This window comes from Muscardinus avellanarius, assembly GCF_963383645.1.
Source record: "Muscardinus avellanarius genome assembly, chromosome: 12".
In the NCBI taxonomy this organism is placed as follows: domain Eukaryota; kingdom Metazoa; phylum Chordata; class Mammalia; order Rodentia; family Gliridae; genus Muscardinus; species Muscardinus avellanarius.
The window spans coordinates 95360575-95478324 of record NC_137798.1 but is presented as its reverse complement, the minus strand read 5'-3'; the positions used below and the strand labels follow the sequence as shown (position 1 = coordinate 95478324).

Sequence of the window (117750 nt, the reverse complement as noted above, 5' to 3'; positions counted from 1 at the left end):
CAGGATCAGTAGTTCATTCCTTGTTATTGTTTAGTAAGTGGTGTGGATTTACCATTTAGTTTACAGAGCCAAGTTATCTGCCTAAAAGGATCTTCTGAGACTAAAGGTTTTCTCACACAACTCACATTTGTAACTGCAATAACAACATCACACCACCTGCTGCCTGTGTCTGAGGTGTTGGTACTTGGAGGTGCAGCAATCAAGGTTGTCTGTTCCCGGTACAGCGGTCACTAGGCAGGGAAATCACTTCCACAGCACCAGCACCAGCTGTTTGGAGCTTAGAGTATTTCTTTAACTTTTTATAAACCATCACAAGAAATCCTGACTTGAAGCTAACTGTATCAAGATGTCCATATCTGTATTTGTTGTTGAAGTTGTACATGTAAAAGACATTTCTTCCAGATTTTGTAAATCTAGATATGCCTTTGAAACAGGAACATTTGTAAAGCAAGAAAAAATGAAAGTGAGACTAATCCAAATATGTAAATAGGCCCGGCTCCAGCCAAACTCAATTTGGGTTTTGTAAATTTTGCTGTGATTAACTGTATATTTCTAATATATTTGGAAGACTGGAAGTTGTGATTATGTGTTGATGGTTAAGACTTGTTTTCTGAAAAATTAACTAAAGTAATACTGCTTCATGATGTTACCTACATCCCAACTAACTTATTAACGTTGCCATTCTTTAGTACATATAAGGAAGTTATCATAGCAGCTCATATTGGACATTGGCAAATTGCGTCCTGTCAGTTTTGCCCATTATTATTTCTCTGTGGCACCACAAATGCTTCTCGACTTACAGTGGGATTGCACCCTAATAAATGCACCGAGATCTTGGATTGGAGGCACATTTACGGGTCACGGCTAAGCTCCACCCACCCTAGTTTGGCAGCACGGCGTCCTGCTGCGTCTCTTGTGGGCCCTTCCCACCTTGCAGCTGATCGGGAGCTGCAGCTCCCTGCTGCCGCCCAGCATCCAGAGACTGCTGAGCTGCAGATCGCCTGTCCAGGGAAAGGTGAAAACTCAAAGTCAAAGATGCTCCCAGCACACGGGAGGCGGAGACAGGGGGATCGCAGGTTTGAGGACAGTCTCAACAAATAGTGAGACTCTCATCAACCTAGCAACCCCTGTTTCAAAATAAAAATAAAATAGGGCTAAGGGTGTATCTCAGAGGCAGAATGCCCTGGGTTTAATCCCCAGTCCCCCACCCCCAAAAATACAGTTTGTACAAGTGTTTATCACTTTTGTGCCTTCATAATACTGAGAAGTTGTAAGTCAAACTATCCGAAGTTGAGGATCATCTCACTACCATAGGTTTTTATATGCACCTCAGAAATACCCTTTCAGTGACTATCTTGAGATACTTGCTGCTTGCTATTGAAGTTTCTTTTCAGTGTGGAGCAACTGAAATACTAATTTTTAAGCTTTTTTTTTTTTTAAAGGTACATGCTCCTTTATTTTGAAGAAATAGAACATGCCAGAAGTATTTTGCTTTGAAACAGAGAAACATGATAGATATTTAAGTAGTGTGTCATCATATTTGAAATGACTTTAAAATGACTTTTATGGCATTTGAGATGTTTCTTTCCCTGATTCGTTCCCCACCACCCCGTAGTTTCACCTAGGTTTGGAGCTGGAGGGTGGATTGCACATCCGGACACCACAGAACACGTGACATGGCTGCCGTTGAGTACGCGGCCTTGTCCAAAGGCTCTGGTACCTAGTGTTTCTGTCGTATCGTTGAAACTAGCTGACTGGTACACATACTGTGCTTGTTGATCTAAACCAGACGTAACTCACCCACTTTCCTGAAACTAGGTTGTTTCTGAGATGAACCATCTGCTCAAGGAATGTCCTTATATCCAGACAGTAGTGAAGCGTATAATATATAGCTCGAATGTAAGCAGAGAGCCACTGCTAGCAGCAAGCTCACGGCAAGATTTGAACCACGGTAATTGTACTGTTTATAGACTTTAGAATTCGTAGTTGACACTTTTTCACATCATTTCTAATGGTTTTCAACTGTAGTTGATCACAATATAACAGAATCTATCCAGCTCTTGAATTTGATTTTAGTATAATACTGTATCTTTTTTTTTTTTTTTAGTTTTAGTTCCTAATTTTTTAAGAGGAAGAAAACCATAAGAACCTTTTCATTTAAAACTATCATCCTCTTCATAAAGCCTTGAGTTTTTTTAAACTTTCAGCGGTTAATTGGACAAAAATGACTTCAGAGTACTTATCCAGCTGGACGTGGCAGTGCACGCCTAAAATCCCAGTACTTGGGAGGCTAAAAGAGGAGGATTGAAGGTTTGAGGCCAGCCTTGGGACTTTAATGAGATTCTCAGCAACTTAGTGAGAACCTGTTTTCAAAATAATAAGAAAATTAAAATGGCTGGGGTGTAGCTCAGAGGCAGAATGCCCCTGGGTTCAATCCCCAAAACCTAAGTAAATAAATACTTATTCAGTTAATAAGTGGGAGAGAAAGTAAAGCGAGCTCTGTCTTCAGGGACAAGGAGGGTGATGAGAACTGTTGAGAAAGTGCTGTTACACACCAAGCTCCCAAGCGCTGGGACTTGATTTTTAAAACTAATAAAGTTTTTAGAATATCAGCGAACTTCAAACATCTTCCATCAACAAAAAAATGATCTGGTATTTTGTAAATATCAAATAAGTTAGTTGGTACTTATATATATATTCCTATGGAAAATGATAATTTTAATCTTCTGACATTTGTGATTATTTGCCAGTCTTCTTAATTTATTAAGGTTTTGCTATTTAAAATTGATCAGTTGTTTCGATTTCTAGGGAAATATCTAAATCAGACATTTCCAACCCAACTTTAAAATTAGGTTATGTTGTATAGAGCTAAATAAAATGCATTTTTGTTGTTTCTCAGGATGACTACAAGGCAAAAAAAAAAAAAATCTCCAAATAAAGATGATATATGTAAGTTGGCAATATCTTCATCCACAATAAAAAAGAATTTAGCAAACAGCTGCTGACTTTTCTTTAGAAGGGAAGAAATGACTTACACATGTTGTTTATGGCCACAGTTGATGGACTACTGGAGCCGATGTCTCTCAGTACTCGCCAGATGTCTGCTGTGTCTGCTGTCGGGATTCCATTTGAGCCTTGGAAATTTGAAGTACGACCAACTTGAAGATTCTGAAGATAATGTATGAAAAGGATATGGGGGAGGGTTAGCCAGCCCTCCCCCCCTTTTTCTTCAGAGGTGGTATGGTCATTAGCCTCTGGGTCTTTCTCCAAGAAAATCATTATGTCTTCATTTGTTCTTGGGATGTGGAACTTGAGTATGTTTAACTCTTCATATGGTGGCAGTAGTGGAGAAAACTTGGTTTTTAAGTTGATAGCAGGATGATTGGAGTCATCATTATGTGACCTTTAGCAAAATTACCTCAACTATGGGCTTTGTTTTTCTCCTCTCTAAAATGAAATGATACCCATCTAGTAGCCTCGTGGAGTAATAGGGTGGAATAGCACTCATTCGCAACATCTCTTAAGTGAGCAAACACTACTTGTGGAAAATGCTTTCTAAAATCCACAGTTCCATGCAGATAATACAAGTTGGGATTATTACTGCCAAAGCGTGGGCCCAGAGTGTCGGGTAGAGGTGCTGCCGATGCCACTTCCAAAGGTAAGGAGGAACCAGAAGCATGAAGTGCTACTGAGATGGCTGGGGAGATGAGTCGGAAGAAGACAGTGTTGGGTTAGGGACCAGAAAGTAGTTGAGCGCTTTGACCAGAGCAGAGTGGGTGGCCCAGCAGGCAGCACCCTGTTGAGCCGGCGACGAGCCGCAGGGACAGTATGGGCAGCTTTGCTGGGAACCCCAGATGCCAAGGGAGAAGAGGAAAGGGGTGGAGAAAGGTGCGGGCTGAGAGACTGGACCCTGAGTAGGCGCGGGAGAGAGGAGACGGGCAGGGAGGAGCCTGGTGGGGCAGCAGCCACCGAAAAAGGGGGTTGCAAGCAGTGAGTGGATTTGGGCAAAGGGAAGTTGTGGAACTTTTCCTTGGTTGGAGGAGAACTTAGGTGCTTAAAAGCAGGGAACAGGTTCTGAGGCTTGAGAAACCCACAGTCAAGTGAGAGAGACCGACACATGTCCAGATAACTGAGAAGTGCTCTTGGGGGCATGTCAGTCCTGGGGGGGCCCTGGCTTGGACATGGAAGGCAGGTGGGCGGGGAGGAGTGGTTGCCATGCATGGCTTGAAGGAAGCAAGCTAACAAATGAGCTGTCAAAAGTCTAGTGGTTCTTGCCCTAGTGGAATACAAAAGGCCATCACCCTGAACCTTGTCCTGTCCTTGGGATGTACGTCATGTGACTCGAGATGTAGCAAGAGTTTTGCAGCATGCTGTCAAATTTTAGTATATTTTGTAAATTAGGGATCCATTAGTATCACAACAACATTTGTCTTGGTGATAAAGGAAATTTTAAAATGTTAATAAATGGATTACTTAGGCAAATGTTTGAACCTTTAGTTGGTTTTTTTGCCTTGGCTCTTAAAATGGAATCTTCCTGTGTATCAGTCCTTTGTCCCTTCTGGGGTTAAGATATTTAAAAATTTGCACTGTAATGGTATTTTCAACAGTGATATTTTTCAGCTGTAACATATTTAGACAAATAATTTTCTCAGTTCCAACATTCTTTGACCAGTGAACTATTTTTGGTCCTCAGAAGTTAAATTGCAATGATTTGAAGATACTTGACTATGAACTTCAGTTTATTAAAGTTGTTCCCTTATATATCCTAGGACACTAAAAATTCCAAGATATGTCTTTGTTGTCAAATACAAGCATGGAGATGTGGAAGGATACTACATTGTGAGTTTTCCTCTCAAGCTCTCCTGACCCACGTGTAAATGGCCACGTGTAAATGGCTGTGTCCCTAAGTGCCTGTAGTCAATGGCCGTGTTTCTAACAGCCTATATATTTTTTTAGTGTTGGGGTCCCCCACACCACAGATGGTTAAGGGAGATGTGATTTCTTTTCTTTTTTTTTTTTTTTTTTTTTTTTTGGTGGTACTGGGAGTGGAACCCAGAGGCTTTCTACTTCCGGGCTATACTCCCAGACCTATTTTATATTTTATTTGGGAACAGGGTCTCACTAAGTTGCTGAAAGCCTCACTAAGTAGTTGAGGCTGGCTTCGAACCTGTGCAATCCTCCTGTCTCAGCCTCCCAACCTGGGGATTACAAGCGTGCGCCACCACGCCCGGCTGAGGTGTGATTTCTTTTAAAGAAAATAGAAATTGGCTCCTGGTTTTCTTTTCAGCCCCTTCTCTTCAGGTATAAAGAACTAGGTATCATCTAAGAGTAAACACATTAATCTCCTTAGCAAAGGTTTTTCAGGCCTTAGCAAAGGTATTTCAGGTACTTTCCTTGGATAAAGGGGAGGTGGTGCTAAAGTTGACACATTCAAGACTTTATTTTTGAAAACTTACATGGAATGTTCAGTCTTTGAAAATGTTTTGAATCATCCTAGTTCTCTCCTTAAAGCATTTTCATGCCACGTGGTGAGCTAACTGCTAAGACAGTCTTAGATACATGCATTCAACCGATATCGTTCTTGAGATTGTGTGTGGCAACTTGGTAGCTCCTGTCTTGACAAGTATTGAAGATGGTAAATATGAGTTCTTTACAGAACCTCTGCTTAAGAAACTGACTTCCCTTTTCTGAATCTCACTTTTTAAATTCTCTTTGGAAATCAGATTTATTTACTGAAAAGAAATTTTAGCCCTGTGGTCATCTTTTAACATGCACATACATATGTAGAATATATGTAAAATGTTGGGAACATTGTAGATAGTCTGATATTAGCAGCGGCTTTGGCTGTGGCAGTATGAAGGAGTCAGCCAATCTTCCTGCAAAAAGCAAATGTAAAACTAAAATTGCCTGCTGGGCATGATGGTACACACCTGTAATCCCAGTACTTGGCAAGCTGAGACAGGAGGACCCGGGTTGGAAGCCAGCCTCAGCAACTTAGCAAGGCTTTCAGTAATTTAGGGAGACCCTACTTACGAATAAAAAATAAAATAGGGCTGGCAGTGCAGCTCGGAGATAGATAGTACTGGGTTCAACCCCTAGTGCCAGGGGGAAAAAAGGAAGAAAGAGGGAGAAGGAGAAGGGAGGAAAGAAAGAAAATAGAAACAATAATGATTTGGGGGCTCTGGAAATTGACCAAGGGCAGGCAAGAATGTAACAAGTGTTTATTTCTGGAACATATCTAGAGCTTCAGGTAAGAACTACTGGAGCCTAAGGTGGGCTTTCCTCCCTGGGCTCCCTCGGCCCCAAACCGCCAGGTTTTCCCAGCACTGAGCAGAGCATGAAAGGCAGCATGTTTGTGGCCTGATGGGGTACTTGATGGCAGGGATGCGGGTGGCACAAAACCTAGGGCTTTGTCAATTAAAAGTGGCCAGCCCAGAAGGCAGCAGACATAGGGACCAGAGGTGGGCTGGCGGAAAGTTACTATGGGGACCGGAATAGTCAGAGGAGCCCCAGCTGACGAGAAAGCTCCATGCGCAGGAGAGGTGGGCAGAGGCTCGTGGGAAGGGCAAGCCCCTGGGCCCTGACAGGCCAGCCTCCGGGGAGCTGCCACCACGCACCTCGCGGTGTAGAGCAGCGCAGCTTCCACGGACTGCTGGTCTGCAGGAGCGCCTGGGAAACGTGAAAAAGTCAACGAGGATGTGCAACTCGGCAGAAATCGCAGCAGCTGCCCTCCTGTAGGGAGGAAGAAATGTGCGATTTAGATAAAACATCCAAGCCTAATCAATAGTTGCTGCCATATGCTGGAAATTATGAGTAATACAAAGAAAATAGGGAGGCCCATAGCCGGAAGAAAGTTGTCGAAGAAAACTGGGCCTGAGGCTGCATTTGTCTCGTGAACACTCAAAAACGTGATTGTAAATACAGAGTATTCCAGAGAATACGAGTAATATACTAGACACTTGCGTGCTCACAGCTCAGCGTTACCAAGTCATGATACCATGTCTTAAAAAGGTTTTTTTTTTTTTTTGGTATTGAATATTGAACCCAGAGGCACTTTACCTCTGAACTCCTTCAGCCCTATTTTTTATTTTTAAAAAGGGTTTTGCTAAGTTGCTGAGGCTGGCCTCAAACCTGTGATCCTCCTGTCTCTGCCTCTCAAGCACTTGGACTTCAGGCATGCAACACCATGTCTAGCTACTACACAATTTTTATAAAGCCAGGCACAGTTGTACATACCTGTAATCCTAGTACTTGGAGGCTGAGACTAGAGGATTGTAGGTTCAAGGCCAGCCTCAGCAATTTAGTGAGACCCTATCTCAAAATAAAATGGACCAGTGGTATAGCTCAGTGGCAGGACACCCCTGGGTTCCATCCCTTTTATCCCACACACGTGTGTGCAGCACACACAGAATTTTGAGCTAGGCATTGTGGCACATACTTGTAATCCCAGTACTTGAGAGTTTGAAACAGATGGATTGCAGGTTCATGGCCAGCCTCATCTACAATTTAGTGAGACCCCGTTTCAAAAATAAAATAGGGCTGGGGTGTAGCTCTGAGGTAGAATGCCCCTTGGTTCAATCTCTAGTACCACCAAAAAAAAAAAAAAAGAATTAAAAAAAAACATTAAACAACTTTTAACAGAGACACAAACACAGGATTATGTAATGAATCCACGTACGGATCGCCAGCATCAACAGTCATCAGCTCAGGTTTATCAACTTGTTTCATCTTGTACTCCACCTGCTTCCTTTTTTATAAAAGCAGTTTTACAATAGAACATCTTAAAACTACACCAAATAAGGAGTCGGTCTTTTTGTTCTCTGTAGAATATAGATGATCAAATAACATGTGCTTCTCCCCTTTCTGAGCTCGCCGGGAATGTGATGGCTGGAACCTGATACCCATCTAGTTCCATCGAGAGGGTCACACAGTGGTATGGTCTGGGGCTGGTGTGTCCTCTAAACCACATGTGTTAGGAAACACAGCAACGTCTAAAGGTGGGGACCTCAGGAAATGACAGGAGCATGCAGGCTCAGTCATCAGTTAATCCTCATCAGTGGATTAATCCATTGAATGGATCAACACATTGGATGGACCACTGGGTGTTAACTGGGAGGTGGAGGCATGGGTGGAGGAAGCAGATCACGAGATGGCAGGGGGCATACCCTTGGGACAATGCCTCGTCCCTGGTGTGTGTGTGTGTGTGTGTGTGTGTGTGTGTGTGTGTGTGTGTGTGGTCTGTCTGTCTTTCTCCATTTTCTTAGGCTACTGGTTCTTCCTCTTGGGTCTTTTAAGTTCTTTTCTCTGGTCTGTATTTCTTGAAAAGTAGTCATCAAGTCAGAGCTGTGAATAGAATACATGAAAGGTACCAGCCACATGTGACTATTTCAATGCAAACTTAATTTAAATAAAATAAAAAATTCAGTTCCTTAAAACACTAACCATATTTCGAGGGCTCATAGCCACATGCGAGCAGTTGCGGCCACACTGGACGCCACGGATGCCTAGAACATTTCCATGGTGGCAAAAAATTCAACTGCACACTTCTGGTCCACAGGCTTGAATCAGCTCAGGTTTCATATGTCCAGGCAAGAATAGTTAGAAGGAAAGGCTAATGTTAGGAGAATTAAATAGAAGCTTAAAAATCAGAGCTGCAGCCAGGTATGGTGGCATACTCCTGTGATCCCGGTACTTGGGAGGCTGAAGCAGGAGGATCACAGGTTTGAGGCCATCCTCAGCAACTTAGCAAGACCCTTAGCAACTTAGTGAGACCTTGTTTCAAAATAAAAAAGTAAAATAGGGCTGAGGGTATAGCTTGGAGGTAGAATGCTACTAAGTTCAATCCCCTCTATCAAAAGGGGGGAAAAAATGAGAGATGCTGAAAAAAAAATAGTCATTTCTCATTAGAATCACCCCCTGGAACTACTGGGTCAAATCTCTGGAGGTAGGACAAATAGGGTCAGAATTTTAACAAGCATCTCAGGTGATTCTGTTGCACCCTGACATTTTGAACTGTGGTAAGCCCTTTGTTCTTAGTGCAGAAACAGCTAGAAAACTAGGGGCTACTAGGCACAGTTGAAAGGTATGAGGTAGCTGGCAGTTGGCAGAAGAATAGGCCCATAACTAGAGAAGAGCTGATCCATGTTAAAACTGAACAGGCGGGTGCCACCGCCACTGGTTATGGCTGTCTTAAAATTTGCTCACAGCCACGCGTGGTGGTGCACACCTGTAATCTCAGTGCTAGAGAGGCTGACACAGGAGGGGCACAGGTTTGTGGCCAGCCTCGGCAACTTAATGAGGTACTCTGCAATTTAATGAGGCCCGGTGTCAAAATAAAAATAAAAGAGGGCTGCAGGTATAGCGCAAAATAAAAGAATAAAGTAGGGCTGGGGGTGAAGCTCAGGTAGTCTCCCTGGGTTCAATCCCCCAGTACCACAAAAAAAAATTTTTTAATTGCTCACAAAGAATAATCCATGCAGGTCTTCCTGAATCTGCACCTTTTTCTAGTCCCCTAAAACAGAACAGTAAGTACAGTAATGTTTTAGAAGAACATTCAAGCTGTGAGATTTTTGTCTTGTATTTGGTGTTAAAAGTTCTTTCATGAAATATATGATATGATATGTAATTGCCATTAACTTTCAATTTCTATTTGGCAAAAATAAGCATAATATTAGCAAAAATATTAGCATAATATTTTTCCCTCTAATATTTTTAAGGGGTTGGTTTTACTAGGCTGAGAAATTCAAGAATAAAGGAGCCACTCATATGGTCTATTTTATATGGATTGTAAATAGCAAACGAGGTCATTTGAACATCACACCATTTCTCAGTTATATTAAATATATTAGCTTTGCCCAAAACCTCAATCCATATCAAATATAAGAAAACAAATAGAGCCGGACGTGGTGGTGCATGTCTGTAATCCCAGTTCTTGAGAGGCTGAGACAGAAAGATTGCAGGTTCGCGGCCAGCCTCAGCTACTTAGTGAGGCCCTCTGCAACTTAGTGAGACCCTGTTTCAAAGTAAAGAATAAAACATATGGCTGGGGGTATAGCTCAGAGGTGGAATGCGCCTGACTTCAATCCTCAGTACTGAAAAAAAAAAAAATAGCAAATCCAGCCAGGTGTAGTGGCACATACTTGTAACTAGTACTTAGGAGGCTGAGACAGGAGGATTGGAGGTTCATGGCCAGCCTTGGGAGCTTAATGAGGCCCCCTGCAACTTAGTGAAACCCTGCTTCAGAATAAAAATAACACGGGGCTAGGAGTATAACTCAGAGGTAGAATGCCCTGGGTCCATTCCCAATACCACAAAAAAGAAAGGGAAAAATAAGAAAACCTAAACAAGAACAAAACAGATGACAAATCCGAGAATGCAATTAGAGAGTCCTTGAGTGCGACTCTGGGTTCTGTGGCAGAAGCTTTAGTTATAGCACAGATCCCACATTTTACACGTGGGGATATCTTAAAACCACAGTCAGTAAAACAAGCCATAAGAAAAGCTCATCTCTCCAGGATTTGCTGAGTTCCTCGGAAATTCCAGGCAAATGTGTAGAAAATCCTGATACCCTGAAACAAGTCGGTCACAGTAAGTTCAGTAAAAAGGCTGGGAGTATATAGCTCAGTGATAAAATGCATGCGTGAGGCTCTGGGTCCAATCCCCAGCACCAGAAAAACCCACAAAGATAAACAAACTACACTTACTGACCACAGGTAATGGTAGGGGAAGAAATCTGGAGGAAAAGTTAGGAAACCTGGCTTCTAATCCCAGTTCTGCTGTAATTGCATGCTATTGGGTAAATTAGTCTTTCTTGACCTTAGTTTTTGTTTGTGGTTTGTTTGTTTTGGTTTGGTTTGGTTTTTTGTGGTACGGGGGTGGAACCCAGGGTCTTTTCTACCTCCGGGCTACACTCCCAGACCTAGTTTTATACTTTATTTGGAAACAGGGTCTCACTGAGTTGCTGAGAGCCTCACTAAGTAGCTGAGGCTGGCTTCGAACCTGTGCGATCCTCCTGTCTCAGCCTCCCAAGCATAGGGATTACAAGTGTGTGCCACCACGCCTGGCTCGACCTTAGTTTTTTGTTGTTGTTGTTGTTTTGTTTTGTTTGTTTGTTTGTTGGTGGTTGTACTGGGGTTCCTGGAAACCCTTCTACCTCCAGGCTACACTCCCAGACCTATTTTTATATTTTTTTATTTGGAAACAGGGTCTCTTAAGCCAGCGCAGCTGGCTTCGAAACTGCTGGATCCTCCTGTCTCCGCCTCCTAAACATGGGGATTACAAGCGTGCACCACCACGCCTGGCCTTGACCTTAGTTTTTATATTTACTTCAGGACTCAGCCTCCTCCTCTAGGTAAAATCCTTTTTAACATTCCAAAGCTGGGTCGTCTCTTTGTATGGCTCTTTAGTCTGTACTTACCTACTAGTACTATCAGTTAATCAGGGTCTTGTGGTTAAAAGATCGAGAGGGAGCGCTAACCTTTATTGAGGGCTTACCGTGCACTGACACTTGCTAGGTGCTAGATGTACACTATCTTTTTTTTAATACCACAATATATTTTTGTCCCTTTTAGTAGCTGAAAATTGAAGCTCAATGGGGTAAAAAGAACTTACTAGCCAGGCATGGTGGCACACACCTATAGTCCCAGTCCTTGGGAGGCTGAGATAGGAGGATTGCAGGTTCAAAGCCAGCCTCACCACCTTAGCAAGGCCCTCCACAACTTAGACCATTTTTCTAAATAAAATACAAAATAGGGCTGAGGGTGTTGTTCAGATGTAGAATCCTTCAGATGTAATCCTCAGTACCACAAACAAACAAGCAACAAAACAAAAACAAAAAAGATAATGTTCTTAGGGTCTCATAGATAGCAATGACAAGGATCAAGTCAGACCCAAGTTGGCCTGACTTCAAGAGCCCATACCTCATAGGTGGTTTCTGGATGTAGTAAAACCTTAACATACTTGCATGAATGAAAGAGCAAATGGATGCCTATGTACAGGAATTCATGAGCTTCCTGAGGACATTCAAACGCTCAAATGAAGAGGTATACCATGTTCCTGGACAGCAGACAGCACTGTGAATGGAATGATCATTCTCTCCAAAATACCAAAAACAAATTAGTAGAATTCCAATATCCAATAGGGTTATTTTGGAACGTGGTGAACTAACTCTAAGTTGTTTAAAAGAATAAATACCTATAGACAGTACATTGTTTAAAGTACTAAGGAATAGGAATTCACCCTATCAGATATCAATACACTATTTCACAGTAACAGCAAACAAAACTAGACCTGACACAGGAATAGGCAAATTGATAGAATAATGAGGAAGAGAGGCTGGACGTGGTAGCACACACCTACAATCCAAGTACATGGGAGACTGAGACAGGAGGATTATAGGCTCAAGACTGGCTCCAGCCATTCAGTTAGACTCTCAACAACCTAGTAAGACACTGTTTCAAAACAAAAACAGAAAAATGGCTGGGTGTGTAGCTCAGAGTTAGAGGTAGGATGCCCCTGGGTTCAATCCCCAGGACCACAATAAATAAAAATAAAAAGGGCTGAGGTTGTAGCTTGAAAGTAGAATGCCCCTGGGTTCAGTACCAGAAAAAAATAATAATGAAGAAGATAAACAAATATATCCATGGGACATACACAGTTTGCCTTTAGTTAGGTGCTAGGGAACATGCCCATAATCTCAGTACTGGGAGACTGAGACAAGAGGACCACAGGATTGAGGACAGTGCACAGTAATTTAGCAAAAACTTGTTTCAATATAAAAGACATAAAAAGGGACGGGAGTATAGCTCAGTGGTAGAATGCCCCTGGTTTCAATCTCCAATAAAAAAACAATTGCCCATAAGAGGGTAATGGGCACTATTTGATTAATAATATTATTTCAAATAATTAACTTTTAGAGAAAAATTAAGTAGCTGCTACCCATATATCTTTTATCAACATAAATTCTAGATGCACTGGGATTTAAAGGCAAAAATGAGTCAGGCGTGGTGATGCACGCTTGTAATCCCAGCATTCGGGAGGTTAAGACCGGAGGGTAATGGTTCGCAGACAGCCTGAGCTACTTAGCGAGGCCCTTCACAATTCAGTGATACCCTGTTTCAAAAATAAAAAAGACTAAAACCTAGGACTGGGGTGTAGCTCGGAGGTACAATGACCCTGGGTTCCATCCACAGTACAGAAAAATAAATAAATATAAAGGCAAAAATGAAACTATCAAAGTTTGTTGTTGTTAGTTTGTTAGCTTTTTTTTTTTTTTTTTTTTTTTTTCGTGTGTGTGTGTGTGTGGTACTGGGGTTGGAACCCAGGGGCTTTTCTACCTCTGGCTATACTCCCAGACCTATTTTATACTTTATTTGGAAACAGGGTCTCACACTAAGTTGTTGAGAGCCTCACTAAGTAGCTGAGGCTGGCTTCGAACATGTGCAATCCTCCTGTCTCAGCCTCCCAAGTGCTGGGATTACAAGCCCGGCACTATCAAAGTATTTTAAGAGCTGGGTGTGGTGGCACACACTTGTAATCCCAGCATTTGGGAGGCTGGGACAGGAGAATCATGGTTGGCAGCCAGCCTCAGCTACTTAGTGAGGCCCTTTACAACTCAGTGAGACCCTGTTTCAAAATAAAAAATAATATTGCTGGGGGTGGAGCTTGAAGATGGAACACCCCTAGGTATAATCCCTGGTACCACAAAAGAAAAAAAAAATCCTTATAACTTGTTTTTCCAGGAAATACCATTGGAGCGAAGGGATTTTATGGATCTACTTTTAAAGGTCACTATGTGTTTAACATAAACACGGGAGGCCATTTGCGTCCTTCGGCAGAGAGCAGGAACCACGAAGGATGGGATTAAGACGTCTAAACACATAAAGATGTAAAGTGTACGTCTTTCCCAAAATGTCATAAACAAGATTAAGAGGCAGAAGATAAACTGAGGGAGATACTTGTGTCATAAATGACAATGATGCTAATATCTTCACTACAGAAATGCAGATGGGCGGAGGAAGCAGAAGGGCAGGTGCTCGCTGGAGTCTCCTGCAGAGATCGTTGCTTGTCCTCCATGTCTCTTCCTGCTTTCATAGCAAGAGAACCAGTAGACCCTTGGCCTCTCGGAACACAAAGCACACTCCCAGCCTCCCTTGCTGCTGGGTGTGGCCATCACCTCTTCCACCCCACTCCAGGTGTGGCTCTGGCAGCAGGGCACCATTGGACCATGAAGAGGAGGCCAATACCACGGATACTGTCAAGGGACAGAGGTGACCACTAGCCCTAGACCACCTCAGCTACAAGCCACTGTGTGAGACCGTGTATCCTTTTACCATCAAACAGAACCATTAAGCTATTTCTACTTGAAAATATTTTTATTTTACCTCTGAACTATCAGCAGTAAGAGACTCAAGCAAAAGTCATCATCGAGGTGGACATTTCCCACAGGGGTTAAAGATTCGGGCCTACAGAGCAGGAGGGAAGCCAGGGAAGATGGGGGGATTTATTCACGAGTCATCTGCATGGCGGTGACTGTTGAAGCTATGGGACCCATGACTGTTCTCAGGACAAGAGAGTAGTGGGGAAGAGAAGAGAGGCTGAGGCTGGGTGTGGTGGCACACGCCTGTAATCCCAGTACTTGGGAGACTGAGATGGGAAGATCGCAGGTTCGAGGCCAGCCTCAGCGATTTGGTAAGGCTCTCAGCATCTTAGGGAGACACTATGATAAAATAAAATTTAAAAATAGGGCTAGGGGTGTAGCTCAGAGGTAGAATGCCTCTGGGTTCAATCTCAGCAACACAAACACATACACGAGAAGATGGATGGAACTTTGGGGGACTCTGGTTAGAGAGAAGGAGAAAGAAGCTAGGTATGGTGGTGGACACCTATAATCCCAGTGCTTGGGAAACTGAGACAGGAGGGTCACATGTATCACATGTAGGCCAGCCTCAGCAATTTAGAGAAACCCTGTTTTAAAAAAAAAAAAAAAAAAAAAAGGTGTGGGGGGATATAGCTCAGAGGTAGAATGCTCCTGGGTTTAATCCCCAGTAGTAGCAAAAAAAATTTTTTTTGTTGTTTTTGTGGTACTGGGGTTCCTGGAAGCCCTTCTACCTCCGGGCTACACTTCCAGACCTATTTTACATTTTTGAAACAGGGTCTCTTAAGTCAGCTCGGCTGGCTTCGAACCTGCACGATCCTCTTGTCTCTGCCTCCCAAGCAAGGGGATTACAAGCGTGTGCCACCACGCCCGGCGTAGCAAAAAATTTTTAAAAAGGAAGGGGGGAAGAGGGCTGGAGGGAACACAGTCAGGATTATGGAGAGGAAATCAAGGTAACTTAAGTCACGCATCAAGATGAGAAGACGGACACTCAACCTCAAATGGTCCAGAGACACAGGGATGCCGGGGATGGAGGACAGGGGCATTGCTACGGGTGGGTGATGAGGACTTAACGAGATTGTAGAGGTGGGATTAGGCGAGGAGGTGGTGGTGAGGTGAATGTACGGAGAAGTCTGACAGAAGGAGGGAGGTCAGCCTCTGGAGTCACTGAGAGCAACTGACCTACCCTCCACCCGGCAGGGGAGAACCAACGCTGAACTCAGGTGTCGGCTGCCAGTCTAGTTTTCTGATTGTTTAGGGCCAAGTTTGGATAAGATAAGGATTGAACAGATTTAAGATAAAGAAGAGCCAATGGTGGAAGTGCTTGCAGAGTTCTGGGACGTTCCCGAGGACGGAGGGAAGGAAGCAACCATGAAAACAGTGAGTCAGAGAAAGCAAAGCTCGGTAAATGTGAAGGAAGGAGAGCTCGAGAAGAAAGGGGGCCTGGTTTGGGCTGGAGTTTGGGCATGTATTTTCTGTGTGGTCTTAACCTCTCAGGTCCTGCTTCTCTGTCTGCAGGATGTGGGCTTTCCCATTTTGAGGAGTTCTTGTGGAGATCTAGGAAGAGTCCAGCACCATGATAGATACTCAGTAACACCCTCCCCTCGGCTTCACGTTCATTCCTACATAGGCATTGTGACATCATTCTTTGTGGATGCTGATAAAAATTAATTTACTATTAACCATCAAAGTATACCACCAAGTGCCTCACTTGGCGTATCCCTCCCCCACCAACTTGCCATAATCCCCTTTCTGTAGAAGCTGCCCTTTGTCTTCCAGCCCACAGTGAGGAAATTGAGCTTCCCTGGAACCTGATGTCACCCTCTTACATTTATGCCACAGTTAACATGTTGTGAAGTTGTTTTATATTTGAGATTGGATCTGGTTCTTCTGACAGAAGGTGTTGAGTCCTCTATTTTGCAACTAGGAGAAAAAAAAAAAAAAAACTAGCAGAGGAAGGGACATACTCCAGAAACCAGCAAGGGTCATTCTGCCCTTCGTGCCAAAAAAAAATCCCTTCCTTTTCTTTTTAAACACAGACATGTGAAGTCAGGACATGCTATGGATGGCATGTGTCTTGACCCTAGAAGGACATTTGGCAGGGTATCTCACAGTCTTTGTGGCGGGGGAGAGGGACTCTTTTCAGGATCAAGACCACAGAAGGTTGCTACATCCGGGGAAGCAGATTCAAGATCAGCTCTTAACTGCGCTTTCTAATGATCAAACAGTGAGATGAGCTATTTTGTGAGAGAAGTGGGTGACATCCAGAATTACTAGCTCATCAGCAGTAGCCCTAAACTGTTGAAGAAGGTGAAGGGTCCATGCTAACCTGGCCACAGTGCGTCACTCCGGCACCTGTCTTAGTGATGGTTTTATGAATATCTCTGATAGCGTCAAAAGTCCCATTGGACAGGTCTACAGTGGTCAAAACAGGGAGAGACAGTACTTTAGATAGTAGAATTTATGATGAAAAGGAGTTTGAACAATGGGCGAAATTTAATAAGAACCTGTGTAAAACTTTGTTCATGGTTTAAAAGAATTAGCAGACTAAGAACAGGCTTCAGAGGGGAGAAGTAAGAGCCATGGAGGGCAGTGAGGCATATGAGGAAGCAGACTTGAGGATGACTTGTGATGGCCTTTCTACAGTCTAAACAGACTGGATATTATATGAGGTTGTGATTTTGTGTGTGTGTTTAGAAGTGGATAATATTTACTATTTAGTAAATTCGCTATTTAATACAGATATTTTGGAGGAGATTGTGTAGGAAATGAAAATTTAGATATAACAAACATAAAGGTACCTTTCTTCTTTCTTTTCTTTTCTCCTCCCCTCCCTCCCTTCCTGACCTTCCTTGGTACTGGGTATTGAATCCAGGGGCATTCTACTTCCTAGCTACGCCCCCAGCTCTTTTTCATTTTGAAACAGAGTTTCTGAGGCCGGCCTCAAACCTGCAGTCTTCCTGGCTCAGCCTCCCAAATGCTCGGATTAGAGGTGCGCTCCACCTCACCTGGCTGCATGACTTTCATTTCACTTTCACAAGCACCGTGAGAAGTTGATATTGTCTTCAATCTGCAGGTGAGAAAACAGAAATGTGGAGAGGTTAAATGACCCCCCCAATGTCCCCCCAAGACTCGAGCCCTGGTCTCTATGGCAGCCCTCATTTCTTCCTTCCTTCTAACACTGTAATTCTAAGACGGAAATATGCTCTGGTCTAAGGTGGGTCCTTGGAGAGTCTTGATTTCAAGGTCTCTAATTTGTTCAAGTAGAAAGCAGGTGTACTGATATACCCCTCCGCTCTTCTCCTGCAGGAAGGTGATAGTGTCTGCAAAGCAAATGAACTAACGAATCAGAAACTCTCAGCCGGGCATGATGGCGCAGGCCTGTAATCCTAGTACTTGGGAGGCCGAGACAGGAGGATCGCAGGTTCTAGGCTGACCTCAGCAATTTAACAAGGCCCTCTACAATTTATTGAGACCCTGTTTCAAAATAAAATTTAACAAATAAATAAATAGGACTGGGGATCTAGCTCAGAGGTAGAATGCCCGTAGGTTCAATCCCCAATATCACACGCATGTAAAACAAAAACATTCTCTACCCCAGCCAATAGTTCTACATAAATGTATTATATTTGTCAAATAAGTTAACCTCATATTTCAAACAGGCAAGACAGGTACATGATACAAAAGTCCAACTACACCACCGGTGAGCAGCAAAGAGCACGACGTCCTCTCACGCCTGCCCCAGCTGACGCAGTCTCCTTCCTAGGGGACTGTTATGGCTGGATGCTGCGTGTCCCCCAAGTGCACATGTGGGCGTCCCAACCCCCATGCAGGGATTATCGGAGGCAGAGCTATGGAAGGTGATGGGTCATGAGGGTGGAGCCCTCACGAGTGCGGTCTGTGCCTGGATCTGTCAGCATTCTTGCAGCCATAATCTAGAGACCCGACCACATCACTTAGACGAAAGAGGGTGGATTTTCTTAGTTTCGGGTTCAGTCCATGTGAGGCCGGGGACTCAGACATCGCAGCAGGAAGCGTAGAGAGGGAGAGCACACAGGCTGCGTGCCTCGCATCAGGGAGGCCAGAAGCAAGAAATGGAGCAGAGGGAGGAGGAACCATAGACACAGTCTCCATGGCCGTGCCCCCAGGGACCACCTCCTCCATCCTCAGCCTACTGGCTGACTGGGTACCTACCACACAGTAAACCTATTACACTAGAGTTATCTGCTTCTGGGATGACATCCCTCAGAACTCAATTATATCAGCTCCAGCATTACTACATGAGCTCTGTAGGGGACATTTTCTATCACAGAGCCCTTAGAGGAAGGATGCCCTGCTCGGTTTCCCTCCTTCTGCCATGTGAGGACGTGAGAAGACCACCTGCAGCCTGGAAGAGGCCCTCACCGGAGCCCGGCCCCGCTGTGCCTTCATCTTGGACCTCCAGCTTCCAGAACTGTGGGAAAGAAATGCTTGTTGTTTCAGCCAACTAGTGGGCAGTAATTAATTATAGTGACCCAAGCTTACTAAGACAAAAGATGTGGCAGTCTCTCATGTATTTCTCCAGAAATGTCTTTTCTATACCCAGACAAGGAAGAACTTGTGTGTCTGTTTGCAAATGGTGGCATGTTTTACACATGGTTCTTTAACTTACTTTTTATTCATACTTTATTTATTCTTTACTTATATATTATACTTAATGTATAAATTAATACTAATATATGTATTTTATTTATATATATTTTTTTCTTTTTTTTTGGTGGTGGTACTGGGGTTCCTGGAAGCCCTTCTACCTCCGGGATACACTCCCACGGGCTACACTCCCAGACCTATTTTTTAACTTTTTTATGTGGAAACAGGGTCTCTGTTTCCAAACAGAGCACTGGCTCCAAACCAGCGCGATCCTCCTTTCTCCGCCTCCCAAGCGCGGGGATCACAAGCGTGCGCCACCATGCCTGGCTATATGTGTATTGTGTGTGTGTGTGTGTATGTGTGTGTGTGTGTGTGTGTGTGTGTGTGTAGTTGAAACCCAGGGTCTTTCTACTTCTGACATACAACCCCAGCCCCTTTAAAAAATTTTTATGTTGAATCAGGGTCTTGCTAAGTTGCTGAGGCTGGCCTTGAGTCTGTAATCCTCCTGTCTCAGCCTCCCAAGTATTGGGATGACAGGCATGCACCACCATGCCCAACTTAAAATGTATTTGAAAAAATGTTTTATGATTGGAAATTTCAAACACACACCAAGTAAAGAGAATAGGATAATGGACACCCAGTGTCTACAACCATCGACATCCTGCTGCTCTTGTTCAACAAAACATATTTTCAGAGTAGGAGTCCACTTAACAATGAAAAAAAAAAAACGTCCTTTGAGAAGGTTCATTTAAATGTGTAGACTTGGAAGGCTTGGTGGGTGGTATCGATGAATAACTGTGGCCACAAGGAGATTGCCTTAACTCACTATCTCCACCTTCACTGAAGTGGAGGCGATTTCTCCTGCAGAGCTGAGGTACGTTGAGAGGAGCTATGTGCTTGTTGAATCGCAGATAGGGCTTTTTATATATTTTATTGGTGCATTATAGTTATACTTCATAACGTAGCTGACGGGGATAGTGACATGCGTGCACACGGTACTTGGTGGGCTTTCCCCACAGGCAGGGCTCTGGAGAAGCCCAAGAGAAGGTGGAGGTGAGCGTCCAGGCTGTCATGGCCAATCCTCTTGTTTTTAACAGAAGAATGTTCTTTCTTTCTTTTTTCTTTCTTTCTTTCTTCCTTTCTTTCTCATACTGGGGATTGAACCTAGGGGTGTTCTACCTCCAAGTTACATGTATGCCCTTTTTTCTTTTTTCTTTTTTCTTTTGAAACAGGACTTCACTAAGTTGCTGAATGAAACTGGCCTCGAACCTGTGATTTTCCTGTCTCCGCCTCCTAAGTAGTGGGATTAAAAGCATGTGCCACAACCTCTGGCTTAGAATAGTGTCTGGTATGGTTTTATTTGACAAAAGAGTTCCAAAGTTAAAAAATAAAATAAAATAAAAAGGAAGAGAGAAAGTAAAAGAGGGAATAGTTCGAAACTACCCGTAGGGTGCTTGCAAACGGCTTAGGAGGAGACTTGGGTGCCGCCATCCATCAATCTGAATCTCCCCTTCGTCTTTTTCAAACCCCCTTTCCACTTGTCACAATCGCTTTCAAGCCCAGGGACGCTTTTTAATTAAGGCAAGAAGACGCCGGGGGCACCAGGGGCGCGGGACGGGGAGGCAGGGTGTCCTCCCTGAGGCGGGGTCTGGGGGTGACACGGGGTCCCCGCGCCTCTCCGCACCCCCTCGCACCCTCGCCCCCAGCTGGGCGTCGCGGCCAGCCCCGCCGGGGCGGGCGGGGGGAGGGAGCGGGTCTGCCCCGCATCCCCGCCCCCGAGCCCGGCCTGGCAGGCGCCCCGAGATTGTTGTGCGGCGGCGTCTAGCCAGTGGGTGAGCGCTGTAATCGGAACCAGCTGTGTCCGGACGGAGGCCCCCATTTGCATTGTTTAACATACTTAGAAAATGAAGTGTTCATTTTTAACATTCCTGCGCCAATTGGTTTAATGCTGAATTACTGAAGAGGGCTTAAGCGAAACCAGGTGCTGGAGGCCTCTGCACCCGGCTCCGGCGCCCGCGCTCTGCCCGCGCTCGCCGCCCTCGCCGCCTCGGACATGCCAGGACTCGGGAGGTAGGTGCTGCGCCCGGGCCGGCCGGGCAGGGGCGGAAAGGCGTGCGCCAGGGATGCCGAGACTGTGGACCGTGAAGAGCTGCGCCCCTGGAAGTCCATCTTGCAGCCGCCTTTGGGGGTGGGGTGTCCTCCCAGTTGCAGAGGTTAGCCTTTGAGAGAGGACCGCAAGCAGAGACCTCGCTTCTCCTCCTTGGAAAGGGCAGCAACTTTGGGTGCAGTTCTTTCTTTTCTCTCTTTCTTTCTTTTTTCTTTCTTTCTTTCTTTCTTTTTTTTTTTTTTTTTTTAACGGTGACATCTATTTCTTGAAATTCGGGAGCTCGGGAACTAGTGCGCCCGCAGTTGCTTGGCGGCTGCTGAGCCTCGCGGCTGGGTCTGCTCTGCGCCCGTGCGGGTTCCACAAAGGGCATGGGACCCAGAAGTTTCAAGCCAATGAAAGGTGGGAACTGCAGACAGGAACACATGTAAGCGAATGTTTTGCTATTCTCCGCGGAAATTGCAATTCCGGGCGAGTGATCCTTCAGCCGGGCAGAACTTTATCTAGACATATCTGCGCGGTGTTTACCTGTCCAAGGCTTGAAAACGTAACTGCTTTCTGTAAATGAGCCGTGTGTGTGTGTGTGTGTGTGTGTGTGTGTGTGTGTGTGTGTGTGTGTGTGTACACGCATGCAGAAAACTAAGCGGTGATGTCACTCGGGATGGGGGGCCAGCATTCCAATGACAGACAGTCCTGATGTCTGGTGGTCTGCACAGCTTTCCTTATATTTGGGACGGTGCCCGGAATGGGTGGACCCACCTGATTCCGCAGGTTCCAGGGACCTGTCTGGAGCATCACCTCCTCTTCCCTCTCTGGTGTTAACTGTTCTTAGCTCACTTTGGGGATTTTCTAGGGGTGTGTGTGTGTGTGTGTGTGTGTGTGTGTTTCTCCTGACAAGGTGCAGCTAGTTGTGACGCTGTGAAGCCGTGATGCTTTTATTTCAATTTGGAAGCCTCTCCGTTAGCCTGGAGCTTATTTGGCCCCGGGGCCGCTGCCGCTCTCTCAGGAGGCTGGGCTTGGGTTGGACGGTCCTGGGGCTGCCTGTAGCCTCCAGCCAAAGGGAACGGGCAGCCGACACAGGGGAGAGGCGGGGAAAGCACGCCTTCCACAGCCTCTTGAAGTTCACTGCATGCAGTCAGCCTGTTCTGTCTCCAACATAAACGAGACAGGGTTTTATAACCACCCGAAAGGAAACTTCATGCAAAGAAACAGGAAAACATTGAAATTCATAATATACAGACTGGAAAGTAAATTTGTTATTGTTCTTTCATTCCTTCCAGATATAAATCTGGCCATAGCAAATATCAAAAAAAGCCCTAGGATTTGGCTCTGTGCTTTGTTAGGTCAGCGCTGTCTCCAGAGTTCTAGACCCTGGCACGCACAGGCGCTCAGATGAAATGGAAGCTTGTGGGCACTCGGGGTGTTTATTCTTTGGATCGGGGGCTAGACGAGGGAAGTGGGCTTGCACTGCCTAGCTTGGCAGGCTCTGTTCCCTTGGCATGGCGCCTTAATTCTGGGCCGCCTGAGTGCCCGGGCTTGCTGCTTCACAGGACCAGGGATGAGAGTGAGCTTTGGGAACTGCTGGACACTCATTCTTTAAGCCGGGGGCCGGGGTGAGGGGGCAAGTGCTGCTGGCACTGTAACAGGCCGTAAGGCCGGCCGGGTCCCCAGGTCTCTGCCCATCTGAAGAAGCCTTTGTGACCACTCTCCCCAGGACCCTTTCCCAGGCTCCCCTGGCCCGGTCCCCAGCCTGGCTCTCACGGCACCCCAGAGGTGTTTCTGTCGGTGCCCTTACTAAAGTGTGGAGACGTGGGTTCCTGGGGCTCCCCGCCAACTCAGGAGGGAGGCGCTCGGCAGGGTCACAGCGCTGAAGCGTCTCTGACTCTCCCTAGTGCGAGCTCTAGTTCAGATAAATCATTATTGAATTGAATCATGACAGTACTTAAAAGCCATGCATCTGCATGAATGTATTTTTTCCATCTTAACTGTGTGTGTGTATATGGGTGCATGGGGTACTAGGGAACTGAACCCAGGGACATTCTACCTCCAAGCTATACCCTTTTTTTATTTTTAGGAAACAGGGTCTTGCTAGGCTGCTAAGAGTCTCACTAAGTTGCGGGAGCTGGCCTTGAACCTGCGGTCCTCCTGTGTCACCTCCCCAAGATGTCTTAACCATGTTTAAATGTCCAGTTCAGCAGCAATATTACGTGCCTCTTCTGTGCTGTACTCCAAATCTCCGAAACTCTTTCCATATTGCAAAACCCCAGCCCCTGGCATCCAGCATCCTACGTTCTGTTTCTATGAGTTTGACAACTCTGGGTACCTCATGTAAATGGAATTCTACAGTATCTGACCTTTTTTGTGAATGGCATATTTTGGTTAGCTTAATATCCCCAAGGTCCGCCAATGTATCATGTTTCAAAATTTCCTTTCTTTTTAAGTCTGAATAATATTCCCTTGCACATACATGTATATATACATACACTCATAAATATACACACATATATGTATACATATACATGTACACACATATGTACACACATATATACACACATATACACATTTGTTTAGCCATTCATCTATCCATGGACATTGGATTGTGTCCACCTTTTGGTGAATAAAGCCTCTGTGAACGTGGGTGTACAAGTGTTGTTCCAGTCCCTTTTGCCGTTCTTCTAGGTTCATACTGGACTGAACTTGCTGGCTCATGTGCGATCTTATGTTTAATTCGGGAGGGACCGTCACACGGTTTCCCACAGTGGCTGCACCAGTTTTACGTCCCCCAGCAGTGCACAGGCTGCCAATTTCTTCCCAGCTTCAACATCACCTGTTCTTTTTATTTATTCCTCCTAATGGATGTGAGGAGGCACACGTCTTTCTCTCTCTCTCTTTTTTTTTCTTTCTTTTTTGTAGTACTCAGGATGGAACCCAGGGGCCTATAATCCCAGAACTTGAGAGGCTGAGACAGGAGGATCACAGATTCAAGGCTAGCCTTAGCAACTTAGCAAGGCCTTCCACAACTTATCAAGACCCTGTTTCTAAATAAATTTTAAAAACAGAGGGCTGGGGGTGTAGCTCAGAGAAAGAATGATGTCTGTCAGTTCAATCCTCAGTACTACAAAAATTAATAAATTAATAAATTGATAAATAAAAACTAAGCACATATCGAAGCCGGGCGTGGTGGCACACGCTTGTAATCCCAGCATTTGGGAGGCTGAGAAAGGAGGATCGCAGTTCACAGGCAGCCTCAGCTACTTAGTGAGGCCCTTTGCAACTCAGTGAGACCCTGTTTCAAATAAAAAAAAAAAATAGGGCTGGGAGGGTAGCTCAGAGGTAGAATGCCCGTGGATTCCATCCCCAGTAACACAAAAAATAAATAAAAATAAATATAAGCGATATTGGTGACCACAGTTTTATGCGAAGCAAGCCTGGGTGTGGCGGAGGGCTGAATGGCTAGCAAGCTCAGGAGCCTTCTTGGCCTTGGGTGGCACTGCTGGCTGACCCACGGTTCCTCTCTTCCTTCCTGAGTCCTTCTTTGGGGCTGCACTGGTCCCTCACCCCCCCCTCCTCAAGGGCTTCGGCCACGCACTCTAGGCTGACGCTGGGAGCTGGGCCAGTGAGCCCATCCATTGACTGGGCGTGTTCACCTGTGTGGACGGAGGGCTCAAGGCTCTAAGTGCCTTCCCGTGGCCCGTTTCTTTAGTGGACACAGGGCGCCTCGGGTCCCACTGTCCTCTCTGTCTATGGCATGAGGGTGTGATGGCTTGTACTCTCCACAATCATTTCAGAAGAAAAATACAGGCAGATCTCCTTGCATAGGATGAAAGATGAAGGTCGGTGCATTAGGAGTCCCACGGTGATAGGATTCTGGCTTTTTTTTAAGCATAAAAATCTCATTAAAAAGTGTGATCTAGCGGGGCGTGGTATTGCACACTTGTAATCCCAGCATTTGGGAAGCTGAGACAGGAGGGTGGCGGTTCACAGCCAACCTCAGCTACTTAACGAGGCCCTTTGCAATGCAGTGAGACCCTGTTTCAAGATAAAGAATAAACAATAGGGCTGAGGGTGTAGCTTTGAGGTAGAATTTCTCAGAGTTCCATCCCTAGTACTGAAAAAAAAAAAAAAAGTGTGATCTAAGCCAGGCAAGGTGGTGCACTTGTGATCCCAGTACTTGGGAAGGCTGAGACAGGAGGATTGCTGGTTCTCAGCTACTTAGTGGGGCTCTCTACAACTTAGTGAGACCCTTTATTTCAAAAAAATAAAATAAAATAAAATAAGGCTGTGGTGTAGCTCAGAGGTAGAACGCCCGAGTTCAATCCCTAGTAAACACACACACACACACACACACACACACACACACACACACACACACACACTTTTCCTGATATGTAAAGTAGAAGAGGTGAACTCTCCGGAGTTCACCTGTCTCCACCAGGGCACTGGTGGGAATCACCGTTATAAACGCGTGGCGGCCTGAGGGTCCAGGCCTGGTGGCGCACACCTGTAATCCCAGTACTTAGGAGGCTGAGGCAGGAGGCTAGCAGGTTTGGGGCCAGCCTCAGCTACTTTGCCAGACTCTCATCCACTTATTTGATCTCCAGTACCAAAATAAATAAATGCAAATAAGTGAGCGTGTGGCCGCGTGTGCTCACGGGCCCGGTGGCCTGGAGAAACTGGTTCTTACATCCAATTTCTCTCCCTCCTCAGGATCCTCACTGTGACCTTTCTGGCTCTCTGTCTTCCCCATCCTGGGAATGCACAGGTATGTTTCTGTTTTAAGTAAAATAGTGTTTAAGTTTTCCAGAAATGTGTTAAAGAAAACTAGGGCTTGGGAATCCAGCATGCCTTCTTGAATCCTAGGTTTGTGGCCGGGGAGGGGCTTGACAGTCTACCTAGTCAGAGCTCTTCCAAATGGATTATTACTGAGGCTCAGAGAAACCGAGCCCGGCCCCGGTGATGAAGTCGGTGAGCGGCAGGGCTGGAATTGTGACTCAGTGTCCTGACTCCCAGTCCAACACTGCTTAAGTCAGGTGACGCGGCCTCGTGGGTGTCCCTCGGGGAGCCTCGATGTATCTGAAAATTTAAGTGTGCCGGAGCGTCTCCGGATGACAGAATCCCGCGGTACCTGCGTATGGTCCTGCGGGTCTGTGTCTGTCCCTGCTGGGGGAGGGAAGAGAAGGAACGGAAGGTTCCCGAGCATCCCACACGCAGTGTGTAGGTATTCAGCTCCAGACCCAAGGTGCCAGGGCACCCTTAGCTGGGCCCCCTGGGAGGAGTGCAAGGGGGCCGGGCTTAGGCTCAGGGCGCAAAGCCAGGGAGGGAGGGATGGCCCCACTGCTCCAGTTCCAGAGCAACGCAGGCAGACTCCCCCTCAAAATTCAGGCCCCTCTGCTTGGGAAAGAAATGAGAAGCCCCATCTCAGAGCAGGGCAGCGGGGCAGGCAGGGAAGGGAATAATCTTCCCCTTCATGTTAAAATTTTGAAGCAGGTCCCAGGGTGTAGCTCAGTGGTAGAGTGTTTGCCCAGCACGTGCAAGATCCTGGGTTCGATCCTCAGCATCATTAAAAAAAGAAAAAAGACGCCGGGCGTGGTGGCGCAAGCTTGTAATCCCCGCGCTTGGGAGGCAGAGACAGGAGGATCGCGCAGGTTCGAAGCCAGCCACGAGCACTGGTTTAGGAGACCCTGTTTCCAAATAAAAATGTAAAAATAGGTCTGGGAGTGTAGCCCGGAGGTAGAAGGGCTTCCAGGAACCCCAGTACCACCAAAAAAAAAAAAAAAAAAAAAAAAAAAAAGCTGGGCGTGGTGGCGCACGCTTGTAATCCCAGTCCTTGGGAGGTGGTGACAGGAGGATCACACAGGTTCGAAGCCAGCCTCAGCTACTTAGTGGGGCATTCAGCAACTTAGTGAGACCCTGTTTCAAAATAAAATATAAAGTTCGAGAGCATAGCCCGGAGGCAGAGGCCCCTGGGTTCCATCCCCAGGACCACAAAAACAAAACCAAAAAAAAAAAAAAACAAAGCAAAGTCAGATAGTTTGGGATGGAGAAAGTCTTAAGAAAAAAACAAAGAATTCTAGATCTCTAAAGGACCCTCATGTCTTCTCGTCCAGCCTCGTGGAGTGCAGCTGAAGACATCTAGGGAGATGCAGGAGTCACAGGACTGTGTTCCCCACGGTTTCGATACTTCACGTATATTAACGTGTTTAAATTTTCTAAGCTCTTAGAAGTGAGTTCTAGCATCCCTGGTTTCTAGGTGGGGAACTGAGGCAGCGAGTGGGGCTGCAGTGAGACTCTGAAGCCAGGGAGAACAGCCGAGTGGGAGCGCAGGGCTGGACGGGGTCTCCTTCCTGTTCCGTCTCCTGTGCCCCAAGCCCCTAGCGCACCCAACCCTGTCCAGGAGTGCAGGCCAAATCCAGCCTCTCCTCGAAGCAGCCCACAGCTCCGGGAGGCCCAGCTCCTGGAGTCAAAAGTCACCTCTGTGGCTTGTCCCTCTAAAGTGCCAGGCCCCAGGGGCTTCCGGAAGGGCTCTCTAACTGTGCCCAGCCCGGTTTCCTAAGTGCATAAAGTTACAGCTCACGTTGTGTGTAAGACCCCCAGCCCTCTGGGATCGTGGAGACACATATCTTGCTGGTAGCATCTTTATGTAATTGTCTTGCTGAGACGGAAATGGAGGAATGGCCCTGTCCTTGCTTGTCTTGGAGAGCTGCTACGATGCCACTGTGTAGCTTTTATTCTATGTACCAGACTAAGAATCAGGGAGAGAATTTCATGGGAGACAAAGGATATTGGACTCTAGGAAGGAGAACTTAAATGACACCTAAAGGAAAGTCATTGTCCTTGAAATGACTCACCTACCATGGTCCATACTGCTCTTCGCAGCTGGAGCATTAAAGGGCTGTAACCCTCTGCTAAAAGTGGTGGCTGTGAGGGGTGCTGCTGCAGAGCGTTTAAAAACTAATGCTAAGCTAGGTGGAGATGCACACCTGTAATCCCGGGACTTGGCAGACTGAGACAGGAGGATCACGGGTTTGAGACCAGCCTCAGCAACTGAGTGGGACCCTCAGCAGCTTAGTGAGACTCGGTTTCAGAAAAAAAACAAATAAATAAAATAGGGCTGGGGGTGTAGCTCAGAGGTAGAAGGCATCTGAGCTCAATCCCCAGTATCCCCCCTAAAAAAAGTAATGATTATAAGAAAAATTTTAAAAACAAAAAGGACTCATAGCATAGGTGTTTAGATTAATATTATTGTTGTTAGTATTATTGTTTTGCAGCAGGTGTTGATTTTACCAATGTCTTTTTTTTCTTTCCTCCATTTCCTGAATGTTCTGCGATGCAGCCATAATGCTTAGAGTAAAGAGAAATAAGTATAATGACCTGTTTCTCTCGCTCCTTCTCTGCAGCAACAGTGCACCAACGGCTTTGACCTGGATCGCCCCACAGGACAGTGCTTAGGTACGCGCCACTGCAGCTCGGGTGGGACGTTTGGTGGCAGCCCAGCCATGGGGCCATTTCTTCTAGCCGTGCTCAGTATCATCATCTTTATTCCTCGCCTGTGGGAGAAGGCGCTGATACGCAATGATGGAGGCCAGCACCCCTTTTGCTGGTCACCTTCCATGTGCTGAGCACGGTGCCAAGCACTTGGAGGAGTCAAGGAATGCTCCCGGCCTCCGGGGCTTCCCATGGTAGTGGTGTCCTTGGGTGACTGCAACGAGTTACCACGAAGGCAGTACTTCAAACGCTCAAATTTAGCCGGGCATGGTGGCACACACTTGTAATCCCAGCATTCGGGAGGCTGAGACCGGAGGATCGCGGTTCTCGGCCAGCCTCAGCTATTTCGTGAGGCACTTTGCAACTTAGTGAGACCCTGTTTCAAAACAAAGAATAAAAAATAGGGCAGGGGGTGTAGCTCAGAGCTCAAATGCCCCTGGGTTCTATCCCCAGACCCATAAATAATAATAATAATAATAATAATAATAATAATAAAAACACTCAAATTTATGCCCTCCAAGTTCTATACTCCTGAGCCCAGCTTGGGTCTCCCTGCCCAGAATCCAGTGTCCACAGGCCTGCTCCGTTCCTGGGGCTCCGGGGAGTCCCCATTCCCTTGCTCAGGTTTGCTGGCAGAATCCTTCCCCTGCAGGTGTAGGACTGAGGTCCCGTTTCCTTGCTGGTGTCAGCCGAGGTCCTCCCAGAAGGTCATTTCTAGAAGCTGCCCTTGCTCCTTGGCTGGCGGCCCCTCTTCTGTCCTCAGGACCAATGCACGAGCCAGGTGCCCCTCGAGCTGCGAGTCTCTTCTTTTTCTGTGGTGGCATCTCTCCAGACAATCCTCCTCCTCTTCTCAGCTGATGTGAGCTCAGCAAAGTCAACTGATTTGACGTAAATCAATTAGAATTAAAACGCTAAGTATGATGTTGCGGTGTAGCAGGATGAGGGCTGCCTTCCCCTCATACAGCCACGTACTCTTAACACCCTTCCTACGCCCGGACGCCTTAGCTTCTGCTCGTGCTCCAAGCCTGGCCACAGGGCCTAGCTTGTGCAGCCAGGCCTGCTGCTCACGGAGCCAGAATCCAGGCTCCCCGGGCCTCTCCCTACAAGGCTGATTATTATTTCTTCTCCTCCTCCTCCTTCTTCTTCTCCTCCTCTTCCTCCTCCTCCTTCTTCCTCCTCCTCTTCTTCTTCTTCTTCTTCTTCTTCTTCTTCTTCTTCTTCTTCTTCTTCTTCTTCTTCTTCTTCCTCCTCCTCCTCCTCCTCCTCCTCCTCCTCCTCCTCCTCCTCCTCTTCCTCCTCTTTCTTCTTCTTTTTTTGTGTGTGTGGTACTGGGGATGGAATCCAGGGGCATTCTACCTCCGAGCTACACCCCAGCCTTATTTTTTATTCTTTCTTTTTTTGTGGTACTGGGGGTGGAACCCAGGGGCTTTTCTACCACCAGGCTATACTTTCAGACATATTTTATACTTTATTTGGAACCAGGGTCTCACTAAGTAGCTGAGGCTGGCTTCAAACCTGTACGGTCCTCCTGTCTCATCCTCCCAAGGGCTGGGATTACAAGTGTGTGCCACCATGCCTGGCCTATTCTTTATTTTGAAACAGGATCTCACTGAGTTGCAAAGGGCCTCACTAAGCGGCTGAGGCTGTCAGCGAACCACAATCCTCCTGTCTCAGCCTCCCAAATGCTGGGATTATAAGTGTGCGCCACCATGCCCGGTTGCGGGCTGATTTCTTAGACACCCTGTCACTCTTTCTAGGGACAGCAAGCTGAGTGCCAGCTGGACTGGAAGTGGCTCTGTTTGTTGGCACAGTGTGAGCTGACTGTAAAATAAGGCTTTGCTGAGCATGGGGGCACACACCTGTGATCCCAGGACTTGGGAGGCTGAGACAAAAGGATTGGGGGTGTAGCTCAGGGGTAGAATGCTCCTGGGTTCAATCTTCATTACCAGAAAAAAAAAAAAAAGCAAAATAAAGCTTGGCTTTCTTGCAAGTCACTAGCTCTCAGCAGAACCTTGTCCCTTTCATCCATCCTTCCTTCTTCCTTCCTTTCTTTTCTCTCTCCCTTCCTTCCTTCCCTTTCTTTGCAGTACTGGGAATTGAACCAGGGCTTCCTACCTCTGGGCTACATCCCCAGCCCCGTTTTATTTTTTTATTTTTTAAACCAGGTTTCACTAAATTGCTGAAGGCCTCACTAAGTTGCTGAGGCTGGTTTCGAACCTACAATCCTCCTGTCTCTGCCTCCCAGATACTGGGATTATAGGCAACTGCCACCATGCCTGGCTTTGCCTTGACTTTCTTAATACGAAGATCTTCCTCCCCTGCCCAGCTGCTATCTGGAATAGCCGTGAAACAACTCCTAGGCCCATCCCCATGTTTTCAGAGTGAAGTTTGTGTGGGTGAGAGTACCTGGTGTTTTACATCCACTGATAAGCACGCTTTATTTTAATGGTCACATGTTTATTTTTACTGACACCTTCCATTTATGATAACTGAGGGTGTTTTCCATTTGTTGTAGTCGTGTAAGATTAGAAAAACACATTTACTTGGTTTTCAAGTTAAAGCAGAGTATGAAGCGATCGAGGGTACAGGTTCTTGTGGCTGTGGTTTAAATCATGATCTGACTCAATTCAGCCAACCGCTGGGATAAGCCAGAGCGCAGCTGGGACAGATGCTGAGCAGGTGTGTTCGAGGGTTCTCTCTTGCTACAAAGCACTGCTAAAATACGTGCCATGTAGCTGCTCACAGTGGTGCGCACCTGTAATCCCGGTACTTGGGAGGCTGAGACAGGAAAATCGAAGATTTGAGGGCAGCCTCAGCAACTACGAGATTCTCAGCAACTTAGCAAGACCCTGTTTCAAAAATAAAATAAGGTAGCCGGGCGTGGTGGCGCACGCTAGCAATCCCAGCACTTGAGAGGCTGATCCTACAGGTTCAAAGCCAGCCTCAGCTACTTAGTGAGGCTCTCAGCAACTTAGTGAGACCCTGTTTCCAAATAAAGTATAAAATATGTCTGGGAGTATAGCCCGGAGGTAGAAAGCCTCTGGGTTCCACCCCAGTACCTAAATAAATAAATAAATAAATAATATAAGGCTGGGGTATAGCTCAGAGGTAGAATGCCTCTGGGTTTAACACCTTAGTACTACACACCACACACACACACACACACACACACACACATATGTATATGTATGTATATATATATTCAAATGTTTTTATTGGTGTGGTGTAATTATACATGATCGTGAGATTTCTAGTGATATGCTTACATGTGCATATAATATCATTTGGTTTGTTTCCTTCCCCAAGCCTCCCCTTCTTTTTCTTTAAGATGTATCCGTGTGCTTTTATTGGTGCATTATAGTCTCACATCATAATGTACATATTTGTTAATTTTTTTAATGTGCTATGAACAGTGTGGCTGGGGCCACTAACGCTTGGCCTCTTTGTGGCCCTCGCAGATATTGACGAATGCCGGACCATCCCTGAGGCCTGCCGAGGAGACATGATGTGTGTTAACCAAAATGGCGGGTATTTATGCATTCCTCGGACAAATCCGGTGTATCGAGGGCCCTACTCGAGTCCCTATTCGACCCCCTACTCAGGTCCTTACCCGGCAGCTGCCCCACCGGTTTCGTCTTCAAACTACCCCACAGTTTCGAGGCCTCTCGTCTGCCGCTTCGGATACCAGATGGACGAAGGCAATCAGTGTGTGGGTGAGTAGCCAGGGCCCTTCTGCCCTCGCCAAGGCACCGTCTGCGTCCAGCGTGGCTGCAGAGTGAGCCGCCCATAAAACAACAGTCTAATGCCAGGTGTGGTGGTGCACGCTTGTAATCCCCACGCTTGGGAGGCTGAGACAGGAAGATTGCACAGGTTCGAAGCCAGCCTCAGCTACTTAGTGAGGCTCTCAGCAACTTAGCGAGACCCTGTTTCTAAATAAAATATAAAATAGGTTTGGGAGTATAGCCCAGAGGTAGAAAGCCCCTGGGTTCCACTCCCAGTACCACCAAAAAAAAAAAAAAAAAAAAAAAAAAAACCAAAAAAGAAACCCCACACAAAACAAACAAACAAAAAAACCAGCAGCCTACTTTCTACCAGCTTATTTTACTCCAGCAGCCTGTATCTCTAGGTCCTCTACCAGTAAGGGGGTCGAGATTGCGGCTTCCTTCAGGGTCCTCCAGAAAGCCAGTTCTTTCTTTTTTTCTTTATTGTATATCTCTGTATCTAAGCTACCTATGATATGTCTATCAGTCATTTATATAAAGATCAAGCTCATATTTTTCAAGCTAAATAACAAATGCATCTGGTCAGATATAGCAAATGAATCCCAGAGGGATCTAGAAAGAGCCAGACCTCTGTCTTCAAAATTCATAGGATCCTTGAGGGCCAGCCGCAACTGTTCTGGAAAGAAAGAGGGTTCCTGTGGTGAGAACCCATATTCATATGGCCAAAAAGAGCCCCACTGATGAGAACTCCAGGAAGATGTGGACACCACAGGTCATGACCGAGGGTGTGACCGAAGCCCTGGGGAGCCATAGGTCTCATGGCCGGTGTGGCCTTGGACGAAGGTTGCCTGGGATCCTCCTGGTCTCTTTGGCTGCGGCCACACCCAACCCTGTAACCTTCTCCCGCCTTGGGAGATGGTCTGTGGTGAAGGCTCTGAACATTTTTGGTCATGCAGCCCATTTGCCAACTCTTCTTGAGCCTGGCTTTCCATTATAGGCACATTTATAAATGACATGCAGATCTTGTTATACCCATATGGTTTGAGGACCGGAAAGCCCATGCAAGAAATAGAAAGTTTAAAGAAATGTGATAAAAATAAACGTGAATTGACGTTCCAACATCTCCTTCCTACACCCTCAAAGTGCAGGAGACCCTGAGTCTGCTCCGTGAGCGTTTTGTTGGTTTCAGGGCTGAACCCAGTGGTGAAAGAGACTGCGGAGATTATTTGGTAATGTTTTCAATATGTTCACGGGAATCGCTACACTTCCATTTGGAAACATGTAGGCAACATGCAAACCAGTGGACTTCAGAGCTACCAGGGAAAATGGGCTACCTGAACCTAAACTTCACATTCTTACTGGTTTTAAAGGACGTGTGTGTGTGTGTGTGTGTGTGTGTGTGTGTGTGTGTGTGTATGTGTGTGTGTGACAGAGGGAGGGAGAGAGAGAGAGAGAGAGAGAGAGGGAGGGAGAGAGGAGAGAGAGAAGAGAGAGAAGAGAGAGGGAGAGAGAGAGGGAGAGAGAGAGGAGAGAGAGAAAAGAGAGAGAGAGGGAGGGAGAGAGAGAGAAAAGAGAGAGAGAGGGAGGGAGAGAGAGAGAGAAGAGAGAGAGAGAAGAGAGAGAGAGGAGGAGGGATAAGAGAGGAGGGGAGGGCCAGCTCCCTGGGGTGCAGTCAGGGAACATATTCTTCCAGCCATGATGGAGAAGATAGTACTGTACGCCCTCGTCACACACAGCAGAACCTCGCAACTGGAAGAGACTTTTAAACAACCTTTGACTTCAGTCTCTTCATTTTATGGAGAGATGAGCATGGAGCCAGCGAGTTGGGTGATCACAGAAGTAGACGTGAGCCTGGCTGCTCTACCCGTCTATACCTGCCTACTCAGGAAGCACGACCTCTCCCATCTGGCGTGACAGAAATGACCCGCAAGGAAAATGCAGAGGCAGGCAGTGGGGAGGGGCGCTGCTCTTCCAGGAGGAGGGCGCAGGCGTGCCAGATTAGCCAAAGGACTGCACTCCGAGTTTTGGAGAGGGGGGCCTCTGCGGTTCTGGCTCACGTCTTGGGCCATCCCACCAACCCATTTTGCAGAACGGCTGGGAACTGTCACGGGGCTCCCTGGAGTGTCCCCTGCCTCCCCACACCTCCCAGCAGGGCTCCAAGACCCTGGACAGTGAGGACACGGCTGGGAAGCCTATTCATTCCCTGGGCCCTGTGACGTCATACCACTCGTGGTTCTAGACCTGTCACGGCGCCTTCATAATGACCCTTTTGTAAGAAGAATACAATTTGGAACCCTAGCGAGGACTGGCACCAGGCCCACCCATCGCCAACGAGTTTGGCATTATGTACTCAGAAGCCCCGGTTCTTTCTAACTTCCTCCCCCACCCCACGGTTTCCTGACTCACAGAGGGCTTTCAAACCCTACCCGCTGAGGTCCCTCTGGGCACGGTAAGAGGTGGTGGTGTCAGGGGCTGGGCAGTTCCTTCCAGGACCTGGGGCAGGAAGGAGGAGGCCTGGGAGCAGGCCTAGAGGTACAGCAGCTTGCAGAGAACAAGGACCCGAAGGGGTGGGGCGGGGGAGGAGGAGGTGAGCCCAGAGAACGGAGTGGGGCTGCTGCACGGGGCATCCCGTGGAGGAGGCATCGGGTGAGCAGTGCATCTGTCGGGAGAGCTGGGAAGCATTTCTGATGCTCTGCTCCCTCCGGGAGAGGAGGACAACACCTCCAATGGAGTCCTTCCCGTTAAAACTAGCAGTAACAACAGCACCCCCAGGAGTGACGCCAAGCTCATAGGCAGCGCTCGTGTGCCAGGACCTTTACCATTAGTGCACTCAGTCCTCAGAACAAGCCTACTGGGTAGAACTGTACTCCTATTAGAGCCCCGAGGAAGTCCAAGCCCAGAAAAGCTAAACCTATAGGTCACACAGCCAGTGAGGGGCTAAGCCAGGACTCGAGCCGTACAGACTCTGGACAAGGAAACTGAGGCTCAAGGAGTTAGAAGGTTAAGAGTGCGCAGAGAGTCAGACTGAAGCCAGAATCAACAACATGGTCCTTGCTCTTTTCTTTTTTTCCAATAAAATTTTTTCTCTACACAATTTTGAACCTTGACAAAAGCAGAGAGAATGTAACGAACATTTATCTCCTCCTCACCCAAGTTCAGTGTCATCTCCACGGGCACAATCTCATTTCTTCTCTACCTGCCAGTTAGTGCTTTAGCTTAAAGCAAATAGCATGTCATCCTTTGATATTCCAGAAAGAAGCCAGGCGTGGTGGCGCACGCTTGTAATCCCAGCATTTGGGAGGCCGAGACAGGAGGATCATGGTTCGCAGACAGCCTCAGCTACTTAGTGAGTTCCTTTGCAACTCAATGAGACCCTTTTTCAAAACAAAGAATAGAAAGCCGGGCATGGTGGCGTAGGCTTGTAATCCCTGCTCTTGGGAGGCTGAGACAGGAGGATCACGCAGGTTCGAAGCCAGCCTCAGCTACTTAGTGAGGCTCTCAGCAACTTAGTGAGACCCTGTTTCCAAATAAAATATAAAATAGGTCTGGGAGTATAGCCTGGAGGTAGAAAGCCTCTGGGTTCAATCCCCAGTACCACCAAAACAAAACAAAACAAAGAATAGAAAATAGGGCTAGGGTGTAGCTCAGAGGTAGAACGCCCTGGGTTCCATCCCCAGTACCACACACACACACACACACAAAAAAAAAAAAAAAAAAAAAAAAAAAAAAAAAAAAAAAAATTCCAGAATGATCCTTAAGAGGTAAAGATTCTCTACAAACAAGCAAACAAATACTCCAAAAGACTCCCTCAAAACAGAGTGCCATAATCAAGCCTACAAAGATCAGCGATAACCCCTTTTTTATCATGAAATACTGGGTTGTGTTCATATTTCTTCGATCATCTCATGTAGGTCATAAATGCTTTTTTTTTTTTGCTGTTGGTTTGCTCAAGTCGGATGCGGGCGAGGTGTTCCCACTGCCCGGGTCGCCACCTCCCTTGGGTAGCGTTTCTCTTTTTTGTGTCTCCTGCCGCTTCTTTATTGGGGCCAGCAAGTCATTTGGAGAACGTGCTGCCCTGGCCACTTTGCGATGGCGTTATGTGGTGCCAAAAAACCAACTCCTTCAGCCCCTTTATTTTCCTATAAGCTGGTCATAGGTCTAGGGACTTGATCCAATTCTAGTTTAGTTTGGGGGGCAACCCATTCCTGGGGAGCATCATTGGCCTTTTGCCCCCTCTGTTCCTGGGTCTCTTCTCATGAAGCGCAGGAGAGCCCACCTTGAGGAAGCAGATGGGTGCCCTTCCAAGAGCCCTAATACCCCCGCCGCCCAGCTTCCTTCTCAATTCCCTCTTTGGGAATTTTATTTTATTTATTTATTTTTATTTTTATTTATTTATTTTTTTGGTGGTACTGGGGGTGGAACCTAGGGGCCTTCTACCTCTGGGCTACACTCCCAGACCTATCTTATATTTTTATTTGGAAACAGGGCCTCTTAAGCCAGCGAGGCTGGCTTAGAACCTGTGTGATCTTCTTGTCTCCGCCTCCCAAGTGTGGGGATTACAAGCGTGCGCCACCACGCCCAGCTGGGGTTCCATTTTAGAGGTGACTCGACCCTACTCCTTCTGGAATCAAGTTTGGCTTCATGTTTGAGTCGCTAAGCCCCTAATGCAAAGATGAGTCACTTGGGATACTTTTGTAGATCAGGAGGTTAGTGAGTCAAGAATCACAGCCTGCTGAGCATGGTGGCCCATGCCCGTAATTCCAGTACTTGGGAGGCTGAGATAGTAGCATCGTAGGTTAGAGACCAGCCTTAGCAACTTAGCAAGGTCCTCAAAAACTTAGCAAGACCCTGATTTTTATTTTTATAAAAAATTAAAAAGGGATGAGGGTGTAGCCTGAAGGTAGAGTGCTGGTTTCAACCCCCACTACCAAAAAAAAAAAAAAAAAAAAACCCAAACCAAATATTTGTGTTCTTAAGAAAAATGATTTCTTGGCTTGAGGCTGCTCTGCTCCACAAGAGTGATAGAACTCATGGCTGGTTGGAATGTGTCCCCCACATCCTGGACCCTCAGGAGAGCTGGTGACCAGATTCTCCGGAGAAGGGCCAGACAGATGTGGCTCACTGGCAAAGGAGAGGGCTGCAGGAGAGGAGGGCCACCAAGACCAGACAATAGGCAAAATCAAACACACAGAGTCCTGAGCCAGTGGTTCCGGAGAAGGATGGTGTGGAGTTAACAGGGTTGGAGAGCTGCAGCTGGATGGCTGGGGCACCCCGGATCTGAACCCCCTTCCTCTCATGATACATCACCTCTGAGAGCCAAGCCACTGAGCAGGGCTGCCGCCATCTCTGCAGGCCTCTCCTCTTTGGGGCCCAGCGTGTCATCTCTGGGTAGCTGTTCCAAGTCCTGGCATGCAAACTGGCTTGGCTCCGTGGCACACTTAGGGACTCCACCAGTAACTAAGGCTTGTGAAATGTTTTGCAGCTGAGAAAGCAGCCTTTTTCTAGAGCCATGTGACACCAGAGATGGCCAGGGTTCTTCTGGCTGTTTGTGAGATTATCCGCAATATCTTCATTCTCTGGTCTAGCCTGAGATTTTTGTTGTTGTTGACCGGCATGTCCAGGCAGGCAGAGCACAACACATCCTTTTGGAAGATGGTCGGAGTTGGCCCAAGGCTTTCTTTTAAGTTATTTTTTCTGAGAGTTAGCCAATATATAATCAGTTGGTACTCACAGAGCCTTCTCTTGGTACCAGTCTCTGGCCTAGGTACAAAGGAGAACAGCTGTGGGTTTCTCTCAAGGATTTGTGGTCAAGAAAGAGAGATTAGGTATAACACAGGCAGCTGAAATCCAAGGTGGCCTGTCTAAAATGACACAGAGAAGGCAGAGATGGGAAGGCTGGGGTGGAGGGAGCTGGGATTGGAAGTCAGACCCTGATTCTCGCCTTGGGTTGTCTGCTCCCTACGTGTGAGACCCGGGGCTCTGCTTCTTTGTGGGTAAAATGGGTATAACAATGCCTACCTCGGAGATAACAGGAAACCACCTTGACCAAGTGATTTTCTGGTACAGAATATCAGCCAGAAAATGTTATTTGGAAAGATTTGTGGAGGAAGCCATCAAGACCTCTAGTAGATAAGAATAGAAAGCTTCAGAGTCTGAAAATATACTGAAGGCCTAATTCTTTTTTAAAAAAATGTTATTGGTGAATCATAATTGCACATAATAGTAGAATTTCTTGTGATGTGTTCGTGCATGCACATAACATAATTTTGTCCATTCTGATGGCCTAATTCTTTAAAATCTTTAAAATGACCTAAGACTGGACTGGATGCAACCCATCCTGCAGGCCTTTACTTGGAAGATGTTGCTCAGAATCCACTTAATTCCAGTACTTAAGAGTCTGAGACAGGAGAATTACCGGTTCAAGGCCAGCCTCAGAAACTTAGTGAGGCTCCCAGCAACTTAGCAAAAAAAAAAAAAAAAAATTGAAAGCTGAGGGTGTATCTTGGAGGCATTACAACACCCCTGGATTCAATCCCTAGGACAAAAAATAAAAATAAAAATAAGAAGAATCTGCTTTGAGATGCCAGCAAAGCTTGGGTTTCTTTAAGTTGTGAAACAGAACCATGGGAAGTCAGTCCAATGTGGCGTTTGTTCTGAGTGGCTGAGACAAAGCCAAGAATTCTAGAAACCTCAGCCCGAGTGTGGCAGGTCTGTGGTTAGCAGATACCAGGGAGGAATGGGCAGCCTCCACTTCTTTTCTTCTTTCTGTATTTCTTAGTCAGGCTTGGGCTGTAACCTGAAACCCAGTCCTCACACTTTGGGACCAAGTGGGCCAGGGGAGAAAGTGGGACCCAGGGTAGAAGAGGGCCCTGCAGTTGGCTCTGCTCAGATGGCCCCAGCAAGCTTGTTCTGGGGCAGCCACCATTAGGTCTTGACCTCTCCCTTCCGTCTTTCTCTGTCTTCAGCTGGGATGGGGAACAAGAGGTTTACCTTCTATGGATCTTAGCTTTTCCATCTATAAACCGGGTCACAACACCAGCCTCCACAGATATTTTAAAAATTAAATGGGAGAATGTCAATTGTCTAAACTGGAGGCTGACTCATAGGTCAGTTATTGTGATTACTGTTTTCATTATTTCAAACTCCCTCATCGCTAGCCGTCTCCTACTCTCCTTCTTACCCCTCTAGTACCCTCAGCCCGGCTCTCCTGTTGTTTGTTCTTTCCCAAGTGAAATAGATTTACAGAGGGTTGAGGGTTGGATGCTTGCCACAGTTCAGCAACAGGAGTTGGGGTTGGCTTGTGCTTCAATGCGATCTCAGCAGAGAAGAGACCCCAGGAAGTTGTCCAACAGGAAATGCAGATTCAGACTCAAGAGGTATGTGTGTGTGTGTGTGTGTGTGTGTGTGTGTGTGTGTGTGTGTGTGTGTTTTGCTGGGGCTATGCATTTCTCACAAGCTCCAGGTGATGTGATGCTGCTGGTAGAGACCACACTTAGAGGTGTGAGGCCTTGGCCCATCTACCTGTTCTTAGAAGAACTGCATCTAAAGAAAGATACAGACTTTATTTTTTAAAGTAATTCTCATACTTCTGGAATTTGCTAGAAGAGTGTATTCCTGTTAAAGGGAACAGATATCATATCCAGAAGAATCGGACTTTGATTTCAGATTTGCAACTTACTAGCTGTGTGACATTAAGAAAGTCACAGCTGAGAGTGGTGTCACATGCCTGCGATTCCAGTACGTGGGAGGCTGAGACAGAGGGATCACAGCTTTGAGGCCAGTCTCAACATGCAGTGAGACTCTGTTTTAAAAATTAAAATAAAATAAATAAGACGGACATGGTGGCACATGCTTGTAATCCCAGCATTTGGGAAGCTGAGACAGGAAGATCGTGGTTCAGGGACAGCCTCAGCTACTTAGTGAGGCTCTTTGCAATTCTATGAGACCCTGTTTCAAGATAAATAATTAAAAATAGGGCTGGGTGTGTAGCTCAAAGATAGAATGCCCCTAGGTTCTAGCTCTAGTACTGCATAATAATAATAATAATAATAATAATAATAATAACAACAACAACAACAACAACAGCAGCAGCAACAACAACAACAATAAAAATAGGACTGGGGGTGGAGTTTGAAGGTAGAATGCCCCTGGGTTTCATCCTCAGTACCACAAATAAATAAATAAATAAATAAATAAATAAATAAATAATAAAAATAAAAATAGGGCTGTGGATATAGTTCAGAGGTAGAATGCTCCTGGGTTTAAACCTTGAAACCACCTCCTACCCCCTGCCACACACACAAACACCACACACATACACAAAAAAAAAGAAAGGAAGGAAGGAATGAACGAAGGAACAAAAGAACGAAGGAAGGAAGGAAGGGGCACTTGGCCCTTCTGGCCTAACGGATGGTATTACATTCAGGCTCTTAACTTGGGAGTCTGTGGACATAAGTTGGGTTACATTTTTGTATTTTCCCACTAATTTCTATTTGAAATTTGGAATCACCATTTCTTATGCAGGCAGCGTGCCACAGGACTCTTAGCAAGCTGTGATAGTGTCAATAGGAGCCAGATGTTTACATATCATTCCATAACTGTGGCAGCTCTTTTGAACTATTTGAAATATCATTCACGCTTATCACAACTTCAACATTGTAGAGGTGTTAGATCTGCTGCTTAATCTCAGATTAAATACACTGATAAAGAAGTAAATATGCTTATAGACATATATATGAGCACACTAATGTTATAGCATATACTTGCTTTTTAAGCATTTGATAACTGTCTTTTAATACAGTAGGTTTTCTTTGTCATCTTATGAATTTTACCTTATGCAAATGAAAGCCTACTTCTGAGAAGGAGGTCCATGCATGGGCTTCAGCCTTCTGCAAAACAGGTTCATGGTGCACACACGAAACTCCCTGGACCAGAAGATTTCTCAGGTCCCCTACAACTCCAGAATGTTCGATGCTAAATCATCTCAGTCTTTAGAGAATGTAAGTTTTGTGTCTAGAAACAAAAGTCTGGATTTCCCGTCCCCTCTGGCTCACCTGGAATGTGAGCGTGACTCTTCATGTTCCAACCAGTCCACCCGCTCCATGACATCATCTGCCCAGCTGTGCCGATGCTCCATTCAGGCAGAAGCCCCTCCCACCAGCTGCAGCCGGCTCTGGCAATCAGCACAGATGGTTGGGGAGGTCGGAGCACTCTCAGGCCTCAAGTGCTGGGTGGGGTTCAGCCTCGGTACCCTAGTGCAGTGGGTCACTTCCCCGGTGCCCAGCATGGTAATTTTCTCAATGACCTACAAGTTTGTGTTGGCTCTCATCTTATGATCCCCAGTCTGCTCATGTTTCTTTTAATTATATTCTGCTCTGGAATTAGCCAGTTGTGTGAGAAAGTCAAGTGTTGTGGTGAGAGGAGAGATGGAATGTACACTTCTTAGCAGCAGGACTGTCCATCTCTTCTCTACATGATTCTGGGAAAGGGAGATACTTACGGTGTCTCCAGAGAGTATTTGCTGGAGGCCAGGAGGTCAGAGCTGCCTGCCAGGTTGCGAATAGCCCAAACGCCAGGGCCGAGGCTGAGCAGACCATCTAGCCATGTGCTTTTTTATTTTTATTTTTATTTTTTATTTATTTATTTTGGTGGTACTGGGGTTCCTGGAAGCCCTTCTACCTCCGGGCTACACTCCCAGACCTATTTTATATTTTTGAAACAGGGTCTCTTACGCCAGCGCGGCTGGCTTCGAACCTGCGCGATCCTCCTGTCTCCGCCTCCCAAGCGCGGGGATTACAAGTGTGTGCCACCACGCCCGGTGTGCCATGTGCTTTTTTAAATTAGTGGGAAGTGCCTGTTACGATTCCTCTTAAAGATGGGCAATGCTATATAAAATAGGACTTCCGGGAAGATGGCGACCGAGAAAAGCGGGGCTTAAGAGCCCCACTAACAACCAATCTCCATTACCACAAAATCAGCGCCTTTCATAGCCAGAAAACACCATCACCAGAGAAACAAAAAAATCACCAGGCTCCAGAGAGAAAGAGGACTGAGAACAGAGCTCAGAGCCACAGAGGAGATAACTGGCCTCACACCCGAGGACGCAGCAGCAGCACCATACTGCCAGCAGCAGCGGCGAATTCACTGGACGGCTACAGCAAGCCGAGGTGAGCCGCTGCGGAACAGCCAGGCGGGATTTCTCGCCGCAGGTAAAATCTAAAGCTCCCAGTGGCTGAGCTCAGCACACGCCGCAGTGATTCAGAGTGGAAATCAAAACCAAGAAGAAATACGCCAGCCTCATGGCCGAGGGTGTGGCAACGGCACCATATTGCCACCGGCGGCAGCAGCAGAGAATTCACTGAATCCAGTACAGCTACATCTGCGTACTCAAGAACAGTGAGTCAAATTGCGGGCCACAGAGGAGAAATCCCAGTACTGTACTCCCTGGGACTTGACCCAGTGGGGGAGGGGCGGTGGCAGAGATATTGCACCATAGGAGAACGTGCAACCTGGCACCCCCCACAGTCTAAAGCAGCCTCTATCGACTCTCTGGGTCAATACAACCCAGTAAAGGAGTAGTGGGGTCTGAGATACCATAGACTCGAGATCCACAGCACCTTAAGTGAAGTCATAGTGACCCAAGGGAAGAACCCAGAGAAGGCACAAACATCCGAAATCATGGGAAAGAGGAATAATACTGGAGCAATGAATGCCCACAACCCCACAACATCAGAACCCGATAAAACAGAAAATCAGAGCTTTCTAGAAGATCAAATCAGGAAAATAACTGTAGAAATAATAGAGGTGCTTCGAAAAGAACTCAGAGAGAGCCAAAAAGAGATAAAGGATGCAATTAATGAAGTAAAGGCCTCAATTCAAAGCACAAACAACCGATTAGACCACATGGAGAACAGAATCTCGCTCTTAGAAGATGATCATTCCAAAAATGAACGCATAGTTTCTAATCTAGGAAAAAATATCCGACAGCAGGAATCTGATATTGAAGAAATATGGGCCCATTTTTAGAGAGCTAACCTAAGAATAATTGGAATAGAGGAGGGAAAAGAAAGTGAAACCAAAGGGATCAACAATCTCTTCAAGGAAGTAATAGCAGAAAATTTTCCAAACATAGAGCAAGAGGTCGATACACAGGTCCAGGAAACTTATAGAACTCCCTTTAGACAGGATCGGAGAAGAGGATCCCCACGCCACATAATTGTCAAAATGACGCCAAGCAGAGAATCTTAAAGGCAACAAAAGCAAAGGGCCAAGTGACATTCAGAGGCAAACCAATTAGAATCACTCCAGACTTCCCAAACCAAGTCATGAGAGCCAGAAGGGCTTGGAGTAACATATTACAAACTCTGAAAGAAAACAACTTCCAGCCAAAAATTTCCTACCCAGCAAAACTTTCTATCAAATTAGATGGAGAAATAAGAAGCTTCCATGACAAACAGAAACTGAAGGAATTTTTGTCTTCAAAACCAGCACTAGAGAAAATACTCAAAGAGATTAACTACAAAGAAGAAATAGGTAACACACTCCAGAACCAGAGAAACCAGATTTTCCATCCAACAGTCAACTAAGATTGGTTATCTGTGGAGATTCATTACTTATGTTAGTCTTTTACCTATCTCTAAATGGTATTGTTTGCCTTTATTGTTGTTAATTTTTAGGATTTCTAGTTGGAATATTAATATACCTTCAGATATAGCATTTGGAAATATTTTATCCCATTCTATTAGTAACTGTTAACTCTGTTTACATTGTCTTTGGATATACAATATTTTTTTTATTTTTTAGGGAGTTTGTATACTCTTCTGTTGCCTGTGCCATTGAAATCATATCCAAGAAATCACTGCCAATTTCAGTGTTGTGAGGTTTTATGACCCAGATTTTCTCCTAAAAGTTTATAGTCTTAAGGTTTATATTTAGGTCTTTTATCTATTTTGATTTAATATTTGTATATGGGATTAGGTAAGGGTCCAACTTTATTCTTTTCCATGTAATTATTATGTTTCAACAATATTTAGTTAAAATATTATTATTTCTACCACCAAATGTTCGTGGAAACCTTGTCAAAAATAACTTGACAATATAGGGAAGAATTTAGCTCTAGGCTTTTATTTTATTTTATTTATTTATTTATTTATTTATTTTTGGTGGTACTGGGGTTCCTGGAAGCCCTTCTACCTCTGGGCTACGCTCCCAGACCTATTTTATATTTTTGAAACAAGGTCTTTTATGCCAGCGCGGCTGGCTTCGAACCTGCGCGATCCTCCTGTCTCCGCCTCCCAAGCGCGGGGATTACAAGCGTGCGCCACCACGCCCGGCTTAGGCTTTTATTTAACTCCAATGGTTTATATATCTGCCTTTAGAATAGTACTACACTGTTTCAATTATTGTAGCTTTATATGGTTTGAAATCAGAAAATATATATCTTCTAGCTTTGTTCTTTTTCAAGATCGTTTTGGGTATCTAGAGTCCATATTCCATATTAGGATAGAGTTTTTTTCTGAAAAATAAATATATAAATATAAAAAAAAAAGATGGGCAATGCTTCTCTTTTGTAATTTTCACTTTTTCAGGGACAGGATCTCCCTAAGTTGTCCAGGCTGGTCTCCAGCCTGGAGGTCCTCCTGCCTTAACCTCCAGAGTAGCTGAGACTTAGGTCACCATCCTGTCCGGCTCTAGGGAAGCACCTTTAAATGTGCCTTCTTGGAGGACGGTCCTTGCTTTCTCTTTTACTGTCAAGGCTGGTTGTAGATTTCTTTTCAAAGATCCTTTCACCGAGAGTGAATAGAATACCCCTGGTGAGCTCTAGAAGCAGATCACCGAGTCGGTCCTACACATAAGTCATTGGCTTCCTTTCCTCATCTCCGCGCCCCTCTTCTGCTGGAGTGGATGGTCATGGGGTATCTCTGACCCCTGTCGCCGTGCTAGAAACAGCGATTTCAGGAGCTATTTATTCTATCAGGAGTGGAATAAATGAAACAAAGAAGTAAAAATACCATGTGACTGCAAGGCACTTGTTTTATGAAGAATGTGCGTGCAGACAATAAGTTAGGAATCATATTACACATTGCCAGCAATAACTTCATGCAAATATCATCTGATAGGCTCAAGCTACCATATCTACTATTAGGAAAAGAAAAGTGGGTCTTTGCTTTTCAAAGGACCTGGAGCAAGGTGCTTATCATGGCAGAGAGCCATGGAAACTAGTACAGTCTGATGAGAAGGGCTTTAGATTCACATGTACTCGCGTTCGAATCCGCTGGCTCCACGGTGGTATGACTCCGGGTTCTCCTTGTGGGATTGTTTTGAGTCTTAGAGAAGCACATGCTTCTGTGTCTGATAGTCCAGTGCGCGCCCCTGAGCGGCCATGCCTTCTCTTACGCCCGCCCATGCCCCACGCCTGCCAGCTCTCTGCATCACAGGAGCAGTGACTCTCTGCTTCACATCTTGGGGCATCTGCCCAGCCACGGGGTCAGACACGTGGCAGGTGCTTGGCTTGGCTTACCTCAGTGAGGAGTTTGGGAGACAGAGAGCTGGTGAAGGAGAGGGAGAGGGCTCTCCTTTAAGTTGTGATCTCACACAGTACGGCTATGGGTTGCTCGGTGCAGACGAGTTCTGAGAAATGTCATTAGGCAATCTTGTCGTTGTGTGAACACCGTAGCACGTAGTTACACTAAGATGGCTAAGGGTCACTAGGGAATATAACCTACGGAACCCCATATATGCTGTCTGTCATCAAGCAGGCCATGTTGTTGGTTTTTCTCCCCATCTGTCTCCACCCAGCCCCCATGGAGGTCAGAGAAGCCATTTGGGGCCTTCTCTGGGCCCCTCTTTGCCTCTGGGCATGCCGTAGAACAACTCAGGGACCTTTATTCTCCTCTCTTGTGGGCTGCCAGCCTCTGGATGCATGGCCATGCCAGCCACATGATGTTCTAGTCCAGCAGGTGGTGACGAGGAAGTGCTGGTGGTCTGAGCCAGTTCCCCATTGGCCAACCTCTTAGCAGCCAGCGCCGGGCTGACAGGCAGAAAGACCGCGGCCAGGTGCCCACTTGCTCATCACAAAGGGGGGTAGGTTCGGGGAAGTGGAGGGCTTGTGGGGGAATTCCTGGAATATAGGCACTGCACCAGCACCCACAGTTTGTACACGGGAGATGGTAGGGAGAGCTCTCAAAAAGTGACTGTCAGCCAGGCGTGGTGGTGCACACTTGCAATCCCAGCATTTGGGAGGCTGAGACAGGAGGACTGCAGGTTCGCAGCCAGCCTCGACTACTTAGTGAGGCCCTTTGCAACTCAATGAGACCCTGTTTCAAAATAAAGAATAAAAAATAGGGCTGGGGGGTGTAGCTCAGAGGTAGATAGATTGTCCCTGGGTTCCAGCCCCAGTACCGAAAAAAAAAAAAAGTGACCATCAAATGAATGAAAGATTGAATGATTGGGTTGGAAGGAAGGAGAATGTGGGCGCCATGGAACCCAGGCAAGTGAGAAGGGATCCCCATTCCTTCCCGTCTTCAGTCTCTCACCTCTCACTTAAGGTGTACCCCCTACTGACCTTTCACACGGTACTGGGTGCCAGTAGGGGCCATGATGACCAAGGTGGCCGCCATGTCTGCCCCACACTCCGCACAGTGCCTCTGCATGGTGTATGTTGAATGGAACTGACCGTACAGCCTCGCTGAGGGGCCATGGGAAGAGCTGTCAGAGAAGACCCCTCAGATCAGATGGACATGCAGAGACCCTCCTCCAGTGTCCTTCCCTGAGGGACACTCTGGACGGGCATGTGCTTCCCAGCCTGAAGCAGGGGACCAGATGGCTCCCAGGGGTCAGCACCAGCCAGGGCCAGCTCCAGAGGACGCCACGCTTTGTATCGAAAGGTTCAAAATGACACTTAGCCACTCTGAGCCTCCTGTTTATCTTGGACACACAGAAGCATGTTTGGGGAAGGGTCTTGGGGTCATCTCTCTGGGGGCCTGGCAGGGAAAGAACATTCGCAGGATTCCTTCCCTCTGGAGGGCCTCAGACAGCAGACAAGAAGTCAAGGACTGACCTCGCATTTCCCTCCGGCTCTTCGGAGCCGAGCCAGAGGGGAGATGGGGACAGCCAGCACCGGGGCTGCCCCAGGCAGCATCCGCGGACTCCGAGACGCTGGCACGCTGGGGCCGTGAGGCAGTAACGCTCGAGGGCTCTGTTGGCGCCGTCCGACTCTCCTTCAGACTCCAGCATTTGTAGAAACCCAGCCAGAGTTGATTTATGAACACCACATATTTCACAGGTCTTTACACATCCCCCGGGAGTCGGCGAAGTCAGACAGAACAGACTGCATCCGGAATCAGAATGAAACTGGCATCTTCCGCAGTTCCCATGGGAAGGCGTGATGGTTGGAGGGAGTCTTTATGAAGCAACGCAAAGACGTGAAAAACCCAGCCTCTACTTCAGTCCTGCTGGGGACAAAGACCAATTGGGGGTGTCCTGCATCTTAGTCTAGCGAGCGGTGGCCATCTCCCCTGGGGTGCCGAGACTAGGATGATCGTGATGGGACAGGGCTGCTAGCATGACAGATGACCTCAGAGAGGAGGACTTAGGGGTGACCACAACAGCCCGTCCGTGTCCTCTGGTACACACTTCATGACTATGATGGGTAGACACACGTTTGTGCGTTATTCAGCTAACATCTCTTCATCCAGCAGGAATGTTCTGTCTTGTTTATTGCTGTGCTTTTAGTGCTCAGTAAGCGTTTATTGAATGAGTGGGAAAGCCCACGGGGTGGGTTGTACGCCTAGGATTCACGTGAGCAAGAAATGGGTTGATTCTCAAGTACAGTTGGCCTCCTACGTTGGTTTATTAGCATTCATAGAATTCATCCATTCGTCCATTACTTAGTGTTGGGGTCTGTGATGAGCACAGAGATTTCTTGGGCCTCATCAGGACCCCGAGGAGTTGGCTGTCTCTTGGCAAGGAGGGGAGGCCTGGTAGGAACTGTGTAGCCCAAAATGTAAGTAACCCTAGCCTAGTGAAATAACTGTAACCCCATGAAACAGGAGCAGAACAAAAGCAGATTCAGGCCTTCCTTGGCCCTGGCTGGAGCGCTCACAGCAGGACAGGTGGAACACAGCTGTGCTTCCCTTTGATTAAACAGATATCCACTGAGCACTTCCCTGTGTCAGGGGCTGCCAGGTGGTAGGAGGAAGAAGGGTCCCACCCTCAGGACCTCCCAGCTAAGCAGATGTGAAGGGCTTGGGGGAGCGGAGCACGTGTGTAACTTATCAGAACTTTTCCCGGGGGTGCACGTGCGGGATGTGGCAGACCGAGGAGCGTGTACCAGGTGCTTCTGGGAGCTCCATGACTGGATGCCCTGGCCTCTAAGCGAGCCTTTGGAGGACTGAGTAGCATTTTCATGTCAGAGCCGAGGGATATTCTGGAAGTTGAAAGGCTCTGCGGCCAGGGTCGTGGTCTAATCACAGCGCCGCAGCAAGCTTGCGGGGTGCTCTGATCCCTTCTCTTTCTGTAGCGGCTTCTTCACATCTGTATGACGGAGGCTGAAGAACAGTCTCCGAGGCCCCCTCCGGCCCTGACCACCCAGGTGTGCGGTGCTGTGACAGCCAGGTGAACGGCGACTTCTAGGGACAGGTAGCTTTTTGCGATGATTTTGCCCTTGGTCTCAGCTCTAGGGGCCAATGGTAAGGCCACCTCCTAACTACAGCGCCTGTGCTCTCTCAGGGTCCAGCCCAAAGCAGGGGCGATGCTCCGCTGACCCTCTGAAAACGGAGCACCCAGGGCTCTGATGTTGTGATGGCAGAGGACCAGGCTCTGGCACCACCTGAGTACCCCCTGGGGAGGGTTTACAGGCAGCAGAGTGAAACACAGAGTCCACATGAAGCCAAGAGTCCTCTTGGATGAACCACTGTGGCAGGAACACAAGAATTCCACCATCAATGCGATTCTGGAAAATCCTCCTCCTCGGACCTCTTAAACAGAGAGTGTTGCCAGGATTATCTCCATCCTAGTCAGCTCCAGGGAGCAGGAAGTGGCCATGGACCAGGTGGCAAGGACTTGTGGTCTGATGGATTCTCACCGTAGATGGCTGGATACTGTGGCTACATCCCTGTTGACTCCCAGAATTAGAGTCCTTCCTACATGGACGTGACCTCTTGTTTCTCCAAATGTTTGTTTGGCACTGGGAGTATTCTACCTTTAAGTTACACTCCCGACCTATTTTATTTATTTATTTTTTTTTAATTTTGAAACAGGGTATCACTAAGTTGTGGAGGACCTCACTAAATTGCTGAGACTGGCCTTGAATCTGCGCTCCTCCAGGCCCAGCCTTCCAAGTACTGGGATTATAGGCACATGCCACTACCCCCAGCTTATGATTAAGTTTTAGTCATAAAATGTTATTTTTTTCTGACAAAAGGGAGTTGAAGACCGTATCTGAGGTCATTTTAGATCACTTGAAGTTGGCACAGTGACCCAGGGGAACACCAGGGCTGGGCTGGGCTGTGCTGGGCCTTCCTCTTCCTTCTGTTAGGGACAGGGCCTGGAGTCCCCAGCTCTTGCGAAGACCACCATGCGGTTCTTGTGGACTGAATATCATGGGAGCAGCTAATTCTGCCTGAGGGAGTCAAAAGGGTCTTCATGGAGAAGGGATACATGCAGTGCAGTGGGTGGGATGGGATTTGCTGAGATTCACCTAACAGGCCATTTGTGGAACTGAGATAAAGCCCAAAGACTCTGACTTCTCAATCCTCTAAAGCAACATATTGTGGAAAGCTCAGATTGGCTAAGGGAGTGGAATGGCCTTGGGCAAATCCCCTCTCGAGGTTAGTGGGGATCATCTGTCAGGAGGTGTTGGGAATAAACATTCACCAATACAGAACTTCATACTGATGATACTGGGATCCCTGGTTCTGTTGTCCCATTTTAACTTTTATATCCCAGCAGTTTTGTCAGGATGAAGAAAGTCAGGGCATAAACCAAGTCTCTTCCAAGTAGACTCATGCCATAATCTTTACGACCTAGAATCTGGTTTAACAAAATTCTACCCAACCCACTGCATGCACGGGCAGAGCTTAATTTCCTCTGTAAGCCATAAAGCTCTGTTCTTGCCATATTCGAGCTCAGTAAATAGTTGTAAATTGAATAAATTTGGCTGCTAACAGTACATCCTTCCGAAGATGAAAAAAAAAAAAAATTGGGGCAGAAGTCTCTGGCACTTTTGCAGGCCACTGTCACAAGGCATGCATGGGTTAATAAGATGGAAGGTTCTCAAGACAACAGGAGGCCGTGTGACTTGGCCTTGGCTCACAGGAGGAGAGAACTGGCCAGGGTCACATTCCAGAGCAGCCTACTGACGGTGAAGAAGAGGATGTGGGGTTCCCAAATCGAGCCCCGTGAGCCACACGCACACTAATAGGGTCTTGTCAACAAGAACCCTGAGTGCAGACAGGGGAGCAAAGGGGGACAAGGCCGTCCATTTCTCCCTGGAAGCCTGGAAACAGCTTGCAGCGTGGGAGGTGCTCAGGGGGTGGGGGGTTCTGGGGAAAAGCCTATGGAATGTGTGTTTGCTGGCGCAGCCATAACACAGCACCACAGACCGGGCGGCTTAAAGAACAGAAAGGTATTGTCTCCCAGTTGCAAAGGCCAGGAGAGCAAGGTCACAGCGCGGCTGGGTGGTTCCTTCCCAGGGCTCCAGGGGGAAGATCGCTTCCAGGACTCCCTCCTTAGCTCGTAGCCGGCCATAGCTAGCTGTCTTTCCCTGCGTCTTCCCTATGTACATGTCTGCGCACAAATTTCCTCTTCTGAAAAAGGCGCCATTCATATTGGGTTAGGGCCCACCCTGAGTGCCTCTGGTGGGCTTCATTACCTCTGGGAAGACTCCAAACACATCACTACAGCACATGATAGCCCCCAGACAGCACTGCATTCTGAGGGACTGGGAATTAGGACTTCAACCTGTGAGGTTTTTGTTGTTGTTGTGTGTGTGTATGTGGTACTGGAGATTGAACCCAGGGACATTCTACTTTCAAGCTACACCACCAGCCCTATTTTTTTTATTCTTTATTTTAAAACAGGGTCTTACTGAATTGCAAAGGGCCTCACTTAGTAGCTGAGGCTGTCCTCTAACTGTGATCCCCCTGTCTCAGCCTCCCAAATTCTGGGATTACAAGTGTGTACCACCATACCCAGCTATATGAAATTATTTCTAGGGGGGCTTCTTAGGTCTTTATTGTCCCCAGCCAACCCCACTGGGACCCCCCCCCCCGCCCACTGAGATCCTGAGATGCTTTGCTTGAGCCAGTGCTGGGCATTTATCTCCATCTACCTTAGAAGTGCGTGCCTGCTCTCTATTTAACTCCAGCCTGGCCTCTTGGGTGTCTCCGTGTTCCCCAGTCCCTCACCTCCCATCTTGCATACAGAGCGGGGTCACTAATGTCTGTTGGTGGGCCTGCAGTCCAAGAGAGTTGAGTAATGCGTGCTGGGTAAACAGGAAGAGGAAACTGTCAGAAACAGCAGCGGCAAACAGCCTCTGCGTGGCTCCTCGGCTGCCCTCATCAAAGCCGAGCTACCAAATTTATGAAGAAAAGGAAATCTTTCCGTCCTTCTACCCTTGTTGGACCACAGCGGGTCAACAGAAGAATCTGAAAACCGGGGGCTCAGCATTCTTAGGCCCCCAGAGTTCAAAGAGAATGACCCTTTGGGCCACTTTTGAAGAAACTCCTCCATCATTTCTGAAATAATGGCCTTCTTTTGGCTTGGCTGTATGGATACTCCGCACCCCCCCACCCAGTGACCTTCCGCCCCCTCGTTTCTTGGCTGAATGTCTGGGTGCTCTGGAGAGAGCGCAGTCTCAGCAAGCTCAGGGTGCTTCCCACGAGCCCAGAGCCGCAGGCCCCAGAAAGCCTGGCTGTGCAGAAACAGCTGGGCTTTGGCAGACCGATTTTGGAAAAAATGCTCGGAACTTCAAAGCACTTTGCTCCAGAATGGGGTATGGAGGGTGGAGGGTGTGCTGTCAGATAAGGCAGGTCACCATCTTCTTAAAGGACGACTCACTGAAGAATCTGTGCAGGAGCGTCGTCCCCTGACCTTCACCTTTATAGACCCCAGCTTCCTAAAGACGCGCGGTGGCAGGGCGTCTGGATATCGGCCCCTCCAGGTCTTGGATAGTTGGCAGGGACTTCGGCTGCTTGAGTCCATGGACCAGCTACTTCTTCTGGTTCCATTGCATCCCCAGCACTTTTTAATATTCTAGGAAGGGCGACTCTGTTTTATACTTTTATGGGTGCAGCATCGTGCGGGGGTATAGAGTGACAGGAACAGACATGCGCACAGCGCTCGGTGTTTCCCTCTGGGTCCCACCGGCTCCCTCCCCTTTCCCGTCCATGTCCTTGAGATTAGTATTGATGATTTCATATTCGTATGTAGCATTATCTGAACGGTTACCTTCAAGTCTCCTCCCACCTCGCCAGCGCTCCACTGGAGACCCTCCTTCCTAATCTAAGGTGCCTTTTGAGCCGGGCGTGGTGGCGCACGCTTGTGATCCCAGTACTTGGGAGGCTGGGACAGGAGGATCTCGGTTCGCAGGCAGCCCCAGCTGCTTAATGAGGCCCTTCACAACTTAGTGAGGCCCTATTTAAAATAAAATTGGGCTGGGGGTGTAGCTTGGAGGTAAAAGGCCCCTGTGTTCAATCCCCAGTACCAAAAGAAAGTCCCTTTTATCACCCATTTGCTCTCCAGCTTCCACGGATTCCGGGAAACATAGAACCATGAGCTTGCTGAGACGAGCTAATCTCATTTAGCATGATTTTCTCTAGTCCCTCCCATTTTCCTGCAGATGACATAATTTTTGTTCTTTGTAGCTGAGTCAAATTCCACGGTGTGCATACACTCAGTTCCGTGGTGCATCATCTGTTGACAGACGCCTCGGCCGGCTCCGTGGTTTGTCTGTCTGAATTGTGCTGCACGGGCCACGGAACTTTCTGACTGTGATCTCTTTGGAAAGATGCCCAGGAGCGGCATTTCTGGGTCCTATGGTGATTCCATTCCCAGTTAGAAAGGACGACTTACATTCCTGTGCTATGCAGGATTTCTAGGAGCCAAAGCAAGTTTCTCAGTACTCGCCTTGTTTATTTATTTAGCAATACTGGAGATGGAACCCAGGGGCACTCCACCTCTGAGCTACACCCCCAGCCCTATTTGTTTATTTTTTATTTTGAAACAGGGTCTCACTGAGTTGCAGAGAGCCTCACGAAGTAGCTGAGGCTGTCCTCGATCTGGGATCCTCCTGTTTCAGCCTCCCAAATGCTGGGATTACAAGCGTGCGCCACCACGCCCGGCTTAGCACTTACCTTTAAAAGCATTCCCTGTTTGCTCTTCGAGCTTTTTTTTTTTTTTCCCTTCAAGGTGAACGCCCTCATTAGAACTCTGGTTCAATAAAGGTGGAGGCAAATTCGATTAAATTTGGTGTATTCATGATCAGGGATTTTTTGGCTGTAAGTGACAGAAACCTAGCTCCAAGCGGCTTAAGTGAAGCAGCAAAAGGGCAAAGAAATGGCACACACACATTACTTCTGTTCTCAGAACTGAACAGTCCAGGAGGAAAACTGGCTTCAGATCCATGGGCTCAAACAAATAGTGTGGCTTGGCCTTGTTTCCCCCCCTCTCCATAGCCTGATTCCAGGACACAGGCTTCTTCTTCATTCCAACTCCATGGTGGCCCACAAGAGCCCTGGGTAGATACGTCCCCCAAGGCACGGCCCCAACCCCAGGGGACCAGCCGAGGATGCGGCCAGGTCCTGGTGGCCAGTTTGGCTTATTGCATTCTTGAACGGATCACCATGACCAGCGGGGTTTGGTTTTGCGGGTCTGGGTCATCAGTCCACCCTGAAGCCAGTAGGGGGTCTAAGAGAAGCTGGGAACACATGTGCAGACAGTGCAGAGAGGGGGCTCCTCAAAGGAAACTTGGGGTGCTGTTGGAGATGCCGGGTGGGCGAGAGCTGTGCCTGGGATCCTGGTTTCCAAAAAAGAAAACAAGAAAGCCCAAGGTTTGTTGGGACCTAAGAGGGAGAGATAATGAAGGGTGCGCTCTCCAGCTGGTCCAGGCGTACACACACCCTTCTGTGACTTGGGGGGGATGATCGTCAGTAAGGATGGAAGGGACCCGGACCTGTCATCTTGGCTGAGAATAGGTGAGCTAAGTCTTCCCTTTGTTAAAAGTCCTCAGAGGGATGATATCATGAATCCTCTTTATAAAAATACCAGACTGTGGCCATGATTTGAATCAAGGAAAAATGCCCAATATCTTGCTTGGATTCTTTTGTGTTGCTGTCTTTCTCAACCTGCCCTTAGGAAAGAATAAAACAAACCCAAAAAATAGTTCTAAAAATAATGATGTGCAGCCATCTGCATCATCATCCTCATCCTGCGTCAAAGCACATAGGTATTGGGATTTCATTCTTTACTGTGGTGGCCCCTGGTCACACCTCGTCACCACCTACACGCGTGTGCGCAGCTTTGCACGTGGCCTCCGTCTTTTAATCTGGGGGATGGGGAAATGCCTGTCCTCAGAGTTCTGTGATTATGAGAAGAGGGAATGTAGGCATAGAAGGCGCCATCCGATGGTGCTCGGTAAGCAAGGTGCATAGCTCTACGTAGCCATCGATTCCCTGAAGCAAATATCGTTAGGGTAACCCTTGCTCTCAGGAGAAAAATTAAAAAGTTCTGTTGGTCACTTACAAAGTGCAGAATAGCTTTTACGAGCTTTTGAGCTGGAATGATGGCCCAGGGGTGCAGACTGCCCCATGAGGAGAAAGGAATTCTTAGGTGATTGAGTAATGCTTTTCTAAAAACTGAATAATGCTATCCTAGGTGATCAGTCTTGGACTCTTTAGAAATACACTGGAATCTTTTCCTGCAAATGTTTAAGGAAGAAGCAGCCGCAGAAAGACCTCCGGGACATGGCAGGGTCCGGACTCAGCCCGGCCCCTGACTAGCTATGTGACCTTGGACACGAGCCTTAAGCTCCCCGGATCTCAGTTTCCTCTTCTGTACAGGGGGATGAGAATCTCTGCCCTGCCAGCCTCACAGGGTGATTATGTGGTGGAGCCTTTAGTTCCTATAAAATCTGCAGAGCTCAGTGTTTCCAGAGTAGTTATTAAAAATTGCTGCATTATAATGCTGATCAGAGTTATTTTGTATATCTGTTGTTGACTTCTCAGTCGCTCTCAGTAAGCTATGCCCTGAACCATGGGAAGGACTTACGCAGTATTTGATATATAAACAAGTTACACGTAGCTTATATGTAGGCCCAAAGCTGTTAACTATGTGCACGGGAGGAGCCGGCACCCAACTGAACCCTCGCCGGTGCACTCTGCACCTCCTCCCAGGCTCTCCCGAGACTCGCTTAACCCATTTAGCGGCACGTTCCTAAGATTGCCAGCGGTGTTTCTGAGCGTGGCCGTAGTGTGATTTTGCTTTTGTCTGCTTTGCCACCGTGAGACTAGACTGGGCCACAATTGATCGCTTTGTCCCTTTGTCAAAGACATCCTGGTTGTTTTTAGTGTTTCGCTATTGCAAAGAATGATGCCGTGAGCGTTCCTGTGGGTGCCAGACAGCTGGGCTGTAAGGCATGGTAATTTCAGTATTTTGGGTCCTGAGGATTGAACCTAGGGATGTTCAACCTCTGAGCTACACCCTCCAGCCTCATCTATCTATCTATCTATCTATCTATCTATCTATCATCTATCTATCATCCTTTTAGAAACAGGGTCTCACTAAGTTGCTGAAGCCTTTGCTGAATTGCTGAAGCTGGCCTTATACCTGGGTTCCTCCTGTGTCAGCCTCCCGAGTGCTGGGATTATAGGAATGTGTCACCATGCCTGGTGTGGTCATTTCAGTTCTACAAAAAAATGCTTTGCTGTTTTCTGAAAGAGTGACACCAGTTTATATACCAATCAGCAGGGCGCAGGGTTTTGTTCTGGCCACAGTCTCCCCAACACTCAGTACTGAGAGAGTTCTTAATTCTTGCCGATCTGTGATTGTAAACGCTCCGTCCCTGTGTTTTAAACTGCATTCCCCGGCTTACAATTGAAGTTAATCCTCTTTTTATAAAATTATTGGCAATTTGTGTTTTCTCTTTTGTGAAATCGATGCTTTTGGCCCATTTTTTTTCTTTCGAGTTTTCTTTCTTTTACACACCTGTGATCTGAATGAGTTCTTTAGATATTTAGATTTTACTTGCATAGGTTGCAATATGCAATAAATTTATAAGCTACAAATTTTTCCGGTTTGTAGCTTATCTTTCTGGTATCTTTATAGCAGTGTGTGTGTGTGTGTGTGTGTGTGTGTGTGTGTGTGTGTTTGTGTGTGTGTGTGTGTGTGTGTGTGTGTTACTAGGGATTTAACCCAGGGGCATTATGCCTCTGAGCTACACCCCAACCCTATTTTATTTTTAATTTGAAACAGTCTCACTAAGTTGCTGAGGCTGGCCTCAAACCTGCAATCCTCCTGTCACAGCCTCCCAGGTGCTGGAATTACAAGCATGCACTATCATATTTGGCTTTTATGGCATTTTTGAACAATGGGCATTCCCAATTTATATTTTTTGAGTGGGTTACTGATAATTGAATCCAGGATGTATCTCAGTGATTGAAGATCGGATTGTATTTTTAAGCAATACCCTCAGTCCTTTTTATTTTTGAAATAGGGGCTTGCTAGGTTCTGTGAGTCTTATTATGTTGCTGAAGCTGGTCTTGAACCTGAAATCCGGGACATGGCAGGGTCCCGGGGCATAGTCATCCCATGGACCCATGGCAGGGTCATCGGGACATGGCAGGGTCAGTACATGGTGCTACATCAAGTACTGAGATTATAGGTGTATGCCACCATACCCAGCTAACATTCCCAATTTTAATGTAGTTGTGTCTATTTTAATATCTTCTTCTTTTTCTTTCTTTCTTTCTTTTTTTTTTTATGGTACTTGGGGTGGAACCCAGAGGCTTTCTACCTCCGGGCTATACTCCCAGACCTATTTTATACTTTATTTGGAAACAGGGTCTCACTAAGTTGCTGAGAGCCTCACTAAGTAGCTGAGGCTGGCTTCGAACCTGCGCGATCCTCCTGTCTCAGCCTCCCAAGCGTGGGGATTACAAGCGTGCGCCACCGCGCCCGGCTAATATCTTCTTTGATAGTGTTTTTGTGTTAGCTTGTTCAAGAAATCCTTTCCCACCCTAAGATCATGGATACATTTTCTAATACTGTCTTTTACAGGGGTTAAAAGGTTTTCCTTTTCATACAAAACCTTGAAACCACTTGGAATTTGTGTGTATGATGAGATGATGGGTTTGGGTATACTCTTCTCCGTGTGTATAATGTTAGCTTCTCCAATACCTTTTTTGAAACATTTATTTATTTATTTATTTATTTATTTATTTTGCAGTACTGGGGATGGAACCCAGGGGCAATTTACCTCCAGGCTACACCCCCCAGCCCTACTTTTATTATTTATTTTGAAACAGGGTCTCACTGAGTTGCAGCGGGCCTCACTAAGTAGCTGAGGCTGTCTGCGAACCGCGATCATCTGGTCTCTGCCTCCCAAATGCTGAGATTACAAGCGTGCGCCGCCACGCCCGGCTTCCCCAATACCTCCTATTGCCCAGCTCTCCTTCAGCCCCCTATCTTCCCAGGGCTCGTCTTCCTGTGGTCCCTCCTCTCCCACTGTCGGTTGTGTCCCTGCCCTGCGCTGTGTTGGTCATTAGAGCTTTAGAATTGATCTTGCAGCTGATAGGACAGGTTCTGCATTCTTCTTCAAGAATGGCTTGGCTATTCGTGGGCCAATGACCTTAAAATACCCCACTGAGATTTTGGTTGTCATTGCATTGGGTTTTTAGTTTTAGGTCAATTTGGGTAGAACTGACATCATCATTTTATTGACTGTATATCCTTGAACTTAAATCTCTTCCCTTTTTAAGACCTTTGAGTAGGATTTTTATCATTTTCTCCAGACAGTTCTTGTGTATCTTTGTCTAGATGAATTCCTATAAACCTAAAATATTGCTTTATTAATGGTATCTTAGAAATCAGTATTTCCTCTGTTTCCATTTATAAAAATACAATTTAGTATCAAATGATGATGATTTGTTAAATTCTGTTTCAAATATTTTGTAGAACCTCTTGGGCTATTCTGGCAGTCACACTGTCTGGATAGTAAGAGTTTTGTCTCTTTCTTTTTTCATTAATGTCTATTAATCGTACAAATTCAGGGGTTTCACGGTGACATTGCTACACACGTGTATACCATGCACGGATCACATTAACCCCACCTTATCCCCCTTTTCTAATTTTTATGCCTTTTATTTGTTTTTCATGTCTTCCTGTACTGGCTGGAACCTCTGGGATAATGTTAAATGTAGGTAGTGACAATGGTCATCTTTGTGTGGTGGCACATGCTTGTCATCCCAGTACTTGGGAGGCTGAGATAGGAGAATCGCTGGCTTGTGATTGGCCTCAGCAGCCGAGTGAGATCCTATTTAAAAAATAAAAAAAGTCTCCAGGCGTGGTGGTACACACTTGTAAGCCCAGTGCTTGGGAGGCTGAGACAGGAGGATCACAGGTTCGCAGCCAGCCTCAGCTATTTAGTGAGGCTGTCTGCAATTTAGGAAGACCCTGTTTCAAAATAAATGAAAATGGGCTGGGGTATATCTCAGAGGTAGAATGCCCCTGGGTTCAGCCTCCAGTAACACACACACACACACACACACACACACACACACACACGCACGCACACACGCACGCGCGCACACACACACACACACACACACACACACACACACACACAGTTTAGCTAGGTATGTTGGCATACACCTGTAATCCCAGTACTTGGGAGATTGAGACAGGAGGATCACAAGTTCAAAGATGGCCTTTCAACTTAGTGGGACCCTGTTTCAAAATTAAAAAAAAAAAAACAACAAAACCACAAATGAGCTGGGGGCTACTAGTATAGCTCAGCAGTACAACACCCCCGGGTTAAATCCCCCCCCCAGAAAAAAGGAAAAAAGATAAAAGGAATTTTGCTAATTTCTCTTTCTTCTTGTTTTTTTAAATCATGAATGAGTGTTGAATTTTATCAAGCACTTTTTCTGCAGGTATTGAAATAATTATATGCTTAAACATCCTGCTTATGTGAGGAATTTTTAAAAAAATTAAATCACCCTTCATTCAATTCCTATGAACTTAGTCATGATATAGCATAATTTCTATAAAACTTTCTGCTTATTTCCTTAGATAATATTTTGTTTCTGGAAGCCCTTCTACCTCCCTTCTACTCCCAGACCTATTTTATTTTTGGAAACTGGGTCTCTTAAGCCAGCACGGCTAACTTCGAACCTGCAGGATCCTCCTGTCTCCGCCTCCACACCCAGCTTTTATTCTTTATTTTGAAACAGGGTTTCACTGAGTTGCAGCGGGCCTCCCTAAGTATCTGAGGCTGTCCGCGAACCTGGAACCCCCTGTCTCAGCCTCCCGAATGCTGGGATGACGAGTGTGCGCCACCACGCCCAGTTCGTTCTTTTCTTAATTCCTTCATCTAGACGTTTCATTCATTAATTTCAAGCCGTTCATCTTTCCTAATTGTCAGGGATGTGTTCTGAGAAATGTGTCATCGGGCACTTTGTCCTTGCATGAGTGTCTTAAAATGTACTTATGCAGCCCTAGATGGGGGAGCCTTCCATATACCTAGGCTACTTGATGTAGCCTGCTCCTGGGATGCAGACCAGCACAGCCTGTCACTGTACTGAATACCGCAGGCAACTGTAACGCAATGGCAAATATCTATGTATCTAAACATATCCAAGCCAGGCGTGGTGGCGCACGCTTGTCATCCCCGCACTTGGGAGGCGGAGACAGGAGGGTCGCGCAGGTTCGAAGCCAGCCATGCTGGCTTAAGAGACCCTGTTTCAAAAAAAATAAAAAAGTATAAAATAGGTCTGGGAGTATAGCCCAGAGGTAGAAGGGCTTCCAGGAATCCCAGTACCACCACCATCAAAAAATAAAAAATAAAAATAAATAAAAAAATGCCAACATGGAAGAGGCACAGTAAAAATACAAAGTGATGGGAAATTTTTACCTCTGACGTATTCTCAGCGGACCACCATTATATGTGCACTTTGTTATTGAGACAAAAATCATTTCCGCACATGACTGTATAATATTTTCATTGCTATTAAGTTAAAAAAGAAATGCCTGACTTCCATTGTGATAATTTCTTAGGGTTCATGATTTATTTAGGGGTGAGTCAATTTTACACACTTACGAGGATTCATCTTTTCACGTTGATTTCTTACCTAATTGCACCGGCGTTATCGGGGAAATATGGTCTGCAATACCAATTCTGCGTCATTTGTTTGGAATATGATTTGTTCGTTTGGCTCTCCGTAGGGCCTAGCCCAGTGCCAAGAATGTCAGAGTTGTTTGGTAAATATTTGCTGACCTAATGAATGGCAGATGAATGCATGTCTGCTGACCAGGCAGGCATTGGATGGATTATCTTCCCCTGCTCCAACTGCCCAGTCTTGCCAGCCAGCTCAGAGTCCAAAATAGCCTTGTAAACGAGCACTGTGAAGCTGTCGTCTATCCTGCTCCACCCTGGCTCCCTCGGCCCGGAAAGCAGACAGGGAGGGAGTGAGCGGCCGCTCGCAGAACTGTAACTGAGACCCTCGGGTCCAGTGTTCAACACAGGAGGTTCAGAAGTGGCTTTCCACTTATTTATGTCCTGGAAGAAGGCAATTTTTCTTTAATGTTAATGTTAACGGATATATATATATATATATATATATATATATATATATACATATATATATAACGGATACACATACTGGGGATGGAGCCCACGGGCATTCTACCTCTAAGCTACACCCCCAACTCTAATTTTTAGTCTCTATTTTGAAACAGGGTCTCTCTGAGTTACAAAGGGCCTCACTAAGTAGCTGAGGCTGTCTGCAAACCGCAATCCTCCTGTCTCAGCCTCCCAAATGCTGGGATTACAAGCGTGCGCCCCCCCCCCGGCATCTATAAATATATTTACTGGGGCCTTTCCTCTAACACAATCTCTTATTTCTTTGAATCTCCCCAGTCCCAGCAGGATGCTTCACTTACAAGATGGGAAGCTGACATCACCCCTGTTAGCACTGCTGGTTGATTTCTTGATATGTACTTTTTAGGAACACGTTTTTTTCTTTTTCCATCTTTCTTTCTTTCTTTCTTTCTTTCTTTCTTTCTTTCTTTCTTTCTTTCTTTCTTTCTTTCTTTCGCCCTATGTACTAAAACTCTCTCCACGTCATTTTTTTTATCATTTATAATAACAAGGTGGTAATCCTTAGACTTGACTAAGAGGATAGAGGTAGATGAAAACTTCAGACTGAATCCGACAAATGCAGATCCATCTGCACCGATCAGTACATACTGGTTCAGTGAACAGAGGGATGGACAAGCCCTCCCTCTTTGTGGTACTGAGGGTTGATTTGAGGGGTATTCTACCTCCCAGCTATACTCTCAGCCCCATTTTATTCTCTATTTTGAAACAAGGTCTCACTAAGGTGTGGAGGTCTTCACTAAGTAGCTGAGGCTGGCCTTGAACTTGTGATCCTCCTGTCTCAGCCTCCTAAGTACTGGGATTGCAAGTGTGCATGCAATACCACGCCCAACTTCATAGCCATTATTTTAATTAATTAATTAATAGTTAATTAGTAGTTAATAATAATAATTAGTAGTTAACTAATAACTACATTGGCATCTTAAGGAGAGGAGAGTGAATCATTAACTACTCTCCCTTTTCCTAAACCCCTGGAAGTACCTTTTGAAGACGCCTCTTAAAGAGTTCTTGGAAGGGGTCAACGGGCAGATAGATGAGCTCAGTGGCAGAGCACTTACTTTCCCAGCACTGCAAAAAACCCAAACACCAAAACCTGAATCTTATTTCAGAAATATGACAATGTTTATATATTAAAACATGTATATAGTGTAACAACCTTCTATTGTAACAGTGTCCATACATTATAATAGTATGCACATAGTATAACAATATTTTTATATTCTACAAACAATGTTTGTAGAAACAGTGTTGATAACAGACACATGACTTGGAGTGGACCAGAAAGTAGATGATAACTTCATTGTGCTCCCAAATCCTGTGTGTGTGTGTGTGTGTGTGTGTGTGTGTGTGTGCGCGCGCGCGCGCGCACGTGTGTAGAGGGTATTGGGTATTGCATCCAGAGGCATTCTTCCTCTGATCTACAAACCCAACCCTTTTTTATAATTTTGAAGTGACCTCAGGTGAGCAACTCCTCTCTGCCCCTTGGGCTACACCCTTTCTGAAGTTTCCTCTGTGCTTGGAATCGTCAAGTCAGGGCTCCTTCTGCACACAGAGGAGCAGAAGAAGAAGGGCGTCTGCGCCACACTCTGCCTTTCCCCCTGCGTCCTCCAGAGGGCCTCCTCACCCCGCGTGGTAAGAGGGGCAGGGCGGTGCTGGGAGGGCTGGGCACTCACCTGAAGAGGGCTCAGATTCGCCACCCTCGCCAGACACCCTTGCCAGTCCTGAGTCCTCTTGTTTCAGGGGAGAGTGAGGGGCAGACGCGCCCAGAGGCCATGGTGGAGCCAGTTCGCGACTGGAATCTGGCTCTCAGTCCTTCCTTCTCTTCACTCAGGAGCGGACCCTTTCCTCCCCAACCCCCCCCCCCTCCTCCTCCTCCTCCTCCATCTCCTTCTCCTCCTCCTCCATCCCTCAATGTGCCCTTGCTTCTGCTGCTCCTCAGGGCAAACTCCTCACCTGCATGAGGCTACCCTAAGCCACTTTCGCAAGGGACCTTCAGTACATTGTTTAGGTAAGGGAGAATTCTTATTTCTCTTTCATACTACAGTCCAGAGGCAAGTGGTCCAGGGCTGGCTGGGTGTCTCAGTGGGTGGCGTTTATCTCTGGATCCAATAAGGCTGCTCCAGTCCTCACCATCACATCTGCATCCAGGCGGGAGAGGACAGATAAGGAGACCACACAGTCATTCTTTTTTTTATTATTATTATTTTTTATAATGGTACTGGTAATAGAACCCAGGGACATTGTACCTCTGAGCTACACCCCCAGCCCTACTTTTTAGTCTTTTTTATTTTATTTTATTTGTGGTACTGGGGGTGGAACCCAGGGGCTTTTCTACCTCCGGGCTACACTCCCAGACCTATTTTATACTTTATTTAGAAACAGGGTTTCACTAAGTTGCTGAGAGCCTCACTAAGTAGCTGAGGCTGGCTTCGAACCTGTGTGATCCTTCTGTCTCAGCCTCCCAAGCACTGGGATTAAAAGCATGCGCCACCATGCCCGGCATATTTTTTATTATTTTTTTAATTTATTTTTATGGTACTGGGAATGGAACCCAGGGGCATTCTAACTCTGACCAACACCCCCCAGCCCTATTTTTTATTCTTTATTTTGAAACAGGCTCTCACTGAGTTGCAAAGGGCCTCACTTAGTAGCTGAGGCTGACTTTGAACCTGTGTGATCCTCTTGTCTCAGCCTCACAAGCACTGGAATTATAAGCGTGTGTCACCACTCCTGGCCTTTTTAAAATCATGGTCCAGCCAGGTGTGGTGGTTCACACTTGTAACCCCAGCATTCCGGAGGCAGAGACTGAAGGATCGTGGTTCGCAGACAGCCTCAGCTAACTAAGCAAGACCCCTCACAACTCAGTAAGACCCTATTTAAAAAAAATAAAAAGAAGCCAGGCATGGTGGCGCACGCTTGTAATCCCCGCGCTTGGGAGGCAGAGACAGGAGGATTGCGCAGGTTCGAAGCCAGCCGCGCGTGCTGGCTTAGGAGACCCTGTTTCCAAATAAAAATGTAAAAATAGGTCTGGGAGTGTAGCCCGGAGGTAGAAGGGCTTCCAGGAACCCCAGTACCACCAATAAATAAATAAATAAATAAATAAATAAATATAAATAAAAAGACTAAAAAATAATAGGGCTGGGGGTGTAGCTCAGAGGCTGAATGGCCTTTGATTCTATCCCCAGTACCACAAAAAACAAAAAGCAAAAAAACATGGTCCAAGTGTTGTACAGGCTATTTTACTTATATCCCACTGGCCACAATTTGGTCATGTGGCCACACATCACGGCAAGGAGCTAAAGATGCAGTGATGAGCCGGGAGAGTGGATGGTGGAGGATGGTGGCCGCCTCTGCCACACCACCCTTTAACCTCACCCACTGTCTTCTGCCACAGGCAGCCTGTCCTTCTGGGGAGACCCCACTCACCTCCCCAGTGTGACGCTGGCCACCCACCCCTGGCCCTCGTGTGTCCTCTAGTAGACTGTAAACAGATGCAACCCATGTATCATTCATCTTTGAATCCCTAGAAGCTCTGACACTGTCACCCATGGAAAGCGCGTGTGCGTGGATGGGTCCTGGACAGACGTGTGATTGGCGCTGGGCCTCGGGCACCGTGTCCCGCATGGCAGGAGGCAAGGCTGCAGTGGTCTGGCAGGCCAGCCGGCAGGGCAGCCCCACCCACAGCTCCTTCATGATCTTTCACACTAGAAATCGGGGAGCCCGCTGCTGACGCCAGATGGCTGCATGGGAGGGCGCAGCGCCGACCCACCGGCCAGGCACACACGCAATCCTGGAAAGTGTTTACTCCGTTCAAATATTTATTTGAGGTTCAAGTGATATAATCCAGCTCTTACCAAGTCCAAAGGGTGCTGGGAAGCGGGGAGGGGCGGTGTGAGCCCTGTGTTGGGGGCAGGGTCTAGACTCTGGGCTAGAATGGCCCCCACCATTCCTATAAGCTCTTGCCTCTTTCAGCCCCCAAGGCTCCCCTTTCCACTGCGTCAAAGCCCCCACAGCTGTGCTTTCATATGAGGGTCGTCTGCTAGAGGACAGGAGCAGGGAGCCTTGGACCCTGGCGGGAGGCGGGGTAGAGCAGGAGGACGCAGCAAAGTGGGTTGGTCTCTGCAAGGAAGACGTGTCCGCCTCACCTCCCGGCCCAGCCCATGTCTTGGCCCTTAGGTTGAAAGAGCCACCTGTCACTTCTCTGTCCTAGGTCACTGCGGGTTTTGGGAATGGGTGTGTGTGTGAGAACTGTTCCAGCATGGAGTCCCTTCTCTCCCAGATGTAGGATGCTCACCATTATCTGTTGGCCATCCCTCTGCGATGCTGCCACCCACTCTTTTGGGTACCGTGTGTGTCTTCCCCACTCCTCTGCCAGCCCTGGGAGGGCAGGTGATGGCAGCTCGTCTCAGGGATCAGGAGCTTCGACGTGAGGCGTGAGGCCAGCCCCACGCGTAAGGCCAGCCTGAGAGTCTGAGCGAGAGGCGGAAGTCGTAGCGGGGCCTCTGACCTGGGCGGGTGTGGGAGAGCACACCTGCAGATCTCATGATCCTGCCTGGGAGCCCAGGGGATGTGTGTGGCTGCTCCTGGACTGATTAATCCCTTGGGGTGAGTTTGTACACCTGGGTATTCTCACAGCCAGCACCAGGCTGAGGTTGATACCAGATGCAAAAACAGATTGGGTTTCCCAGTTGTGTCCTAGGGGGTTCTCTTGATGCCAGTCTTGGGCCAGGAAGGTGTATTCTTCTCTGATGTTGTGCTCTTGTATGATGCCAGAGTTCTTTCTTCTCTGGGATGTTGAGCCTCTGGGGAAGAAAGAAGAAACAGCATAGACATCAAGCCGAGCTTGTGCCTAGACTCCTCGCCCTGCTCCCCATTTATATGCTGATGTCCCAGCCCCCAGTGTGAGGGTATTAAGAGGTGGGGCCCAGTCGGGCAGGTAAGGTGGTGCACCCTGTAATCCCAATACTTGGGAGGCTATGACAGGAAGATCCCAGGTGTGAGGCTAGCCTCAGCAACTTAGACTCTGTTTCAAAAATAAAAAATAAAATAGGGCTGGGAATGTAGCTCAGAGGTACAGTGATCCTGAGTTCAACCCCCTGTACCACAGAAATAAAAAGGAAGTAGGGCCTTTGGCAAATGAATATGTTTGGATGAAGTCATGGGGTGGGGGTCCTGGGATGCCATTGGTGTCCCTATAAAGGGACTAAGAACCCTGAGCTCTCTCTGCCATTGAGGGTCTCCGCAGACGCCAGCTCTGCTGCCCCCTGATCTTGGCTCACCCTCTACAGCTGTGAGAGCTAAGTGCCAGTGGATCCAGCCGCCCAGTCCGTGGCATTTTTGTTATAGCAGCCCAACATAGACTAAGACACATATGATATGTCAAAACCTCCGGAGGATGAGGATAGTTTCAGTCAGCTAAGGTGGGAACAGGCCTCTGAGCACCATAGGCTCCGCCTGAGGCTCTGCTGGAACTGATGCTGTCACCAAATGTCCAACAGATAGTCTCCCCCACGGGATCACAACGTGAGCCTCAGCGGGCGCAGGTGGTGAACGGGCCTCTGCTGATGTCCTCTGGCATGACCTAGTGCCCCTCTCGTCTTCAGAAAGGTCTTAGAGGAAAGTCTTTCCTTTCCATTCTCATTCACTTCAGTACTCTTTAGTGTGCTGGGCTCTGTGTTGTGTGTTTTATACAGATGTAAATAAAGTCCATTTCCTGCTTTCAAGAAAATGTGTTTAGCCGGACACGGTGGCGCACACTTATAATCCCAGCATTCGGGAGGCCAAGACCAGAGGATCGCAGTTTGCGGACAGTCTTAGCTACTTACTGAGGCCCTTTGCAACCCAGTAAGACCCTGTTTCAAAAATAAAAAAGTCTAGGCCGGGCGTGGTGGCGCACGCTTGTAATCCCCGCGCTTGGGAGGCGGAGACAGGAGGATCGTGCAGGTTCGAAGCCAGCCGCGCTGGCATAAGAGACCCTGTTTCAAAAATATAAAATAGGTCTGGGAGTGTAGCCCGGAGGTAGAAGGGCTTCCAGGAACCCCAGTACCACCAAAAAATAAAATAAATAAATAAATAAATAAATAAATAAAAAAGTCTAAAAACTAGGGCGGGGGTGTAGTTCGGAGATACAATGCCCCTGGGTTCCATCCCCAGAACCGCAAGAAAAAAAAAGTGTGTTTGGACGGAGTCACACACAACTATTAAGAAACCAGACATGCGCTGGGCGTGGCCGAATAGGGAAGTAGGCCTGACCTGCCGTGGTGCCAAAGAGTGACAAGAGTACTCCATGGTTTATACGGAGGGGCGAGGGTGTTTTGAGTAGCAGAGCTCCCAGGCCACGTTTGTGTTTTGGACTGTTCTGGAGGTGATGTTTCGTGTACCTTTAGCAGGGATGGGCTCCAGGCCTGCAGAGCAGTTAGGAAATGACTGCAATCACCGAAAGAACAGACAGCGAGACCCTGGAGGCTTTGGGGTGAGCGACGTAAAGAAAGGGAATCTGCGAGCTTTTCAGCAGGAGGGTCTCCTGGCCTGGGCAGTTGTGTGGGAGCGGGAAGCAGGGGGAGATTTTAGGGTAACTGAGGTTTCTAGCTGGGATGCTGGAAAATGGTAGTGCCTGTAATAGACAGAACATCAGGAGTGGAGAGCTGGTGTGAGGGTTCTGTAGGAGGGGAAAGAAGGTCACGGGCTAAATCTGATGTCTTTTTGCATGGATGGTGCTGGGGATGGACCTTCAGGGCCTCAGGCATGCCAGGCAAGCACTCTGCCACTGAGCCACACCCCATCCCAATGCTGAGGATAACAGAAGAGAGAGAGAGAGGGTCAGGACGTGGGTGATGAGCAGGCTCAGACAGAAAGATGGGGATGGGCCTGGGCTTAGATAGACAGATTATAGGATTCAAGATCTGTAGCACTGATAGACCATGGTCACAAGTATTTAGTTAAAAATGATGCTCTGCACTGGAGAAAGGGCATGCCCTTTCTCCTCACTAAAATCCTTTGTACTTTTGATCTCTACTTTGGGTGCAGTATTTCTAGTGTGTGTGTGTGTGTGTGTGTGTGTGTGTGTGTGTGTGTGTGTGTGTGTGGTGCTGGGGGTTGAACCCAGGGACATTCTACTTCCAAATTATACCCCTAGCCCATTTTTTTAATTCTTCTTTTTTTTTTTTTTTTGGTGGTACTGGGGTTCCTGGAAACCCTTCTACCTCTGGGCTACACTCCCAGACCTAATTTTATACTTTTTTAAAATTTGGAAACAGGGTCTCTTAAGCCAGCACGGCTGGCTTCGAACCTGTGCTATCCTCCTGTCTCCGCCTCCCAAGCATGGGGATTACAAGGGTGCGCCACCACGCCCAGCTTAATTCTTTATTTTGAAACAGGATCTCACTAATTTGCAGAGGGCCTTACTAAGTAGCTGAGGCTGGCCATGAACCCGGATCTTTCTGTCTCAGCCTCCCAAGTACTGGGATATAAGTATGTACCACCACACCTGGCTTGGGGGCAGTATGTCTAAGAACTTAGTTAAGAATCATGGAATTGAGTTTATTCCTAGGAAACCTAAATATCATCAGTGAATTACAGGGAAGGAGAATCTTTCTTTCCTTATGTTTTATTTTTTAATAGTAAGAACTGAATCCAGAGGCATTCTACCTCTGAGTTACACTCTCAGCCCTATTTTTTTTTTTAATTCAGAAACAAGTTCTCACTAAGTTGCTGAGGCTGGCCTTGAACCCACAGTCCTCCATTTCTCAGCTCCCAAATACTCAGATTAGAGGTGTGTGCCACCATTCCTGGTTGGGAGGGAGGACCTTTTGAAGGCCTGTGATGGTTTCAAAGGTCAAGTGGAATTAAATTATGAAGGTGGTCATATGCTGGAGAAGCATTCTGTTTGGGCTACTCTCTGCTGGGGTCTTTGACAAGACAGTATGGCATTCTCTCAGTATCTATAGGGAACTGGTTTCAGGAGGCCCTTCTCCCATACCCAAATCCTCAGATGCTCAAGTCTCTTATTTTAAATGGTGTAGTATTGGTATATAGTCTACATACATCTTTCAATATGCTTCAAATCATCTCTAGATCACTCTTAATACCTAACATAATGTAAATCTATGTAAATTATTTTTATTCTCTATTGTTTAGGAGCAAGAAAAAATAGTACATGTTCCATACAGATAAAAATTTTTTTCCAACTATTTTCGATCCACTAGTGATTGAATTCATGAATGCGGAACCCAAGGATAGGGAGGGAAGCCTGTCTACTGAGGCCAGCAGGCTTTATTTTAGGGAAGAATCCAGTTAGGAATCACTGTTTTATTTTGGACACTTAAATTTCCTCCTAGACTCTCTTGAATGCCTTCTAAAACTGTAAGCCAGCTGTGTGGATACAGAGCCAAACATCACTCAGAATAGTCTAGCACACTGATACAGGAAGTGTGTCCCTGAACCAGCAGCATCTGAATCACCTGGGGGACCGTGAGAAGTGCAGAATCTACTGAACAGAGGACTTGCGTCTTAACAAGATCCCCATATGCAATTTCCACTTGGGAAGTGTTGCTCTTGCCTTGTGGTTTCCAGAGATGGTTTTGCACTGGATTCATTTAGGCAGCTTTAAAATACCATAGCATGCCAAGCCTCAACCCCAGACATTCTGAGATAGTCAAATGATTCTCTTGGGTAACTAGGTTTGGAAACTGCTGGTTTGTGTAGATTCAAAAATCTTCTCTGTTGACGGAAAAATGGCAAGAATTTAAGTGAGTAGAAATCTAATTTGAGTTCCATATATGTTTACTTTACAGTTATAATAGTGGCCCAAGCCTCACGTTCTTAAAAAAAAAAAAAAAAAAAAAAAAAAGGCTGGATTGTCAATCAGCAGCCTTGTCCTCTTACTCTTAGGAAACCCTTTTTTTTTTGTATGTATGTGGTACCAGCGACATTCTACCTCTGAGCTCCCTCTGCCCAGCCCCTTTATTTTAGAACAGGGTCTCACTAAGTTGTTGAGGCTGGCCTCGAATGCATGATCCTCCCATCTCAGGATCTATCAACTACTAGGATTACAGGTGTGCACCAGTGCGCCTGGCTTCAGGACAAATTGATGTCTGATACTCAAGAAGAGACAAGTGCTTCCCCCTCCCCCGCTGCAAGGCCTTTTATATGTTGGCAGTTGAATGGGCTTGGCTGATTCCCTACTCAGTTTGAAAGCAGCTTAGAATCAGTGGATGTTTACCAAGCACTCTGTGGATGAAAATAATTGCTCAAGCATCAAACAATGTGGTCCATTACTTGCATAGTTTGTCTCTGTGGAAGATCATAGTTGGATGAGGCCTTTCAGAACTTCTCTCCAAAATCTCACTTTATAGATAGGAAACTAGCATCCATGGAGCGATTGGGCCCTAGATTCCAGCTGGTTTCCTCCAAGAGAGAAGAATTTTTTGTTGTTTGGAAAATGGATCACATATTTGTTGCCTAATTAGAGACACAGAAAGAGCAAGCTTTGATATTCCATGCTTACTATCAGGCATTGGGAGAGTGCCGTGAACACACACATCTGATTCCTAATGACCATTCAAAACCATAAGACACATGGACCACAGATGTCCGAGGAATTCAACAAGCAAGTTCTCGGACGCTGAGATCTTCAATTAAGCAGGTGTTTGGGAAGGAGGTCCTCTGGCTCTTCCAGACTTGGCCGGGCCCGTCTGGCTGAAACATGGCACTGACCCAGCCCAGCAGCCGGGCTGAAACTGGCTTCATGTGCAGGCAGGAATGCACCATCGTTATTTTCTTCTTTCTTATCAAACCCCATTAGCTTGAGCTTGAGCAAGGAAGGAACAAAAATGAGTTGGGAAAATACGTTGTTTCACTGGGTAAAAATTTACTACCAAGGAAATGATTTTTGCCGTGTCTAAAAAAGGAAGCGTGGAAGCCCTGTAAAGGTGTCGTTTTCCAAGCACGTGGATGGACAGCTTCTCCTGGTGTCGCCCAGTGGGAATGTTTCCCTTTAGCGGGTGGTGGTTCTCACACAGGGACAGAGACATCAAGCCAAGGTCACAGACCCAGGCGCCCAAGGTCAGGCCTTGCTTGTTCACACTAGTGGAACACATAGGCGGGGCAAGAGGAAGTCAGAGATTGTGTAAGAGTGGACCACATAGGGCTCTGAAATCCGGTGAGACACACTTACCTTTATGCTTTTGGAAGCCTCTAACTCCAGAGTTCTAGGTGGACCCATAGCTGCACAGGTAGAAACCCAGTGGAGACCCCATGAGGAAATGTACCCCATCCTTTTTCACTTCTTGTCCCAACCTCCCACCAGATGGCTGGGACTTGAGATCCCTCTGGCTTTCAGACGTCCTGGAAGCCCAGAACCAACCCTGCCTTACAGCCCCTGAGACCCTGGGCTGGGGTCTGCAGGAGGCAGAAACCAGGCTTCCTCTATCCTCCATGGCTGTTAGGAACAGCACCTTACGGGGGCAGGAACTAAAATGTCCTGAGCAGCTACTGCGTGCCGGGCCATGGGGATAGGACCTAAGCACATGACTGTCAGCAAGTTCTCCAGCAGCCTGTGAGGTGCGCGCATTAACCCTGTTCGGCAAAAGGCTCAAGGATCCAAGAGGTTAAAGAATTTGCTCTTCATTATTCAATTATCAGTGCTGGACCCTGGACCCACACCCAGGACTGTCTGCTCACAGAGTTCTTTACTTTTACCCAATGGCCTTTTCTTTTTTTTTCTTTTTGTATTGGTGCAGTATAGTCAGACATCTTAATGGGGTACAAGATGGTGGAGTCATACATGCACACGTCACCCACCCAATCACCTTTTCTAAGGAAGCCTCAGCCCTTTTACTTTTTCACCCTCTTAAACTATGGGGTTGATGCCGGGTGTGGTGGTGCACGCTTGTAATCCCAGCATTTGGGAGGCTGAGACCGGAGGATCGAGGTTCGTGAACAGCCTCAGCTACTTAGTGAGGCCCTCTGCAACTCAGTGAGACCCTGTTTCAAAATAAAGAATAAAAAATTGGACAGGGATGTAGCTCAGAGGTCAAATGCCTCTGGGTTCCATCCCCAGACCCGCAAAACAAAACAAAACAAAAAACTGTGGGGTTGAGAGAATGGCCTAGAAAATGTTCAGGGAGAACCATTAGTGTTTCCTTTTGGACAGTTTTTAAAAGAACATTTTCTTTCAGTTAGAATTTGTATTCTGAAAACAATAGAAGCATTTTCCCTTTAGCTTTCAAGAATATATGCTGAAATGTAAGTGCATCTATGTATATAACGTGTACCTTCAACTATAGAAAACAGCTCACATGCATCTATGTATTTTATTTATATTCAAATATATTTATGCCAACTTATGCTAGTATATGAAGTCTTATGCCTACCTATGGAGATTTTTACATAATACCCAAGATTTAACAGTAAAATCATACTTAGAACCATTTTATATGGAACAGAAAAGCGGGTTTTCTGATGAGAGAAGCAGTCTCCTCCCAGAGTGGTGGGAGGGGAAACATTAAATGAGAATAAGACTACAAACCGTGTTAGTCAGCGTTTCCACTGCTGTGACTAGAACACCCAACAAGCACAACTTAGAGAAGGAAAAGCTTATTTAGTTCACAGTTCCGAGATCATGAAGATTTCAGTCACTGATCAGTGGGCTCCCAGGAAGCAGCCAATCAGGTCATGGCAGGAAGCAGAGTGAGAGGAGCAGCCCCCAAGCACATAAGGCGTAGTCCCCCAGACCTTCTTCCCAGGGAGCCGCCTCCTCTGCCAGGCCCTACCTCTAAATTTTCCTGCACCGTGGACACATGAGCTTTTGGGGGACATTCTAAACCCCAACTATAACATGCATGAGATCCTTGGAGAACTTCTGATTAAGGAGAAAGGGGTGCTGTCACCCCTGGCTTTGGCTGCACACTTGCTCCAGGGGCTAAGTGTCGCAGTACCTGTGGGCTGTGATTCCCAGCTCATGCTGTTCGAGTCAGAATGGAAGATTCTGCTCATCCTGTTGTTGTCCCCACTTGGCTGGACAGTGGCATTGTAACGCCTCAAGGCCAGTTGCTCCGCCTGGTGCCTCTGTGCGATCTCGACTGGACTTGAGGGGCAGTCGTTCATTCCCTTAGGACACCCGCCCCGAGCACTCCGCCTCAGCACGCCTGCCCATGTGGAGCAGGGGATGGGGACGTGAAGTTGTAAACGAGTGCCACTCACATGCAGCCTGCCGTCCCAGACCTGGGCACCCCCTCTGCCGGTCGCCTCATCAGAAGGCATCAAGGAGATGGCATTGACGGGTATCAGTGGCTTCCCTGACAGTGGTCATTTGAGATGGAGAAGGCCACTCTGGGGATGTCTGAGTGGAAACATGGCAGTGAGGATAAAGCTTCAGGGGTCAACAGAACTGCGCTGCTTGACGCAGACGCTAGCTTCTTCCTAAGCAGTAACAACACTGGGCTTTTCTGCATTCTGGAAAATCCAGTGAGTGCTTTCTTCTAGTTGCTAGGTTGCTGGTCACCTGGAGAGCCGTGGACATTGCCCCAGCTGGGGAGAAACAATCCACGGTTGCTGTGGCAGAATCCTCCATGTGTCCAGGCAGCTGACCGATTCTCAGGAGGCTACTCAGTGAAGTTTCAGTGGGAGGGACGATGCTCGACGTCAGCTCTCCCAAGTGGCTCCAGGCTTGGGAGAATGGGAGCATGCGCGCGTGGGTACACACACACACACACACACACACACACACACACACACACACTCTAGGACATACAGAATGAATGAGCGAATGGATGGATACATGATTGAATGCACCCAGAATCCTTTTCTCTTCCTAAATTATACTGGAAAGGAAATAGCAGACCCGATTTGCACAGCAGGATAATGACACTTGCTCAGGTTGCCGTAATTTGTACTTTTCCACTGATGCAGAAAGGGAGGCCCTGCCAAAGAATGTCCTTGGAGTGGTTCGATATATTTTTCCTTCTGTTATTTAAGTCAAGTGTATTTAATGTAAGCAATGTGACCGCGAGCTGGAAAGCATGATGAGTCTTTCCGCTGCGTGTGGAAGCCCACAGTGTGAACATTCCCAGCTTGAGCTCTGTCAGGTGTGAGAGCTGACAGCGGTTTTGGGGGCGGTGGTGGTGGTTGCTTTTAAAGAACACAAGCCAACATGGTCTTGTCAGTTAGTTGGCCAGGAAAGGCCGCCTGGAGGGCTTCAAGGCATTAATGTTTGCTGTTCATGTGTTCATTCATTCAATAGTCACCGAACATTTACCATGGAGACGTACCAGGTGGGTTTTGAGGCTGTGAGGGTAGGAAACACCCTTCAAAACGCTCCAGGGACTTGCTGAATTCTCAAAATATACTTTATATTGACATTCCAAATATGAATAATGAAAGGTAACTTTTTAATTTTTTACACATACAGCAATAGAAGTGGTCTGCAATGGAGCTAATTCTGAAGTTCAGGAAAGTGGGAGCGTGAACTTCAAAGACTTTGGTCAGGCCTGAGTGCTTGGCATGCACATGCACATGCACACACTCGGGCCAACACTTGGGCTCCTCTGTTCCCTTCTGAGCCCAGCCTGGGCCACTTGCATGTATTTGGTTTCTCTCTGTAGGACTCTGTGGGCACATTGTGTGCGCAGTAGTTACACAAACACAGAGACTTGGGAACTCACCATCGGTCTCCAAAGCTTCTTCATCCCCTTTCTGGTCTCCCTCACCCTTCATTGTCCGTAAGGCAGGAAAAAGAGCAGAAATTCCCAAGGCAGCGCCGTTCTCAGGGTACAATTGCCATCCATCACTCCCCACTGGGAAAATGTAAATCTGCCCTGGCCGATAGCGGCTTTATTTATTGTTACAGGCTTCGATATAGATTGGGGCAGGAGCGGCCGTCAGCCAAGCATTATTTGCCGGCTCCCGTGGGAGGCTTGGTTTGATGGGCAGAGCTGGGATGGAAGGGAGGCGAAGGCAGGGATAGGAGTGTCTGTGGCTGAGAACTGCCCTGGAGTTTTGCCTGGAGGCTGCACGCAATCAACGCATTGGGCTGGAACAGGTTCTTGGAGGCTAGCCACATGTAGAGGACCGAAGGCTGGTTCCTCCTGGGGCCCAAAAACCTAGTCACATTGGCATGGGGTGAGGACCCAATCATTGTCATTAATGTCGAGTTATTGCTTGTGAGTCATGGATTGTGGTGGTCGCTTTACTCCAAGAGACCATGGCTCACCTGGCTGAATGGTCTACCTAGCTGTGTCAGCCTCCTGAGGGCGAGCATGCGAAGCTCTGTGCTGCCAAAGCCCAGGCTCAAGGAGCTCACACTTTGGTTTCTTGATTCCCCTTGTCCCCACCATACATATACAAGGAAGCCACCCAAATGGATGACGAGAGAGTCTGCAGAGCTGCAGTGTCAAGAGGTAAACGAGTCATGAGCTGGGGGGGTGGTCCGGTTTGGGTCTGGAAAGCTCCTCCAGAAGCTCACGTGTTAACGCATGTCCCCAGTGCAGCAAGGTTCAGAGGTGGGGCTTGGCTCGAGGAGGCAGAGCACTGGGGGCGTGGCCTTGAGGACTGTCTGTCCCTGGACCCTCGCTCTTGCTGCCCATGGCAATAAGTTGAGCGGCTTTCCTCCACTGCACTGTCCCGCCATGATGTCCGCCTGGTAGCCAGCCAACTATGGACGGAACCTCTGAAACTGTGAGCCAAAATAAACGTTTCCTCCTCCAGATTGTTCTTTTCAGGGATTTTGGTCACAGCAACAAAAAACTAACTAATACAGGTGGGGGAAAGGTAGCAAAAGCTTGGTTCTCTTTCCTCTGTGTGCTATGCCAGCCCCCTCTTGCACCAGCTTGGTCCAGGGCCATGTAACTTCCTCCATCCTTGCACAGTGGACTTGGAGTCAGGCAGGCAGAGACCTTGAATATGGCTGACTTTTGTGCTCTGAAGCTCTCATTTAAGGATCAGGGACTGACCTGGACCGAAGTACCTTCATTCTAGGTTGACCCAGGAGCTCTGGGATGCAGAAAAGACTGCAGGTCCCATGAAGCTTCAGACAGGGGCAGTTGCCCCAGCAGAAAGGTTTTCCTGGACAAATGTGATTAAGCGACAACTAGCAGATTCTGTTGGCAGAATATTTCTTGTGCTTCTATCATGTTCTCAGTGGTGATCGGCACAGTCCTGTGTACCCAGTAAGTACACAGCTGACCCCGAATGAAGAAGTCTAATACGAAATGCCATTGTAAATCAAGTAATGAATTGTTCTTAAGGTGGTTACCTGTAGAGAACAATAGCATAGGATGGCAAAAGAGTGCCTAAGGTCTCGTGCTCACTTCCTTGGCCATTTCCCTGGTAGACTTCTCCTGCACAGACCAGTTTTGTCCCTCTAGGGAGAGGCCAACATCTCCTAAAGATGCCCAGCAGGGAGACACTACCATCTCTTTGGGTGTCACCCAATGCCTCCCAGCTCAAACCAGCAGCTGGCAATTTGGGTGGCACCAGGACTGTCAAAAGGTGTTGGCGACGGTCTTTGGAATCTTTCTGTGTTGCAGATGTGGACGAGTGTGCAACGGACTCCCACCAGTGCAACCCCACGCAGATCTGCATCAACACGGAAGGCGGGTACACCTGCTCCTGCACTGACGGCTACTGGCTCCTGGAAGGCCAATGCTTAGGTAACAGCTTGCTAGAAGCCTCGGGAAGTCGGAAGCTGGTGACTGCCATGGGTCCATGAGATGGGGCCGTGGTCAGGTGGCCTAAAGGTAGGAAGCTTTTCTGTAGATAGGAGGTAGACCGCTATTGAGCATCCATGGACCACCATCCTTTTATTCTTTTTGTTCTGTTTTCTTTGTTATCCTGGGGATCAAATCCAGGTCCTGGCACATGCCAGAAAAGAGCTGTGGCACTGAGCTACATCCCCAGCCCACACCACCTTTTTGGTTATCACGATCATTGTCATGTAATTATTATATATTATAGTTTCAAAATTGTCATTGTTTGGGGGTCTTTGTTGTTGTCATCACTGTTGTTTTGAGTCTCTCTCTCTGTTCCCTAGGTTGGTCGTGAACTCATGGGTTCAAGTGATTTTTTTTTTTCCAACTTAGCCTCCCAAGTAGCTATCACCGTGCTGACTTCTTACAGTTTTTGTTTATTCATGATGCTGGGGATTGAACCCAGAGGCATTCTACCTCCAGCCCTATTTTATTTTTCATTTGGAAATAGGGTCTCGCTAAGTTGCTGAGAGCCTTGCTGAATTGCTGAGACTGGCTTTGAACCCGAGAGCCTCCTGTCTCAAGTACCAGGATGATAGGTGTGTGCCGCCATGCCCAGCTTTTATAGTTTTTGAATGTACTTTCGCGGGCTCAAGTTAGGTTTTGCCTAGACTTTCTTCCTGCCTTCAGGAAGTTTATATCTACGCCAGAAAGAGACAGAAGTGAGTGTTAGTCTGTCCTAGTTAGAAGCAAGGCGAAGCCAAGGGAACACATTTCCAAGTCTCAAAAGTGCATCTGCAGAATCTGATCAGAGACCATCTCTCCCGCCCCCAGCACGCGGTCACCACTGCCCCTGCCACACCCATCTCGCTGGCTGGGCCTTTTCTTTTTACTCCAAAGGAGTTAGTCGTCACTAATGGAGAATTTTGTCCCTTGCAGTTGGCATCCACTTTATGATCTTTCTGTTTATTTTCACATTAGGGCTGTTTTCCTTTTCTTCCCATCTAGATTTGAGTGTAGCCAAGTGAATGAATTCATAGCAATCTCTAGCTGTCACTTCAATTTCTACTTCTCGGGTGTGATCTCTATGTTCTTAGAAAAGTCCTGCCAGTTTAAATTCTCTAAGATATTATTCTGTTGCCTAAAAGTCAGAGCTGGAGGGACTGAGAAACAGAGCCAAGCAACATCATGGAAACAAAAAGGAAAGGAAAAATCAAGTGCCTCTTTCCAAGTCTCTCTTGATCAAGGCTGTGGTTGGGCCGGCTCTCACGACCTGTCTGCAGCATCCTTGAGGCCTGATAAGCCAGCCTCGACTTGGCAGGGTTCTCTCCAGGCCTGCATGGAAGAGCTGGTGCACATGGGCATTTGTCAGTATGATGGTCCCCGTGCATTGAAACCAACCTCTGGTCTAATGGAAAATTTGATGCTACTGACTTGAACATAAGCGGTCAGCAAGAGGGGGTTATTTGCACAGAAACTTAATATATAGAATTTCAGAGCTGGAAGGGATGTTCGGTGTTATGTCATCCAACTTTTATGGAGTTGGCAACAGACTCAAAGAGATCAAACATCTTGGATAAAGCTAAAGTGAGCTGGGTTTACCATCTCAGTCTCCTGCTTCTGGGCCAATTTTTTTCCCCTACCACAAGGTGTGCTAGAGAGGCAGAGGAGACCAGGATACTCAGGCCTCGTTCTAGAGACCTTAGGGCCAAAAAACTCCTCTAATCTTACCAGAGAGGTGCCAGTAACTGGGACATCCCTTTTCCTGGGAGGGGTGGCCTCTGCATGGAGCAGGAAGTTTGGGAGAGATGCTCGAGGAGGCCCAATGTGGTGCCACAGGGCACAATCCATTCACGTTTCACAGCTGACATAAAGACCTTTCCTAATTGTCTTGCAAGACTCATGTCTTCCCTTGGCCAAACTTCTTTTTCTTTCAAAATGCAAGTTCCATAGCTCGACCACCCCATCTGTGACCTTCAGATGCATTGCTTTTGTGGGGATAACATTTCCTCCTTGGTACCCCTAGAGTAAAAGGGTACCTGGCTGGCCTCTGCTGCCTCCCTGGGCTTTGGTGACACATCTTTCTCTACCCCGGGAAGAGTGAGGACCAGCAACTGTACAAGCCAATGGGCTTTCCAAGCGAGAGCTGCCCAGCACTCAGGGCAGTGGGGTGGTCCAGGTGGGCCTTGGAGATAAAAATGAATCACAAGGCAGGATGTAGACTCTGATAAGGGCTCAGTTATCAGTAAGGGATTGAGATGGCCTGGAGAGATAGAGTCCAGTTACTTAAGACAGTAAGCAGTAGAAACAGGCACAGGGGCTGATGAGTTTCTGAGCTAGTTTCCAGAGCCCTGAATGGATGCTGGTCCCAAAAGCACTGTGGTACTGGAGAGGGAATGTGCTTAGTTTAGGGGGATGGGATAAGAACCAGTTACATCCACAGGCAGATCAGCTGGTCCCAGCAGGCGCCTGGTGTTTTCATTCACTATACCTGCCCTGTAAGATGAACTGCCCAGCTCTCACCCCATCCACCGAGGGTGTTAAGTGCTTTCCCCGTAGCCTCAGGCTCCCTGTGGATTGGCGTGTGTTACCTGGAGGTCATGTTGTCCAGCTCTGCTGAAAGTATCCATTAGCCATAGCACTGCTGCCCTTCTTGGAAGGCCAGCCATGGCTCGGAACAGGCACATTTATCTAAAGGTGTATGTCCACTCTGATGCAAAGAGGAGGGCCAGAAGAACCCCAGCATCTCTGTGTTACTGGATCCATAGGTGTCGATGTAGTGTTCCCCAGCTTGTCCCTGCCACACCAGCTCCTGTTCCTCAGAGCTGAACATGTTCACTGTTAATGGAGCTGGCAGGGAGCCTATTGGAGCGATGCTGTGGATTCTTCTTACATGTTACGCTAACTTGTTCCTTCCCAGGGCAGTGAAAAGTTCATATGAAATATTTGAGTTTATTTATTTTTTATTTTTTTATTTTGCTACTGGGGATTGAACTCAGGGGCATTCTACCTTGAAGCTACACTCCCAGCCCTTTTTATTTTTTATTTCAAAACAAGGTCTCACTAAGTTGCTGAGGCTGGCCTAGAACCTGGGATCCTCCTGTCTCAGCCTCCCAAGTACTAGGATTACAGACATGCACCACCATGCAGGGCTTGAAAGTTGACTCTTAATGTTGCATAAATCTTAGCTGATGAGTTGGATAGACTATGAGAGGCATCTTGTTCAGTATCTCACTTGAAGAAGAAAGAACGTCAACTGCTCTCAGGAGAGGTTCGGGTGTCCACAGGACTGAGATGATCTGGAGAGGTGGGCACTGTGGGGAGGTGGAGCCTTGTGACCCAGCGAGGGTCCCCATTCCTGACACTCTGTAGGTACTGACTTCATATCAGTCCCCCCTTGCTTCCCCTCGTGGTCCCTCCCCGGGAGAGGCAACGGCAGCCAGCTGGTGGCGCCCGCGATGAGCGGTAACCTGTCTGTGTTGCCTGTGTTTCTATTTGTAGACATTGATGAGTGTCGCTACGGTTACTGCCAGCAACTCTGTGCCAATGTCCCTGGATCCTATTCCTGTACCTGCAACCCTGGTTTTACCCTCAACGACGACGGGAGGTCTTGCCAAGGTATGTGACGTGCTCGATAAATTGGACACGATGTGAAACGCCAGACACAGCCCCCTTCGGTGCCTGGTAGTTTATGTCTGCGAAACTGTCCTTGAAGTATGTTCTCATCCCCATCACTGCTCACCCATCCCCGGCGCTTACAGAAACCTGAGGCCTGAGCATTGTGTTAACGCAAAGCAGCTCAAAAAATTCCGAGCACTGTGGAGGGAGGAGCCAAACTCCCCATCAGCTGGGGGCTCACAGGCTCATGGATTTTCTTCTCTTTCTCTATCTGCCAGCCAGAAGTAGCCTTGCTGCCTCCCCCACATGATCAGAAAATTTCACACGTGTCCTGTAGCCTCATTTCAGTTCCTAGGACCCTGACCCCTGGTGAATCACAGAATAGATGCATACATGCTATGCAGGGGTCTTCTGGCAATGTTGAGGCCTCTCACTAAAGTTCCCTTCTGCCCTGTGCAGGAAAGGGCCTATTATTTAGCAAAGAGTCGGGCAGGGTGGGAGTACCTTCCCCAGGCATCCGCATGCCCCACAAAATCACCATGAAACAAGGGTGCTTTCTGCTTTTCACACAATCACTCTAGATACTGATAAGTAAGCAAAGCCAGCCACATGTCTATCTCAGTTTCCATCAGAAGGCTTCCTCTGCTCTGGGAGGGAATGAGAGACTTAAGACCCAAGGAATTAGTGCAAATCCTGCCCTGGCCCCTGGCTCCCCGCCCCGGCCCCTGCAGGGCCTCAGTCCCTGGCAGCCGCCTGGTCCGGGGTGGAGGCACGCCAGAGACGCAGAATGAGGTCTTTGTCTGGAGCCGGCCACCAGTTTTCACAGGGCCGTTTCCTTGTCACACCATTGGAGCAAGTTCTGGCTGGCAGGCTCTTGGCCAGCGAGTGGGAGGATATTATGTCTCCATTAGTTTAATCGTATCTAAATCACTGGGTAAACAGGAAGGCATCAATGTTCAAGGGCTTGATCCCCGGTTCTTTGTAAGGCTCTCCTCCAAAGCTGGTCCTGCTAATTGTTCCAAGAAGTCTCCACTGCTGTTCCTCTGGTGGGGAGAGGGCATTGTCTTCTGAGGGGAGCCGAGGAAGTCGGTGGAGCAGGGTCTTTCCTTCCCGCTGGAGCCGGGAGCAGGCGCTGGCTTCCTCGCCACAGTGATAAGCGCCGTAGGACAGATGCCCGCTTCTTGGTGCCAGGGCTGGGGGCTGGAAGTGCCAGCCCACATTTCTCCCAGCAGCTGGCATCACGCACCCAGTCTGAACCTCCTGAGGAGTGGCCGTGCAGGGCGGAGCCAAAAGCCACGTGTATCCTTCAGGCCTCTTGGGGACTGGTCTGTGACAAAGAGCAACTAATTCACCTGGCGGCACCCAGTCCGGCAGCGTGATGGAGCAGCGGGCCAGGCACTCAGGCCTCTGGGCACCGGGCCACTGGGTATTGCATCAGCAGGGCCCACAGGCAGCTCAGGCCGCTGGGGACCCTATCAAGCTTTGCCAGCGATAGCTGGTCACGCACGGATAAGTGCTCTATATCCCTCAGAGCACTGAGTCCCGACAGTAGAGTTGTAAGGAGGGTAGGCAGGTACGGGTGGTCCCACTTCACAGATGACAAAATCGAGACTCAGAGAGGTCAAGTCACTCGGCCCAAGCTAGGGAGGCGTGTGACGGCAGAGCCGGGTAGCAGAGCTGGGATGGAAAGCCAGGGCAGGTCCAAGAGGGATGCTCTCGACTCCTCGAGCATCCAGAGGACATTTGGAAAGGCTGGCAGAGGAGGACAGCCGGGCCCAGGGGTGCAAACCTTTGGGTCCTGCTCTTCGAGCAGCTGCCAGCTGTGGGAGGGAGAGCTGAGCTCATTCGTGTTCGTGTGGCCAGCGCTGGCCAGCAGCCGAGGACGCCAGCCGTAATGTGCGGCAGCCAGCCTGTGTCTGGGCCTGTGCTCAGCGGCTCAGCACAGGCGACATCTTCCTGCCTGGCCCCGTCCCGCCCTGGTGGGACACCCCAGCCTCCCACAGGCACCAGGGACTCTGGAATCTCGCTGGACCTTCCCAACATGCATGTTTATTTGTTTTTCCTTAGAGAACTCCAAAGAGAGCAGGAAGCAGGCTCTTTGTGGGTGTGGGATTCACCTCCTATTTAAGCAAAGCCCCTCAAACTGCTCACCCTGAAGGATTTTGCCTCTGAAAACACTCAAGTCTCTATTCAGAGTCTTAAGAGGTTTACCTGGACCTTTGAAGTGGCTAGAACAGCTCCTGGCTGGCTGGAGCCTCGGCCGTGCCCGTGGAGCGTGGCAGAGGGAGACAGAATGTTCCCGTCAGTGCCGGGGCTGAGGGGCTTCTCCCCTCTGCTCCGCAGAATGAATCCCCTGGACCGTGAAAAAAACCCTGACTCACTTTCCAGTACCAGCTGGGCCCTTGTTAGCATGTGGACTAGGGTCCATTTCTAAATCTTCAAAAACACTTAAACGATTTTATCGATGAATAGTTGATCCACGAGAAGCTGCACTAACCAAAGGTATGCTATGTTCATCGATCCTGACGAAGCTGTCACTGCGTTTGAGATGATGAGCCCCCATCTTCCCCTTAACCCATTCGCCCAGTAAGATGGGGGTAGTGCTCTTTGAAATAGGACTGTGGTAAGGATCGAGGGGTTCCCTTATCAACAGTGAAGTTATTTATGCATAATAAATATGTCATTGGAATCATCATGATTGTTTAGCTTAAACTTCAAAGACAGAGAGAATAGGAGAACTAGTTGGCGATGGAATGCGGCAGGCGATGGGAAGAACACGTGTTGCCTGGGAATTCTGTGGGGGAGCCGTGGAGCGCAGACCCGCTAGCGGGTGCCTGTGTACATCCATGTATATGATGTGTGTACTCGCATCCCCCTTCCCAACTTGCGACTCCAGAGGGGCGTGCGGACAGAAGCTCTAGTCCTGCAGGGAACATTCTGGGGCTCAGGGATGAGAATCAGACAGCTCCTGGATGGAGATCATGGGCCCCTGCAGCTCTGGTCTCCTGCCCACGGTAGATTTGTTGCCGCTGCCATCTTTTGTTTGGTTAGCGTGGATGCTCTGTTGTGAGAATGGTCAGTGGTATGCTCTGGCTTCCCACAGATGTGAACGAGTGCGAAACGGAGAACCCCTGCGTGCAGACCTGCGTCAACACCTATGGCTCCTTCATCTGCCGCTGTGACCCGGGATATGAACTGGAGGATGATGGCATTCATTGCAGTGGTAATGGGCTTGGCACTGGAGACGTCCACCTGTGCTGGGGGCCTGGGGAGCTTCCTCTGCAGGTGTTTCCTCTCATTTCCTGGACACATGTCCAGTTGGGGACGTTTCCACTGTGGTGGGGTCGCAACCACACAGAACAGAGATGAGTCGCTTCCTAAGGGGTGGGTGGGGTCTCTCCTTCCCCGTCATCATCGAATCCCTAACTGAAGTCAGTGAGCTCCTGCCCAGGGCTGGGATGGGCTGAGGAGGAAGAGAAGTCACCTGATTTTGCCCTTTGGTCTGAGAGTAACCGTCCTTCTCACCAGGCACTGGCCCATCTGGGGCTAGGAAGATCGTATTTACAGAGAACAGTGACCCAGGAATATTAGCGTGTCTCATCCAGCATTGAGTGATTAAGGTCATATATAAAAATGCATATACTTTGTAAACTTCTGAAATCTCAACATATAATCAGTGTCCAGCTTCAGACCTGGCACAGAGCCTGCAAGAAAGCGTTCTGGAAGCAGTGAACAGAAGTCGAATGTTGAGTGAATGATACCTTAGTAACTTGTATGAGAATCTCGTTGTGGAGGCTGAACTGACTCTCTGTAACTTCTTCAGTTGGCCATTTAAAAATATCTTCCAAGGAGCTATGATTCTTCGCCCATACAAGTGTGTTGGCTCTATCATAATTTTAATTGCCTCTTTTTCTCCAGAAAGAAATTTTAATTTTCGAGAATGCTAGAAACTCTTACTAGACTGTTAAATCCTTGAGAATAGGAACTGCGTCTTACTCATGTATCTCTGTAGGATCCCTAAGAGATCTGCCCTTTTCTCTCTTTCTCCCTTTCTCTCCTTATCCCCCATTTGTTTTTTGTAAATGGTGAATTAAAGTAAACGCCATTTCAGCTACTCTCAACATCAGCAGCAGCTGGGAACTAGCAAAGTCCAAGTCAATTAACATTTCACTGTACTTTTCAAACTAAGTGGGCTATACACTGGGGGTAAAGATCTTTTTGTCCAACAGAATGGAGTTTCCTGATCCCTGGTTTTGCTGTAACAGGAACCAACACAAGTTATGAATGAGGCTTGTTCGATAGCTTCACCCAGAACTGGAGAGTTCTTGGGGCAGAGTCCCCTGAGACAAATGAGCTCCTCTCCCTGGGGCCAGGAAAGTCAGAGCCACAGAGACTTTGTGGCGGGCAGTTACAGAGAGCCTTGAGCGGATTCAATCTCAGCTCCAGAAACAGAAAGAAAATACTCTCGGGCATGAAAGGCTACTTTCTTCCTAGATTTCAATCCCCCCACATGGTATTTCTTGGGAGCACCAAAGCCAAAAAAAAAACTGAGAGCTGTGGAAAGCTCGGCATTACGAGATGGGATTATTTGTTTCGCCGGAATTCCCTGCAAATTCACAGATATTTATTGACCATCTGCAGAGTGTGGCAATGTGACTCTGGAACCAGATGAAGCTGAATTCAAGTTCTGCCTCTGCTGTTTACTACTTTCCTTGGCCAGGGCACTTCCAGAGGCTCAGTTTCCTCTTTTGTTAAAAAGCCAACCAGCCAACCATCCTCGCGCAGTGGTCCTAAGAATCAGTCAAGTTGGTGTACCTAAGTGTCTTTATCTGGTAATTAATCCTCCCCAAATAAGCGTCGGAGACTTGCAGCTTCTTGACGAGCTCAGCTCCTTATTGCTTTGACAGGGGTTTGTGGTTGACACACTTTACCCACCATGGCCAACCCTCTTCCCGGTTCACCGCATGCCCATTTTCCCTAAGCCTGCGAGTGACCCCTGGCGACTGCAAGCCTTCTGGGCAGGGTGGCGGTGTGACCTAGGAGTTGGTTTTCTATTTTCTGTGCTTGCTTCTCGGGTTTCTCCCCATCTCCACTTCTCCATTTCCTTATCTTTGCTGTCACAGATAGTATGGCCCTCCATGCAGCACCAGAGCCTCTCAGCCTGGTCGCCTTGTCCCTCCGGGACTTGCTAATCCACGCTAATCCCGAAAGCCAGGGTGAGATTTCACATGGAGGAGCGAAAGTGGCCCAGTGTGCGCTCCCTGCCAGAAACTCGGCTTATATTTCAGCTTTTCAGTGGAGGGCGGAGCCGGGCGCTTTCACACGGCCTGGGAACTGCAGCTCCAAGGGCAGGGTGGGTGTTACGCTCCATCTGCATTGGAGCCAAAGCCCCTGGGGAGATCGCCCCCACCCCAGGACTCCCCAGATCTGCTGACGTTAAGTCCCGAGCATAATTGCCCTGGAGGACATTACAACATCGTGTTTACCCGCATGGGATCGAGTGCTGGCCACGTTCAAATCCCAGCTTTCCTATTTCCTGGTTATCTGTGAGTTCAATCAAGTTACCTAACTTCTTCAAGCCTCAAATTTTCTTCTGGAAATTACAGGCATTAATAGCACCTTCCCAGGGTGGAGGTGGGGATTAACTCAGATGAGGCATGGAAAGACTGTAACCCATTACTTGGCGCAGCCTCAGTGAGCCCCGGGGCCGACAGGGATCACTTCCATAGCCACTAAAGATGTGCACAGAACGAGAAAGCTCACAGAAATAGCCAAGGACTGATGGGTGTGGACCAGAGGCCCGAGGCTCCTGGAGTGAAGAGGGGGAGGGGGCCCACAGAAATAGGTGTTACCAGAGAGCGCGTGAGCTGAGATTTCGGGTCGGCATGCTAATCTCTGTGCAGACCACTGAGAGGGACCCCCGCCCTGGGGCAGGGTTTTTCTCAGTTGCAAGAGGCATCAGGCTCAGAACACCCAGCATTCCCCAGCGGTGGACAGCCGCCTAGTTCTCCCCGAGCCTCCAGTGGTCTGCGAGTTGGAGAGTAATCCGAGGACACATCACATGGGGAAACTAGTGAAAACAGTTTTCGGGAAACAACAAATGCAAGAAAAACATGTTTTCTTTGGCATGCTTGTTGAATGAGGCGCAAACGGGGGTTCCGCTGCCAGACTCTCTGTGTGATGAAGAGTTGGCTTTTCTGGAACGCCCGCTTCTGCATCAGCTGCCGCCCTCCCCGCAGACAAGAGTGGAAACGTCACGTGCGCGGTGCCCCTCCCCCACGGCCCCTTCTTAGCGTGGCCCGGGCCAGACCCTCTGGAAGCTGCCCTGTCCCTGTCCCAGGGAGCGTCAGAGGCAACAGGCCATGGGAGACCATGTGCCCGCACACCCTGGAGTTCTCTCTGTCAAGGAAGATTTATTTATTTATTTATTTATTTTAATTGGTGCATTGTTGTCATATATTTTAACGGAGTAAAGATAGTAGAGGCATACGTGCACACATTACCCGAAACAGGTTCTCACTGAGTTGCAGAGGACCTCACTAAGTAGCTGAGGCTGGCCACGAACCGCAATCCTCCTGTCTCAGCCTCCCAAGTGCTGGGATTACAAGTGTGCACCACCACGCCTTTTTGTGTGTGTGTGCATGTGCATGTGCGTGCGTGCGTGCGTGCGTGCGTGCGTGTGTGTGTGTGTGTGTGTGTTACTGGAGATGGAACCCAGGGGCTTTCTCTACCTCCGGGCTACACTACCAGACCTATTTTATATTTTATTTGGAAACAGGGTCTCACTAAGTTGCTGAGAGCCTCACTAAGTGGCTGAGGCTGGTTTCAAAACTGCGCAATCCTCCTGTCTCAGCCTCCCAAGCGCGGGGATTACAAGTGTGCGTCACCACGCCTAGTTTGTTGGTTTTGTTTTGATACAGGGTCTGGCTATGTTGCTCAGGCAGTCCCGGGCTCAAGCCATCCCCCTGCCCCAGCCTCCAAGTAGCTGAGACTAGAGGCACACACCACTGCACCTATCTTGATACAATGGAATTTTAATACCACCACTTCCTAGCCTTCTGGACATGTCCCTCTTTTTTTTTTTTTTTTTAAACCCAGGTGTATTCTACCTCTGAGCTATACCCCAGATATATATTTTTTGAAACAGGGTCTTACTAAGTTGCTGAGGGCCTCGCTAAATTATTGAGGCTGTCCTCAAACCTGTGATCCTCCTGTCTCAGCCTCCCTAGTACTAGGATTATAGGCCTGTGCCACCACATCAGGCCCGGGTATGTCCTTCTTAACTGAGACATTAAGAACAATGTTCTTGCTCGACTTGAAGAGGAGAGGGGAGTTGGTATGTTGGTTTCCTCTTTGGTAGATTGGGTTCATGAATGTCTTCTGGCTCTTGGGGAAGAGCTCTGCCCTGGAAAACCCAGCAGTCAGGCAAATCTCAGCCCCTTGGGCAGAGTGGAAACGGAGTGCACATGTCCCACAAGGCCAGAGCAGTCAGTACGAGTGGGTGAGTGACGTGGCTGCGCCAGAGGCCAGGCTGTAGGAGTGTGGTGCAGGTGGATTTCTGCTCCATCATAGAAAGGGATTTTCTAACAATTAGTCCAAATACCAAGGAGCATCCCCAGGAGGCAGTGAGCTCCCCATCAGCACAAGTGTTGAAGACGTAAATTGACAACATCATGGCAGCAGAGCCGCTATAGCTATGAGGCAAGCTCAGGAGTTGGAGTAGATGATGGCGATGATCGTCTGCCATAATCCATAGCACGTGTAACTTGCCGCCCCCAGATATGGACGAATGCAGCTTCTCTGAGTTCCTCTGCCAACACGAGTGTGTGAACCAGCCCGGCACGTACTTCTGCTCCTGCCCTCCGGGTTACATTCTGCTGGATGACAACCGAAGTTGCCAGGGTAAGACTGTCTACGGGGGTCTGGCTGGGGCTGACGCGGGTCATCCGGGCATCCTCACTGGGGAGCCCTGCGCGCCTTCAGAAGCTGGCAGGAGTGAGAGGGAGTGGGTGCTGGTGGCACCAGAGTGAGGGTCCTGAGCAGGATCCTGGGCTGCACCCCCACCCCCCCTACTTCATGCCATGACCCATCCTTGGGGAGGACGTGGGCCACTCACACGCCTGTAATGAATTCTGCAGCTACAGACGGCACCCTCTGAGGCCGGTTCCTGCCTCGCCACACAGATCTCTGTAGCTCCCCTAGACTGCTCCAGACTCAGCCTGGACTTCCTGTGGCCAGGCCGTGCTCAGGGATCAGAGCTGGGCTTTTGCGTGTGGCCAGCTTTCCTCTAGTGACCTCCCCGAGGTGCAGGGACCCTTCTTCTGACTACTAGGTCCTTCAAAGGGTCCAGACCCAGGCCACGGGCTGGGCCTCTTCCAGATCAGCTGCTTTGGCCCCATTTCCAGCCCCACACTCTGCTTAAGGAGGATCTATGCAGAAACGGCCAGCTCTTTACCAATCCCCTTGAACCTGCCTTATCCCAAAGCCAAGCACAACCTCTCCAAAGTGGTGTTAGGCAATAGAAATGTCGGCTGTACTACAGCTATGAGTCATCTACGCAGATTTACACTTTCTAGTAGCCACATTAAAGGCATAAAGAGAAACAGGTAAAATTACTTTTAATACTCTATTTTATTTAATGCGGTAGGCCCCAGATCTTTCCATTTTAACGCGTATTCAAAATAAAGATTACTGATGCGCTGTTTTGTGTCCTTTTTGGTGCTATGTCCTAGAAATCGGATGTGTCTTCCTAAGCACTTCTCAGTTTGGACCAGCCACATGCCCAGGGCCCAGTGAGTAGCCAGGTGGGGCCCGTGGCTGCCGTACTGGACAGCGTGGCTCTGTAGTAAGCCCTCCACACGGGGCCTGGGCCACACCCAGAAGAGCTGCCCCGCTTTAGCTTCTCATCTGCTCCGAATTTCAGACATCAACGAGTGTGAGCACCGAAACCACACGTGCACCCTGCTGCAGACCTGCTACAACCTGCAAGGGGGCTTCAAATGCATCGACCCCATCCGCTGCGAGGAGAATTATGTGCTGATTAGTGACAAGTAAGTCACAGCTTCCCGTGGGGATGGAAACACAGGGGCAGGGCCCGGTTCTGGAGGCTGGCAGTGCGTCCTCAGGGAGAGTGCACCGGCCTACTACCTACCGTACACGCGGGTGTGTGTGTGTGGGGGGGGGTGTGCACGTATCATGCTGTTCTCCATCAGTCCCTCTCTCAAGCCAGGCTATAAGATGATTTTCTAGAAAGCGAACCAAGCATAGAAACTGGGTTCATGAGCCTCCTCCGCCCCTCGTCAGCCGTGTTCTGTATGCACAGGAACATCAAGGCTGGGCCTCCCTGATGCGGCACCCAGAGGCCTGCCCCGGGATCACGTCAGGGCCCAGGTCCAGACGCAGCGGGCCTGGGGTGGTGCCTGGGGATTCTGCCTTTCTGACCAGCTCCTAGTCCCCGAATCCTGGCACTGCTCCGTGAGGAGTGCGGTGCTAGAGACCCCTTTGGGGAGTTCTCAGTGCCTGGGGAGATTCAGCTTGACCTCATCAAGTTTCTGACGTCCTAATGATCAGCACATTATTAATCGTCAGAGGGTAAATACTAGAATGGAGAGGAGAACTAAAGGAAGCCGGCTTCAACCAGGTGAATACACCAGGACAATTTTTCTGGCCCTGGGATCCTCTGAGCTCTGATTGCTTGTCTTTTAGCCCCTCCTGGGCCATCTGAGTTCCTCTCAGCATCTGTTCACACCCGAGCACACTCATGTACACACACGTGTGCTTGCCACCTGTTTTCCTCCTCTTTTCCAATCATCCCCACGGTTCTTACCCTGGAGCAACCGCAAGCCCTCGCCCTGCAGATGAAGAAGGGACGGATCAGCACACCTGGCCTGCCCTCTAGGAACGCAGCATCTATGACAGAAGTCATGGTTTAACCACGTGGTTCTTGTTCAGATAAAAATGGGCAAAAGAGATGAAGCCAGGACAGGCAGGCCCTTCAGAGACATCTTGGCTTGTTGCTAAGAGCTGTGCTTCTAAGCAACCCCTCAGCACTGGGCGGCTGGGTCTGGGCCCGCTGCGGTGGGGCAGAGCTTCAGGCGACTCGAGCCAGCTGTCCCTGGTCCTCTCTGGGTTGGTCTGTGTCTGGGAACTGGTCCCGTTCAACTGGCAGCCTGGAGCTGCGTTGCCAGTGAGGTCCCAGCCACAGTGTTGAAAACACTCAGGGACCCCTCCCTCCAGGCTGCCCCTTCCAGCTGCTCCCGCTCGGGTGTCCTGGGCCCCTGCTGGCCGAACAGGACTTGCCAGTCACCTTTCCCCACAGCCCGCAGGGTCCAGCCTTTCTGCTTCCTGCACACATTTCCTGCCATATGGAAGGCGTCCTTCCATCTCCGTGGCCAGACCCGCCCCACCTTTCAGATCTCTGTACAAATGCCCCCTCTCCCAGCTGTTTGTGATCCTCCTCAGCTGGAAGCCACTGCTCCCTCCTCCAGATGACTTTTAGGCAACAATTATTTTCGATGTGACACATGGCATTTCAATGTCGCCCTTTGGGCACGAGAGACATTTTGACTTGGCTGTTTTGCTGCAGCCTGAAAAAAAAATGTTTTCCGTATTCTTTGTGTTCATTCCCTTGTCAACTGTTAGAGGGACTCCTGTTGCCTGCTAGGTGCCATGGTTTTTGCTCTTATGGAGCTCAGAGTCTGGAGGAGAGAGATGTCAGGCAAACTGGAGAGTAGGAGCAGAGGGAACTGCATGAGTAAGCGTGTCCTTTATACCCACTGGGAATGAAAGAAGCCCCGATTGCTGCAGCCTAGTGCGTGCAGTGGACAGTGGCCTCTCAGGAGGTTAGAGAAGCTGACGTTCATAGAATTTTTATCAGGTTGTCGTAGGTGGCCACATATTACGGGCAGCCATAGAATACCCCCTGCAGAGCTCAGTGTCGATATAGTCAAAGCATAAGGGTTGTGCTCTCACCAGTAGATAAATCCATATGACCTAGGCCAGTGTGGTGTGGGAGGAGAAGGTGGCCCTGGGGTGTGGCCTTAGGATTATGTCTTTGAATCCCCTTGCATGCTTGCTCCCTCTGCTTCCGGCCTCCCCGCTTCCCACCACCACGTCCCGACCTTCAGACCCTGGCCTCACACGGACTGAACCCAGAATCTCCAAAAAACTGTGAGCAAGTAAATCTTCCCTCCTCTAAGTTGCGTGGTCAGTCATTTTGGATTATGGCAATGAGAATGTTGACTGAGATACCACTAGGGAGTCTTAGATAGGAGAGATACTGAATCTAACTTACATTTTCTTTTTTTGTGTGTGTGTGTGTGGCACTGTGGATGGAACCCAGGAGCATTCTAACTCCAAGCTACACCCCCAATCCTATTTTTTATTCCTTTATTTTGAAAAGGTCTCACTGAGTTGCTGAGCGAATGACTAAGTAGCAGAGGCTGTCCACAAAACTGTGATCCTCCTGACTCAGCCTCCCAAGTACTGGGATTACAAGTGTGGGCCACCACGCCCGGCTCTGACTTACATTTGACAAAGGGTGCTCTGACCTGTTAGGAGGCCATCGCCGGTGAGAGAGGATGTTGGCCTAGATGACTGTGGCGGTCATAGTGGAGAGGGTGAAGAGTTAGATTTGGAATTTGTTTTGGAAGTAGACCCTACAGGTTTGGTAGATAGATTGGAAGTTAGAGCAGAATAGAACAGCAAGGCTGACCCTCTGCCAGCTGCCAAGCTCATCTCAGAACTTATGTTCAACCTACTGTGGATTTGAATCCCTAGAGGGACTCTCAAGAATGAGGTGAGAGACAGAGGAGAAGGGGCTAAGAGATAAATCAGGGGTGCCTCTAACAGGCACTCTTTAGTAATAGAAGCCAATGACTCTATTAGACACACTACTACCAGTGTTTTAAATGTGCTACTTTATATTAGAGATATTTGTGTTTATTATTTCTTTCCCCTATTAGAAGGCAAACTATTAAAGGCCAGGGTCTTCTTTGTTTTTTTTTTTTATTTTATTCTTCCAGTACTAGAGATGGAACCCAGAAGCATTTCTACCTCCGAGCTACACCCCAAGTCCTATTTTTTATTCTTTTTTTTTTTTTCTTTACTGGTACAACACCTCTGAGCAACACCCTCAGCCCTATTTTTAAATTCATTATTTTGAAACAGGGCTCACTGAGTTGCAAAAGGCCTTACTAAGTAACTGAGGCTGTCCTCGAACTGAGATCCCCCTGTCTCAGCCTCCCAAATGCTGGGATTACAAGCATGCGCCACCACGCCTGGCTTCAGGGTCTTCTTTATAACTGAATTTCCAAATTTCCTAATACTGTGTCTTGTACACAGTGAGTTCTGAGCTCTTGTTTATCAAATACAAAGATTCAATTATACTCCACACAGACTGGGTGAGGTGTAATAGAGTGTAAATGGATCCTTGAGACCTGTCGATCTAATGTAATTTTCAGTTTTTAATGAGTCTGTTTGGCTGGGAAGGCAAGGACTACGTGACCATCAGCACATTTTGCTGCCTAAACCCCTGGCAAGTGCAGTATGCATTGGAGAATGTTCTAGTATTCTGAGAACCAGAGATCTAATTGATACCCTCTAGGAGCCCAAATATCTGATGGCCGGAAAAGGTGATTCTCTAGGAAACAGAGCTCATCTTCATGCTGGGGAGCTTTTAGACTAGGAGCCAGGAGGGGAGAGGTTCTCCAGTTACACCATGTGCGGTGCCAATGGGGTGGCCTCGTTTCCAGTGTTTCAGTGGGGAAGTCGGCACAGAGCACCTGGAAAGGACTTAACTACGTTCTCACATGATTTCTCATCACCCCACCCCCCCCCAGCCGCTGTATGTGTCCTGCGGAGAATCCCGGCTGCAGAGACCAGCCTTTCACCATCTTGTTCCGGGACATGGATGTGGTGTCAGGACGCTCCGTTCCTGCTGACATCTTCCAGATGCAAGCAACGACCCGCTACCCTGGGGCCTACTACATTTTCCAGATCAAATCTGGGAATGAGGGTCGGGAATTCTACATGCGGGTAAGAGGCAGTGGTGAGCTGTGAGATCGCCATCTTTGACAGTGACCTTGAATTGTCTAACCTAGGGACGTGCTTCGGGGACCAGGGATGAATGTACCCAGGAGGAACGGGTGTGAGGACACAAGAGTAGGTGGGAGCGAGGAGTTCAGGCTGCTCTGTCACTCGGTGGCCTTGCCAAAGAGGCTCCTCCTCCACCAGCCCCAAGATCCTCATCAGTGCCGTGAGGAGTCAGGCCAAGATGCCATCTGAGGTCTGTTTTTCCTCCTAAAATTTGACAGGAGAGTCATTCACACTTTCATCGATTCATCTGCCTATTTGACAAGTATTTACTAAGCATCTACTATGCACTTCTAGAAACGAAGGACATAGCAGTGAAGAAACACCCCCAAATCCTTGCCCTTGTGGTACTTAAATGCAAGCAGATAGAAAGGTGTGTTACACAGAAGTCAGTCCTGCCAGTACTCGGCATCATAGCAACCATTGTAAGTCTTTAAGTGTAAACTGATTAAAGTTAAATAAAATTTAAAATTTAGTTCTTCAGCCGGGCGTGGTGACGCATGCTTGTAATTCCAGCATTTGGAAGGCTGAGACCAGAAGGATCCCAGGTCCTGACAGCCTCAGCTACTTAATGAGGCCCTTTGCAACTGTTTTGAAACAATGAGCCTCTGTTTCAAAAATTAAGAACAAAATCTAGGGCTGGGGGTGTAGCTCAGAGGTAGAACACCCCTGAGTTCCATCCCCAGTACCGCAAAAAAAAAAAAAAAAAAAAAAATCTTCCATGGAATTGGCCACATTTCAAGAGCATGTGTGCCTCCTGGACTGGATGATTCAGATAGGGAACATGTCTCTCACTGTAAAAAGTTTGATTAAGCAGCACTGGCTTCTTTGTACCAGTAAAAAAAAAAAAAAAAAAAAAAAAAGTCTTAGAGCTCACCTCCTAAGATGTTTACTTTTTTATTAATTGCATACATGTAATATGCTACCGTTTACATTGCTGAGTGTCACCTTCTGTCTCTTAGCGACCACTGGCTTAGAGCGATTTTTGTCGTATTTCAGTGAGAACTTGGTCATTTGTGCAGAAAGCAGGGAATCTGTTTCAGAAAATGGGGAGAGAACCCAGCGTATTAGTTTAGTGGCTGGTATAATAAACGGCCACAGACTTAGTGTCTTAGTGTGCGTGTGTGACACAGGGGAGTGAACCCAGGGCCGCTCTACCTCTGAGCTACATTCCGATCTCCTTTTCGGTTTGGTTTTTGAAACAAGGTCATGCTAGGTTGTTCAGAGTCTCGCTAAGTTGCGGAGGCTGTCCTGGAACCTGTGATCCTCCTGTTTCAGCCTCCCACAGACCAGGGATACAGGCATGTGCCATCACACGCAGCCAAACCTGGTGTGTTAAGAACATGGAAATATATACTTTTGGAAGCCAAATGTCTGAAATCTATTTTACTGACCTGAAATCAAAGTGTCGGCAGGACTGCACTCCCTCCACAGGAGAATCCGTTCCTAGCCCTTTTCAGCTTCTGGTGGCTGCGGGCATTTCCTGACTGTGGCCACATGGCGGTAATCTCTTCCTCTGTGGCCACCTGTCTCCCTCCTCTTCTGTACATATCTAATCTCCCTTTGCTAGCCTCTTATTAGGACATTTGTGATTAGACTCAGGGCCCATCCAGATAATCCAGGGTAATCTCCTTTTGTCTTGATCCTTAATCACAGCTGCAAAAGCCCCTTTTCCTTACCTGAAAACATTTACAGCTCCTATGAATTAGGACCTGGCTATCTTTGTGGGGGGTGATTAGTTAATACTCAGGAGCCTACATTTCTAGAAGATACTGCCTGTGATCCTCCAGGGTCGTTGTACGGAGCTACACTCAGGAAAGGCCCATGGAAGCTGCTTACCCTCCTGCACCAGAGACTCAGAGACTGACCCACAGGCCAATGAAAGGACCACATCTCTAAGCTCTAGACCTCCTCTCCCCACCTTATGGCAAGAGTCCTTCAGTTCTTGCCTCTGAACAAGGGGCTGGAAGTTCAAAAGTAGCAGAAAAAAAAATTAGGAAAAGCCCAGGGACTAGCATATCTTCATTAAGATATTTTTAGCAAGACCCTAATAGAATCAAGTCATGACCCATGGAGCCATTGTAGACCTGATTCTATAGACCAAGATAGCAAGGTAGAGAGCTTTGGAAGAAGCTGGAATGGGTGGGGGATAGAGGAGCTTCTGTAAAACGAAAAATACAGAGCTGTATATATGTCTGTCTTCTCCCCAAACCCACAAGCTCCTGTCCAGCAGGAACCCACTCCTGCGAAGCCTGTGTGGGCTGGCTGCCCTCTGGAGGTAAACCCAGCCCACCGCCACCCTTTCCTATCTGAACAGATGCAGCAGGCCCCAATTATAGGATGAAAAGCTGCTGTCATAAGAATCTAAAAGAGCATCACTGCTTCCTCAGGTCCCCCCAACCCTGAGCAGGGGCAGAAGATCTGCAGAGGAGACCTCGTCCAGAAAAGACCCTACCTGCCCAGACACCATCCACTGCAATCCCCCCGGGCCCAAACACCCTGTGGTGGCTGGCTCGAGAGAGGCGTCCAGTTAGGGCGAGGAGGAAGGAGACGGTCCTAGAGCTGGAGTAGACAGAAGGGAGATCCCCTCCCTGGAACAGTTTGTCACAGATTGTCTCAGCAGCTAAGAAACCCCACAAATTCAGAACCGGGAGCTGTACGGAGCTCGTGCCTTCCCTGAGAATGTTGAGAAGGGTTCTGATCCGTTAGTATTTATTCAGCGGGTGTGGTGGCACAAGCTCATAGTCTCAATACTTGGGAAGCCGAGACAGGAGGATCGCAGGTTCGAGCACAGCCTCAGCAAGTATTTATGCAGAAGACATGTATGGCCATGGTGGGGACAGAGGGTCATGGGGCTGTCATGGGGTGGTTGCGGGAACTTAATGATAGGGAAGGGTGGCTTCTGTCCTGAAAGTTCCCACGGCTATGCCTGGGAAGAGAAAAGAGGCTTGGGGTAGGGCCCTGGGAAGCCAGGAGGCAGGGGAGCAGGAAGACAGCGAGAGATGGGCCAGATACGGCTGGCCTTCCCAGCATCCAGGCTGTCCAAAGCTGCAGGACCTCCCTGGGAGGTCGCAGCGATTTGTCATGGGATCCAGGGCCAGGCCGACGGGCTTTGCTCTGCAGTCTCTAACTTACCAGCCACAGTTATCTAACGTCTGGGCCTCAATTTCCTCATCCATGAAGAAGCGCTCATAAGAGTGTTTACTTTAGGATTAGATGAGCTCACCCACTTAGCGCAGCGCCTGGAACACTGGATGACTTTTTGTCAAACAAGTGGCAGGGGTAAAATGGTCAAGGACTTCCTCTTTCGCTCCCAGCTGCCTCAAACCCCAGCGCACCTGGCAGCATCGCAGATTGCTCATCTAGGATTTAAAGGCACCGCCACTGTGCCGTTGCCTCCTTCCCGCTTGCCAAGGGTCCCCGCTGGTTTAAATGAAACCTGCAACTTCTGGATCTCCCGCTTGGTCTTGGTGTAATCTCTCCCTGCCTCAGGTTCAGAGCAGAGGCGGATGGGATTGGTCTCTGAATGGCCTTTCTCTTCCCTTCCCAGCAAGGACAGCAGTCCTCCAGGGTTGGGATGGAGAGGTTAGGAGGGCCAGGGTCTTCCTTCAGTGTTCCATCGTGTCCAGGCCTCAGTGCCCTCTCTCCAGTGACCCCTAAATGCTCTTGCTTCTATAGGATGGTCTTGTGGGTTTTGTAGAGAATTACCTGAGGACGTCACACTGACCTGTCCCTGACATGGACAAAATGGGCCTCCAGTTGACCACGTGCCACCCCAAGCTTCCCAGCCCCTCCTTCTGGCACTCTATCCCACACATGGTGGGGGTAGTGGGTGTCACTGCACCCTGGTGGACAGCTCTTGCTCATGGCCTTTAGTTTCTTTAAACTTTAAAGTTTCTCTTTAAGATGTGGAGTGTTTTCATTTATCCTTCTAGCTTTGAGGTCTCAGTAAAAATTGAGCTAACAAGAAAAGTCTACTTGACATCCAGGACCAATAGAAAATATCCAATAAGTATTAGTTATTCGTGTGTAGCTACTGTCCTTGCCACTGCTACCGCTGCTGCTACTGTTGCTAGGAGGTCGTGAGCTCCTGGGCCTTGGAGAAGTTGGAAATGCCGCCCAGGGGGACACCATGTGGCAGGTTGATCTGAGTAGCCACTCAGGCAAGCGCACCAAAGACTCACTGATGTTATGAGTGCTTGGGAAGAGAACCATTACATCCAGCAGGCAAACCACACCCACCCATACGCACGCTCCCATACACACAGACTACATGCACGCATACACGGGCGTGCATTTACACACAACACATGCAAATGCACACGCATAAGCACACAGACATGCACACCCATGCGTACCCCTTCACAAGCCCCCTGGGCAGTCAGTCTCACACTGAGCCCTGGACAGAGGACTGATGACTGCCTTTCACCAGGTGGCGTGGGGGCTCAATGAATGCCAGGCGAAGGAGCATGGTCAGAGCTCAGACTGTGCTAAAATGTGTTTACTGCATGACACAGCAGGCCCAAAGGAGGCTGCCTGGCTGCGGCCTGGCTGCTAGCCACAGGTGGGACAGTGCCACCCACAAGTTGGTGCAGGGAGAACCTGAATGCACGGGGGGGGGGGGGGGCAGGGACATGTATCTGGCGGGCTGTTTGCAGCCACCGCCCATTTCCGCCCACCCCACCAGTGTCCGGTCGTTCCCGTGCACTGTCCCATCCCTGTCACTCATTCGGCTCCACTGACACTACAGTGAAGAGGGGGAAATAACCTGGCAAACTCAGCCCGAGCAGAGGAAGTGCCGTGGGAGCGTGCGGAAACAGCAGGACACTGGGTCTTTATCGTAGAGCATAGTAATTAGAAGCATGACTTCTAGAGTTAGGTACTCTAGTACCATGTACTAGTTTTATGACCTTATAGAATATACTTAATCTGCTTATAGTGTAGGGTTATGAAGGGTTAAATAAGAAAGGTACGACAAGATGTAGCCAAATGCCCAGCATCACAACACAACATCATCATCATCATCATCACCATCTTGACCATCACCACCCAGGTCCCAGGAGTTCTGAGGACTCTATTTCAGTAGTGAACAGACGCTCCCTAAACCCTAAACACTGAATGTGAAGTGGGAGGTGGCTGTCCTCAGCCCCAGGTGGGCACTTCGCCTTTCCAGGGGCTTGTGGGCAGGCCTTTTTCAAGGTGCTACAGCTCTGACCCAGGCAGAGATTGGACTCGCTGATCTCCCTCTAAGATGACTTTCAAATCAGAGAGTCTAGGATTCCTTAGGATTCCTTCCTGCTCTGGAGACATTGGCCAGGAAAGCCCCCAAAGACAACTTGTAAGTTTCTCTGGCTCCATTGCCCCTTCTGGACTTTTGGCTCCACAAAACGCCCTCCAGAGGGCTGCCCACAGCCCAGGGGCCTCAAGAGCCCTTGGCCTTTGTTCATGCAAACCATGAAAGCTGGCATGGTATTTGTGTATGTAAAGGCCATGGGCATTTCCCGGTGTGGCCGTACTCTCTGAAGGTCAGGACTACCTAGCCCAGGACTCGGAGGTTTTGCAAGAACACGAGGAAGTCCAAGGAGCGTCTCTTCCTGAGGAGGTGCCAATGGCGCAGATGCTGACGGAGCAGAGAGAGCCCACGCCAAGAGGAAATGGCGTGACTCATAAGGCTGCCCAGAGCCCTGTAGATGGCGAGGGCCTGGGGCCTGGCCTGCACCTGTCCGTTGGCCCTGCCCTTATCACACCTGTGGCAGCTCTTGAGGATGTTCAGAACTATATGAGGAGCCTCCCTTAAGGAAGACAAAAAAATTTTTTTAAAAGACCAATGTGGCCGGGCGTGGTGGCGCACGCTCGCAATCCCCACGCTTGGGAGGCAGAGACAGGAGGATCACGCAGGTTCGAAGCCAGCCGCACGTGCTGGCTTAGGAGACCCTGTTTCCAAATAAAAATGTAAAAATGGGTCTGGGAGTGTAGCCCGGAGGTAGAAGGGCTTCCAGGAACCCCAGTACCACCAAAAAATAAAAATAAATAAATAAAATAAAATAATATAAAATAGGTCTGGGAGTGTAGCCCGGAGGTAGAAGGGCTTCCAGGAACCCCAGTACCACCAAAAAAAAAAAGCCCAACGTGGCTTTACACAAGCCGCGCTGCTTGACCTTGCGGACCTGTTGCTTTCATTTTCTCAGCACAGGGCAGCTTCTGGGAAGTGACTGTCCAGCCCATCCCTGTTTTTCCGCACACTGTTTCCTCTGCAGGTGACCCGTGTCTGTCCTTGCGCTGCCCCCAGGACAGAGCTGGGGAGAATTAAAACACTGTCTCTTCTGCTAAGTGTTGCACAGGAGAAAAGGGGCTGGGGACCAGGGCCACACAGGAAAATCTAAATGGAAGCCCTCAGCTCTGCCCCTGAGTGGCCAAAAAATTACTTAACCTAAGTGATACTTAACCTCATGGGGCTTCCGCTTACTCATTTATAAAAGAGGAAAATAATGAGAACATACTTTCAGTACAGGCCTTAGACAGGGCAGCCAGGGTCCCCCGCTGGGGTCCTGTGCTTTCAGCCAGCACTTTTTAGGTTGTGAAAGACAAATCACTTGGCACTTGTGTTAAGCTACAATGTCCGGCTCAGTAGATCGCAGGGGGCCCGAGATTCTGCAGTGTTAAAAAGCTCCTTAGTGACACCAGTGCCACTGGGCCAGGGACCACACTTTGAGTAGCAGGGCCTTTCAGCCTTTCTATGAGGATTAAATAAGCAGATGTATAGAGAAGTGGCTGGAAGAGTGCTTTGCATATGGTAGTTGCTCAGTTAATGTCAGTCTTTTCTCGAACTTTTCTAGAAAGTTCTAGAAAAAGATAACATGGAGGGGGAAAAAAGTTCACATGAAATTATTAGGATCTCAGAATGGTGAAACTACAGTGTTATGTTTTTACCTTTCCCAGGCATAAGTGTAGTGAACTAGAAATTCTTAGAATGGGATTCTAAAATTGTTGTTTTTTTGTTTGTTTTTTTTTTTGGTTTTTGGGGGGTGTGTGGTACTGGGGTTTCTGGAAGCCCTTCTACCTCCAGGCTACACCCCCAGACCTATATCTTATATTTTTATTTTGAAACAGGGTCTCTTAAGCCAGCAAGGCTGGCTTCCAACCTGCGCGATCCTCCTGTCTCCGCCTCCCAAGCGCGGGGATTACAAGCGTGCGCCACCACGCCCGGCTGTCCCTTGTTGGTTTTTAAAAAGTATCTTAGGTTCTCCATTTGTTTGGAATTTACTGATCTGGTCTCAACCCTCTTTTTAGAGATGAGGCCCAGGAGAGTGAAGTCAGGCAGTAATTTCAATCAGTGATTCATTTATTCATTCAAGATAACCAGTCATCCCTTGGTACCTGCAAAGGACTGGTTCCAAGACCCCAAGGACACCAAAATTCACTGATGCTCATCCAACTTTAAATCCCATAGAGATTACTTAATACGATGTAAATTCTATGTAAATAATAGTTTTACTGTACTGTGTAGGGAATAATGACAAGGAAGAAAAAGTCTTTTTAGGTTCAATTGAGATTCGGGGTTTTGGATTTTTCTCCTGAATGTTTTTGGTCCATGGTTGGTTGAATCCGAGGATGTAAAATCTACAGATAAGAAGGGCTGACTGTACTTTCTGAACAGCTACTGTGTTCAAGGAACCACCCTGAAATCTTAGGGGATTCTCACCACCTAGCAGGGATTTAGACATCCCACATGGACCAAGGAGATCACATACACAATTACACACTGTGGTAAGTGTTTTCCATCTTGTGCAAAGTTGAGGTTCACAGAGGAACCTAATTTACACTGGGGAATCAGGGAGGACTCCTCTTAGGAAGTGACCTTTCAGGTGAGGGTTAGGAAAGAGCCAGGTGACGTGGGCAGAGCTGGGGGGAAAGCAGGGCGCCGGCTGAGGCACTGAGGGGACGCCAAGTTGCTCAGAGTACAAGGGGCACAGGTTGCAGAGCCACCAGCCAGGCCTTCTGTTACATCACACCTTCTCTAACTCGCGTCCTCTGGTTCTGTCCACAGCAAACGGGCCCCATCAGTGCCACCCTGGTGATGACACGCCCCATCAAAGGGCCCCGGGACATCCAGCTGGACTTGGAGATGATCACTGTCAACACCGTCATCAACTTCCGAGGCAGCTCTGTGATCCGGCTGCGGATATATGTGTCACAGTACCCGTTCTGAGCACCCCCCGGCTACAGCCTCCGACACTGCCTCTCACCGGCACCAAGGGACAGAAGAGAGGGGGAAAGAGAGAGAGGAGAGCAAGGCAAACGCTGCACCTTTCCTGCTGAACGTTTCCCGGAGGAGTCAGCCCAGTGTCCCGACCCCCACCTGGACCATTGCCGACCTGTCACTCTGAAGGACATCCTTGCCCTTCCCGTGATGCAGTTCGGGAAGAGTATTAGTGGTGGTCCCTGATGTGAGATCATTGGTGATTCTTCAAGGCCTTCCATTTATTTCCACCTTTTAAAAAAAAATAGATGAGGTTTGCTGGGGTGTAAGCCTGTGTTCAAAGACTGCAAACAGCTGGCTCTCGCCCCCTCTACCCCTTCCGTCTCTCGCTGCGTCACTGCTTTGCAAAGGCCCCCAGAGCTCATGGGGCGATGCTGGGCATAGCTGTTTTGCTTCTCCCATATGCTGAGAAGGCCACAGAAAACAAACCACAGCAGGAACGGAGGGCTTTCAGAGTCCATTTCACAACTACGCCTGCTGTTTTCAGCCATAAAAGAAGTTTTAGTTGTCCTTCAATTTGTATAACTGTTTAATCCTTTCTTGTTCATTCTCAGTACTTTTTTTTTTAAGTAAGTGGTAGAATTACTACAAAAGGCTTCAGACACACGTTAGGTTCTGTCTTTCTGACTCCAGCCTCCTCTCCATTTTAGTCTGATTTTTTATTTTGTTTTTGGTTTTGTCTTTAATTTTTTTGAGGACCCCTGGATTCATGCTTTCTTTAGATTTTTTTACCCAACTGGGTTGGAAGGCAGAGGTCTCCAAACTGATTAAATATTTGAAGAGATCTGGTGTTCGGCTCACTTTGACAGCATGGGTCATTCAGCACTTGGGGTTGGTTCTGTTTGGTTTATCATGTGCGGACAGAGCGCTGGGTCACCACTGGGGGGAGTCGATTGGGAAGTGGGGGGCGGTGAAATGAGCGGGAAAGCATCAATCCTGAGTCCTATTTCATGTGATTGAAAAAGCCAAAAACAGTCACTAGGTTATGTAGAATATTTTGAGTACCCTGCCTCAAATACAGGAATGTATTCAACACATGTTAAACCAGGGGCCCTCGACCTTGGCTGCACAGAAGGGTGACTGGTGGAGCTCTGGAGAAAAAGATTGATACCCCAGGACTCCATCTAACTCCCAGACTCTGCCGGGTATCGGATTTTTAAAAAATATTAATAAAAAGTCAGGCCTGATGGAACATGCCTATAATCCTAGTACTTGGGAGGCTGAGACAGAAGGATTACAGGTTCGAAGCCAGCCTCAGCAGCTTAACAAGCTCCCATTTCCAAATAATAATTGAAATGAGGCTGGGGATGTGACTCAGAGGTAGAACGCCACACAAAGCAAAACCCTAATGCCTAGCCAGAGTTGAGAATGCAGTCAGTGTTGGTTCCCCGTAAAGAGAGGCAGGCAAACATGGCCCAAGCCCAAGCCACCTTCCATCAGCACTTCTGCAGCTCACCATAGGATCCCCATCCTCTCTCTGATCAAGGTCTCTGGATTTCCTTCAAGCCTTAGAACCCCCAGCACAGCAAATATCAACTGCACACAGCCAAGACTGGCTAGCAGGTCAGGGCAGCCACCTTCATGGCTCATTCCAGCTCCCCTCCCCTCCCCTCCCCTCCCCTCTCCTCTCCTATGGACTAGAAGCTTCTGAAGAGAAAGTATACTCCTTGATAGCAAAGGCTGAGTCTACAAGGCCCATGCGTGGATGCTCTTTCACCTGTTGGTGATATATTTGGACGGAGTCCATGATGCCAGGAGCTGGGCTCTGGACCCCAGGGCTAGCAGGCAGTGCGGGTTTCCTAAGTCACTCAAGTTCTTCATTGGAGGGAAGAGCAGGGTCAGCTCCCTGCAGCACCTACAAGCCTGCCCTCCTCACCCAGAGAGCACCGCTCACCCCACCCCACGCACCCCCATCCCACAAACTGTGCCGTAGATGCTGCTCCCCTTTTTCTCTAAAACTAAGTACTTCCAAATCCCGCCCGGTGGTGCTCCTTCGGCCAGGCTCAAGGACACAATTGGGGCAGAAGCTTCTAGTTTTGAAGCTTGGAGAAAAAGGGTAAATTTCTTTGGCTTGCCAGCTCCTGGCCTCAGCTAAGTGAAGCCCCCTGCTCCCCGCCCCCCTTCCTCATGTGGGAGGCTTAGGTGCCAGGAACTGGATGGATCCAGACATCCTGAGGTTTCTGTGAGCTCTGCACCCACCAAGCAGCCAGGACCTCTGGCCGGGGCTCCACGCAGTGCAAGGGACTGGTCTCCTCCTCCTCCTAACAAGATGGCTGGGAAGGTTTGCTTTGGTGTTTGAGGACCCCTTTGCTTCTGAAGTGTCACATGTAGAGCCTGACTCAAGTGCCTAGGGCCGGCATCTTTCATACCCAAATGTGGCTTCCTGCTTCCAAGAAAAAACCGCACAGAGAGACTTCGTAAGAGCAGGCTCAGAGGGCTCCTTGGACCTCGGACGGCTCTTTCAAAACATGGGCCGATGAGTTCAGTGTCAATGAATCAGGAGCATGTGGGATCAATTTACCTTAAAATACATTCGGGACTAAAAATTAAGGGAAGAACAGCCTGGGGCAAAGAACATACTAGAAGGCCAAACCCCAGACATTCAGTAAACACTTCAGAGGCTCCCAGTACCCAAAAAGCCCATTGCTTGACCCACCCCTTGGGAATGGTCGGATGGGACATTTTCCCAAGATCAGGGATAAGCCTGCTCACTGAACAGGCCCGTGCTCTGCGGCAGTCTGGTGGCTGCCTGCTGCTTGGACCTGTAGATCTGGGCTGCCTGTGTTTGCCCCTGGTCTGCGTTGTCCCGGGCCCCCGGCTTGTTCTGTTTCATCAGATCCTGAAGGATGAGGGGGGCTGGGCAGAAGGGCTCTGGATTAAAAGCCGGAACACCTGCAAAAGTCCTTGTGTTACCACCTAATCATCTGAGTTCCATACGGATGAAAACTTCCTTTCACTTGCTTGGAATTCCGCAGTTTTGCTATTCCTTGAAATGTACTTGGGGGATGACAGCCAGCTTTTCCATTAAACTGCAATTTTAGAGTTTCCCCACGGCGCGCCAATCATAACACTTTCTAATTGGCACAAAACCCACCTACCTGTTGCCTCTTAGGCTTGGGTAACATACACAGAAATTTTCTTAGGTAACAGTCTTGGCCCTTGGGGTGTTCTTTGCCCAGATGTTGAAACCATTTAAGTAGGCCTGATTACTTCATTTTCAGTGGTTTAAATGTATTTTTGTGGCCCGGGTGTTAACTGTAATGTGCACAAATTATTCATCCTGAGCCAAGAAGTTTACCCAGAGAGAGAGGACCCAACAAAGGAGCGACTATGCTTTACTCCCCTCTGGCCAGATGAAATTCTGCTTGGGAAAGATCTTGTCTTAAAGGGAATGACATACTTTTGTTGAGACAGTTACTGGAGTCAGAGATGAACAAGGGTCACTGATAAAACACATTTATCCGAGATTCATGCAGCATCTGAGACCAAACTGGAATACAACATAAAGTTATCTTAGTTACTCATTACTAAGACACACCTATTTTATACAACCAAAAATCTTAGGGACGTACAAAGACACATGTTTGAAATTTCAAAACAAGATGCCTCTTCTTAGAACTACTGGCTATATTTAAGGAAGACAGAAAGTGTTAGATGGTCATTTTCTTTCTTTCTTTTTATATGGTTTGTATGTACTCCGAAACACACATTTCCTAGGAGAAAAAGTAAATATCTTGTGAAGTTCTTCATTAGTTTGCAACTGGCTAGCGCTCATTGACTATAAACAAATACACACAGATTGTTCCTGAGGTTGATACTTTTGTGCTCAAATTTCTTATTCCTTTTACTTAACAGATGGCTGATATCTTCATTAGAGTCCCTGAGGGTAACTAAAAGATACTACTTTAAAAAAAAAAAAAGCCCCAAAGTAAAGGAATGTGTCGAGGCAAGATTAAATTACTGTTGTAGATGTGGTGAAGATGACAACCCCCAGTTAGAATCTCTGACTTACTCATTGTTCCTAATGATGAATCTTAGCCAGCAGCCAGCAGAAAAATAAAAGTGGGATGGGAGGTGTCAACACAGGAACAACCTGTTAAATTGCCACTGTTGGTCTCTTTTCCCAGAGGGGAGTTACATGACTCGCAGCAGCCCCCACCCCCAAGAATTTGGAATATTATTGGGAGATAATGTGAAAATAAGGCAGGGGTAAATTGTACACAGATGCAAACACCAAGATCATCATGGTACCAATTTATCAAGGTCTGATAAATGATTAATATGGCTTTAGGGCCATTTTATAGCTTAATTCCCACTTAAAAGTAATTTTTGCTGGGAGAAGACTGTTTGGGTTTCAATCTAGCCCTACAATCTAATTTTTGCTTTCCAATTTTTCTACTCAGAAGGAATTTAATGTTGCAAATGGGCTTGCATCACATTTTAAAATATATGCATTGAGTTCTTCTGAGTTTTATTTGTCTAAACCATGTACAAATAATCCCTAAAAGGGAATATAAATGGCTGTTATATTTATGAAGGCTCTCCATCCCTTGCTCTTAAAACTTTTGCCCAAAATATCATCATCCAAAATTATACTGTGGCATTTGAAGTTATCTTAACTGTTTATAGTGATCCTATACTCTCGTGTTTTTATTTTGTCCTGTCCCACATTCAGAAAGACTCAAGGCCCCACGGCTGGCATTTCCACACAGAATTTTGCCAGTTTTTCTAAGAAGTAATCCTGTGGGCCCACAACATGGCTGTTTTTATTATGTGAAGGCACTATTGCGGTCATGAGCTAGTTTTTTTCAGTAAAATCAGTTAGTCAAGGAGATCCTTTTAGCTCAGAATTCATGCATATCTGGGGAGAGCTAGACCTCCCTGACTTCCTGCTCTCCTTTCTGTTGGAAATTTTGAAGCGTAGTATCCTTTGTAGTCTTCCTTTCACTTTTTAAAAATTCTCTAACCTGCAGGGCGCGGTGGCTCAGTTTGTAATCCCAGCATTTGGGAGGCTGAGATAGAAGGATCGTGGTTCGCGGACAGCCTCAGCTATTAGTGAGGCCTTCCGCAACTTAGTGAGACCCTGTTTCAAAATAAAGAATAAAAAACAGGGCTGGGGGGTTAGCTCAGAGCTCGAATGCTCCTGGGTTCCATCCCCAGACCCACACACACACACAAAAAAAATTCTCTAACCTAATAATGAAGTGAAGATCTCCCAGGTGTACAGAACCTGGGGCCCTTAAGGCCATTAATGAGCAGATTAAGCAGATTGCCTCATTGTGGACGGGGCAAGTCTCGGGAGCTCAGGAAGCTGCTCCTTCCAGCAGATGCTGAGCCAAAGCGCTCTCTTCGCCACACTTCTCCTCCCCAGCTCCGCATTTTCATCTTGGGAAATCACCTCCAGACTGTTTGGTTCTTAATTTCTTACAAGATTTCCCTCCGCCTCATTCTCCTCCTTTGTTGGTTTTTTCCAACAACCTGCTGAAGCTGGGGTGAGACTCAGGAGAAGGATGGAGAAGGGACTGCTGTCTTTCCTCCTGGAGTAATCATGGAATCTGACCTCATTTCTGAGTAAGTGCATGGCGAGGAGTCCTATGTCCTCTGCCTCCTCCTCCTCCTCCTCCTCCTCCTCCTCCTCCTCTTCCTCCTCCTCCTCTCCACTGTCTCCACCCCCTTCTCCTCCATGTCCTCCCTCTCCTCTCTTCTCCCTCTTTCCTTCTGTCACTGCCCTGCCGACCCCACCACCAGATCTCTTTCCTAAAGTTGGAAAGAGATAGTCAGGGGCAGGTCCTGTCCGATGAGAGGAAGCCAGGCTCCAGGGGTGGGTGCAGAGCAATCATGCACACTCACCTCTTCTCCCTCCAACTCCTCTTCTCCCTCAGGCACACAGAGCAGTGTCCAGAGCCTTCCCCCCGCACAGCCATGGCGTCCTTGGTCTTGCTCTAACAGGAGGCTTCCTCATCCCACCAAGTGGACCCACATGAGCACGGGGTTGTTCCTCATGAGGGAGGATTCCTTCTCCGAGTTCTCTCCTCTCCTGTCTCTCCATCCTAGGGAGACGGCCTTCTTTTTGACCCTTGGTCCAGGACCCAAGCTGCTAGACATGCACAGCACCATCTTTCCAGCTTCCCCCACCCCCGGCCATTACGCCACGCAGGGCTTGACGTGGCGCCTGTAGCTTCATGGAAGAGACACTGGAAACAACTGCAGTTCCTTAAATAGAGGAGCGTGCACAGTCTCCAAACGCAAGAGTCTCTCTGCCAGTGACAAATAAGCCTTAACTTTCTTTGTAGAGCAGAGTCTGGCATGCGCTGCAGATTACAGAATTATTCTCCTCAACTACTTCCAAGTGCTCTTACACAGAGTGGTTTCACAGACAGTAGATCAGCCTGTATCTCTGTAACAACTGGAGTCCATTTTCTCTGCTATCCCGAGACTGGTCGTTTTCAAGGAAGCAAGCTCATTTGGCGGCATGGTTCTGGAGGCCGGGAAGCCCAAAGCATGGCTCTAGTGACTAGCAGGGGCCTCACACTGTGTTTTAACATGGCGGAAAGGAGGAAGGGCAGGGAGGGTGCGCAGAAGACAGGAAACACGAGGTTAGTCCTACTTTATTAAACCCATCTTGTAATAGCTAACCCACTCCTGCAAGAATCCAAACCCTGAGAGCCACATGAATTCCTGCAAGGGGGCAAAGTCCTCATGATCCAAACGTGTGTGTGTGTGTGTGTGTGTGTGTGTGTGTGTGTGTGTGGTGCATGGGTATATGTGGTCTCATGAACTGAACCCAGGGACATTATATGTCTGAACTACACTCCCAGCTCTTTTAACTTTTATTTTATTTTATTTTTTTTTGAAACAGGATCTTGCTAAGTTGCTGGGACTGGCTTCCAACCGGTGATCCTCCTGTCTCAGCCTCCCAAGTACTGGGATTACAAGCGGGCAACGCCGTGCCCAGCTCAAACACCTCTTAAAGGTCCCACCTCCTCTACACGGTTACACCGGGGACCAAATTCCAACACAAGTGTTGGAGAAGACATTTCATATCCAAACCATGGCAGCGCTCTTTGCCCATACACCAGTTTTTCACGATGAGGTGGATATTCGGCTATGATTTGAAGTATGACTTCACGCCTATCAGGAGAAACAGGCACTAGGAAGGCAATGTGGTTGGAACTAAAGACGCAGGGCACAGATGTGGCAGGGGGTGGCGGAAGCTGAGGCCATGTTATTTATGGTTCTAGTCACCTAGCCAGGTTTGGATTCTATCCTGTGTTTCACAGAAGACCAGTCAGGGACTTAAGGGACATCCTGAAGCGAGCTGAAGACCCCAGGGGATACATTTCGATAGAATAAAACAGGGCTCAGATGGTGGCCTAGAAGTAGAATACCTCTGGGCTCAATGCTCAGTACCAAAATAAATAAGTAAAACAAAACACACACCAAGACAAAGCGAAATAAAAACTCGCTTCTTTTTCTTTTTTCTTTGTTGAGATGAAATTTACATACAGGAAAATGCATAAATCTTAACTACATGGTTGGAAAATTAGAAAAAAGGGGAAAAAAAAGCCTCATATGGTGGCTCAGACTTGGGAGTCTGAGACAGAATGATCACAGGTTCAAGGTCAGACTCAGCAAACTAGCAAAGCCCTCGGCAACTTAGCAAGACCCTGTTTCAAAGTAAAAAATAAAATTGGGCTGGGGGTATGGTTCAACCATTGACTGCCTCTGGGTTGAATCCCAGTAAAATACACACACACACTCACACACAAGTCACGCTGGAGTTGAAGGAGAGAGGTTGGCGTTGGAGACTGAGCCGGAGGAGTCCGTGAGAGGTGGGGCTGGGCAGGTACGCAGGCCCTGCCGGCCGACCCGCCACCTCCTCCGATGCTTGGCTAGCTGGAGCCCTCTCACCATCACCCGAAAGTTCTCCTGTACCTAGGCTGTTTTCTGCTGCTGTGTGGTCAGGCTGTCTTCCTTTTCGTTGTAGGCTTAGGATGCGAGAGGGCTAGGGAGCACACAGGAGAGTGGGAGGGATGGAGAAGGAGCCGGTCACAGTGCACTAGGACGGTTTCTTTGGGCTGCATGACCAAATACGCCCACGTGGGCAGTGTCTCCTCACCCCTCGCAGCTAGATGTCAATCGCTTCTTGAGTGAGCAGTGGAGCTCCTATCCCCAGGGACTGTGGTCACCACATACCAGAAAGAATTCTGAGATAAACAGAAGTGACTCATAGCCTAACATGAAAACTGAAAACTGAACTAACCATGCTCCGACTTAGCTTCCTGTAGTAGCAGTCACTTGCTAATAAACCCAGTAAGCAAATAAAGGCCCTCCCTTGGAGGTTAACATTCATTTCTCCCCAAAGTAGACTTCGTTTAATTAAATGTATCAGAAAAACTCTCTCGGCCAGAGGAGCTGAGCTGGTGTGATGGAAAGGAAGATTCTAGGCTGGAACTAGGAATCTCTGGTTCTTTTCCTAGTTCTCTCTGCTCTGTGACCCAGGGCAAGTCAGTTTGGCTTCTCTGAGCCTCGAATCCTTCTTTTGTAACCTGTAGACAATATTAAACCTGAAACCTGACTATTAAACCTTCAATTCCTCAGCAAGTTCTTTTCAAGTTTCTGCTCTGTTCCTGATACTGACCTGGTTAAAAGTCCCTGCCCTAACAATTCCGTGCTCTGGTTCTTGGCCAGAGGGCCATTGATCTTTAACTCAAAAGCACACCTTCAGTGTGTGTGTGTGTGTGTGTGTGTGTGTGTGTGTGTGTGTGACTGCTTAGTGCTTTTCTGTCCTGCTGTCCTAACAAGCTGACATTGCCCTGTGCCTTTCTTTACCTCAAACATCCCAGATAGCCAAGCCGCTCCCCTCCCCCACCAGCCAAGACTCAGTTTACGTGAAGTTCCCACACCATGGAGGTCAGAAGGGCCTCCTCCTCTCGTTATAACTGAAGCTCTTTCTGTGGTTCATTCCATTCCATTTCAACCTCATATCAACTTTGTTTTAGCTCTACTTTATTTTTTTCCAGTATAGAGATTGAACCTGGGGGCACTCAACTACTGAGCTACACCCCCAGCCCTCGCTCTCTCTCTCTCTCTCTCTCTATATATATATATATATATACATATATATATATATATATATGAAATTTTAATTTAATATATTTAATATATTTTTATATTTTATTATTTATATAAATAAATAATATATATTTTATATATTTATATTGTATATTATATATTTAAAATTATTTAATATAATTAGTAAATTATATGTGATTTATTATATATTATAATATAATAAATTATATATTAAAATATATTAATACATAAGTGATGTGCTAATGAATAATTAATAAATATTAATAAATATATAATATTATTATATATTATACATGTATATTATTTATTTATATATATTTTATTTTGAGACAGGATCTTGCTAAGTTGCCCAGGCTGGCCTCACTTTTTTTTTTTTTTTGGTGGTACTAGGGGTAGAACCCAGCTTTTCTATCTCTGGGATATACTCCCAGACCTATTTTATATTTATTTGGAAACAGGGTCTCACTAAGTTGCTGAGAGCCTCACTAAGTAGCTGAGGCTGGCTTTGAACCTGTGCGATCCTCCTGTCTCAGCCTCCCAAGCGCAGGGATTACAAGCGTGCGCCACCACACCTGGCTCAAATTAGAATCCTCCCTCCTCAGCCTCCGGAGTCCCTGGGATTAGAGGTGATGCACCACCAGGCTTAGCTTTATCTCTATTTTCTACACACTAGGATCGGTGGTTTCTAGCAATGTTTTTACTTTGGCAACATACTATGGGTGTACTAGGGAAGTTGTTATATTCAACTTTATTGATAATGCTTCCACAGGAGTATATAGACTTGTAGACCAGAACAGCTGAACAGATCTAGAAATTCTGTCCCAAGGGCCAGTTGCCTTGGGCACATGAAGACTTTGAGGCCGGGCCTGGTGACTGACGAGAGTCAGTGTCAGACTGACAGGTAGGTGTCTGGGTCTTACACTTTGGCTCTCTTCCCCCTAAACTGCAGAATCACTCCAATCTAAAACCATTTTAACGGTGTGTATCTTGAGGCATCTGAAAAGAATTTGCTTAATCCATAGGGCTCTCCTTGCTCTTGGGTACTGAAGGTCATTTAATCTTTACACCACTTTCATGACCTCTCATGAGAATTCAGTGAAGCAAATTCTAGCACCACCAGGGACAGCAAAAGCTACAGAAAAGCCAGAAGTATGGGGCAACTTGCTTTAGAGTTTAGACAAAATAGGTCTCATTTGCAAAGGACAGAAAGACACGTAGCTATAACACCCAAAGCTAGGGCCAGACAAGGAAGGCTTCCCGCCCAGGGCCAGAAGCAGCCCTATTGGAAGGTCCGAAAGACCATCCTCCACTTTCTTCTTTAAAAGCATTGTTTGGGTTGATCTTTTTCATCTTTGAATGAGAGTCTGTGTTCTCTACTTCCTCCTCTGTATTTGCTCTTCTGTGCCAATACACGTAGAACTTTTTAAAGTTCTGCCATATTTTATGTATATATGTATAGTGTGGGGGAGGGTACTGGTGATTGAATCCAGGGGCATTTTATCTCTGAAGTATACCCTCAGCCCTATTTTATTTTTTTATTTTTAAAATCTAGTCTCACTAAATTGTTGAATAGGCCTCAAATCTGTGACCCTCCTGTCTCAACCTCCCAAGTACTGGGATCAGATGTGGGCAATATTTGGATTCCTTCTATATTTTTAATGCATGTACATTTATAAGACTTGCGGGACAATATCTTTTCCTTTTTTTTCTTCTTGCAGTACTGGGGATTTTGTGATACCATGGGCATTCTACCTCTGAGCCCTGTTTTTTATTCTTTATTTTGAAACAGTGTCTCACTAAGTTTCAGAGGGCCTCACTAAGTAAATGAGGCTGGCTCAAAACCTGTGATCCTCTTGTCTCAGCCTCCCAGGTACTGGATTACAAGCATACACCACCACGCCTGACTAGTATTTTTTCTTTCAAGTTTTTATAAGAAAAAAAAAATAGTAAACCCAGAGGTAAATTAAGTTGCACAATACCATCTGCTTTCAAATGACAGAGCTGGCCCTAAACCCCAGGCCAATCCCCTCCTCACAAACTCTATGGCTGTATGCCTCCCTTCCTTCCTTCCTTCCTTCCTTCCTTCCTTCCTTCCTTCCTTCCTTTCTCTCTCTCTCTTTCTTTCTTTCTTTCTTTCTCTTTTCTTTCCTTTCTCTCTTCCTTCTTTCTTTCTTCTTTCTTTATTTCCTTTCCTCTTTCTTTGATGTGTTAGGGATGGAACCCTAGGCCTTGTGCCTGCTAAGTACGTGCTCTACCACTGAGTCACACCCCCAGTCCCAAACTCCATGGTTGTCTTACAGTGGAGCTGCAGCCTTTAGCTTGGAAAACACCACTTTATTTAGTCATCATCTTCTTATTTGAGCTAGAGCTCCAGGTACTTAAGTTTGATTCCATTTTGCATCCACACCCTGCTTTAAGAACAAATTTCTAGCCTAATTTTAAATTAAGGTTATTTTTTTAATTAATTAATTTATTTTTTAAATTGGTGCATTGTTGGTTTTAAAAACTCTGTATTTTGATTCTGGCTTCAGAGAAATAGTCTTACTAAGTTACATGAATATTTTGAAACTCAGTCCTTACTTTCTTTTAATTCAATAAAAGTTTGCACAAACAATGCATCCCACAGGAGAAACTTACGCCAGATCCCAGATGTTTAACACGTTTACTTGAGATATTAGAGTTCATGGCCCCATGTGCTTATTAAACCAAAAAATATAATCTCATAGAAATGATTTTTAATAAGTAGGAGTGCTGTAAGGCCAGGCTGAATTCCGGGCAACTGTAGCATTTCAACAAACTTTTTGATCACTGTGTGTGTGTGTGTGTGTGTGTGTGTGTGTGTGTTTAGTTTTTTTAAAAGTAGTCCAGAGAGTTCAATGAGAGGGAACACGGGAACATGAACTTTTTAGTTTTGATCCAATCTATTTCATTTCAATTGGTCTAGAAAGAAATATTCAGAAAGTTTACTTTCATCCAGGAATGGTGGCACACTCCTATAATCCCCGTATTTGGGAAGCTGAGACAGGAGGATTGCAGGTGCGAGGGCAGCCTCACAAACTTAGTGAGACTGTTAGCAACTTAGCTGTTTTCAATAAAAAATAAAAAAGGAATGGGAGTGTAGCCCAGAGATAGAATGCCCCTGGGTTCCATTCCCAGCACCAAGGGGGTTGGGGGGAGAGCTCCTCTGCCAGCTCTATCATTGACTCTCCAGCTGGTAATCAATCACTCACCTCGGTCCATCCCATCCCATGAGCCAACTGCCCACCCACGAGTCTTGGGGTCCAGAGCGCCATAACACTAGTGAACATCTGCTGGGCGTTGACTGTGCCGATCACCGCTCCTTTCATTGTGCATGTTATGTCATTTAACCTTCATACCTGCCACCTTCACCTCTACTGCCTTCATCCTAGACACTTTCCTGTCGCCATGATTGGAATCAGTCAGGCAGCTGGCCTCCCTGCTTCCAGCCTGCCCTCTGCCCTTGCCGAGCACTCTCTACCCAACAGCTGGAGGGATCTGCGCAAATGTCCCGTCAGTGCATGTCACTCTTTTACTCCAAATTCTCCAAGGACTTTTCAGTCTATTCAGAGTAAAAGCACATGTCTTTTTAAAATTAATTAACTAATTAATTTTCATGGTGCTAGGGATCAAACCCAGGCCCTAATATATGCAAGGCAGTGCTCTACCACTGAGTTACACTCCTACCCCCAGTGTCTTCATGATGGCTTATGCCATCTCCTTTACCCCAAGCACTAGCACAAGCTCCTCTCCTCCGCTTCCATCTCTCTCTGTCTTTCTCTTGGTCTAGTTGCTCTGGCCCTCTTTCTCATTGTTCCTCAAATACCAGACAAGTTTCTTCTGGTTAAAGCACATGTGTTATTTTACATCTATGTCTGTAGGAAGGTGGGAAGTAACTTGTTTTAAATGGTTGACAAACTAGTGATCATACTGGCGGGGATTAAAACAAATTCAAAATCCATGGCAGTCCATTTTCCCCCCAACAAGTTTTGCTGTAGGAAATTTGGCCCAAGACGGATTTCTCTTCTCAAAGAAAAGGCAAAGTTGGGCAGGCAAAGCACGTTTATCCTGGTGGAATATGTCTCCTGTCGGGAGACTGTTCATGTTTACCTACTGTTGTGGTCTGTACATCAAGAGCACCTAGTGCCTGTGATTCATTTATCGAACCTGTCTTAGTCAACATCCTCACTGCTATATCCCAGTAAACCTGACCACACAACTTAGAGGAAGGAAGATGTATTTGCTCACAGGTTTTTTGAGATTCAGGGTTCAGTCCCTGTAAGGCTAGGCTCTTTGGGTCTCAGGATGTGGTAGCAGGAAGCACACAGGCTCCATTCCTCACATCAAGGAGGTTGGGAGCAGAGAGAGCAGGGGGAGGAGGAAGAATATATAATCCCAAAGGCCATACTGCCAGGGACCCCTCCTTAGCAACCAAGCCCGCTTCCAACATTGCTGCCTCGGAGACCTGGGGGAAATTCTAAATCCAAACCATTACAGAACCATTTCATGAATATAAAAAAACATCTTGACTAGTTAGAAAATGAATCAATCACTTGGGAAAATATGTTTCAGATAATTCAGAAAATACTTTTTCCTTCTTTTTCTTTCCCTTTTTTTCTTTTCCCTTCTTCCTCTTATCTTTTTTTTTCCCTAGTAGTTGGGATTGAGCTGAGGGCATTTTACCTCGGAACTATACTCCCAGCCCTATTTAATTTTTTATTTTGAAACAGGCTCTCTCTAAGTTGCTGAGGGTCTGGCTAAGTTGCCGAAGCTGACTTCAAACTTAAGATCCTCTTATCTCAGCCTCCCAAGTACTGAGATTACAAGTGTGTGCTGCTATATCCAGCTCACAAAAATACTTTTTAAGGCACTAAACCTTTAAAATAATTTTAGTCATTTTGATGGATATTAAAAATAAATGACAACTTTTCATCTGAAAAGTAGAACTATACCACTTATCAAATTTTATGTGATGATGTAGGATATATCTATCAACATTCTTGCAGCCATAATCTGAAGATCTGAACACATAACTTAGAGAAAAGAAGATTTATTTTCTTACAGTTTGGGGCTCAGATCATGTGAGGTCTAGGACCACAGATCTCAGGGCATGGTGGCAGGAGCCTGAGGGAGAGCACATGGGCTGTGCTCTTTATATCATGGAGACCAGAAGCAAGAGCATGAGATCAGAGGGAGGAAGAACCCTTTATAATCCCTGAGGCTGCAGCCCTAGGGATCTACCTCCAGCCACACCCTATCAGCCTACTAGGTACCACCCAGGTAAATCCGTTACAATTATTTTATCTACTTCTGGTATTACAACTCTCACGACTCATTATATCAGCCCTGAATATTAATAAATGAGCTCTTTAGGGGATATCTTCTATAACTATAACGCAGGACCATCTTGAACATCAGCAGCTGTACTCTGCCATGTTACAATCAATACAATACATAGGACTATCTGTCCCTACACTGGATGGCTCTAGGCTACTGTGCTTGTCAAACCCTCCAGTCTCCTTTGGATATTTTCATATGGGCATTTGGAAAGAAAAAAAGAGCCATGGATGGGCAATTTGCTTCCTTTGAGTTTCATAGGAACCTTAACATGGCCATGCCTCATAAGGAGTGGTAAGGCTAGGTGCTAATTACAAGTGAAAGGGCCTCGATTCTTAAAACCTCCTGCTCCATTCTGAAGCTATTATGACAGCATGTGAAACATCAGCTACTTATAGAACCTGAGACCAGAGATACTTTGACATGCTCTTTAGACCAAATAGGGGAAGAATAACTAAAGAGAGTTTGAAGAATTACTGGACAATATTTCTAACTTATTTCATGGATTGCTCGTAGGGAGTTCTATTCATGACCCTGAAATTGTCATTCACCCAAGATCAGCTTAACCTGCCAATATAAATCTTTATATATATATCCTCTACTACTATAAATATGATGATATAATTCACATTTAAATAGTGATTTCAGTCAGGTATGGTGGCACACCCTTGTAATCCCAATACCTGGGAGGTTGAGACAAAAGAATCACAGTTTCTCAGCCAGCCTCAGCTACTTGTGAGGCCTTCCACAACTTAGTGAGACTCTGTTTCAAAATAAAGAATAAAAAAACAGGGTGTATCTCAGAGGTAGAAGGCCCCTGGGTTCCATTCCCACTACCAGAAAAAAATAGTGATTTTTTTTTTGAAGATTTAAAGAAGTTTATTAGAAAGACAGAAATACAGAAAATAGAAATACAGCTCCATACCAGACTGGCATGGAGTGGTGACTCGAAATGAATATACCCAAAAATAGTGGTTTAAAGTGTACAAAATGCTGGAGTTTTTTTCTTACATTCATGAAATATTTGTTCAGTATTTGTTCTATTCTGCTATCCCAGGCACTATGATAGACATTAAGAGTACAAACACGAGCCGGACGTGGTGGCGCACGCTTGTAATCCCTGCGCTTGGGAGGCAGAGACAGGAGGATCGCGCAGGTTCAAAGCCAGCCTCACTGGCTTAAGAGACCCTGTTTCCAAATAAAAAAACATATATAAAATAGGTCTGGGAGTGTAGCCTGGAGGTAGAAGGGTTCCATCCCCAGTACCAGCAAAAAGAAAAAAAAAAAAAGAGTATAAGCATAAATATGACCCTGTTCCTCCTTGTTCTCTTAATTTGATCATCAAAATAACCCTAACTAGTCACTAAGATTATTATTTCCCCCATCTTAAAGGAAAGAGTTAGAGTCTCAGAAAAGTTCTTATACTGTCACACACACACAAATAATACAACTTGAACTAAAC

At 47.4% G+C, this 117750-nt stretch overlaps 1 protein-coding gene across 7 annotated transcripts; it reads left to right on the top strand.

The window, feature by feature from the left end:
- Window positions 1–21056: 21056 nt before the first annotated feature.
- On the top strand, window positions 21057–101786 carry FBLN5 (fibulin 5; the record flags this gene model as incomplete). 7 transcript variants are annotated; one of them, XM_080706896.1, is made up of 11 exons in its annotated part: window positions 21057–21073; window positions 25815–25869; window positions 28505–28556; window positions 32051–32305; window positions 76709–76831; window positions 80369–80485; window positions 83589–83708; window positions 88265–88387; window positions 89409–89535; window positions 93325–93520; window positions 101625–101786. In XM_080706896.1, 11 exons carry the CDS (start codon window positions 21057–21059, stop codon window positions 101784–101786), a joined length of 1347 nt encoding a protein of 448 aa, XP_080563022.1. The 7 variants fall into 7 exon arrangements, with proteins under 7 accessions (XP_080563022.1, XP_080563021.1, XP_080563019.1 ...); XM_080706895.1 differs by lacking the exon at window positions 21057–21073 and adding an exon at window positions 21479–21534 and having other exon boundaries at window positions 25815–25866; window positions 83589–83705; XM_080706893.1 differs by lacking the exon at window positions 21057–21073 and adding an exon at window positions 21479–21534 and having other exon boundaries at window positions 25815–25866.
- Between the last annotated feature and the right edge of the window lie 15964 nt (window positions 101787–117750).